Raw genomic sequence first — 144179 nt, 5'->3', positions numbered from 1 at the left:
TAAACTTACTTTGGCTATATCTCCCTACTGTGAAGTATGTATGTAATAATAAATTGTTAGACATTGTTACATTGGCCAGTGTTCACTGAAATACGCACCATGTTTGTAGTGAGTGTGTGTGCATGTTGATACAATTTTACATAAATTTATGCTCTAAAAAGAATACATCTTCCAGTATGTTGGTAGAAAGAAGGGGCAGGGGATTTAAATACATCCATGTGAGTTCATAATATATTTAGTATTTATGATATTTATAGTATCTGGTATTATAAATATAAAAATAGTGTTTAGTGTTTATGGTAGTTAGTATTTATATTTCCTAAAATATATTTAGTGTTTTAGTGTTTATATATATTTATGATATATTTAGTATTTAATGTTAGTAGTGTTTTTAATAGAATAGTGTAGTATAGTATTAATATTTATGGTATTTTTCAACCCTACTGTTGCGTTAGGATCACCTTCAAATGTTTATTAAAAATGGGAGTTCTTGGGGCGCCTGGGTGACTCAGTCGGTTAAGCATCCAATTCCTGACTTCAGTTCAGGTTATGATCTCAGGGTCCTGGGATCGAGCCCCAAGTTGGGCTCCATGCTCAACAGGGAGTCTGCCTAAGAGTCTCCCTCTCCCTCTCCCTCTGCCCCTTCTCTCTCTCCCTCTCTCTAAAAAAAAAAAAAGAGGGAATACTTGTTAAAAATACATATTCCTGGCCTCTGCCCCAGATATATGAAACAATAGGGTTGTGGAGGGCAGAATTGTCAGCAGTCTGTTTTTCTTTCAACTTTTTATTTTAAAAACTTTCAAACATATAGAAAAGTTGAAAGACTACAATGCTCACCCCTATATCTTCCACTCAGATTTCACGATGATCACATTCACTACATTAATTATTTTTCCTTTCTCGCTCTTTCTGTAGCAATAATTTTCTTTTTTCCTGAAAGAGCTGAAAGTAAATTTCAGACATGCTGATATATTCACCCTTGTTGTGGGTTGAATTATGTTCCCCCAAAAGACAGGCTCAAGTCCTAAACCCTGGCGCCAGTGAAGGTGACCTGTTTATAAGTAGCGCCTTTGCAGGTGTAATCAAGTTAAGATGAAAGCGTCCTGGAGTAGGGTGGGCCCCTCCAATAACTGGTGTCCTTATAAAGAGAAGAGATTTAAAGTCACAGAGAGACACACAGAAGAGGACATGTGACTGTGGAGACAGAGATAGGGGTTAATGCTGTCCTAAGCCAAGGAACAGCTAGGATTGCCAGCAACCGCCAAAAGCTAGGAAGAAGCAAGGCAGGGTCTTCCCCAAGAACCTTCAGACAGAGCACAGCCCTGCCATTATCACATATACAAAAACTAACAATTTTAGAATTTTGTAATATCCAGTCCATAATCAGAAGGATCCAATTGTCCTACAAAGATCTTTTGTAGATTTTCTTTTCCTTTTTTTTTTTTTTTTTGGCCAGAATCCAATCACGGTATCTTTCTTATATTCATTTGATTGTTATGTCTTTTTAACTTCTTTTATTCTGAAGTAATGTCATTTTTAAAAAAATGACATTAACTTTTTGAAGTGTTAAGGAAAAAATTATTCTCAAACGAAGGGAAAGACTTTATTCAAGATTATTGTAATAAGGGAGGGAGATCGGGCTCAACTCTGAAACAAGGACAGGTGGGGATTTCTAGTTGACGGGCAGGACAAGGGGGTCAGTGGATGGACAAGTACTAAGGGCAGATGTCATGGGGATAAGTAAAAGCTTAGAGCTTAGACATCAAAGCTGGGGGATGAGGACCTTGATCAGAAGTCAAGGGGGACCAGATGTCAACGGTCGGGGATGATTTAGCAAGATTCTTTGCTAAGACTGGCTGGGCAGGCCCAGGACAGAGTGAGGACCAAGGTCAAGGCCTAATCAAAAGATGTGCAGAGGAGCTGGACAAAAGTCTGGCTGAGGAGAGAGACTTTGTCACAGTGAAACACTCGTGAGGTGGTATATTCTTGATTCCTCCTCGTATAACTTAACTTGTTTCCCTGTGTCCATCTTTCCTGTACCCTGGAATGTAGTCCTGAGGCTTGGTTAGATTCATGTTAGTTACGTTGGCAGGAATAATTCACAGGTGACATTGTGTTTTTCACATTCTGTTACATCAGAAGGCGCATAATTGTTGCACCATTGGTGATGCTCAGTTTGATTGCTCAGTTAAGATGGCGACCCCCAGATCTCCCTATTGTGAAGGGAAATTTTCCCCCTTAGGAACACATAAGTCATCTGAGGCAATGTGAACATCTTTTATCCAGTGGCTCCGTTGATAATCTTTGTGTAAATCACTTCTTTTATTGGGGGCTGCAAAATAGTGATTTCCGATTCTATTATTCCTTCCATTTTTATTAGCTCTTTCCCTTCCTTTCCCCCTTGTGTGGAATATCACTATGGACACATGGATTTTGTTTTATTCAGTGTGTTACCAATTGTAGTCATTATTCATCCTGATGCTCAAACTGTCCCAAATGTGGCCAGTAAGAATCTCTTCTGTATCTCCTATGTTTTTTGAACACTTCCCAGTCTTTTGGCACAATCTGATGCCCCACTTTCACTTTCTCGGCCCCAGACAGAGAATCAGACATTTCTCCAAGGGACAGAAAACATGGTCATCCTTCTCGATTACCCTGAAGTAAGGTGTTGTTTCCTTACCCATTTAAAATAAGCTTCGCAGTAGCTAATGGTTCTTAGGTGCTGTGTGCCCAGCCCCAAGGGTTTTCCGTGCATCGCCTAATTTAATCCATGGGCCAATTCTTTATGGTAAACACTTTTACTTATCCCCATTTTACAGATGAACAAACTGGGGTGTGGAGAAGTAAACTGCACAGGGCCACTCAGCGAGCAAGTAGGGGAGTTAAAATTGGAACTTAGATCATTCTGACCCCAGAATCCAAGCTTGGAACCACCATGCCATATTGCCAGTTTTGCTACCAAAACCAAAACCAAAACAAAACCCTACTTAAAAAGAACGGAACTTCATGATATCTACAATTAAAAACAGAAACAAAAACCATGCTTGAAGATGACAGGCATGAGGGAAAATTTAAAGAAGGAAATCCTGGAGAAATCTGGTACCTTTCTCATGTATTCTAAATTGCCAGTAATCACAGTTTAGGATAATCCAGGTCAGGCCTGGAATGTGATGAGAAAGCTTTCTTATAACTCCACTAGAAGCCTTTTCATGGAATGAAATGGAGCAGGGGCTCTGGACCAAGTCAGTGTTAAAAGCCTTTCAAGCTTTTCTCACACCTACTGGCGGTTTTCTCTGCTTCTGGGGTGGTCTACCCAGAGCTTAGGCCGGCCAGGTTAATGGAGGGGGGCGGTGAGGGGAGGGAGGGAGGGAGAGCCGCTAGGATTACATAATGTGTCCTGCTTCTCCTGTCCTAGGGTGCTGGGAAGCAGGACGGGGGACTGCCTGGAGGAAGGGGCCCCTTTTTCTAAACTGCACAAAGTTGCCTTAGTGGCCAGCAGGGGCCCTATCTGAGTGAAGTTCTTCCTGTACGAGACTGACTGTTCTGGGTTCAAGGGAGAGTGACCCTCTGTGGTCTCTTGATGAGAGAACACTTCCTCCTCCCCACAGGAATTTCCAGTTGTAGTTATTAGCCTAGGTGTAACCTGAAATTTAAATGTAATTACATTTCTCTTAGAGCTAGGAGCTAGGGCTGTCCCTAGCAACCTGCCAGTTTCCCGCTTTCCTTCTCGGGAGGAGAGTCTTCAGCCTTTTATTCCTCTCGCCTTTTGCCACTCCGACCTTAGCGTCGCCTTGAGCCTGGGGTGGTGCTTAGTGAGGAGACTTCACCCGGGACACCAAGTCTCCAGCTTGTCCCCCCGCCCCTTCCCAGCCCCGAGAGTCTTTGTGTGGGACAGCAAGAGGCACCTGTGCGCTCCAGGGGTGGTGAGGGGTAACAGGGAGTGGTAGGTGGGGGCCTGTTAAGATAAGGAGAAAGAATAAACAGAAGCAGATGTGCCTTCAGCCCGGTCCCCAGCCCACTGAAAAACAAACGGATGGCAGCTGGTCTCCGGGGCAGGACCCGGCCTCCTTGGAGCCAGGAGCTGGCTTGGGCTCCTCAGTCCTCATCTCTCCACTGGACCTTGTTTTCCTCCCCTGGAGACAGGCCAGAGGCTCTTTCCCTCCACACGATACAAACCACATATATTCACATTCTATCTATTATCAGTGCCAATGACTCCTCTCCATTTTATTTTGTTTTTTAATATTTATTTATTTTAGAGAGCGAGCACGCATGTGCGAGCATGGGGAGAAAGGGCAGAGGAAGAGAAAGTCTTTTTTTTTTTTTAAGATTTTATTTATTTATTTGACAGAGAGAGAGACACAACGACAGAGGGAACACAAGCAGGGGGAGTGGGAGAGGGAGAAGCAGGCTTCCCGCCGAGCAGGGAGCCCGACACGGGGCTCGATCTCAGGACCCCGGGATCATGACCTGAGCCAAAAGCAGACGCTTAATGACTGAGCCACCCAGGTGTCCCGACTCCTCTCCATTTTAAAAAAGATATGCACAGTCATTCTCCTGTGAACCACAGAGGTGGAGACTGTGCGCCCACATGTCCCCTTCTAGGCTGAGATTAAAAAGCCAGGAGGTGACTTTAATCCCCCAGAGTGATGGTCGCCTAAAGTTATGGGGCCCCTCCATACGATGGACCCTCTGGCTGTAAAAATCCTCTGGCTCCCTGGGCAATTTTGGACTCTCCGCCCCCAATCCAGAGGGGATCAAAGCAATAGAAAGTCTGGACATTAAGGGTGTGCAGGGCTGGGGCTGCAGCTGGTGGTGCTTTGGGGCCCTCCTGCAGCATATCATTCTACAGCGATGTTTCCCTTTCAAAAGGGACCTGGACTGACTTAAAATTTTTAGTGTTTTTTTTTTAAGATTTTACTTATTTATTTGACAGAGAGAGAGCACAAGCAGGGGGAGTGGCAGGCAGAGGGAGAGGGAGAAGTAGGCTCCCTGCTGAGCAGGGGGAGCCGATGTGGGACTCGATCCCAGGACCCTGGGATCATGACCTGAGCCGAAGGCAGACGCTTAACCAACTGAGCCACTCAGGCGCCAAATTTTTAGTTTTAAATATTACCTAAATATGTGCAAATTTAAACCTGGGTATACACTCTGTGTGCTTATAAGTAGTCTATAATCCTACAATTGAAGGAGGAAGGAAGGGAGGAGCCAGGGTCTCACCCACCCACTCCCAGCTAGGGCTGTGTGTCTCCAGTAGAGGTTTTCTCCTCCCGGACGGACCTGACATGACCCACTGTGGTTCTTGCTTCTGCTGGGCGATCCCCAGGCTCAGGTAACACTGCCCCCGCCCTTCTGTCTGTCCAGCCTAGGGGTGGCGGTGGCTTTCTGCTGTTGCTCATCTCTGGTTTGCCTCACCCTCTCTACTTGGATTCTGGATTCTTCCATCCTGGCCAACCATGGGGTGGGAGGCAGCATTTCATAAAGGTGGGAAGTGCAGGGGTCTTAGGTGGGATGCGCCAAAAGCCAATTCTAAGAGGGAGATTTGCATGCAGAGAGTTTATCGGAGAGCGTGCCCCCCAGCAGCAGCTCTAAGAGTGAGGGGAGCAGGATTGGGCAGAGGGAGATGTGGACATGCAACAGTTGCAACAGAAGCTCAGACGCCAGGATGGCCCTTCAGAATTGTCCCAAACTGGAGCAAGGACTAGAGTTTTGCACCCCTCCCCCTCCCCAGCACGGCTGAGTTGGACTGGGGTTGCCCCCAGGAAGGGGCCAGTGTGGGATGGGGTGGCTGCCTTCAGGCAGGGCTGTTCCTGGGGAGGGACTGGCTGTGAGGGGTCATCAGCCCTGAAGGGGAGCTTGGGCAGGGGCCATAGCATCTGCTTCAGGTTCAAAGCCCACTTCTGCAACTTACTAGTTATCTGACCTTGACCTACTTCCTTATCCTTGAGCATGCTTTTTGGGGTCCTGACAAGTGAAAAGGGAAATTGTGAGGACTGAATGAGACCGTGTTCCCTGTTCCGTAGGGGAGAGAAAGTCTCCGCCCCTCTTCTCTGCTGGCTTCCCTCCAGGTCGCTGCTGTAGTCTGTGAGGTCAGGATCCAGGACAGTTTCCGCCACGTTTATGAGGGGTGGGGCTCTTGTGCAATAAAGGGTCGTGTGCCCAGGTGTGGCCTTTTCTCCCACTTCCTGCTCCCAGGGGCTGGGTAGACCTTGCTCTCCTCATGGGGGGATGGGATGAGGAAGCTGAACCAGGTCCTCTTGCAGGCTGGCCTCCTTGCCCTCCCTCTTCTTCCCCCCAGGAGCACTGGCTGGTTGAGACTGTGCAGGGCACAGGGGAGTGAGGGCTCTGGATCCTTGTGTTCTGAGCTTGGTCCTGTCATTGAGCTCAGAGCCCTGTCCTGAGGTGGTGCATCAGGCTCTTTGCTGTAGAACAGCACCCCACATTTCTTCAGGGTCCCCATGATACCTGTGGAGACTTGATATGAATTAGAAAAGGTCCTTCCTCTGGGCAGACACAGCCTCAGGAGTGCTCAGTTAGCAAACAGAGAGTGCCTTTGTGCAAACTAGAAAAAGGCCCCCAGTCTTCCCTGTGCACTTGAGGTGCAGTGCACAACCTGCCCAACCCTATGGGGCGACCTTGAATGAAGGCTCCACTTGATGCCACAGGCTCCTCGGCCTGTCTCTGCCTCACGCATTTTCTCAGTACATGCCAGATCTAAGGTGTAGCCCAGGGTTTTGCACATTTATGTGTGTATTATAGACTATCAACCTATATGCCACAGAGCCAATCTTCCCACACATCCAGCCTTTCTCTCTGTGTTAGAGCCTTAGATGCTGCTTTCTGTGATGGCACTCATGGATTCACTGGGTCCTGGAACTGCAAGGGAGCAGAGAGATTACCAGTCATTGCTTAGTGACAGGGGCACCAAGTCTGTTCCATTAGGGACAGAGCCCCGGCCACAGAAGCATCCCAGCCCCACGAGTCTGTCCCCACCAGTCTCCCCTGCTCTGCTCAGAGTGCACGCCTAGTAACTTGGTTGCCCCCGGACATGGACAACAGCATCCTGTCTGTAAGACATGTCGATGGAGGGGGGCGGTATGGGTAGAGCAGAAGTCAGGAGCCAGATGACTTTAGGCTGGATTTAGCCCGGTTTGTTCAATCCAGAACCAAGTGCTGACTCTCAGGACTTTTCTTGAAAAAATGCACATGGTCCCAATGGGCTCGCCTTCCTTCATGGCAACACCCGACTGGAGCTGAGCAGTGTCTTCCTCAGCAGAGCTGTAGGAGTGGCCTTAACCCCAGTTTCATGGGGAAATGATATACTCCAGAGTCAGTCAGCCTGAGTTTGAATCCCGGATCCCTTACTAGCTGTGGGACCTTGAAAAAGTTATTTATTTGTGCCTCGGTTTTCCCATCTGTCAAATAGGATGAGGAAATAACAGTACCCATGTTACGGGGTCGTTATGAGGATTAAATGAGTAAGTACTTATAACCTCACACAGTACATGATATATGTTAGCTGTTGTAATGACAACAGGTGAGTTTCCACTGAGGAGACATTTACGTGAAGTTTCCACAAACATCATTCCACTGTCTCAGTGACCTCCAGATTCCCAGCAATAGATTGCGGCTGGCCTAGAGAAACCCAAGTTGGAAAAGTCACTCTTTGGTCCGTGAGGCCCCCTACCCCCGAGCAAGACGATCTTCCAGACTGGCCAGGCCGTGGGGTAGCGGGCAGCCTTGCCTCCTGGTCTCGTCCTGCTTGGAACTCTGTCCCTGCCGGGGAGATGAAGGGAAGCCCTGTGAACAGCAAGTTACACCCCCTGTCGGCCGCTTCTAGGAGCCCATCCTGATATGCCAAGGCATTCCTCCTTCCTCTAGTTAAGTCCTTAAAATCTGTCAACAGCTGCCTTCCACAGAGTTACTGGGCATTTTTATTTCCCGCCTGACTCCTGCTTGGGGTAATGAGTTCCATGAGCTTACCACCCACCGAGTGAAGTCAGATTTTCTTCTATTCTTCCTACACGCAGTTCTCTCAAGCTTTAAGTAGAGCACCCTGGTCTAGTTCAGGATTTGGTGAATGAGTTCATGACCACCCTAACCATAACATTCACGATCCGACAGATGTTACTCCTTCGTAGCCTTTGTCTCCCCAGATGGAAGAACCCTCAACATATCACTCTGTGTTTTTATGGTAGCTTCCCTATTTCCTTGACAACTTTGGCTGGCCCCTTTTCCAGTTTCCCACGGTCTTTCTTGAGGTGTAGTAAGCACACGAGACAGAAATCCCTCCCCAACCACACACTGACCCTGTGCCACATTCTGTTACACTTGGTTGCAGTTCCAAGTACCGAATGAGAATTTCACTTCAGTACATGCAAATGGCAGTCATTTTGTTGAAAACTGGAACAAGAGGGTGTTGGGAGTTGGTGAAAGAACAGAGAATCAAAGCAGCAAGCAGAGCACACACATAAGATTTTGCCATAGAGGTGTGGGAATAATATCAGAAGGTGAGATCTTAGAACTCTAGACTCAGAACTCCACCCCAGAGCCGCTGTACACGATCCAGTGCTCACCCCCTCACCACAGTCCTGGGGGCTGGGCTGCACCAGCCAAAGGGGTCACCTTTTCCTGGTTTGCATAAAGACATCTCATGGACCAGCAGCATTCCTGCCCAAAGGGGACAGCGGTGTCCTCTAGACGGGGAGGGCAGAAAAAGCCAGGCCAAAGTGAGGCACTGGGTCCTGCTACTCTGCCATAAAGGTTTGTTTTTTTTCTGCTTTGTTTTGTTTTGTTGTTGTTGTTGTTTTAGAATTAGAGGGAGGTTTTTTTTTTAAGATTTTATTTCTTTATTTGAGAGAGAGAGAGAGAGAGAGAGAGCAGAGCAGGAGGGAGGGGCAGAGAAAGCAGCAGATTCCCCACTGAGCAGGGAGCCTGACACGGGGCTCCATCCTAGGACCCTGGGATCATGACCTGAGTCAAAGGCAGACGCTTAACCGACTGAGCCATTCAAGCGCCCCTGCCATAAAGTTTTTATCGTCGTTCATCCAGTGAGTATTTATTGAGCATCTCCGTGCGCAGCACCATTTTAAGTGTTGAGAAGAGAGTGGTGAATGAGACGCACGGTTCCTGCTCTCACGGAGCTTACACTGTAGTCAGGGGAAACAAATTAACAAAGTCAATTTAGGCATCCCAAGCATCACAGTGGTCTAGATCAGGGTTGGCAAACCGTGGCCCTTGGGTCAAATCTGGCCCTTGGCCTATTTTAGTGAGGCCCATGAGCTAAGAATGATTTATGTATTTTAAAGGATTATAAAACAAACAAACCCTTAGGAGGCTCACAAACGCTAATTATCTACTATTTTTCTTGACAGAAAAAGTTTGCCAAGCACTGGTCTAGACAGTGACTCAAGGTGGTAGGGTGGTCTAGTGGACACATCAGCTGCCTCCCCAGCACCCATCTGAATCGCTCAAATACATGGTAGCCTTGAGATTTGGGTGGCATGGGGCTTTCATGGTCTAAGCCTAATTAGGGTCCTAGGAGCAGTGACTGGTTCAGGGTTACACCAGTGAGTGTGTGGGATTCTCCTGGGCTAAGGGATTGGTTAGGTAAAGTCCAGGACTTTCCTTTGAGTGTTGGAGGACATGAAAGTCTCTCCTTCTGGATGAGGTGAGATATGGATATGAAGCTAGAGATCACTGAAGCCATTTTGCTAACATATAGGTGGTTAGCATGAGGATTAAGGTGACCTATTGAGGGGAGACGCCAGAGAATCATAGTAAAAAGGATCCAAGGCCCTGACTATACCCTGGCTGGAGCCTGATTTGCTTCTGGACTTCATAGTTTAACAGCCACTAAATTCCCTTCAATGTTTAAGCCAATTTGGGTTTCTTGTTTCTTTTGACCAGAAACATCCTAACCGATATAGATGGTCAGGGAAGAAGAAGGTGATGTTTGAGCTGAAACATAAATGGGAGCAAAGAGGATCTGGAAGAAAAACCTTCCAAGCGGAGGAAAATGCAAATACCCCAAGATGGGTATGGGCAAGGCACATCTGAAAAGCGGCAAGGTCAATGAGCCATGGGGAGACTGGTATCTGGTGAGGGAGAGGAGTAGGCCAGGTCTTGGGTGGCCATGGAGAGGAGCTTAGCTTTTGTTCTAAATGCAACAGGAAGCCATTGTTAGTTTGTTTTTTTTAATTTTTTATTTTATTTTTTTAAAGATTTTATTTATTTATTTGTCAGAGAGAAAGAGAGAGAGAGAGAGAGCACAAGCAGGGGGAGTGGGAGAGGGAGAAGCAGGCTCCATGCTGAGCAGGGAGCTTGATGCGGGACTGGATCCCAGGACCCCAGGATCATGACCTGAGCTGAAGGCAGACACTTAACCGACTGAGCCACCCAGGCATTCCTGTTTTTTAAATTTTTTAAACTTGATTTTTATTTATATGCAACAGTGCAGTACCCAAGGCTTCAGGGCACAGTTTGATGAATTTCAGTGCGTACATACATACATGTGTATCTCCATCACCCAGATCAAGAATGCTTTCAGCCCCCACAGGCCATATATGCAATTTAAAATTTTCTAGGAGCCACAGTAAAAAAACACATAAAAAGAAACAGGTGAAATGAATTTTAATTATGTCTTTAACTCAGGGGATCCAAAATATTCTTTTAACACATAATCAATGTTAAAGGTGTCCATTAGCTGTTACTTTTCCAAAGTCTTTGAAATCCAGTGTGCAGTTTACATGGACAGCAATTTCAATTTGGACTAGCCCCATTTCCAGTGCTCAGCATCCACATGTGGCTAGTGGCTACTATAGGAAGAGTGCACATCTAGAGAGTAAGGAAATGAAGCAAACACCGCCCATTGATCAGAAGTCATGTAAATATAAGCCACTGACCTTATCTCTATTTAGAGTTCTGACTCTTTAATTTCATTTTAGTGAAAATAAGTCCCCACCCATTCTCAGTTCCCTAGCCCTATATTCCTCTAAGGTTGTACACTCACCACAGAATTTTCCTACCGTGAGCAGTTTTAGTTCCCTTTTGGGCTCTCCTATGAATGGAGTTGTCATTCTGCCCATTTGTTAGGCAATTCGAACATCTCAATGACAGGCTCCTCGCTTGACCAATAATCCACCAATTCAGATGAAAGTAGTTCCAAACCTGGCCGATCACCTAAATCACTTCAGGGTATTTAAAACAAAACAAAGAGGGACGACTGGGTGGCTCAGTGGGTTAAGTGTCTGCCTTTGGCTCAGGTCATGATCCCAGGGTCCTGGGATGGAGCTCTGCATCGGGTTCCTTGCTCAGTGGGGAGCCTGCTTCTCCCTCTGCCTGCAGCTCCCCCTGCTTGTGCTCTGGCTCACTCTCTCGCGCCCATGCTCTCTATCTCTAGCAAATAAATAAATAAAATAAAACAAAACAGAACAAATAGCCCACATCCAGGACCTCCTGAATCCCAACCCAGAGACGTGTTCAGTGATGTGCATTTTTAAAAAGCTTGACTGTGAAGGCCATTCAGCCTTGGGGACCACTGAGGATTACCCACTTTGCTGAACACGCCAGAGTCTTCATCTGGGACTGTGGCAGAGACGCAGTGAGTGCTGAAGTGACCGTCCTCTAGGAGCAAAACTCATTTTAACAACGTTGTCATGGCCATGGGAGGGGGGCGTGTCTTTGTTTCTTCAGGGGTGGGACTGTGGCAGTGGCCGAGGTGGAGGCTTCAGAGGGCCCCTTGGACGTAGACTGTTTTGTGCAGGCAGAGCCCAGGACAGGAAAAAACCTCTCCAGTGGACAACCAATATGAGAGAAGACAGAGGGCCACAGATCTTGAGTTGGCCTAATGAGAGGTATGGCTAAGGAAGAAAGCCACAGCTGGTGAGCCATCTTCACCGCCTTCCCCCGCCCCCCCAGTCTGTTCTTACCTCCAGCGCTGGCTTTCCTAGCAGTGAGTCCGTCACATCTCTTCCTCACACATGGGTGTATAGTAGCAGAGCCGACCTGTGTTTCAAGGGGACAGTTTGAAAGAGCGATGACTGAGAAAAAAAATTAACTTCATCCTTCTGGATTTCCTTTTAATTGTTGGGTGTGCCCTGGGCACCAGAAATTGTAAAGTAGGCCTGGTTTCCTTCCTTGGATGCATTTAAAGAGCCCTGGGTTTGCAGTCAGGACACCTGAGCTCTAGTCCCACCGTTACCACTAGTAGCTGCATCTCTTTGGGCGTATGGTTGAACAAATCTGAGTGTCACTTCCTCCACTGGTTACATATGAGTAATAGTGCCTGCCTTATAGGTTAGCGTGATTACCAGATAAATCACGCCTCTGAAAGCCGTTTGGAAACTGTAAAGCATGACACAAATGCAAGATGCTAAACTTTATCGCAGGGAAAATGACAGAGGGCCTCGGACAGTGGGAGAAACCCTTCACCAGCTTCTAAGATGGTCAGGTCAGCAAGCACGCTTCTTCCTCTCTGCCCTCCCCCCTTTCTTCTTTGCCCCCTCGCCCTTTATAATGGCGTTTGTATGTCTTTACAAGCAGCAGGGGCTCTGATCCTAAAGAATGAGTACTTGAACACGCTCCTGGGATTTTGGCCCTTGATACACACCTGTCCTGGGCTTCTGAAAAGGCAACCTCCAAGAGAAGCCTCTTGGCCAGGTGTCCCTAAATATTTCCAGTGGCAAGTCCTCCGCAGGCTGGGAGGTTTCCATTGGCTCGGGGCGGGGGGGGGGGGGGGTGTCCCCTGCGTCTATCTTTCATTGGCTGGCTGCAGCTGGGACGAGGAGCGACAGGCCCTGTGCGGTTCACAGCCGAGAATCACTGAGGGCTGCGGGCGCCTTTGCTGCCTCCTGTCCCCAAGTAGCCCGTGGGAGCTCTCTCCTCCTCCCCCTCCTCCTCCCCCTCCCCCCCTCCTCCCTCTCCCTCTCCCTCTCCTCCTCCCCCTCCACCAGTCCATCCCAGGCTGCTCTTCCAGTCCTGCCCAGTCCTGGGCCGGGCACCTACAACCTCCGCTCAAATCACCTCCTTTGGGGAACCTTCCGGGTCTAAGCCCAGCCGTCACCAGTCCCTTAATGGACACATTTCTGGTTCCCTGCACAGAGAGGGGGAATCAGTCCCCAAGCCACGCACACGAGCAGTGCCTTTTGTCACTTTCTCAAGCCCCGCTAGCTGCGGTAAAATGCTCAGGCTCTTTCTTAACTGTTCTCCCCGGGAAATTTACAGGTCGAAGGATGCAGTAAACCTCCTGGCTCCTTCCCGAAGAACGCTGGGACTTAAATGCACTGGGCCCCAGCCAAACAACCGAATAAAGTGGAAAATTTTTTCATCACTTACAGAAACTATTTTCACCCGGCAGAAACAGCATCTACAGCTTCTCAGAGCAAGCTTGTTTTAGCACCGCCGAGCAAGAGAACACCGGTGCAGTCAGGGGCGCTTTCTGGAGGCCGCTCCAACCGCCCTCCCACTTCCCATCGGGCTGTCATTGTTCCCCCGCCGCTGGGGGCGGCGAACCCCGCAGCCCGGCCGGCGCGCCCCCGCAGCCCCCGCGCTCCCGACCAGCCGCGGGCGCGGCGGCACGGGGCATCCCTGGGCGAGCCGGGCCCGGGAGCTCGGCGGGGGCGCGGGGGCGCAGGCGGGGCCGGCGCTGCCAATCCCCGCGCGGCGCACGTGCGGCACGTCCCCGCATCCGGGCCCCCGCCCCGAGCCGGCTCGGCTGGGGGTGCGGGGGGGTGAGTCCGGAGACAACCCGGGGGGCGCCCGCCGGGGTGGGGGTTGGAGATGGGACCGCGCGGGGGGTCGGGAATGTGCTCGGGGGTCTGGGAGGGGCGAGTGGGCCGGGGGTGAGTAGGGTGTTGAGAGGCTGTGAACGCGCGGGACGGGGGCGGGGGCGGGCAAGGGGGATGCTTGAGGGTCTTGGGGGGGCGCGGGCAGGCAGTGGGGCGGGGGAGTCCGAGCGCGCCAAGGGACTACCCCGGGGCCCACGAGAGGGTCAGCCGACGCTTGGCCATCTCCCTAACCGATTAGGGAAGCGCCAGGAAATTCCCCAAGCCGTCTCAGCCTGGCTCTCTTCCTCTCTGTCACGAAAAAGTGGGCCACACACGGGTGGGGACCGGTCTGCCCCCTGCCAGCTTAGCCGAGGGCCCACGGCAGGAGGGCAGGGATCCGGGGAGGGGGATTTCACATGCTGGGCTCAGAGCACCTGTGCAGGAGAAAGCAGATCATTTTAGGCACCTTCTTCACCCCCCCATCCCCCCCTCTCAATCCCTGCCGTCTCCGCCCAGAAATAGGGAGTGTTTTATTTCTGGTTGTGATTTTGAAACCTAGCCATCCCATGCGTCAGGCACCCAGTGGAAGCACAGGCATCAGAGCTGTCCGAGTGGACTTGACGGTGTACAGAAGGCAAGAGAGGGGCCTCCGCCTTCAGGGGCCGAGACTTCACGGACGGTCCACTCTGAGATGGAGCCTGCTGGCGGCCCGTTAATGTCCTGCTGGAGGAGGAAGGCATCGGGGCCAACATTCTCTATACAGAGCGGCCCCTTCGTTCCCCGCTGTGCTGTTTGGACCCCGGAAAGTGCCAAGTCCCAGCGTGGAAGCCAGTGGGATGTCTTGGAGGTCGCTGTACCTTCGCGGGGAGTCCCCGGAGCGGTACTCTTGTTTACCCTCCTTGGGAGGCCCTAGCAACTTCCGGAAGAGGACTCCCTTTGAAGTGTGGGCAACATTTCGGTTCCTCCGACTACTCCTTGTCTCCTTTGATGTGAAATGACGCTAGCAGAGACTGGCTCCCGGGACCAAGAGATCAAACACCACTCCCAAGTTCGACCAAGAGATCAAACACCACTCCCAAGTTCACCTCCAGCAGGACGGACATCTTGAAGGGCAGACTGAAATACTGTAGAATCTTAAATTTTCCCATTTCCTGCTGTGTTTTAAAAAATTAATATAGTACCTATTTTTCAAACGTATCATTCAAATCCCAATGCCTCTGAAATGACAGTGGAAAACCTTGGGCTCACCTGCTCTGTCTACATGATTTCATCTAATCCTCACAACCACTGTCCCTGGCTGGTATTATCCCCCACTTTATAGATGGGGAATTGAAGGCCTGGGGTCATACAGCTGTCCCACTGAGAGCCTTCCTTCCTTCCTTTGTTTTTAAAGATTGTATTTATTTGTTTGAGAGAGTGAGAGAGAGTGAGCAGGGGAAAGAGCAGAGGGAGAGGGACAAGCAGACTCTGCACTGTGCATGGAGCCCGACATGGGGCTTGATCCCCTGACCCACGAGTTCACGACCCAAGCCCAAACCGAGAGTCAGTCACTCAACCAACTGAGCCACCCAGGTGACCTGAGAGCCTTTCTTATTGAGCACCTCCTCCACTAAAAGTTAATTGCGTCAGTCAAATGAATCAAATCCCACGAAGCACCACAGTGCCGGGCACACAGTAACCGCACGGTGAAAAGTTACCGATTTTTTTGGATCGCTGTTATCATTACAAATAATAAGCATAAAAGTTATATCATGATAGCAAGTTTGGCAGTGATTGTAGGCAGTAGACCTTGATGCATTCTTTCAGAAATGTTCAGGGTTTTGTTTTTCCTTGGTTAGAGCTATCTCTAAATGGTACTGGGATTTCGACTCCGGAGCAAGTTGCTCCAAGACAAACTGTACTGTAGTTTTCCCACAGAGATTTGCTCCCAGACCTGATCCGTCCTTCCTTCCCAACTGGAGACCATTAGCAAAAACATGCTATTCAGACCTCAGCTGGGTGCTTTGATGCCTATGAGTTTAGAATGGGATGGAATGTGTGTGTGTGTGTGTGTGTGTGTGTGTGTATTTTAATGACATGGATAAGGTAACTTAGCTTTGTCCTAAAATTTCACAAAGAAAATCAACATTATTCACCGAATTGTTTACTTTTTTGTTTTTTGGTTTCGTTTTTTGTTTTACAAAAAAGTGTTTTAAAAATGCTTTGGAAGTGGAGAGATCCTTCTGAAGGCCTCTCTAAGTTGAGAGAATGGCTAAGAATCATCTGAGTGAGGCGCTGCGGTGGATGCTGACCTGGGCCTGGATGTGCCCTGGGAGACCCAGGAGGACAGGCGAGCTGCCCCGTTGCTTGGCTTTTTGAAGGACAGGACGGGGAGGGGGCAGGAGCCACAGAAACACTGATAACCGAGGCACCGTGGAGCCCCGATGAGGCCTCTCTTTAATCAGAGGCTGGTGGGGCGGAAGGTATAAAAGAGTAACACATGGTTGAAAAATAATAACAAATGGTATTTCTTGAATACCTATCATGCTGTACGCACTGTGCTGGGGGCTTCACCTGCTTCTCATCATTTCGCCCTATGAGGTAGGTTACATGTTATTATTCCCAGTTTCCAGCTAAGGAAGCAGCCAAAGGAAGGTTAAGTGGCCCAGCATCACCCAGTTGCTAAGTGGCCCAGCCAGGGCTCATGCTCATGGCCGTGTCATTCAGACACGTGGGGGATGGAAGTGTTCTGCTCTTTTTTGCTGAGATCCAGTTCACAAGCTCTTGTCCTGGGGGACGTTCGGGACTTCCCGGTCTGGAGCCATCTGAGGAGAAACTTTTGAAAAGTAGTTGGCTGAATCACAGGGAAGGAGCAATGGCTCAGGGTCTACTGGCTGAGCAGGGATCGGTGAGAGGAATCAGCCCAGAGGACACAGTGGGGCAACGCCGTGACTGGATTGCTGTTGGGGGAGCAAGAGTGCCATTTCGTGGTGTGTGTTTGGGGAAGGACAGAGGGAGATGGGACGGGAGCAGAGGAAGGCAAGCATGGGAATTGAGGTATCATAGGAAGGTGCCCGTGGTTAAGAGGTGGGACCTGCAGGGTGGCCACTTTGTTTCAACATATCACAGTAACACGTCACACCTGACTTCCAAGCAGCAGGAGAGAGGAAAGGGAGAAGGGCCTATACCTTCTTTTAAAGAGACTTTTCTGGAAGAACCATACTATACTTTTTGCTTGCAATTCACTGGCTAGAACTTAACGGCTGGATCCAGCTGAAGGGAGGTGGGAAAATTAGTCCATCAGCAGGGTGTAATGCTACTCTGAATAAACTTGGGGTTCTGTTACCAAGGGGGAGAAACAGCATTGCTGTTGGGTTGGGCAGGCATCTAGCAGAGAAAGCTGGATTTCGTAGCTGTGAAATAAACAGGTTATTGGGATTTGTAATGCACTTAACTCTCCGGTCACCGGCCCTAGGCAGATCACTTTACTTCTTTGGGCTTCAGTGTCTTCACTAAAAAAGGAAAAAAGCTAGACTTTCTGACCAATAGCCGTGGCTGTTAAACGGTGTTCTATGAAGTCCTGGGGTTTCTTGGAGATGCCTCAGAGGCCAACAGGAGCACCTAGAACCGTGACCTCTTGGCTAGTCTCCTGCTCTGTTACTGGAGCCCCTGGAGGCACACGCCAAGACCTGCTCTTCTTTTATCCGCTTTCTCAGCAGTTCTAAAGCTCCATGGCCTGGGGGAGAAATTTCAGGAGCAATGGTGAAAAGTTTCTGGGTTTTGAGAGAAGCAACTTGAACAGGTTGTGTGGGCTCAGGTTTCTGTGGTTCTAGAGATAGAAGCACCCATTTCTGTAATTTGGAAAACCCAGGGAGGTGTCAGCTAAAAAGCTTGGTAATACTATTGGTTTTGTAGGTAATCGGACATCATTTTCTTAACTCGGGGGCGTTAGAATCTGTTTCCCCAGAGCTGGAGTGAAGAAACAATGAACTTTGAGATAAGGTCCAGGCTTGTCTTCCCCCTCTGCTATTTGCTGCTTGTTCTTCAATCTCTCTGAGCCGCAACGTGCTCATCTATAAAATGGGGGTAATAATGCCTACTTGGGGGCTGCTGTGAGAATTAACTGTAATCAAGTATATGAAGGTTGGCCATGAGGAAGCCTTAGTCTAGTGTCACCTGTTGAGCAGAGGGTCTCACACCACCAAACGGAAAAGGTAGAGTAGAATGGCTTGGTCTTAGTGATTTAGCCAGTCAGTTCCTAAGGCTCAAGATAAAAATGATGATGCTGATCTCTGGAGCATCACCCTGACGGTTTCTGAGCTGAGCCCCTATCCTGTAGGGCTTTGGCGTTCATTCCAATGAGCAATGCCCTAGAACCAACCAAATCCCACTGCTGTTGTTTACTTTCTCCCCTAAATCTTCAGTCTTTCCCTCCTTACTGGCTTTCCCCCTCACTCGAAGTCTTTCTCATCTTGAAACAAAATTCTGTTTCTAGGCAGATGACTCTTCCTAGCAATGTCTTCCTCCTTTTCACAGCCATAAACCTTGAATGAGTTGTACATAGGCTGCCTTTCCTTTCTCCCCACCTGCGCTCTTCTGGCTCTCTGTGAGTGGGTTTTTGCCAAAGCTCTATGCTGAATCTGCTCTTGCCAAGGCCATGGACATCCCCAATAACCAGTTTCGGTTCTGTGGCCTGAATGTCCCTAGTTCCTTTGACTGCCTGAGGTTACTCTTTACTTTAACAAAGGAAGATTCAGCATGTGGGTGTAACATGTATAAGTGGGGCATGATCCCCAATATTTCTGAAGGCATATGGTTTGCATATGTTTTTAAACTCTTGCAGTTTTCTCTCTGAAGTATTCCTGTCCTGTTCCTGTGGCTGTCTCAAGCCTCACTCTCTGATTCGAGTCATTCCCAGATATGAACACACCCCTTGTCTTCATGTCCAAGGACACCACTCGGCCAGCAGCAGTGGGTGGAAGAGACTATTATTAAATCCTGGGAATGATGGCATGGGGAGCGGGGAGAACACCAGGTGTGAACCCACGTTCCTGACGTCTGCCGGCCAGCGGCCCAGTGGAACCTCTTTCCAGCAGCCTCTCTTCTTGGCCGGTCTCCTGCTCTGTTGCTGCAGCCTTCTTGCTCCCTACATAGAATTTCCTCCCACATTCATTCCGTTTCCCATAATGCCAACGTCCATCCCAAGGTTGCGTCTCTGGGGTCACTGGGGCACCGGGAGCCCATGAAATAACACTTAACCCAGCTCTACACAGGGTAACTTCGGTTCCCTTTGGATTCAGCTCTCCTTCTCAGGTGAGGGCGGTGAGAGGGGTTACTGGGGGCGGGGGAGGGAGCCGTGGGCCCACGAGACACCTTCCAAACCAAAATGCACGCTACCCCTTGATCTCCACCTTCAGCCACATGGAACACCGGCAGAAACTCCGAAGCCATCTTCTCTTTCATGGAACCAGTGGTGTCAAAGAATATTCTAGGCTTCCCTCCCTACCAGTAGCACCCGCGGATGAAGAATGGAGAGCTTTTCTAGAGCAAAACTTGCAGGGTTGAGGTTTGTTTGTCTTGTCTCCCCCTTACGTTTATGTGGCCTTTCCGCGGCATTGACCCCTCAGACCACAAACATCCCCTCCACACTCTCCTCCCTGGGCTGTTAACACCCCACGGTCCGTTGTTTCTCCTCTGCCTCCATCCGCGCCTTCTTTCTGTCTCCTCTTTGGGTGCCTTTTCTGCCTTTTTCTTTTCTTAACTTTTCTTTTAAAATAATTTCAGACTGGGGAACCTGTCTGGCTCAGTCAGTAGAATATGCGACTCTTGATCTCAAGGTTGTGAGTTCGAGCCCCCACGTTGGGTGTGAGATTACTTACAAATAAAATCTTTAAAAAAATATGTAATTTCAGACTTACAGAGATCTGTTGCACAACAGTGTAAATATACTTAACGCTACTGAACTGTACCCTTAAAAATGGTTAAGATGGCAAGTTTAATGTTATATACATTAGAAGCACAATTTTTTTTTAAAGATTTTACTTTTTTGCCAGAGAGATAGAGAGCACAAGTAGGCAGAGAGGCAGGCAGAGGGAGAGGGAGAAGTAGGCTTCCTGCTGAGCAGGGAGCCCGATGCGGGGCTCGATGCGGGGCTCGATGCGGGGCTCAATGCGGGGCTCGATCCCAGGACCCTGGGATCATGACCTGAGCTCAAGGCAGCTCCTTAACCAACTGAGCCACCCAGGCGCCCCTAGAAGCACAATTTTAAAAACGAATGCTGTTTGAAGGGATAGTTACATTGCAAAGGGGAGAAAAGGGGTAGAGATGGAAGTTGAAGTTCTTAGAGAAACAAGTCAGTTTATAACTCCATTTAAAAAGTATTTAGCACTTAATATAACCTCAAATTAGTTTCAGATTTACAGAAAAGTTGAAAAGAAGGCCACAGTGAATTCCAGTCCACTTGTATGCAGCTTCTGCAAAGGTTAACATTTTATCACATTTGCTTTATCATTATCCATCTATCCATCCGTATTACCTTTTTTCCTGAACCATAATGAATTGCCAACATGATTCTCCTTTACCCCTAGATACTTCTACTGGTTTTTCTTTAAAAGGGCATTTTCTTACACCATAACAATGGTCAAACTCAGGAAAACACTGACACAGTGCTATTGTCTAATCTGTAAACTTTATTTCAGATGTTGCTAATTGTCACAAAGTAACATTAGTAATAAACTTTTTAAAAGACTTTTTTCTTCTGGTCTGGGATTTAAACCAGGATTATACATTGAATTCTTTAGTTTGTTAGTTCCTTAGTATCCTTTAATCCAGAACAGTTTCTCAGCCTTTCTTTCTTTTCTTTAAAAAAAATTTTTTTTTTAAAGATTTTTATTTATTTATTTGTCAGAGAGAGAGAGAGAGCACAAGCAGGGGGAGCAGCAGAGGGAGAGGGAGAAGCAGGCTCTTCACTGAGCAAGGAGCCTGATGTGGGGCTCGATCCCAGGACCCTGGGATCATGACCTGAGCCGAAGGCAGACGCTTAACGACTGAGCCACCCAGGCGCCCCTAAAAAAATTTTTTTTAAGTAATCTCTACACCCAACGTGGGACTTGGGCACTCACGACCCCAAGATCAAGAGTCACACGCTCTTCCAACCAAGCCAGCCAGGTGCCCCTCTTCCTTTGTCTTTCATAATCTTGGCATCTTTGAAGAGCATGGGATAGTTATTTTGTAGAATGTCCTTCAGTAAGGGTTTGTCTGATGTTCCCAGATGATTAGACTCAGATTCTGCACTTCGGGCAGGAATATCACAGAAGTGATGTTGTGTCCTTCTCTGTGCATCATATTCGGAGGCATGTGATGGCTATTTGTCCCATTCCTGGCAATGGTAGTGTTGATCATTTGGTTAAAGTGGTGTCTGCCAGGTTTCTCCATTGTAAAGTTACTTTTTTTCCATCACAATTGCTAAGTATCCCGTATGGGAGATACTTTGGACCATGTGGATTTCTGTCTGTCTCTAAATGCTGATCTTTCCTCGGCTCCATCATCAGTCTATGCTCTTCCCATTCAGCCGTGCTCCTGGCTTCTGTTCCTCCTCTCTTGCTGCTATGTCGCAGACGTCTGTCTCTGGCCAAGACAGCTCCTGAAGACACAGCTCCCTCACAAGATGTGCCTCAGCCCTGCTCTTCCTGCTTCCCATTCCCCTGACCCCTTGCTCCTCTGTCCCCTGACGACAGTCCGTGACATCACCGTGCTCCCATCCTGGGCTCCTGGGCATCATTCTAGACTCCTCCCTTGCCCTCACACTTGGTGCACAATCGTAAGTCCCATTGATCTTAGGCTCCCAGTACATTTTACTACTTCCTTGGTTCAGGCCATTATCATCACAGGCTTGGAATCCTGCCACAGTCACCTCTTCCTGTCCAGAACCTCGCCTTCCCTCTAATTTATTCTCCATCATGATGGTGGAGCGAGCGTCCCAAAGTGCGGATCTGAGCATGAAGAATAGAGTGGGTGAGGTGGGTGCTACTTAGAATCCCTCAGCGCCTCCTCATCGCCCTCAGGATACCAACCAACTCCTTCTGAATGGTCAGGTCCTGCCTACCCCTCCAAAAATGATGATTTTTCTTTTCCCAGTTGAGTTGCTCTCTCTCCTTGAGGTTTCACAGCTGAGATCTGGAGCGCCAACTCCCACTTGGACTCATTGGCCATTCAGCTTAGACTCACTTTGGGAGACATTCCCTGCATCCTGGGGCAGGAGTTATGCCCTTCCCAGGTGCTCCCTGTTACCTTGAACTTGCCCCAACCTTACTGTGACACTGTTTACATGGTTGAAATGAATTAGATCTACTTTGATGCTTCTTACTGTGCTATGAGGAGCTCCAGAAACCATATAAAATAAAGTTTATAGGTTAGGCAATAGCACTATATCAGTGTTTTTCTGAGTTTGACCATTGTTATGGTGTAAGAAAATGCCCTTTTAAAGAAAAACCAATAGAAGTATCTAGGGGTAAAGGAGAATTATGTCTAGAAACCATGTCTTGCCCATTCCTTATTTGGAACCTGAGCTAACACATTATCTGGCTCTAAACACATGCTTTCTAAACACTTGCGAATGGATAAGTGGGTGAATGGGGTGGGGGGCAGGGTGAATGAAGGCAGGACTCTGGCACAGCTACAAGGCTTTGTTGATCTAGGGAAAGTCACCAAGATTCTGGTGACTCAGAGACTTGGGTTCTAGGGACAGGGTGGCCAGCTCTTGGAGTCCAGCTCTCACAGGCCTAGGACATCCTGGAGGAACACCAGGAACAAGATGAAATATTTCAGAGTACAAAAAGACTTAATTAATGCAGGACACTCATCCGATGTCCAAGGTGCCCGTGACCCAGAAGGACTGGGTTTCCAAGTAGCAAATGACTCCAGAGGAACAGGTTTCCAAGGCCCGGGTGACTCAGATAGGGTTGGGCTTCAGAGCTCACAAAGGGGAAGTGATAGGTAAGAAAGCAATCAGCAAGGGTTCTGCCCAGGTGGCCAACCACATGGCTGAAACCCTCCATTGACTTGGCAGCCAGTTCAGCCTACAGTTTCCTAGGGAACCAAGGGCCAATGCGGTGCTGCTCGGCATGGGGCCAGGGACACTCGATGAGGGACAGATGGCTGGACTCCGGGTGTTGTCCGTGTTGCAGGGTGGGTGGCTGAGGGTCCTGGGGGTGGGGCTCAGCACGAGGGCTGGGAGAGTCTGAAGAGGGCTGGAAACTCACATGAAGCACGCAGGGGAGGGGAGCTGGGGAACAAATGAGACAAGAGATGTACGTCAGCATTGGCAGTTAGGGAAGCATGGCCCCAGAGCCCGGTGAGCAAGTTGGAGCTAGGGGCCATTGGTTCTAAAAGTCAAGAGAGGGAGCTAAATAGAGACCAGGAGTGACCACATGGTTGGAATCTGGGTCAAAAATATTATTTGCCTTGAGATGCCTGGGTGGCTCAGTTGGTTGGGCGTCTGCCTTCGGCTCAGGTCATGATCCCAGTCTCCTGGGATTGAGCCCCGCATCGGGGTCCTTGCTCCACGGGGAGCCTGCTTCTCCCTCTCCCTCGGCCTATCACCCCCCCTGCTTGTGCTCTCTCTCTGTCAAATAAATAAAAATAAAAATCTTTAAAAAAGTATTATTTGCCTCATAAGCGCAGGAATCTGGTCATGACCTGGAATAGGAGAGTCGCACAGGTCAGACTGAGAGCCAGAATCGGGAAGGCAACTTGAAGGTCAAGGTGATGGTGATTCTTTCAGCCCTGGAGAAGAGACAGTTCTAAGGAGAGAACTGGCCATACATTGTTTAGTTTATTTACTAGGATTAATGCCTCCAGGGACTACTAGTGGTAAAAAATCATAAGGAAGAAACAGGTAAACAGTTCCGGTACTAGACATCTTTGCTATGGGCTGGCTCCCCAGCACCTTGGACACCTAACCCAGGTGGAGACGGTGAGGCAGCTTGTCTTGGATGGCCTGCTGTAAGCGGACCCAGGGCAGTGAGGGGCTTCAGTGGGCAACTGAGGGGCCAGGAACAAACTTCTACCTGACTTGACCCGAGAAGGCAGGAAATGACTAACACTGAACCTAATCACCAGATATTTTCTGTCTTGATTTTACTCAGTAGATCTGTCGATTAAAGGCATTCAGAGCATGCGTGCCAGCAGTCTGAATTGGACTGAGTTATGTAAGAGGAAGGAGAACCCGTTTGTTGAGATGGGTGCAAAATGCTCCATCTGTTGGATTTTTTTTCCCTGATGGCAGCAAGACCTGGGATGTGGGCACATCTGGGCAGTGATCTGAGGAGCTGACAGACGAGTGGAAAGGCCTGGACTGCTTACAGTCAGGAACGTGAGCTGGAAGTGAACCCTGACCACCAGCAACAAGGGACTCTGGACTCGGAGGCGAGCTCCAGGCAGGATGCCTCTGACACACGTGGGAGGGGCTGGTTCCGGGCTTAAGGGTGGAGGGCAGGGAGGCAAGTTAGAGGACGGAGCAGACCAGGTACTAAGGAGGAGGCAGGCAGGAGAAGGGAGAAGTCACGTCCCCCTCTGCTGCCAGCTCAGAGCCTGCCCATGGCTCCTCATTTTCTGTAGCAGCATCAGTGACTCCTCTGCTTGGGTTTCCAGGCTCCTCGGCACCGCCACCACCACCATCACCACTATGATCATCGGTATCCAAGTACCACTTCCTGAACACTTCTCACAAAACGCAACGGGGCAGGAACGGAGGCTCAAAGAGGCTAAAGGACTTGCCAAAGGTCACTGTCACTGGGTCATTAGTAGTAAGTGGCAGAGCCGGATTTTGAATTAAGGTCTGAGGGATTCCAAACTCTGTATGGTAGCTTAGACGTTAGGAGCACAAGTTGGGGCAATGGACTTGCTAGTCGTGCGGCCACGACTTCGTTGTCGCATTTGTAAAATGGGGATGATGGCAACAATAGAACCACCTCGTAAGGTACTACTGAGGAGCAAGTGAAGAACTATAGAATATAAGTACTTGAGGAGTAGGGTTGCCCGAGGTAGCACATAAAAATACAGGCTGCTCAATTCAATTTGAATTTCAGATAAACAGTGGATGATATTTTAGAACAAAAAGTCTTGCAATATTGGGGACATGCTTATACTAAAAATGATTGTTTATCTGAAATTTAAGTTGAACGAGGTGCCCTGTGTTTTAGCTGGCTGCGCTGTTGAGGAGGCTCCCTAGGCTGGCCTTGACCCATCAGCTGGCTCGTTTGGCAGGACCCTCCGGTCCAGTGGGACTTGCTTCCTCCCTGGCCTCCCTGCCTCCCTGCTTCTGCTCCTGCACTTACAGGGGGGCCCCCATGCCTTTTCCTCTCCTTTTCTCCCGGCTTCCTGGGCCTGTCCTTCCTTCAAGCTTCCTCCTTGGGGTCTTCTGCAGTCTTCAGGGCACGCTGCTTCCCGACAGATCCCACTTAGATGCCCATCGCATCCTTTAGCTCCTAGTTATACAGGCTGGGTCCATGTGTCGCTCTGGCAGGTGAACGACCCCACTCTCTCTAGCTAGGCTCCGTGCACCCATCAGAGAGTGTGAGGGCAAACGCGTACGGGTTTCCGTAAATCCTGGCTACATGAGCAGCTGCAGGAACCGAGCAGACTATGCAGGGAGCCACTTCTGTTTTCCTAGCATGGCTGAGGTGGTGCTGTCAGACTAAACCAGAAAGTCTCGGCCTCTCCAGAAACCCCAGTCAGCCCCCCTTCCTCCCCAGCCCACAGCCCGTTTCACTTCTCCTTCCCACAGAGGGGAGAGGCTTGGGCCGAAGGTTGTTTTTTCTCTGCCAAGGAAGTAGCACCCAGCGCGCCTCCCTTCAACTGCAATAAGGAAAACCACAATGAGCCCTGAGACCTTTAGAACACAGTGAGAGTCAGGATGCCAACAAAGACACCCTTCCACATTTGTCATGCCTCAGCTCAGGTGGCATCAGGTGTGGGCTGCGTGGCGGGGCCTGCCTGGCTTCTTCCCCTGTCCCTTGGGCCAGAGAAGACACACTGTGTTCTTGGATGGACCCAGTGACCCTTGATACTCTCTGTCGTTCCCGCTCTCGTCTTTCTCTTCTTCCCTGGCCAGGTGTGAGCCCTTGCCGAGGCATGATTCATAGGCTCCCTTGATTCACAGGATCTCTTGCCTCCCACACATAGTGTGCCGCGTTATTAACGCCGTGCTTCTCAAACTAGTGAGCCTGAGTCACAGAGAGGGCTTGTTAGAACACACATCATGGGACCCCACCCCTGGAGTTTCTGATTCAGTAGGTCTGGGCAGGGGCCCGAGAGTTTCCATTTCTATCAAGTTCCTAGGTGATGCTGAGGCTGCTGGTCCGGGAGCCCACTCTGAGACCCGCTGTAGGAGTTTCTAGCTCAGCAGGGTTTGAGGTTCAGATTTTCAGGATTCTAGGAAGATGAGGCATTGCAAGCCAGGAGGACAGTCCTCTGCATGCCCGTTTATCGCGGTTGGCATCCCTGTAGCATAAAGGACGTTGGTAGTCATAGGCCCAGTTGGTAATCCCGTCCAGGGAGCCTTCAAGAGGCAGGGCATGGTGGGGGACACTTAGAGCAGTGTGTTTATCATCCAACGTAGGAACAAAATGAGAAGTTCAGGTAACGATGGACTGTTTACTATGTAATCATCCCCCTCCGCAGTCGGGTGTGCTCGTGCTCAGTCCCCCAGCTGCTGGGATTAGCTGGCTCATGGCTCTGAGTTGAGTCCCTTTCCAGAAATTGCCGTCCTTGCTCAAGGTCACCTCCTTCTCCTGGGGCAGCCCACATCCACGGACTGGTCAGTGCTGGCGTATGGCTCCCTTGCCCCAATTCTAGACACTGAGGGGCCCTCCCAGCTGCAGAGCTCCCCACGGGGGAGTGGAGGCCTTTGTTGTGACCGTATCACACAGCTCAACGCCTCCCTAGCTGGGTCCTGTTGGCCTCACTCCCCGTCACCGATGGAACCCGAGGGTGTTCCCTGTCACCTTCCTGTCCATCTCCGAGTCTCACTGCCTGGGAACCTGATTTCTAAACCTGTTTGTCCCTAAATCCGGGGAGCTAGTACAGATGGTAAATGCTTGTAGAAGTTAGAGGAGGGCACTGTGCTCAGCACCTGGTGTTCGCAGGGAGGAGGAAGGGGGCGGTTGTGGCCGAGTCTGACCGCCTTGCCCCACCCCGCTCTGTACTGGCTCCTTGCTCCTGGAACCTTGGAGGCCACTGAGGTTCCATAGCTTGTCTAGCCATGACCTAACCTGTCTGCTCACCCCCTTCCACCTGGACTCCTGTTCTCTTCACCCCCTTCCTCAGCCGTGACCTTGGGTCATCCCCATAAAAGCCACTCAGGTGGCTGCCATCTTCAAGAAGAAATACAAAGAAAAGAATGTCTGGGAAAGACCCCAACACCGGAACTCTGTAGGGAATCTTGGTGAGGGTCCCCTATAAGTTGCTGCGCGTGTTTGTAAAAAGCAAGGCATGCTTTAATGTTAAATGCGAGGTACCCAAAAGACTTCTACATATAAGGAAGATCATTGTCCTTGAGAAGAACGACTTCTGGGTTCACCCTGGGGAGCTCCCTGAAGGAAATGAGGATACCTAGTTGCAGGGGTGCTCAGCAGGGAATCAAATACTGACTAAGTGAGGAAGGAGGGGCTGGGCTGAGCATCTCTGTCCACCATTTCTTAACCAGTAACGCTGATGATCTCAACTAATTTTGAGACTGTAAAAATATTCCCACATTTTTAAAAAAGATTTTATTTATTTATTTGAGTGAGAGAGAGAGAGAGAGAGATCACAAGCAGGGGGGAAGGGTAGAGGGAGAAGCAGACTCCCCACTGAGCAGGGAGCCCGATGTGGGGCTCGATCTCAGGACCCTGGGATCATGACCTGAGCCCAAGGCAGACGCCCAAACGACTGAGCCACCCAGGCGCGCCCAATATTCCCACATTTCTACGAGGCCTTTGCAAAGTAGTGGTCCCTGATGACTTCAGAGGCCCCCAAGTCCTACAGAATAGGAAAGAAGGAGGTCTATTTGGAAAGCATATCTGAAAAGGAGTCATCAAATGTGTCCCTTGAAAACATTCCTAACCCTCACACCGACGGGCAGACTTAGCCTCTTGTCCCTCTGGCTGGGCACTGTCCCCGAGTGCCCCCCTGGAAGCACCAGGCACTGCTCCCATAACTCTCCAGTACACTGACTTCTCCACAAACCTCTCTTCCTCACAGCCCATGAGCAACTCAGGGTCAGGGGCTATGTGTGTCCTTAGGCCCCCCCGCCTCGTGCCTGCCACGTGGGAGGGACTTAATCAATATTTATGGAGACAACGAACAAATTTACATGTATTTGTTCTAGAAATAATCTAGCATGGGAAAGAGGGTGATTAATTTTAGTTGGACAAAACTTCATTCTTCCAAAATCCTTGAAGGTGATAAAAGAGAAATGAAAAGGCAGACATTTATGTTAGTGACAGCACACAAAACAAGACTAATTAGAGCTGTTGTCGGGGGGGGGGGAAGATGTTCTGTGTGAATCTGGGTTCATTTTATTCTCAGCTCCTTTTCTGGAAACCAGGGCTTTCTGTATCTTTTTTGAAACAGTGGAAGACACTGAGTGCAGAGAACATAATGGCTTTCTTTGTTTTACTGTAAGGCTGACTTTCTCCCCCGGTTCTTAGATTCTGTCTGATTCTCACAAATAGGCACAAACTGACAACTCAGATTCCTTCAAAGTCTTGTAGCCCCATTCACAACAAGAATTCAAGACATATAATAATTAAGTCAACTGATAGATTTATAGTTAATGCTGAGATCAGCTATGCTTTATAGTTGTTGTATAAAGCATTCTAAGAGCAAGCTATGCATAGGGCATGCTATGTTCCCAAACATCAAAGTGATTTTAATTTTTTAAAGGGCATTTTTGTATCTTTCCCATTTCATATATTTCTCTTTCCCCCCAGTTTCCCTGTTCCCCTTTTTCCCCCAGAAATATTTGTGTCACTGCATCTTCAATCTTTCATAACAAACTACAATGCTACCCTCATAATTTCTTTAAATGAAACCAGGTAATTAAAGGAACATACAAGGAGAAAGATCTGGAAAATAAAAGACTAGCAGCTCGGATTTCCTGAGATTTACCAAGTAGCAGGGCCGTTCTAAACGCCTTACCTCCCTGGGTTCATAGCAACCTCATGAGGTAGGTGCTACTAAATTCAGCTCCCCCTTGCTCATGAGGGTCTTGCCCAAGGTCACAATGGTGTTAGGTGGTGGGGCCAGCTTGCAAACTCTGGTGTGTAACTTTATGAGCCTATGCCCTCCGCTACCCTAATACCCTGCCTACCTTCTGTGACTGAGATGCGAAAGAGGGAAAATGGGGACTCTCTCAAGCTCTCTGTCAATGAGAACTGAGATTAAAAAAAAAGATTTTATTTATTTATATATTTGAGAGAGAGCACATACAAGCAGGGGGAGAGGGGAGGGAGAAGCAGGCTCCTCACGGAGCAGGGAGCCCGACTGATGACGGGCTGGATCCCAGGACCCCGAGGTCATGACATGAGCTGAAGGCAGACGCTTAACCGACTGAGCCACCCAGGCGCCCTGAGAACTGAGATATTATTACCATGTAAGGTGTTCTCCTGGGTTCAGCTGAGCTTATTTGATCTGAGGCTGCTTGGCTGTCTCCAACCTCAGGGTCACTGGTGTTCAATGCAGAAAAAAAGAATCTGATTCTTTCTCTCTCTCTCTCTCTTTCACTCCCACTGTATTCTCTTGCTATATATTTTAAGGCTTTTTATTGGATTTTTTTGATCAAAGGAGAATTTCATCTACTTCTGCTTGGTAGACACTTGAACTAACTTCCACCACTCATCTTCCCCAGAGAGTCACCAAAGACAATTGAGAGGTCATAGGTCATTGTCAGGAGTCAAAGGACACGGGGCTGGTCCCCTAAACGATGGTTGAGGGTCAGACAATTGCAAACTGGAAGTGTTATGAAAACTTGTGCATCTGCGAACCTATTAAGTACTGGACCTCTGTCCCTGCTCAATGAGCGTAAGACACCTCAGATCCCGTGTTGGCAGGATCCCATGCTACCAAACACTTTGCTAAAGTGAAACCCCCAGGGAGAGACAAAGCTTTCCAGAAAAAGATTTGGCTTCTCAGAGACGTTCTGTTTCTTTAATTATATATTTCATTCACTATTCCAACCAATAATCGTGGTTGGCCTTCGATGAGCAAGACACACAGTGGAGGGAGTGAAGGGCATTATATCCGCGAGGTCAGGAAACTCGAGATGTCCCTGTCTCCCTGGGGTGTGGTGGGACATCGGCCCGGCAGGACTGAGCGCCTTTGACCTCTCAGGTCTATTCTCCCCTCCTTCCAGTGAGCCATTTCAGGCTAGACTGCCTCAGCACACAACCGGACGCCTTGTTTTCCTTTTCTGGAGGGGGAGTAGTTTTTGTTCTGGAAAGAAAGGTTTTGGGGCCTGCCAACTGAGAACAACTCACACCTCAGAAGCTGCTCAGGTTTGGGCTCTCTGTTCTGACTCTGGTTGTCCAAACTCCTTAAGTAACCTCCCACAGAAGGAGATTCCTTGTCAAGCAGCTGCATCTGCCTGCCTAGTAGTGATTTGCTTCCCACTTGGGAGGACACGGGGTTCTCTGAGAACTTGCGCCTGTGTGATCCCTATCTTAGCACCAATTCACACACATTCGTTCAGAAGTGTTTATTGAGATAATAAAATAGTCATAAATGTATTCACAAAGAGAATAATATATTCATAAAGAGAGGAAGATTATGCAGCCAAAGGTGGGAGGTTATGTGTAAACTATTTTTTCTTTTGTATTTTTCTGTAGTTAAAATATTTTCTATGATAAACAGATTGTTTATTTTTTTTAAGGAGAGAGAGAGAGAGCATGCAAGGTGGTGGGGCAGAGGGAGAGGGAGTCTTTTTTTTTTTAAGATTTTATTTATTTACTTTTGAGAATGAGTGAGTGCACGAGCTGGGGGACGGGGCAGAGGGAGAAGAAGACTCTCCACTGAGCAGGGAGCCCAATGCGGGGCTCGATCCCAGGACCCTGGAATCATGACCTGAGCTGAAGGCAGATGCTTAACCGACCGGGTCACCCAGGTACCCAAACAAATTAATTTTTAAGTTAAAAATGCTATTTTATGAGCATAAGCCTAGGTGAACAAAGCACTCTTTTTTAAAGGTTTTATTTATTTATTTATTTGAAAGAGAGAGAGAGCACGAGCAGGGGGAGAAGCGGAGAGGGAGGGAGAAAGACTCTGAAGCAGATTCTGTGCTGATCACGGAGCCCAGTGTGAGGCTTGATCTCAAGACTTCGAGATCACGACCTGAGCCGAAATCAAGAGTCAGATGCTCAACCCGCTGAGCCCTCCAGGCGCCCCCGAACAAAGCACTCTTCATAGCATGACGTAGAAATAAACTTCTGCCATGGGGACTGGATTTACCCTCCCACCCGAAACGATTTAAAAAGCGGACAAAATATACAAGAGAACAGTTTTCAGACATTGTACAACGGGCAATGCAAAATCGTGATGCCGGAAAGAAACCAATGAGGGGCACCATTAAATTCTCACAGATGACGATCTGGAGAGAGTTCTTACCTGCTGTGTAAGGAATTGAATCCAAACGGAGCCTAGTGGTGTCTTGAGTTGAGGAAGCCAATGTCAGAGTTTGGAAAGACTGTGATAGTTAATTTTATGTGTCAACTTGGGTAGGCCACAGTACACAGATATTTGGTCAAACACCATTCTAATTATTTCTGTGAAGGCATTTGGTATGAACTAAAATTTTGTGTTCTCCTAAAAATCGTATGTTGAAGCCCTAATCCCAGGGTGATGGTATTTGGAGGTGGGGCCTTTGGAAGATAATTAAGTCATAAGGGTGGAGCTCTCATGATGGGGTTAGTGCCCTTATAAGAACAGCATGAGAGAGATAATTTCTCTCTCTCTGCCATGTGAGGACATAGCAATAAGACATCCATCTGTAAACTAGAAAGTGGGCTCTCACCAGGAACAGAACTGGCTGGAACCTTGATCTTGGACCTCCTAGCCTCCAGAACTGTGAGAAGTGAGTGTTTGTCACTGAAGCCCCTCAGCCATGGTGTTTGTCATAGCAGCACAAGTTGGTTAACTCAGTATTTTTGGGACGGGATTAACATATAAATCAGTCTTTGAGAAAGCAGATCACCTCTATAATGTGGATGGGCCTGACCCAATCAGTTGAAGATCTTAAGGAAAAGACTAACCTCTCCAGAGGAAGAGGGAGTTCTGCCAACAGACAGGCTTCAAACTTGAGTTGCCACATTAACTCTTCCCTGAGTCTCCAGCCTGTCAGCCTACCCAGATTTTTTATTTGTCAGCCTCTATGATCTACAATCATATGAGCCAAATTCTTAGAATAAATCTCCCTCCCCATTTCTCTCTCTTTGTATGTGTGTGTGTGTGTGTGTATGTGTGTGTGTATATTATATATTTAATATATATATAGTATATTAAATATATTTACATATTGAAGGGATGATGGGGACCCGCTGAAGTTTTACAGGAGGGCAGTGTGGATCAGTGAGGTGCCTCAGAAAGATGTCTCAAGCTGAGCTGGAGGAAGGAGAGGCTGAAACTCGGGAGAATCCAGGCATGCGGTAGGAAAGAAGGAAAAAGATGGGAGGGAGGCAGGGGTCTGTGAGAAAGACAATTTTAAATAAAGAACTCAGGGGCCTGGTGAAGACTATTTCTTATTCACGTGATTGGGATGAGGGTGTCGAAGGTGGGGTGGCGAGGCTTGATGAAAATCGCGGAAGGCAAGGGTCGAAGTGGCACGACCGGAAGACAGGGGATGCGCAGGAACAAGGAAGTGAGGTGGCCATGTTTGCGCAGAGTTGGGCACGGAGGCTGCCTCCAAGGGTCCAAAGGGGAGCTCTCTGAAGGGAGAGGAGGTGTGAGGTGTGCAGAAAGTGGAAAGAAAGAGGAGTTGGCAAAGAAGGCCAGGCCAAAGAGAAGGTGATGCAGCCGAAGGGTCGAGCAGACGTTGCTTGGTTGAATTGGGAGGAAAACCAGGGCTGCTGTAGCAGACAGGAAGGACGCCTCTTTTAGAGAGTGAGTCATCCTCGCTGCCCGGTGTTGCAGAGACCGAGCAGATTGAGGACGGGCAAAGGGCCCTCGTTTGGCATCAGTGGGTCCTTGGTGCCATTCCGGGAGCCCTTTCGGTAATTCCCTGGCGGTGCCAACCACAATATCAGGGATTGGAGGGGGATGGGTCAGGAGGGGGACGGCCGGGCCGGTTCCTTTAGGAGTGACAAGCTCAGGAGCCGCTTATTTGGAATTCCTTCTGTTCGCGTTGTCATTGTCCCTGGTCAGACCTTTCTTGAGCAGTTACTGCCATCAGACTCTCCGCCAGGCAGTGACAGGGAACGCTGGACTGGCAGGAAGAGAGGGGGCGTTGCTAATGGGGAGCAGGGAAGGAAGGATACACAAGGAAGGGGAGAAGGCACAGACAGAGCAGGGTTGGCAAGAAGAGGGAGAGCCGGGGGGGGGATGGGTGACGGGTGGAGGGCTAGCCTGCTGGCTTGCTGCTGAGTGTAGAGAATGACACATGGGCTGGGAGGTGACGGGAACCCAGAGGGTGGACGAGGGGGTGTGGCCTCCTTCTGCCCTGTGGGTCCTGAGGGTCTCCCGGGAGCCTTTCCCAGCTTTGTCCCAGGCGACTGTGGGTCGAGTGCTAATCACTGCTCACTGAGCACCTGACTATACTCTGCCTGTTCAAGGCTGTTTGTGGTTCTCACCAAGTCCCCGATTTCTGGCCAGAAGGTATCCCAGGACGTGAGAAAAAGGAATGTGGGTGATGGAAAGAATGCCTCATTACAAAACTTCCCTGGGGACATGGAATTTAAATGTTTTTCACCGAGGGGACTTTGCTCCTCATTTTCCTGAATGACTCAAATGTTTGCTTCAGACAATGGCAGAGTGTATCTTGCTTGAATCACTGGATTTCTGTTATTTTTGTAAGATGTGGGTGGGCAATATGACTCAGTATTTTTCCAAGAGATGTGAAAATTATATTGCCTATTTTGGATCATTTCATGCTGAGATCTGGAACATTTTTCTTGAATTTCACATCTTGGAGCTTGGGGAATTTTTGTTTTTATTTTGCCTTTCAGTCATTTCAGATCTTTTCCAGATAGAAATTTAAAGGAAAGCTCCGTAGCAATCACTCTAGGTTATGAAGTATACTTTGAATTATAATATTCCACGTTTTTTAAAAATAAAAGATTTACTAAATCTAGTGGCGTGGTGGCCATGTTGATCGTGAAAAAACTGGAGAACGTGGGGGTAGTCGAGTCTGGAAGGTCATCTAATTTAAAACCTTACCTAGTGCATGAATACCCTCCCACTGGTTTTCTAGCGTCTGCTTGGGCACCGCTCACTCTGATGCATCGGGTAACAGAGGGCTCTTTGGGTACCAGCCACTACCACTTCGGCATGGCACTTTCACACGGTCATACCCTGTCTCCCTGTAGCTTCCAAACATGGGGTCCTCCTTCTCATCCCTATTCTCTATGAATCTCTTGAATAATTCTGTAACAGAATGATAGTTTTTGAAATACTGCTACATTTTCCTTTTATTTTTTTATAAAAAGATTTTATTTATTTTAGAGAGAGAGAGAGAGGAGCAAGCATGGGCAGGGGAGTGGGGGAGGGGCAGCAGGAGAGGGAGAAGCAGACTCCCTGCTGAGCAGGGAGCCTGATGTGGGGCTCTATCCCAGGACCCTGAGATCATGACCTGAGCTGAAGGCGGACACTTCACCGACTGAGCCACCCAGGCCCTCCTGCTATATTTTCCTTTTTGATAAATGAGATCTTTTTCCAGCAGTCTTGTTACTATTAATGCTAGGCCAAGAGGCTGAGCTTAGCATCTCTGGGAAGGATAGTGTTATGGAATGAATTGTGTCGTCCCCCACCTCATCCCCAATTCCTATGTTGAAGTCCCAACCCCAGTACCTCAGAATGTGACTGTCTTTGGAGACAAGGTCTTTAAAGAGATGATTAAGTTGAAATGAGGTCTGTAGAGTAGGTTCTAATCCAATCCAACTGGTGTCCTTCGAAGAAGAGGGAATTTGGACACAGAGAGACACCAGGGGCATGAGAGCCCAGAGGGACAACCATGCGAAAGCGCAGCAAGAGGGTGGCTGTCTTCAAGCCAACAAGAGGCCTCAGAAGAAAACAAACCTACCAACATCTTGCTCTTAGACTTGGAGCCTCCAGAAGTGTAAGAAAATTCATTTCTATTGTTTAAGGCTTCCAGTCTATGGTATTTTGTTGTGGCAGCCTCAGAAAGCTAATGGCTCTTTGGCAACAAAGAATGAGAAAGACAGGCCCCCAGGGCAGTTGCTTTCAGAGGGGAAGATTGCAGGGGAAGTGTTTCCAGTGTGTGTGTGTGTGTGTGTGTGTGTGTTGAGAGCCCACCCCAGTGAGCACCTGAGCAGAGCATACAGAAATGTGTCAGGTGTTAGTGCTCTCAATGCCCCCCATCCCATGATCCCCAACCCAGAGTCAAGCATGATGGGAGCCACTGAGGGGCGATGGAAGCATCCATAAAGTTCTGGAGCAGAGGTGGATTTACCATGAGGCCCATAATGAAGCTTTAGCTTCAGGGCCTCCAACTTGCTGGAGCTCCTTCCAGTGCCTTAGGTGGGGCCCTAGCAAGGTATTCTTGTTTTGAACAGATTTGCAAAAAGATATTTTAATTGTAATTGGTGAAAACTGACACCTCCTTCCACTCCAGTTTCCTCTCCATCACACCGTATCCTCCTGTTGAGTTGGGTAGGAGTGGCGCCCAGCTAGAGGAAATTTGAGTTGGGGTTTCCTTTTGTTTGGGTTTGTGGGACATACTTATATGGGTTGTAGTCAGCTCTGTGTCTGGTTATGCTATGGCTAGCCATCCTGGAGTAGGAATGGTTAGCAGGCTGTGGTACACCAGTAAATGTTGAGAACCAGATTGGTAATATTTGCTAATTTCTGTGGTATAAATACTCCCACCTATTTCAAGCTGTTGGTGTGTCATCTCTGTATGCAGGGTTGGAAAGAGTAGACACCATTATATTGTATTGACACCACTGGAATACAATAGATGTAGATAACTTCAAGGACATAGTCATTGTAAAGTGTATAAGTAGGAAATGAGTTTTGAGAATGTACGATCTTTGTTTTTAGGATTACTGATTTAATTTTAAGTTTATATTATTTAATTTTTAATAATGGCTGTGATTAACAACGGTCTCCCCAAATTCCTGAAAAGCTAACAGTTCTTGTGAGCCAGAAGGAGCCAGCTCCATCACACCGCTGATGGTAGGAGCTCTCCTACCACCCACTGTGTTGATTCACCCTGTTTTACGACATGAGGTTCAGGTCTAGAGTTAGTAATTTGATATAAATATGTGAATAAGGGAGAAGAAACTAGTTTTTTTAAATGTATGGAGCCAGAGGCCAGTCAGTGGAAAATTCTTTCTATCTTTAGGTATGTACGTTTTACACAAATGATTGGGTTCTCATCAAAGCCTCATTAAAATCTATCGAGAACATGCTTGATAATGCAGGCCAGAGCATTCTAAATGCCCCATATATTTAAAAGAAAATTTTGATGTTGTGTTAGTTCTCTGTGGCTGTGTAACAAATTACTCTGAAATTTAGTGGTTTAAAACACACACTTTTATTATTTCACAGTGTTCTGTGGGTCCTGAATCTAGATGTGGCTTAGCTGGGTCTTCTGGCTCAGCGTCTGTCACAGGCTGCAACTGAGGTATTCGATAGGGCTGTAGTTGGCTTGATGGGGGCTCAATTTTGTTTCAAGCTCACTCAAGTGGTAGTTGGCAGGATACAGTTCATCATAGGTTGTTGAACCGAAGACCTCAGTTCCTCACTGGGTTTTGACTGGAGTCAAATGAAAGAACCTGTTCATTCTTTAGGTATTATTTACCTGGGGCAAATAACTCTATCCAGCCATATGAATAAAGTCTCTAGTGCTCAGAGATGTTAAAGTAGCATGTCCCCCTCTGTTGAAAGCTGTCTAATGAGGCTTATTTCTGCTTGGGTGAGCTACTCTTGCTAGTTCTCAGACCAACAGTGCTGTATAACCAGAGAGCTTTTTTTTTTTTTTTTGGTAAGATTTATTTTATTTATTTGACAGAGAGAGAGAACACGAGAGAGGGAACACAAACAGGGGGAGTGGGAGAGGGAGAAGCAGGCTCCCTGCTGAGCAGGGAGCCCGATGTGGGGCTCAATCCCAAGACCCTGGTATCATGACCTGAGCCGAAGGCAGACGCCCAATGACTGAGCCACCCAGATGCCCCAACTGGAGAGCTTTTGTAAGAACTGGAGAATCTCAATGCCCACCTCAAGCCTACTGAATCAGAATCTGCATTCTCACATGCCCCTCAGGTGATACAAGTGCTTGTTAAATATATGGGGCATTTAGAATGCTCTGGCCTGCATTATCACAGGGCTCTTGCCATCTTGTTCACAAGAAAAACCAAAGTCCGTCAAAGAGCAGATGAGGCCTGTGTGACCTGCCCCTACTCCCTTACCTCTCTCATATCATCTACAACACTCCCTTTTGCTTTTGCCACCCCAGCCACTTGTGTTTCTGGAGCTTACAGGGTATATTCCTGCCCCAGGGCCTTTGCACTGGCTATTCTATCTGGACTACTTCCCCTCAGGTATCCACTTGACCACTCCCTTATCACTTACATGTCTTTAGTTATTTAATCACTTTTGCAGTGAGGCCTTCCCTAGTCACCCAATCCAAAACTGCCACACACCCAGGCATCCCTTGGCCTTTCCCTAATTGAAGTTTCTTGAGACCTTATTACCTAGGATGTCAACCTCCTACACTTGGATGTAAGTTCCATGAGGACAATTTTTTGTTTCATTTTTCTCTTTAAGGTTCACTTACTGTATCCCCAACTCCTAGAAGAGGGTCTGAAACATGGTAATAATGAGTTCTCTTGATCTAGCAGGCTAGTAACCAGGAAGAAAGTCAAGTTCATTGAGCCATACTAGCTCCTACTGATTAGTATTGCTCCCATTTCCTTTCTTGCTGAACTGATTTTTTTTTTTTTTAAGATTTTATTTATTTATTTGACAGAGAAACACAGCAAGAGAGGGAACACAAGCAGGGGGAGTGGGTGAGGGAGAAGCAGGCTCCCGGCTGAGCTGGGGGCCCAGGGCAGGGCTCAATCCCAGGACCCTGGGATCATGACCTGAGCCAAAGGCAGATGCTTAACGACTGAGCCACCCAGGCGCCTGAACTGATTTTTAATTATAGAAATAATGCATGCACATGGCAAAATTAGAATGATACAGAAAAGTATAGAATGAAAGTATAAAATGAAAAATAGACATTATATTTCTTCCCCAAACTGCTCCCTCAGTCTCACTCCTCAGAAGCCCCCATCGTCAAGATTTCCTGTTTAAATATTTATGGTGGTTATTATAGAACCTGAAATAATTTGCTTATACCTTTGTTTCTTGGTTTATCAATGTAGAAAGGGTCTACTGATTCCTTGCTATGAAAATGAAAATGAAGAATCTAATACATCTTATAATGCCACCTACTTTCCCTGACCAGTTTTTATTAGACATATTATTTTTAGTTCTTTAGTTTTTCTATGGGATATTTTACAACTTCAAATAAAATACTAAAACCTTTATTTCTGGATCTATCAAATTCAAGCAGATCCTCTTGACTCTCTGCTTTTCTTATCTCTCTCTTATTTCTTTTTATAACTTCTTATGTTACATTGCCAAGGTTTATAATATTTACATTCTGTTCTGTAATCATAATGATGGTTTTTTATGCGTTTTGACTATAGATTGATTCTAAGAATAAAAATCATTGAAAAAGCCCTGACAATATTATAATTTAAATAATATTTACCACCGCACCAACAATGATTGGCTCTATAGAGAAGGAACATAATCCAGTGTCACTAAACCTTTGAAGCTTAAAGAAAAATCACTTAAGCCTCAATACCTAATGTATTCCCCTGTTTTCTTTTCATCTCCCTTTACGTCTAGGTCATCCCTAGCTACCACTGTGTCTGGTATTTTAAGTCACTTTATTTCTTGGAGTCCTGATTTTATTTTTCTGGAAGCTCTAAGTTTTTTTGAAAGTAACTCAAACACCTTTTTCATGTAGGGTAGGCGTCAAGTAAATTTTCTAAATTCTCACAAGTCCAAAAACATCTCTTTTTGCCCTTCTACTTAGTTGACAGTTTGGCTGAATAGAGAATGTTAGGTTCAAAATCTTTGCTTCTCCAAAGTTGGAAACAAGGCTGCCTCCATTGGCATGGGACCTGTGCTCTCCATGAAAGAAAAGAGCATGAAGTACTACAGGCCTTGGTCGCTAGGAAGGATCAGGAAGTAAAGGAAGTGCTTAGAAGGGCCCTGTGCCTAGAAGCACCCCCTCCCCCAGCCCCCATTTGGTTTAAGACTCTATGGTTGCCATCTTGAAATTCTTAATAATTTTTTATCATGAAGTCCCACGTTTTCATTGTCACTGAGCCCTGCAAGTTATGAAGATGGCCTTGTTTAGAAGACATTCAAGCATCTAGCAGTGTTGTTAAGTCTGAAGTCAGACTAATTCTTCCTCCTTAATAGGCAAAGTGCTTTCTCTTTTTGGAAACTTCCCACATACATACAGATAGATAATTTAATCTGACTTTTATTCAGGGTTTTCGCCGACATGCACCTAGTTCTGGATCTTATTACACTGCTCTGGTTTGGCATTCTGTGGGCCCCTTCACTCTGAAATCGTTCATTCTTCAACTTAGGGAATTTTTTTCCTTGTTGTTTCTCTGATTTTTTCCCCCGTTCTCTGTTTTCTTTCCTTGAGGAGCTTCCGTTTGATGACTAGGACTTCCTTCATCTTCTGTCTCATTTTTCCTCAGGTATCTTGTATTTCTCTGCCTTTTGTATCATGTTCAGGGGGATGTCCTTAGGTTTATCTTCTAGATCACTAATTCGGCCTTTAGCTTCGTTCGTTCGTTATTCTGCTCATTCACTTTTTTTTTTTTTAACTTTAGTAGTTACATTTTTGGGGTTCCTCTAAATCTATGAGGAGCTAGGCTCCTTTTTCATAGCAGTTTGCTCTTGTTGCTTGAAATTTTCTCTCAAGTTTATCTCTGAGGCTAGAATTAAGAAAAAAGAAATATTTCCCTAGTGTTCCTGAATTATGCTTCTTTTAGGGTGAGTTGTTTTTGCGTGTGTCTTTCATGCTAATCCTGCTCTTGTATGTTGTTGATTTTCCTCACATGCCTTTTTATCCCTTCACATTTGTAATATATGTTCCTGTTTGTTAGTGTGTGGCTGCTTTGGGCTTTTTCCGCGGTTTATTGACAGGGTTCTTGCCCGCATGGGAGCCCAGACTGTGCCTTTCAGGTCAGTGGGTGAGGAGTGCTTACAGGCCTTCTCCTGGTCAGGGATGTGGGCAGCAGGCCCGCAGGCTGGGGACCGCTCCAATTATCGGAGTAAGAAAGGCCTTATTCTGTGAAAATGGCACTCTGGTGTGTTTCTGCCCTCGTCGTTTGCTCCTCCCTCTCTTCCTTCTTTTTCCTAGCAGCTGTTGTGGAGGCCTGGAGTTAGTGGGAGCTCTGCTGCGTTCCCAGCCCAGCCCTCGGCCCTCTTATTAAGAGCCCTCCTTAGGCACGCTGCCTGTTTTCGTTAGAGAGCCCTTGTAGCTTCAGCCTGGATCCCTGCTTCTCGGTGGGGTCCCAGACCAGCAGCAGCATCACCTGGAAACTTGTTCAAAATGTGCGTGCTTTGCTGAGCCCCACCCTAGACGTACGGAACCTCGGGGGTGGGGGTGGGGCTGGGGGTGGGGCTGGGGGTGGGGCTGGGGGTGGGGCTGGGGGTGGGGGTGGGGGTGGGGGTGGGGGTGGGGTGGGGCTCAGCCATCTAGGTTTTAGCAAGCCCCCAAACAAGCCCCATAGTTTGCCACCTGTTGGCCTAGGGTGACGCCGCCGCTGCGAGCCGCTCTGTTTCGGAGGAGGAGAGGAGAGGGTTGTACACCTGCCCCCGCGGGTTCCCAACGTCTTCAATGAGTTACTCTGCTGATTGTGCCTTGGCTCACTACTTCTCTTTTAAAAATGCATTGACTGGTGACTCACAATTACTTTTGGTGTGGTTTCCTTTCTCTTTTTCAGTCAGATCCCATCTGCTTTTTAAAAAAAAATTCGCCTTTATGTCATAAATGATGTAAGTAATAAATCAAATACTACAAAATGACTTGCGGTGAAAAAAGCGGTCTTCCGCCGACATCGCTACACCCCCCGCCCCCCACCACCCAGACCCATTCTCTGTTGGCGGCCGCTTCCAGCTCTTTCAGCCACTTTGCTGTTATTTCACTCCGTATTTCTAAATAACATACTTATATGGCGATTTCTCAAGTTATCGACTTTGGACATTATGTATTGATTTCCTGTTACTGTTATTGAGCATTTTAACTCTTTCACCCTGTCCACCCTTTCTTCTCCTCCGCCTATCTTCTAAATACACTTATATTGCTATTTTTAAAAAAATCAATAGTTAAAAAAAGAAAAAAAATCAATAGCCAGAGTTTAAATAAGATTACTACAGAACCCCATAATGTACTCTGTTTTTCTCCTACAATTTGAGTTTATCCTAAAGTTAAAATCAACTTATTTTTGAATTTGCTTATTTTTCTAAGGGATTATTTATTAATACCCCCCCAAATGCTCCAATATGTTTGCCACACTCTCATCAGTTGTATTTTTTTTATTAAAGATTTTTATTTATTTATTTGAGAGAGAGAGAATGAGAGATAGAGAGGCACGAGAGAGAAGAGGGTCAGAGGGAGAAGCAGACTCCCCGCCGAGCAGGGAGCCCGATGTGGGACTCGATCCCGGGACTCCAGGATCATGACCTGAGCCGAAGGCAGTCGCTCAACCAACTGAGCCACCCAGGCGCCCTCATTGGTTGTATTTTGTTTGTTTGGTTAAAAGGCCACTTCCAGCAATCTGTCAGTTTCATTGTTTTTAATCCTTGGAGATCTTCGTCTTGAAGCTCTCTGTCGGACTCCATGTCTGACAGGTTGCTCCTCCGGCTTCTGCTCAGCTGCGGTCCTGGGGTTTCCCTCAACTATTCCCCCACATTGTAGGAATCTTAGCAGGAAGTACTTAAGCAGGTCAGCATCAAGTCATCCTTCCTTGAATTGTGCGTGAAATTCCTGGCCTTCTGGCCTCGTCCCTGTGATTAGGTCACTCTTTTGATATATCGAAGACAATGTAGGCCTAGTACCTCACTTTGTTCTTACCAGTCTCCTTGCCCAGGGTAGGCCCCCTTCCCCCAAACTCCAGGCCCAAGAAGGGGGCTCTCATAGCCTTCACGGACTTCCTTGATGCCATTGGGCACCTCTGATTCTGGAGTTTGTTATTCCTTAAATGCTACATTCTTCGGCCATCTTGAGCATATAGAGGAAGAGACTACAAAGTCATAAGGACCTGGGGTAAAACCTCACCTGCTCCTCTCGCTTGCTGCCTAACCTTAACTTGCCAGTTAAGTCTTATTTTCCACATTAGAAAAGTCCAGGGATCACACTACTCCATTTAAGAGTTTCGAGGAGATTAAATGAGAGGATATATAGTAGGCATCTAGGATAGTTCCCGTACAGAAATACTAGCTCTACTCTCCATTCCTTATGACCTTGCCTCTGATCCCACCATAAGCAGCTTTCTTTGCATTTTCACCTGGCCTTACTGCTTCCTTTGGACAAACTGACCCTCCGTGCATCTGTCCCTGGGTCTGTCTCTGGCACTACCTGCCTCTGCCTCTCTCATGCTCTGATACTTCCCTTTGGCCCACTCAAGAAGCTAAGTCGAGTTTTATTTATTTATTTATTTTTTAAATATTTTATTTATTTATTTGAGAGAGAGAGAATGAGAGATAGAGAGCACGAGAGGGAAGAGGGTCAGAGGGAGAAGCAGACTCCCCGCCGAGCAGGGAGCCCGATGTGGGACTCGATCCCGGGACTCCAGGATCATGACCTGAGCCGAAGGCAGTCGCTCAACCAACTGAGCCACCCAGGCGCCCGCTAAGTCGAGTTTTAAATAGAGAACCTGTCTTGTCTTCCCAATCCTGCTACAAATTAGTGGGTCAAATCAGTACTTAATCCCACGTGCCATCTTCCTTGGCAAAGAGTATTTTCTAGCTCAAAGATGTCTTCTGATAAGAGGGATGAAAACGAAATAGATATTGAACAGTTTTGCTTTATCATCTGTCAATATTACACCATCAGCCCCAAGCATCATGCCTACACCTACCTTGTTCTTTTTTTTTTTTTTTAAGATCTTATTTATTTATTTGACAGAGAGAGAGACAGCAAGAGAGTGGAACACAAGCAGGGGGAGTGGGAGAGGGAGAAGCAGGCTTCCTGTAAAGCAGGGAGCCCAGTGTGGGGCTCGATCCCAGGACCCTGAGGTCATGACCTGAGCCAAAGGCAGATGCTTCACCACTGAGCCACCCAGGCTCCCCACCTACCTTGTTCTTTTTCTCACTCTAAATATAGATTAAAGAGACCTTTTCGTTGTCCTTAACTTATTTTGGCAAGGCCCAGCTCATCCTATGCTTTAGTCTTCCTCACGCCTTTTATATGAGTCTGTGCTGCCCATTCTGCGTTTGTTCTTGACTGAATGGCCCTTGGTCCAAGTTCTCTGAAAATCTTGGCTTTACAGGGCTCCTTGTGTACCATACGATTAGCCCTTTGCCCACTATTTTTACTCTTGTAAATTATAAGTTACTTAAAAGCAGGAGCCATTTGTAAATTTCTTTCATTTTTCCCCATGACATCAAGCATAGTACCTCTCCATGAAGCAGACCTCAGTATAATCTTATTAACCCAACTTATTTTTGTTATTATACACTAAGGTAATTCTTAGTGCCTTTGTTAAAAACATCTTTAAGAGGGCGCCTGGGCGGCTCAGTCGTTTGGCGTCTGCCTTCAGCTCGGGTCATGATCCTGGGGTCCTGGGATCGAGTTCTGCTTCGGACTCCCTGCTCAGCGGGAAGCCTGCTTCTCCCTTTCCTACTCCCCCTGCTTGTGTTCCCTCTCTCGCTGTCTCTCTCTGTCAAATAAATAAATAAAATCTTAAAAAAAAAATCTTTGAAGCCATTCTTTCTCAAACATATGGAAATGCAAACTTCTTTCCCATAACTGGCCCTAAATATTAAGGCTGACTATACATTAATTACTATTTTTCTGCACTTAGGCAAAAGAGAGCTGGGAATTCTGAACTCTGTCTCCTGTATTATGAAGAAAGATATTCAGTGGTATTTTACAACTTTTGAGCAATTAGAAAACAAAACTAAAACTTCAATTTTGGTTTTAATGATAATTTCTCAGTTAGGACCTAGAGAGGAATAAATCTGTTGGATAATAAACTTGAGAGGCTGGAGTCACAATTTAACTACAATTTTACAGACTTAATAGGTTGTAAGTTAGTTATGCATAGGCCATAGGTAACATATGAGGAATTTAAAGACAATGAACAATATCTGAACTTATTACATATATATTTAATGCTGTGGTTTGCAGGTCACAAATGAATTACTTGTCATTTGGGTTCAATTTGAAAAAGATTCTTCACATTTTGGAAATATTTATAGGTTATGAGGAGTGACTACTAATTGTTATCAATCAGAAATGAGGATTAATCACCCCTAAACTAAGAATGGAAACAAAATTTATTAAGACTTTGTCCATAATTTTCTATTACAATATTTATTCTCTGCAGTTTTGCTAAACATACTGCCTTGAGTGCTTAAGTGTTTGTGGCTGTGGATACACCAGTGATTTTGCCACTGTCTCTCATTCAGTCCTCTTTATTTATTTTTTATTTAAAATTTTAAAAATGTTTTATTTATTTATTTGAGATAGAGAGTGAGAGAGAGCAGGAGCAGTGGGGAGAGGCAGAGGCAGAGGGAAAAGCAGACTGCCCGCTGAGCAGAGAGCCCGAGGATGACATTGCTGGGCTCAGTCCCAGGACCCCAGGATCATGACCTAAGCCGAAGGCAGACACTTAATGCACTGAGCCATCCAGGTGCCCCTCATTTCGTCTCCTTTAAAGATACACACCCCAGCTCGTTTACTAGTAAGCACTACCCTGATTATTTGGTTTGCTTCTCATAACCTGAAAACTCAAAAACCTACATATATGTGTGTGTGTGTGTGTGTATATACACACCTGAGATATATATATATATAACATACATAGACACACACCATACATGTGTGTATATACTAGTAAAGTATACTTATACTTGATACCTATGTATAATATCTATGTAAATATATATATGTATCTGTATATATGTATATATCTACTTGAGGGGAGAGTAAAACTTCCTTATACCCTCAGAAAGTAAGATTTTTAATATTTTGGAAGTCGGGATGGTGAAGGACATAGAACTTTCAATGTTTGTCCGCCCTTTAGAACTACACATGCCCTGATCTACTCCAGGCTGGATTAGCTGTCTCTCCTACGTGCAGCTACAACTCTGTGTTTTTCTCCACCACAGCACTTACCATATTGTGTTACGGTTTTATACTTACTTGTTTATCTCTTTTACAGTGAGATCCCATTGAGGATAGAAGATGTGTCTTTTATCCTGTATTCTTAGCAACTACCAGATGTATGTAGTAGCCACTCAATAATGACAAATAAATGGACGGATAAATAAGTTACTTTACTTTTAAATTGAGCCAGTCCCTCAGGTGAGTAATGCTGCACATACAGACATAGGCCTCCATAATTTTCCAGATTTAATCATTAATAATATGTTGCTCATCCCACCAGGTATACCTTCTTAAACTGCATCAAAGTACCCCAGAATTCAGAATGGGAAACCATGATCTAGTGCCCCGCACAACTATTTTTTTAAATTTTATTTGTTAGTCACCATATATTACATCATTAGTTTTTGATGTAGTGTTCCATGATTCATTGTTTGTGTGTAACACCCAGTGCTCCATGGAGTACATGCCCTCTTTAATACCCATCACCAGGCTAACCCATCCCCCCACCCCCCTCCCCTCTAGAACCCTCAGTTTGTTTCTCAGAGTCCATAGTCTCTCATGGTTCGTCTCCCCTCTGATTTCCCCACCTTCATTTTTCCCTTCCTACTATATTTATTTATTTATTTTAAACATATAATGTGTTATTTATTTCAGAGGTACAGGTCTGTGATTCATCAGTCTTACACAATCCACAGCGCTCACCATAGCACATACCCTCCCCAATGTCCATCACCCAGCCACCCCATCCCTCCCACCCCCCTCCCCTCCAGCAACCCTCAGTTTGTTTCCTGAGATTAAGAGTCTCTTATGGTTTGTCTCCCTCTCTGGTTTCATCTTGTTTAATTTATTTCTCCCTTCCCCTATGATCCTCTGTCTTGTTTCTCAAATTCCTCATATCAGTGAGATCATATGATACTTGTCTTTCTCTGATTGACTTATTTCGCTTAGCATAATACCCTCTAGTTCTATCCATGTCATTGCAAATGGCAAGATTTCGTTTTTTGATGGCTGCATAATATTCCATTGTATATATCTACCACATCTTCTTTATCCATTCATTTGTTGATGGACATCTAGGCTTTTTCCATAGTTTGGCTACTGTGCTATTGTGGAGATTGCTGCCATAAACATTGAGGTGTACATACCCCTTCGGATCACTACATTTTTATCTTTGGGGTAAATACCTGGTAGTGCAATTGCTGGGTTGTAGGGTAGCTCTATTTTCAACTTTTTGAGGAACCTCCATACTGTTTTCCAGAGTGGCTTCACCAGCTTGCATTCCCACCAACAGTGTAGGAGGGTTCCCCTTTCTCTGCATCCTCACCAACATCTGTCATTTCCTGACTTGTTAATTTTAGCCATTCTGACTGGTATGAGGTGGTATCTCATTGAGGTTTTGATTTGTATTTCCCTGATGCCGAGTGATGTTGAGCATTTTTTCATGTGTCTGTTGGCCATTTGTATGTCTTCTTTGCAGAAAATCTGTTCATATCTTCTGCCCCTTGCACAACTATTTTTAAGCAGCTGGGTTGGTATTAGAAACATGGAGACTTTGTAGGTAATGTACACAACAGTGTTTTGGTAGACCAAAGTGATATACAAATTCAAAGCATTTGTAATTATAGGTTAGCTGTAAGCTCTAGGCCCCGGAAAGATAAAAATTTTTTGTTTAATTTTGAATAAACTTTATTTTTTAGAACAGTTTTAACTTTACAGAGAAATTGAGTAATACAGAGTTCCCATATGCCAGTACCAAGTCTTACCTATTATTAACATCCTACATTTATTTTTATTTATTTATTTATTTTTTAAAAGATTTTATTTATTTGACAGAGAGAGACATAGTGAGAGCAGAAACAGAAGCAGGGGGAATGGGAGAGGGAGAAGCAGGCTTCCCGCAGAGCAGGGAGCCCGATGTGGGACTCGATCCCAGGACCCTGGGATCATGACCTGAGCCGAAGGCAGACGCTTAACGACTGAGCCACCCAGGCGCCCAACATCCTACATTTATCTGATACATTTGTTATATTTAATGAACTGATACTGGTACATTATCTTTAACTAAAGCCCATGGCTTATACAAATTTCTTTAGTTTTTTTTTTAAGATGTTTATGTATTTATTTATTAGAGAGACAGAGAGAGAGAGAGAGTGAGAGCACTATCGGTGGGGGGAGGAGCAGAGGGAGAGGGAGAGAGAAAATCCCAAGCAGACTCCTAGCTGAGTGCAGAGCCCCATGAGGGGCTTGATCCCACGATCCTGAGATCATGACCTGAGCCGAGATCATGACCTGAGCCGAAACCAAGAGTTGGAAGCCCAACTGACTGAGCCACCCAAGTGCCCCCAGATTTCTTTAGTTTTAACCTAATGTGTTTGTTCCTCCACCCAGGATCCAATCTAGGGTACCACATTATATTTAATTATCATGTCTCCTTGGATCCTCTTGGCTGTCAGTTTCTCAGGCTGTCCTTGTTTTCATGATCTTGGCCATTTTGGGTATACCGGTCAGGAACTTTGTAGAATGTCCCTCCATAGGAATTTGTTTGATGTTTTTCTCATGATTAGACTGGGGCACAGGCGGAGTTTTTTGTAAGGAGACATAATCTAACATGGTGGTTATCAACTTTTTTCTGCTTCTACGTTGGGCATATGTGTGGCACACGCCCATGAGTAATCTCTCCCATTTATGACAGATGCAGGGGTGGAGGCACAGTGTTAGGAGCACTTAGGAAACTTTCTGGATACATATATAGATAGTCTAAAAATGTGTCCCTCCCTGTTCCTGTTTAGAAAGGACCATATTTGACTTTTAGAACTTAACAAAATAATGATCCCATAGTACTTTCATCTCTGGAAGACAGGTGTAACTCTAGAAATTATAATAAATTGTAGAGATATTCAGAATAGGAAATCATTGATTACGTAAGTAACATTTAATTTCTGAACAGACTTAAGAAAGAGGCTGTATTTTTTTTTAAGCTTTTATTTATTTATTTGACAGAAAGAGACACAATAAGAGAGGGAACACAAGCAGGGGGAGTGGGAGAGGGAGAAGCAGGCTTCCCACGGAGCAGGGAGCCCGATGCGGGGCTTGATTCCAGGACCCTGGGATCGTGACCCAAGCCGAAGGCAGATGCTTAACGACTGAGCCACCCAGGCACCCCAAAAGAGACTGTATTTTTAAACTTATGAAAAATTACAAAAATACAGAAAAGTTGAAAGATGAGTACAGTGAATACTTGTGTACACACCATTATCTGGATTTGACGAATTGTTAATGTACTTGTATTGTCTTCATTCACCTCCATCTTTCTCCTTTTTTTTTTTTTAGAGAGAGAGAGTGTGAGCTTGGGTTGGGGGAGGAAGGGCAGAGGGAGAGAAGGAGAGAAAGAATCTCAGGCAGGCTCCATGACTAGTGTTGAGCCTGATGTGGGGCTTGATCCCAGGACTCCGAGATCATGACCTGAGCTGAAATCAAGAGTCAGACCTTAACTGACTGAGCCACCCAGGTGCCCTTTCCTAAATCTTTCAAAGCAAGTACTGACATTATAACACTTCACTTTTTAAAAATTTATTATTTATTTATCTGGAGAGAGCTAGCAAGCATGCAAACAGAGGGGAGGGGCAGAGGGAGAGAGAGAAGTAGACTCCTGGCTGAGTGAGGAGCCTGACCTGGGGCTCGATTCCACAAAGACCAGATCGTGACCTCAGGTGAAACCTAGAGTTGTACACTCAACCAAGTGAGCCACCCAGGCGCCCTTATTTATTTATTTTTTAAAATATTGCTTCACTTTTGGGGTGCCTGGGTGGCGCAGTCAGTTAGGTGTCTACTTTTGGCTCAGGTCATGATCTCAAGGTCCTAGGATCGAGTCCCATGTCGGGCTCCCTGCTCGCAGGGAGCCTGCTTCTCCCTCTTCTCCCTGCTCAAGCTCTCACTCTCTCTCTCTCTCAAATAAATAAATAAAATCTTTAAAAAAAATGCTTCACCTTTTTTTCATTTTTTTATTTTTAAATTTTGTATTTAAATTCAATTTAATTAACATACACTGTAGTATTAGTTTCAGAGGTAGAATTCAGTGATTCATCAGTTGTATAAAATACCCAGTGCTCGTTACATCAATTGCCCTCCTTAATGCCCATCGCCCAGTTACCCCATTCCCCCAGCCACCTCCACTCCAGCAGTGCTCAGTTTGTTCCCTGTAGTTAAGAGTCTCTTATGGTTTGCCTCCCTCTCTGTTTTTTTTTTTTTTTTTAAGATTTTTATTTATTTTTTGACAGAGAGAGAGACAGAGAGAGAGGGAACACAAGCAGGGGGAGTGGGAGAGGGAGAAGCAGGCCCCCGCCGAGCAGGGAGCCCGGTGTGGGGCTTGATCCCAGGACCCTGGGATCATGACCCAAGCCGAAGGCAGACGCCCAACGACTGAGCCGCCCATGCGCCCCATCCCTCTCTGTTTTCATCTTTATTTTTCCTTCTCTTCCCCCATGTTCATCTGTTTTGTTTCTTAAATTCCACATATGAGTGAAATCTTATGGTATTTGTCTTTCTGTGACTGACTTATTTTGCTTTGCCTCATACCCTCTAGTTCCATCCACATCATTGCAAATGGTAAGATTTCATTCTTTTTGATGGCTGAGTAATACTCCTGCGTGTGTGCGTGTATTTTGGCAATTGTGGATGTTGCTGCTATAAACATTGGGGTGCATGTACCCCTTCGAATCATTATTTGTATCCTTTGGATAAGCACCTAGTAGTGCACTGCTGGGTCATAAAGTAGCTCTGTTTTTAACTTTTTGAGGAACCTCTGTACTGTTTTCCAGAGAGGCTGCACCAGTTTGCATTCCCACCAACAGTGTAAGAGGACTCCCCTTTCTCCACATCCCCGCCAACATCTGTTGTTTCTTGAGTTCGAACAGATACTTGCATACCAATATTCATTGCAAAAAAATGCTTCACTTTTATTTTTTTATTATTTATTTATTTATTTATTTATTTTTTAAAAGATTTTATTTATTTATTTGACAGAGAGAGACACAGTGAGAGAGGGAACACAAGCAGGGGGAGTGGGAGAGGGAGAAGCAGGCTCCCCGCCGAGCAGGGAGCCCGATGTGGGGCTCGATCCCAGGACCCTGGGATCGTGACCTGAGCCGAAGGCAGACGCTTAACGACTGAGCCACCCAGGCGCCCCTGTTTATTTTTAAAGATTTTTTTTTATTTACTAGACGGAGAGACAGCGCGAGAGAGAACACAAGCAGGGGGAGTGGGAGAGGGAGAAGCAGGCTTCCCGCTGAGTGGGGAGCCCCACATGGGGCTTGATCCCAGGACCCTGGGATCATGACCTGAGCAGAAGGCAGATGCTTATCCACTGAGCCACCCAGGTGCCCCCAAAATGCTTCACTTCTAAAATCTAAGCATGCATCTCCTGAAAATGAGGACATTCTTCTATAAAACCACACTATAATATCACACCAAAGAAAATGAGTTTCCTTATCATCATCTAATACCCAGGTTATGTTAAAATGTCCCCAGTTATCCCCCAAACTATCTTTCATAGCTATTTTTTTGACTCTGATCAAGTTTCATGAATTGTATTTGGTTCTTTTCTTTTTTAAAAGATTTTATTTATTTGTTTGAGAGAGAGAAAGGAGGGGCAGAGGGAGTGGGAGAGAGAATCTCAAGCGGACTCCCCACTGAACGTGGAGCCCAGCTCAGGGCTTGATCCCAGGACCCTGAGATCATGACCTGAGATGAAACCAAGAGTCGGACACTCAACCAACTAAGCTACCCAGGTGCCCCTTGGTTATTTTCTTAAGACTTTTATCTGTAACAGTGCTCCTTCACTCTCTCCTGTCTTTTCTTTTCTTTTCTTTCTTTCACAACTTTTTAAAGAAACTGAGCCAGTTGTCTTGTAGAGTGTTTCACATTTTGGATAGGTTTGAATTCCCCTATGGCATCATGCAACTTGTTGCTCTATCTCCCGAATGTCCTGTAAGCTGGAAGTTAAGTCTAAAGGCTAAATTACATTCAAGTTAAATACTTTTAGCAAGAATACTTCATAAGTGATGCTGTGTACTTTATACTATATCCCTCAGGCTACATTTTTTATTCACTTTCTTTACTAATGTCACTTATCTCGTTTGTCTTCATTTATACTACTTTCTCATCACCGCTTTATTCTCAGATACGCATTTTGATCAAATATGTTCAACACGATGAGTCCTCCTTTAATAATACCCCCATCTTGGGCTGTCAGTTTAGAATTTTCCCCAGCTCCTGGGGCAGAAGCAAAGAAAAATCAGGCTGACTATGATAAAGCTGCTGAGTTTCATCTGTTGGGCCTTGTCTTCTCTCCTGGAACTATGCTCTCCCTTCCAGCACCAGCGATGCACTACATCTTCAAGATCAGCTTTCCCTGAGTGATGTTTTCTATGTAGATACCTCCTTTCCCCTTCTGCCCTGTAAAATTAAAATTTCTGTCTTCTCACTATAACTTTAGGCAGGTTGTTCCTTTCTTACTCTAGTTAATCTGATGAACAGGAAATTGTGAAAATCAGGTAGTACAAAGTGCTATACAAGAGCAAATCGTGGGCGCCTGGGTGGCTCAGATGGTTAAGCGTCTGCCTTCGGCTCAGGTCATGATCCCAGGGTCCTGGGATCGAGTCCCGCATCGGGCTCCCTGCTCCTTGGGAGCTCGCTTCTCCCTCTGCTTCTCTCTCTCTCTATCCCTCTGTCTCTCATGAATGAATAAATAAAATCTTTAAAAAAAAAAACAAGAGCAAATCGTTATCATTTAACACATGTCAATAGTTCAATGTAGCGTTCCCCAAATGGGTTTCTTCTATGGGATGTTAATGGCTATTAGGCAAAACAAAACAAAGAACCCCAACAACTTAAGAGGTCAAATGACTTTGGGAGATGCTGAGCCAAAGTTACACAGGTTTTGGGTTTGCTTATTTGTTTAACTGCAGAAGGGCACAGTATGTAGGCTTGTCTAAACTTACTTGACTATGGAAATCCGCAGTCCTTAGAATCTTTCTTAGTGTTACTGTTCCACAGGAATCACCATCAATGGGATACCTCTCACACCTTATATCTGTGTTTGCTCAGGAGCCTTGAGGATAGAAGACCCTACCTACATCTACCTTTAAGGGATGACTCTGTACGTGGGACTTTTATGCACCCTGGCAAGCTGATGAAGAAAACCACTTGGGATAGGTAATTTCTTTCAGGATCCTCAAATAAATTGCATAGGACAAATGGTTTCTAACCTTCATCACCACAGAAGCATCCAGAGCTACTGCTAAATGTTCTACTAATATCCCTTCTTTTGTTAAAATTTTTTTCTAATTTTTCATGTTTTTCCTGTAAGTATGTAAAGCTTTTTGGAAACAGGCTCTTTCAGTTCCTGAATTTGTTAGAAGGAAATTAATTATTCCCTAGGGAAAAAAAAGTATAGGCACTGACTGAAAATCTGAGTAACACACAAGTAATATGCAAATTAAATTATATATATATATATATACATATATATATATATAAAGGTACACAGTATAGTCAGAGGCCTGGGGGTGGGCTTTGAACAGCGTTTTGAAGAAAAAGGAAGAGAATAGCAGACATAGTCATGGAGATAGGCGAGTGTTGGTAGCAGTAGGAAGCAGAGTTGTTAGGTTGGAGAATACCTTTCTTTTCAGAGAAATGAGGGCTTAAGGACAAGAGTAGTGTTAATAACAACCAACAGAGCAGCTTAGATTTGATATGAAAATTAAAGATCTACTGCGGGTACTAGAGTACTTGCAAAGGGGAAAGGCAGAGGGAGCCCCACAGTCATTGCCAACCAATGCTGGCTTGGAGAATTTCTTCCTGAAATTCTCTCCCCCTTGTTTTTGAGTTAATACTTTCCTAGCCTCTCTTTCTAATTCTCTAGATGCTCTTCAGTCCTATTATTGTTAATAAAAACAAGTAAAATAAGTATTCATAATTTTAGCAAACAGCTATATGGGTTATTATGTACTAAGAATTGTGGCCAGCATTTTGTTATCTTCCTTAATGAACCCACCCTTGTGAGGTAGTTATTCTTATCATCCCCATTAAAATGAGAAAACTAAAACCCAATAGTAAGTTGTCACAGAGAGAGTAGATTGTGGAATCCAAGCATATGCTCTTAATTACTATGCATGGAGCTTTGGCATTATTCAGACTTCAAGCCTTCATCGTTTTCTTCTTAAGGTCAAATCTTTGTGTTTACAATTTCTTTAACCTTTCCTTACAAATTTGTATGCCTTATCGTGTTTTCATTCTTGCTGATTTCTTGATGTACCTTTAAAATGTTGCATTTCCAGGGGCACCTGGGTGGCTCAGTCATTAAGCGTGGACATTCAGCTCAGGTCATGATCCCGGGGTTCTGGGATCTGCCCCATATTAGGCTCCCTGCTCAGCGGGAAGCCTGCTTCTCCCTGTCCCCTTGCTTGTGTCTCTCTTTCTCTGTCAAATAAATAAATAAAATCTAAAAACAAAAACAAACCGTTGCATTTCCAAACTAGAGACTCATCTAAGTAGACCAGGAAGAAATACACAGAAGTGATGCTAGTGTGCTTCTCATTGGATCCTATCAGCTGTTGCATGATTTTGATTTGTCCCATTACTGATGGCACTTGACCACTTGATCAAGATGGTGACTGCCGTCTCTCTGCTGTAAAATTACTCTAATTCCCTTTGTGATGAATAAGAACTTTATGGGGAGTTAATTTGAAAGTATGTAAATATTCCAGTCTTTTTCAAATTTTCAGTTTATGTTTATTTACATCTGTATGGTTTCCTGTGCTATTGAGTGGGTTACATTATCATTTTTTATTTGGAAGCTCAATTTGTCAAAGATTTGGCCAGTGGGACACAAGTTGGCCTGTGTCCTTTTGACATGCCCCATCATTCTTTGAGCATGTCCTTATTTTCTGGCACTAGAGGCTCCAGGCTCATCCTGTACTTCTCTTCTCCAGCCCTGAAATCAGCCATTTTGCCAAAAAGGAAAAATGAGAATGGTATTGAGAAGCCAAGATCTGGGCTAGATATACTCATTGTTTTGTTTTGTTTTGTCACTACTCCCACACTCTCTCAGTATACAGAGTATATATGTATTTACACACCTATATAAATATTGATGCCTCCATTATCAGTCCACTACCTAAAGGTTCATTCTAGTTTTTTTTCCATTGTAACTCTCTTTTTCAACAGTAAGAAATTTGATTCCCATTTCCCTTACTTATTGGATCAATACCCTTGTACATAACCGATCTCTCACACTGATACTGCCCCCTCCTCTGCTTGGCTGCCCTTTTCACCTCCCCATGCTGACTTCCCAAGGCCAGATGGTCCCTCCAGCAAGGTGAGGAGAGCACTCTATACCAGGCCACTTACCTGTGTGGATGCCCTTCTCACCCCAAGTCCAACATGACAGCTTTGGCTGCCTCCCCTTCCCTTACACACTGCTGTGCTGTCCCCCTACACACATCCTCTACAATGTATTTTTTTTTTTTAAGATTTTATTTATTTGACAGAGAGAGACAGCAAGAGAGGGAACACAAGCAGGAGGAGTGGGAGAGGGAGAAGCAGGCTTCCTGGCGAGCAGGGAGCCTGATACGGGGCTCGATCCCAGGACTCTGGGATCACGACCTGAGCTGAAGGCAGATGCTTAACGACTGAGCCACCCAGGTGCCCCGTCTCTACAACGTACTTTTAAAAATACGTTATCTCTTTTGCTTGTTACAAGACTTCTGTGAGGGAGTTAAGGAAGCTATTATCATTGAGCAGCTCTCCAAGGATCTAGTTCAAGAGAAATGGAGTGACTTGCCCAAGTTGTACAGCTTATAAAAAGGAAGGTCTGAACGGTGGGCTCTTTCCACTCCACCAATCTATGATGCCTCTAAACATATGCCAATATTACAGTAACTTTTCCTTTTTCTCCAGTAGAAATATGTTTCAAACGTATTCACTTCGTGGTCTACTCTGATTTCCAGGTGTTTCTTCCTGCAAAATATGTGCCAGGTAGAAAAAGGATTGGGTGCATAATCAAACTGAAAGTTTAGCTCCAGCTTAGATCTGAGTCTTCAGGCAAGTTACTCGCTTTCCTCAATTATAAAAAAAAGGTTGGATCAGCAATTCTCTGCCTGGGGCTGCGTGAGATGGGAGCTGTACGGCTTTCCCCGATGTTAGAAATGCCTGCGCAATTCAGCTACAAACATCTCATTCAATAATCCTTAACATGCCTTCCAACTCGCGTAGTTATGATTCCAAGGCATTCTTTCTCTACTCAGTATTTGTTAGCTGTTTTTATTCTTATCAATCTTACCCTTCATTCAAAAATATTTATTAATGGCCTATTATGCGCCAACTACCGTATTATCCGGTTTCTGTAGTATTCCTTTTCCGAGGTGTCACTGCCATTTAGAATTTTGTCCCTATCTTCCAAACTTGGGACTCGAAAGCATTCGCATCTAAGTCGTGTTATTTATGACACGCCAGGGACCTCTCCAGTCCTTTCTCCACCAGCCACACTTCACTCTGGTCCTTCTCGGCTCGCAGACGTTAATGAATTCCTCTTGGGAACCACCTCCTTCACCGATCAGCGGCTCCATCAACACTAAGTCTCCTAGCCAGTCGGTGGCAATTGAGGTGGGACGTTTTCCGAAGTCTCAGTGACTCCCCAGAACACTCCTGCACCTCGGCAGGGCGCAGCCGGCTCGGCGTGCTGTTAACCCTCGGCTCCGGCCCACGGAGGTCGCGGGGCGGCTGCTAATTGTCTAAGGAGTCTCCCCTCGTCGGGAGGTGGCCCTCGCAGGGATCTAACTTCTCCGTTTCCCCTCTCAGGGCACAGACGCAGCGTGTGCCGCTCTTCACTGCGCAGGAACTTCCCCGGCCTCAGCTTTCACTCAGAAACGCTGAAGTCGGCTCTTCGCACGCTCCCGCCGTCCTCCTCCTGGGGCCGCGTTCCCTGCGCCGCCGCGCGTGTCCTCAGGGAGCCTCTGCCTCCCTCCGCCTCCCCCGCCCCGCGTGCCCTTCAGCCGGTCCCTCCGCCCGGCCGACGCGAGGGGAGCGAGGCGCGCGCGCCGGCGGCGGGACGACGTGCGCGAGACGCACGGCCCCGCGCGGAGCGCCGGAAGGAGCCGGGCAGGAGCCTCGCGCGTCGTGTGCGCGCCGCCGCCCGCCCCCCGGCCCCGGCCGCGACCTCGCGCGCGCGCATTGAGGCGCCGCCGCCGCCGCCGCCGCCGCCGCCGCCGCAGCGGCTGCTGCTCCGGCTGCTGCAGGAGGCGGCGCTGGCTGGCGGCTGCGCTCGCTCCAGTCGGCGAGCGGAGCAGCGAGCGAGCGTGTGTGTGTTTTTTAAAGATGGCCGGAGCGGCGGCGGCGGTGGCCGCGGGAGCAGCAGCTGGAGCCGCCGCGGCAGCCGTGTCGGTGGCGGCTCCAGGCCGGGCCTCGGCGCCCCCGCCGCCCCCGCCGGTGTACTGTGTGTGCCGGCAGCCGTACGACGTGAACCGCTTCATGATCGAGTGCGATATCTGCAAGGACTGGTTCCACGGCAGGTAAATAAATCCCCTCCAGCCCCGCCACCGCCGCCGGCGGCCACGGGCCAACCGCCGCCGCCGCCGCGCCGGCCGCCCGCGCCCCCCTCCGCCCGGCCGCCGCGCCGCGCCAGGCGCTGAGGGGCCCCGGCGCCGAGCCCCCGGCCCGGGCAGCGGGGCGCGCGGGGCCCCGGGCTCGCCGGGCGCCGGGCGGGCAGAGGGGGGCTGGTGGGATCGCCCGGCCGGGAGAAGAGTCGCCACAACAAACGGGAACAAAGGGGGCCGGCCGAGAAGTTGGCAGGGGGAGACCGGGGCGAGGGGACGCGGCCGGGGCAGGCGCCGGCGGAGGCGGCGGGCGGAGCGCCGGCCGGGCCCGCCGCCCCTCGCCGCGCCCGCAGCCCGGCCGCCGCCCCGCCCGCCCGGGGCTCCAGCCCGGAGTCGCCGCCCGGCCGGCCGCCCTGCCCGGCCGGCCGCAGCGCCTTCCTTCCGGGCGGCGACCGGCTCGCCCCAGCTCCGGGTCTCCAGAAATTGCCCTCCTCCCCTCCCCCCCGCGGTCCCCGTCGCGCCCCCTTCCCCGGTCTTTATCAAACTTCCTCGGCCGCGGGGCACTGGGACGGGGGCGTCGGCAGCGCCAGCCCGGCGGGGCTGCGAGGAGTAAACAGAGCAACAGATGAGGCACTCTCGGGGACTTAAAAGATGCCAGTCGGAAGTTTGGGGCCGGGGGTCCCGGGCAGGCCGGCAGGTCGGCTCGGACCGTGCCCCCCCAGCCAACCACCCTAGCACACCCTGTCCTGGCGGGGGTGGAGTGGGTGGCGTGGGCAGCGGGGCCCGGGGGGACAGCCTCAGGTCTCAAACCCCCCGCGTCGCCCCCGCACCGCAGCTCAAACTTTACAAAGAGTGAAATTTCCCGTCGCCCGAGGGTCCGGCGACACCCGCACGGCCGCGGGGCTCGCAGCCGGGGCCCTGGTGCGGGCGAACTTTGGCCGGCCAGTGGGCACTTTGGGTCGGGAGGCGGGGGCGGCGAGCGTCGCCCTCTGCCTCCGCAGCCGCCTGCGTTTCGGGTTTGACGTTTGTGAGAGCTCGGGCCGCCTCCGCCGCCAAGCCGTCGACTCGTGTGTTTTGTAATCAAAGTGTGAGGCTAATAAAGGGCGGCGCCACAGCCTCTTGACTCCGGCGTGGGAGGGATTCGCAGGCATTTAAACAAAGAAACTAGTTGGGGTTGGGCTCCCAAAGTCCTTATTTGGGTGTTGTGGCAAAGCCTGCGGTCACCTTTAGGTGAAGCAGGTTACACGAGCACCGTTTGGTGTTGTATCTTGACGAGAGTACGCTCACGGTTAATAGCAGATATGGTGACTGTGATTGTAGGAAGTGTCCTTTGATTGACAGCAGGACATTTAAATACAGCCTCCGCTCCCCCCTCCCCAATTTTACAGAAACACTACACGACCAGGCCAGATGTCTTAGTCTCCCTCTACTGGCCACTTACGTTACAGCGTTCTTTTCAGCGTTCAGTGCTAGGTACATTTAGTTTTACTTAATCTTCAAGTAGTTTTATTTAATCAGCTTGCACAATTCTGACAGCGACAACAGCGAAAAAGAAAACCCTAAAATTGCCACTGTAAAAGAGAGACAGCGTCCTAATTTTGTATATGGGTAATGGTTCACAGTCTGGTCTATGCTTGGGGAATATTATTAGAACTTTGCCACACGTAATTAAGAATAAATTAAAGTTCTTTTTTATTACTCGAAATAGCTTTTTTCTGTATTTTGATTACATGTAAAACTGAAATTTGAACATACCAAATCTTGCCAGTTCTATTTCTATATCCTCTGTTCCCATAATATACCCTAGGCAACCAGAGTAGATTATCCAAAAATCTAGGTTACATGTAGAATAAAACCAGAATCCCTGGTGATTATGTAAATACTTACTTTTTTCAAGGAACTGTTTTAGCTGGATAAGAAACTTTTTCTTTTGTGCATTGTAGATGCGTTCATAAATTTTAGACTAGAATTTTATTTACCTTAACTTAGCTAATTTAACACTATAACCATGAAAAACCACAGGTAATTTATGGAAAATTTTGTAATGCGTTTAAGTATAAATTTGAAAACAGAAGTTTGAAGGGCAAATAAAGAGGGCGTGTTTGAAGGAGAGTGAGGCCAAAGCAAGTCTGCTCTACTTTATCACAAAAATTTATGTGACTTCATATCTGTGCAAGTGACTCTGAAATATGTGTTTTTTTGACCAGCAGTCCTTGAGAATTTAATGTGGTTCAGATGTCAAAAGTTAGAAAATTTAGTAATAATGCCCTGTCATGCAAAAGCAGTTATCTTTTTAGCAGTTATTTTCTTAGCAGTTTTCTTTATTTTATTTTATTTATTTATTTGAGAGAGAGAGAATGAGAGATAGAGAGCATGAGAGGGAAGAGAGGGTCAGAGGGAGAAGCAGACTCCCCGCTGAGCAGGGAGCTGGATGCTGGACTCCATCCCGTGACTCCAGGATCATGATCCGAGCCTAAGGCAGTCGCTTAACCAACTGAGCCACCCAGGCGCCCCTTCTTAGCAATTTTCTTAATGAAGTATGAGTAATCTGGGTAACGTTAGAGAAAATAGTGTTTATTGTACCATGAAGGGAATGATTGCTTAACAAATTGAACACATCAAAATGTTCCTCATGTATTAATTATTAAACAAATATCATTTGCTTAAGTGAGAATTGGTCCCTAAAGTACTAAGGTATAGTTTTAATCTCAATGCTACACTTTCCTTTGGTTTCCAGGGTGGTCCATCTGCAGAGGAGGGAGGGGGAAATAGGAGGCTGTTACAGAGAATTAACATTACCATGATAATTTCTTGATGATTTTATTACTTCAAGTAGAAGAATTTTTTAAACTTGAGTCAGTGAATTTTGGTATAAATTTGAGTTTAGTCTCTCTGGAGTTTCTGACATCTGGAAATCTGAAAAGTTTTTGCCCTCATTTAGCCTGACAGGGAAGGAGGGGCTCTTCCTTGATGTGTTTTAGCCAGCCAGCAGAGTGAATGGGACCAGCTTCCTCCAGGTTTGAGGCTGTTGAAGTACTGCATCTTTGGTGTTCAGGAATTCCATTCCTCAGTCTGCCTAAGGCTTTTTTCTAAGTGGGAGGGGAGAAGAACACTTGCCAAGGTACAATGTGTAATTGATATCCTAAGGACAGTGAGCTGAGGAATTAACAGGATTTTCCTGGGAATGTCCCTTCCAACCTAGACGTGGAGTTCCTCTCTGGGCCCTTGGTGGAAGTAAGACAATGGAGATCTTTCCTGATAATACCCCACCCCCTAATCTCTAGGCTAGAGGTCTTTCCTTAGTACTCTTAATATCATCCTCTACAAAACTGTATCACTGCCCAAATTAAATTGTGTTATAATGTCTTCTGTCTCCTCATTTGAATGTAAAAACCTTTGTTTACTAGTCTTTTTAGTCACATATTCTCTTTGACAAAATTAATATAGAAAAAATGGGAAGTACAGAAAAGTATTAAGAATATGAAAGTACCCATGTCTTCCAGGTATTACCACTATTTTAACATTGAAGGTATATGCATATATTTAAAAAAACTGGAATTCATTTTGTGCATTCCACTGTTAACCTAACTTCATTAACCTATACTTTTTCCTGTGTCTTTAATGTTCTTTGAAAACATTTTCATTGGCTGCATATGCTTAATTTCACAGAAGTACAATACAGTATAAAAATCATTCACCTTTTGTTAGTTTTTTACCTTCTTTACCATTACTTCTTATAATTCCTAATGATGGATGGTTGACATCCTTCTAAACCATTGTGAGCATCTCTAGTATTTCCTTAGAATAAATCACATGAATTAATACATGTAAAACACTTAGAAGATCTGGCACTTGTAGGTACTCAATAAGAAATTTCCTTGAAGTAGAATTATTGGTCTCAGGGCACAGATATTTTCAAGCTTCTGGTGCCTATTGCCAAATTGTCCTCCAGAAAGGTCATTCTACTTGATACTCTCACCAGCAGTGCCCACTTCTAGTTCCCTGCATCATCCCCAGTCTAAGTTATTATTAAACTCTACCCCCAAAAACCAATCAAACACTTGGCCAGTCTGCAGATAATGAATATTTCCACCAAAAGACATACCCAAGATTCTTCACAGCAGTTCTATTCATATCATCCCCAAACCGGAACAACCTAAATGTTACCAGCAGTAGATTGGATAAATTGTGGTATATTCATTAAAAAAAGAATGCGTGACTGATAGATACATGCAGCAACATGGGCAGCTCCCTGCTGGCAGGGAGTCTGCTTCTCCCTCTCCCACTCCCCCTGCTTGTATTCCCTCTCTTGCTCTCTCTCTCTCTCTCTCTCAAATAAATAAAACCTTTAAAAAAAAAACATACAAGGTTGAATAAAAGAAGCCAGGCACGACAGTGAATACTATTTGAGTCTATTTATATGAAGTTCAAGTACAGGCCTTAATTGGGTGCCAGAAGTCAGACTGGTGCTTACCTCTGCTGGGGGTATTTACCGAGAGGAGCCCCAGTCACAGGAGCTTCTGAAGTTCAGGAAATGTTTTATATCTTGATCTTGGGTGGTGGTTACATTATGTACACAGATGTAAAATTTCAGAGATGGATGTGCACTGGAGATTTTTAAAAAGTATTGTAATGGCTGAAGTGTACTTCAAAGTTTAAAAAATTAATAATTTACCAGTTGGGTAGCTGACATGTGGTATTTTGTGATTTTGTTTCTTGTCCCTGTCTTTAATGGGATTGCCTCTTGTGTTTTATTGTTAAGTATGATCTTGGCTGCAGCCCAGAGTTGCAATGTGCGTGGCGCTGTTCTTGGTGCTAGGAATATAGCAGTGAACAAAACAGTCCTTGCTCTCTTGTAACTTCTATTCTAGTGGGGGGAAGATAGATAAGTATACATGACAGAAGAAAAGGAAATTGAGTTAGGAGAAAAGAAAGGCCTGGGGATAGTATAAGGCCACTTTTATATGGCGAGATTATGGAAGGCCTTGAGAAGGAGACATTTGAACACAAGATATTCTGGGTTTTACTCAGAGCAAATGGTCTGTTTTGAGTAGAAGAGTAAAGAATTTGACTTAACCTTTACAAGGTTCACTCTGGCTGCTACTTGGAGAATAGACTGGAGGGAGGCAGAGATGACAGGCTGACCAGGAAGAAGGCTATTGCAGTCATCCAGGTGAGAGATGATTTTAAAAGTTGGAGTCAGTTTTGATAATTTTTCAAATGTCATACTAATTTTTATTCCTGAAGCTTGAATGAGTGAAGAGCTTTTTTATGAGAAGAGAAAATTTTTATCTAGAGTAGTGCTTTTGGATAGCAATTTCTCAGGTCCTCACTCTGAGTCCGGGAATTCACGCAAACGCTTATTGAATGCTTTCTACCACGTGTGAGGCTCTGTTTTGATTGTGTTAGATGTATTAATTAGCTCATCTATTTCTCAACTTCTGTTTCTTAACCTTGCTGGATAAGTGCTATTATTATTCTTATTTTACGGTGGGATCTGAGGGTTAGAGAGGTCGGTAACTCGCCCAGGGTCACAAAGCTAAAAGGGCATAAAGCTAACTGATCTGAATTCAGGTGGGTTGACTCCTGAGCTCACTCTCTTGACCAGTAAGTAGATGGTACTGAGTTTCTCCCTCCTTGTCTGTCTTTATCCTGAGGTGTGAGGGGGCATAGGTCGAACAGATACCACAGGGTTCTAGAGAGATACATCTAGAGCCATTGTGCCTTTGTTTCTGTTCTTTTTAAATTATTGTCTTTAGTGTGAACATGTTAAAAATGATCATAACTGCTTTGGTAACAGTTTATAAAATATTTGAGAAGTTTTATAATTTAACTCTGTTTTCATCTTTGTTATAATGGATTTCTTGTTGGAGTGTATTTTTATTTTTTAAATTAGGGATAAAAATTATTTTTAAAATTGATTTTATATACATTTTCCTGTAATGATGAAATTGCTTTTAGTGTTATGACGTAAACTTACTAGGTGAACATATACCTTCCTATAAGAGAACAAACAGAGAACTTCTCAATATCTTTTTTTAATGACAGTTAATCATAAGAAAATATATGAGCATTCTTTTCATGTGTTTCACTTATAAAAGTGAATATATGTATTCGATCTTGCTGTTTGAACAAAATCTGTTTTGATGTGGGAGTCTCATCTCAAGCTGCTTGGAGGCAGTGACATATAGTTCTCTCATCAAGCTTTTTTTTTTTTTTTAAACTCTAACTTTGGGGCAGGTTTCTGCTTGGTATGCTCTCATATCCTGTGTTCTTAGGTATGAAATTGAATTTACTGAATATCCAAGGGGAAGAATGCCTTTATATTTGATGATCTGAAGTGGGGGCTCAAGAATAATGGAACAGGTGTAGAGGAATTTGATTATAAAGCAAACTTTGGTTGGTTTGAGCAATTCAGACTCCACGATAATGTGCACAGCTTTTGAACGGTTGGACAGTATTGATCTTGCAGCTGCTACCAAGTTTGATTCTTTTTGGAAGTGACATTGTAATAATATAGTGCTCATTTACTTACTTTTCCGTTAATATGAACACTGATTTTTCCCATGAATTACAGTGTGATTTACTGGTAACCTGGATGATTTTAGTATGTGTTTCTGAGAGCTCTGGTTCTTTTATTGAAGAATGGTTTTTAGAAACCAAGGCCTGGCATTAGGGTGTCCATTGCCGTAGGCCTTCTCAGGGGACAGAGCTAGGAAATTTACTATGCACACACATCTTTGTTTCTGTTCTGTCTATGGGTATGTTTTAAAACCTATGAGTTTTCGGGTCGCCTGGGTGGCTCGGTCATTAAGCATCTGCCTTCGGCTCAGGTCATGGTCCCAGGGTCCTGGGATCGAGCCCCGCATTGGGCTCCCTGCTCAGCTGGGAAGCCTGCTTCTCCCTCTCCCACTCCCCCTGCTTGTGTTCCCTCTCTTGCTGTGTCTCTCTCTGTCAAATAAAATCTTAAAAAAAAAAAACAAACTATGAGTTTTTATAATGATAACTTTGATTCTTTTTTTTTTTAATTTATTGTGTTAATCACCATACATTACATCATTAGTTTTTGAGGTAGTGTTCCATGATTCATTGTTTGTGTATAACACCCAGTGCTCCATTCAATAAGTGATAACTTTGATTCTAACCCAATACCAACGGGTTCATTTTAGCCTTTCCCCTTTCCTTACTTGTAACTTTTTTGTCCAGCACTGAGAAATCCAGCTCTCTTTATCCACAATATAGTTATGTTTTGTTCCTTCTTTGTGTTTACATAAAGTAGTTCTAGAATTGCTAACCCATACCCTTGTAATAAATTTATTGACTAAATTACAGTATTTGTTTATCGGTTTTTTTGTTCTTAGCTTTATAATATCTTTGGCCTTACATATATCTAATATATATCTATAATATCTAGCCTATAATTTCCAGTTATCTATAACATCTACTCAGCCCCTGTTTTTCACACTTAGCTTCAGTTCTGTTTTCTCCCCCAGTTTAGCGTATTATGTCATTTATTTGTAATACAGTTGGGTTTGTTACTGTTTGTGTTACGTTTTTTATTTCTCCCACATCCTGGTTGGTTTTAATTATTGGTTTATATTTTGTAAAATAATACCAGGGTTCTAAAAGTTTGAGTTATAGGAAAAGGTATACTCAGAAGTGTCATACCCCTTCATCTCTCCAGTGCCTTTCCATCCCTTTCCCACCCACCTCTGATTTATCTGCTGTGGAGTTTTTGTTTCTTTTCCCACAAATGGGCAGATGAATGTGTATTTTCTTATATCTACTTCCTTTACACAAAGGGGTAGCTTATGATAAATACTCTGCTTTTCCCCCGCTTAATAATATATACTGGGAACCATTCTGTGTCAGTCCACAGAGCTCTTATTCTTTGTAATAGCTCTATGGTACTCCTTCATGTGGGTGTTCCCTGTTTTAGTCACTCTCTTGTGTATAGGCATTTCGGTTGTTTATAATATCTTGCAATTACAGCTAGTTACAAAAAATGTATAACGGTGTATGTATTTTCATATTGTTGGAGGCATATTCAGGTTATATTACTAGAAGCAGGATTACTTGGTCGAAAGGTAAGTGCCTATGTTTTGTTAGGATTTCCCTCTAGAATGGTGGGACCAGCTTGCATTCTGACCAACAGGGTATGAACGTGCATCATTCCCCACATTCTGGTTATCAGACTATGTTTTCGTATTTTTTAATCTCTGCCAATCCAATAGGTGAAAAATGGTATCTGTGTTTTAATCTGCATTTCTCTAATTACAAATGAGTTTGAACAACAGTTCATATATTTGAAAGCCATTTTCTTTTTGAAAATTATCTTTATTTATTTATTTTGACAGAGAGAGAGAGAGAGACAGCGAGAGAGGGAACCCAAGCGGGGGGAGTGGGAGAGGGAGAAGCAGACTCCCCACTGAGCGGGGAGCCTGATGCGGGGAGCCTGATGCGGGACTCGATCCCAGGACCCTGGGACCACGACCTGAGCCGAAGGCAGACGCTTAACGACTGAGCCACCCAGGCGCCGCGACTCTGTTGGAGCTCTTTACATTAGGGCTATTAGGCCTTTGTGACATATGTAAATACTCTCCAAGTTTGTAGTTGTTTTTTTCATTTTGTCTGTGGTGATTTTTTTTTTTTTTTTTTGCCATGCAAGTTAAAAAAATATTTATGTAGTCTTATTTATCAATTTTTTATTGGCTCTGGGTTTGAGTCATGATTAGCAAGCTTTATTTCTCTACCCCAAGGTTAAAGAGGACTTTTACCTCTGTTTTCTTTTAGAACTTGTATGGTTCTGTTTTTTTTTTTTACATTTAGATCCCTAATCCATTTGGAATTTATTCTTGTATATGGTAAAAAATAGGGATGTAATTTTATTTTCTTCTAAATAAATTTTCCTGGGGCACCTGGGTGGCTCAGTCTGTGAAGTGTCTGTCTGCCTTCGGCTCAGGTCATGATGCCAGCGTCCTGGGATCAAGTCCCACGTCAGGCTCCCTGCTTCTCCCCACCCTCCCCCCTGCTTGTGTTCCCTCTCTCGCTGTTTCTCTCTGTCAAATAAATAAAATCTTTAAATAAATAAATAAATTTTCCAAGGTCTTTATTAAAAAGCTTATATTTAGGGGCACCTGGGTGGTTCAGTCGGTTAAGCATCCAACTCTTGGTTTTGGCTCAGGTCATGATCTCAGGGTCCTAGGGTTGAGCCTGGCCTCCAGCTCCACGCTCAGGGCAAAGTCTGTTTGGGATTCTCTCTCTTCCTCTTGCCCTCCCCCTGCTCATGTGTGCCTGCTCTCTCTCTCTTACTCAAATAAATAAATAAATAAATCTTCTCTTTTTTTTTTTTTTAGGATTTTATTTATTTATTTGACAGAGAGAGCAAGTATGCAGGAGAAGCAGGCTCCCCGCTGAGCAGGGAACCCCATGTGGGGCTCAGTCCCAGGACCCTGGGATCATGACCTGAGCCGAAGGCAGCCGCCTAACTGACTGAGCCACCCAGGCGTCCCTAAATAAATAAATCTTAAAAAAAAAAAATAAAAAAGCTCATCTTTGCTCCAGTAATTTGACATGCTACCTTTGTCATATGCTGAAATTCTCTATATACTTGGATCAGTTTCTGCACTTTCTGTTCTTTTCCACTGATCTGTTTATCTACTCTTGTACCACTACCACACTTTTAATTATGGAGGCTTTTATTGTATGTTTTTAAGTCTGGTAAGACTAGTCCCAACCTTGTAGTTAGTTATTTACAGTGTTTTCTGGCTATTCTTGCAGGTTTATTTTTCCATGTGAACTTTAGTAGCAACTTGTCTAATTTCATTAAAAGCTTGTTGATATTTTGGGGTGCCTGGGTGGCTCCGTTGATTGAGCGTTGGACTCTTGGTTTTGGCTCAGGTCATGATCTCAGGGTTGTGGGATTGAGCCCTGGGAGCAGCTCTGAGCTCAACATGGAGTCGGCTTGAGATTCTCTTCCTCTCCGTTACCCTCTGCCCCTCCCCCCACTCTCATGCTTGCACACACACTCTCAAATAAGTAAATAAATTAAAATCTTTTTTTTTTTTTAAAGCTTGTTGATGTTTCAAAGCAAGAAACAGATTCTTAATTACAGAGAACAATCTGATGGTTACCAGAGGGGAGGGGGTTGGTGGGATGGATGAAATAGGTGATTGTGATTAAGAAGGGCACTTGTCCCGGTGAGCACATGGTGATGTGTGGAAGCGTTGAATTACTACATTGTACACCCGAAACAAATACAACACTGTATGTTAACTCACTGGAATTAAAATAACTTTTTAAAAAAGCTTCTTGGTATTTTATTGGTATTACATTGAATTTCTAAGTTAACTTAGGGAGAATTGATTTTTTTGTGATGTTGATTCTTCTGTCCAGGAACAGGGATGTCTCTTTATTTAAGTCTACTTATGTGACTTTCAGATATGTTTAAATTTTTTTCTATAGATTTTGCACATATGTTAAATTATTTCTATATATTGTTTTCTTTGTTACTATTATAAATGAGCTTTTCTCTACCATTTGCTTGCTCATTGGTTATTGGTTGCATATATGAAGATTTGACTTTTTTTTAAAGATTTATTTATTTGAGAGAGAGAGAGAGAGAGAACATGAGCAGGGGGAGGGGCAGAGGGAGAGGGAGAAGCAGACTCTCGGCTGAGCAGGGAGCCCGTCCTGGGCCTGGATCCCAGGACTCTGGGATCATGACCTGAGTCAAAGGCAGATGCTTAACCAACTCTGAGCCACCCAGGTGCCCCAAGATTTGACTTTTGAATGTTACTTTTTATTTCCTTCTAATTTACCGAAAGAACTGTTAGAGTTCGTTGTATCATCAGTTCACTAGAGGTTCCTATCATATGCAAATAGAGAGTTTTTCTGCTTCTTTACCTATTCTGCCTCTAAATGAATTTTCTTACCTAATTGCACAGGCTTATATCCCTTGCAGTGTTAAATAGTGGTGGAGATTGTGGATATCTTTCTTTGTTCTTGATTTTCGTAGAAATGCCTCTATTTTCTTCTTAAATTGGGTACTAGCTTTAGGCATAATTAATCATATTAAGAAAGTCTCTTTTAAATTTTTTAGTGTTTTTATCATGAATGGATGTTGAATTTGTCAAAAGACTTCTTCAGCACCTATGAAGAGAGCCATATGCTTCTCCCCCTTACATTTGTTAATATACGTATAACATATTTTTAAGTGTACTTGATCATTAGCTGCTGTGAAGACAGCCTCATGTAAAAATATTTTTCACTACATGCTTCACTATTGGATACTTAAGTTGTATTCTGGTGATGCTTTGTACCTAAGTTTAAAAATGTTATTCTGTATCTAGATTTTTAAAAATTTTTCTTTTATTTATTTATTATTTATTTATTTTTAAAGATTTTATTTATTTATTTGACAAAGAGAAAGAGCACAAGTAGGGGGAGCAGCAGGCAGAGGGAGAGGGAGAAGTGGGATCCCTGCCGAGCAGGGAAGCCTGACGCAGGGCTCGATCGCAGGACCCCGAGATCATGACCCGAGCAGAAGGCAGACACCTAACCGACTGAGACACCCAGGAGCCCCTAGATTTGTTTTTTTTAAAGATTTTATGTATTTATTTGACAGAGAGGAAACGCAAGCAGGGGGCGTGGGAGAGGGAGAAGCAGGCTTCCCACGGAGCAGGGAGCCCGATGCGGGGCTCGATCCTGGAGCTCCAGGATCATGACTGGAGCCGAAGGCGGACGCCCAACGACTGAGCCACCGAGGTGCCCCTTCTGATCTAGATTTTACAATGCCACTGCTTGGAGAGCCTGGGTGACTCAGTCCGTTAAGTGTTAGGTGTCTGCCATCAGTTCAGGTCGTGATCCCAGGATCAAGCCCTGTGTTGGGGTCAGGGGGGAGTCTGCTTCTCTCTCTCCATCTGCCCCTTCCCTCCCTTGCACCCCCTGACTCATGTTCTCTCTCTCAAATAAATAAAATCTTAAATAAATAAATAAAATACCACTGCTTTTGGTTATTTTTAGTATAAAAATTGACAAATAGAACTGACATTGAGGAACAAATAAGCACTGAGCAAGTTATATATATGTATATATAAATATATATAATAGGAATCTCTAAAGCATTAATGATCCAGGAATTTCTCTAACGCAGTATTTTCTAATCTGTGTTTTGTGAACCCCAGGGGTTTAAGGTATCCTGGGAGTTCATTTCTTTTAATTTGTCTTATAAAAAGGATTTTTTTTTTAAATGGATTAGCTTGAGTGCCTCTGAGTGTATATATGAACAAGCATTCATGGGATGGTTAGTGGAAATCAGTTGAATGTTATCAAGATTGAGTTACTGGATTGGTTTGTCATTCAGCTGAGTGCTGCTAGCTACCATGATGGTTTTGACTTTAATTTTAATTTTTTTAAAGAGAAAATTTCAAACACACAAAAGTAGACAGAATAGTATAATGTACTCCCATGTTAACCATCACTCTGCTTCAGTGAGTATCAGTTCATGAGCAGTCTTGTTTCAGTTAACCCTCCTCCTTCCCTTGCATTTAGTTTTTTTTTTTTTTAAGATTTGAATTTTTTAAGAAATTGCTACACTCAACATGGGGCTTGAACTTACAACCCTGAGATCAAGAGTTGCACTGAGCCAGCCAGGCACCCCCGCCTTTAGTTATTTTGAAGCAAATTTGTGACAATATAATTATATTTGTGCATATTTCAGCACGTATATCTATAAGGCCTCTTTTAGAAGAAATACCATTATCACAACTAAAAATAATTGCCAATTCCTTAATATCATGAAATATTCATTGTTCAGATTTCCAATTGTCTCAAAAATGGCATAACTTTTTATATTATGTTTGAATCAAGATCTAAATACAGTCCACACATTGTGATTAGTTCATATGCCTTGTTGTAAGTCTTTTAATCTGTAGCAGTAGTTCTCAACTGGATGGGTTTTGTCTTCCCCCACAAGATGCTTGGCAATGTCTAGAAACATTTTTGGGGTGGGGGTTGTTGCTACTAGAATCTAGTAGGTAGAGGGCAGGGGTGCTGCTAAACATCCTGCCCAGCACAGCCCCTACGAGGAAGGACTGTGTCAGTTGTGTTGGAAGACCCTGAGCTGTAGGTTTTCCTCATATTTCTCATTTTTCCTTTGCAATTTATTTTTGGTAGAAAGTGGTTGTTTGTCCTTCAAAGTTTTCCACTTTCCGAATTTTGCTTATTACATCTCTGCTGCTTTTAACATATTCCTCTCTTTCCTATAAATTAGTAGTTGGATCTAGAGAAACTTGATCAGATTTAGGTTTTTTCCTCAAGAATATTTTATAAGTGGGTGGTATAGTCTTTAATCAGGAGGCATAAAATGTTTGGTTGTTTTCTCTTTTTGTCATGTTTACTGCCATTGACAAATGCCAGTATCCATTCATTTATTCATGAGTGGTTCCAAAATGATGATAATTTAATTACATAATTCTTTTTCATTTACTAGCTAGAATACTTCTCTAAAGAGAAGATTTTTCTTTACTTATTTGGTTACCTAGTGGTACAGTTTGTATAGGAGAGGCAGAATTAAATGTTTCCCTTTATCACTAGTTTTGGAATTAATTGGCTAATTCACATTCTTTGTTGGTTATTCATTAAAGAAAAGCTTTAATAATATTTATTAGCTTTAAGCAACATAGACAAGTAAAAAGATGAATAGAAAAAGGGTTCATGTCTCTGACCACATACCTGGTAATTTAAAACAACAAAACCAAAAAAAGGAGCTAGTGAGAAACTCAATCATTAAAGAAAGGTAAAAAAAGAAGTGAAAATCTTTTGTCTCCTTCCTACAGTCCTTTTCTCCAGTGGTAAACACCATGAACAGTTTTGAGTTTCCATCCCAGAAGGCAGGGATCATATACTGTACCCATGATTCTATACTGTACTCTTTTTCATTAATTAAAATATCCTGGAGTTTGAGGAGAGTTTTTTGTATCAGTATATACAGAGATCTCATTCTTTTTAGTGGCTGCATAGAATTCCATTCTGTGGATTTACCATAATTAGCCTGGTTCTCTGTTGATGGATTACTCATCTGGTTTCTCCCTCTTTCTTTCTTTTTTTCTTAGTACTTAATAGTGCTGTAGTGTATATATTTTTGTGTGTTATCTTTCTTCTTGACAAGCATTTGGGTATCCTTAAGGTACATTCCTAGTGTTACACATTTTGAAAATTTTTTTTTATCTGTAGTCTTATTTTATTTTTAAAAAGATTTTATTTATTTGAGAGAGAGAGAGCACAAGTGGGGTGAAGGGCAGAGGGAGAAGCAGACTCCCGCTGAGCAGCAGCCCGATGTGGGACTTGATCCCGGGACTCCAGGATCAAGATCTGAGCCGAAGGCAGATGCTTAACACGGAGCTACCCAGGCGCCCTGTAGTCATATTTTAAAATTTATGTTCTAAAGGGACATAAGGAACACTGATACTGTAATATAAGTTTGTGAGCTTAACCATACTAACTATGCAAATTTAAGATGCTAATTTATCAGGGTAGTAAGTTGCATTCATCAGCTAATTCTAATACATCAAAAATCAATATTAAGGAACATACAATGACATATCTGATTTGTATTTTATTATGGGGAGGGGGAATAAAACACTTTCAGAACGTTTTGTGAAGAAGTGCAGAACTTTTCTTCTGTAATTTAGAGGTATAATTTTCCTTGAGCACAAAACACAGGAATTTCAGACATCTGATATTGAGTCCTGTTTATCAGTTAGTAATCATAACAGTCTGACATCATGTGCAGTAAATTACAACATTGTTCAAGCTGGGAGATACCATCGTGGATAATTCGGTAATTCGGTGGTTTTTTATGTGCAAAGGCTGTTTTTAGATAAGCAGTCACTGTTTGACAAAGAAATTGGAATGATGTCCACGGTGGTCCTTTTGATTTATATAGTGTCTTATGGGTACTTAGTATTTTTTTAAATTTTTTTTAAATTTATTTATTCATGAGAGTCAGAGAGAGAGATTGAGAGAGAGAGAGGCAGAGGGAGAAGCAGGCTCCCTGCCCAGCAGGGAGCCCGATGTGGGACTCGATCCCAGGACCCCGGGATCACGACCCGAGCTGAAGGCAGACGCTTAACCATCTGAGCCACCCAGGTGCCCCGATACTTTAGTATTTATATATATAAAAAAGAAAATTAAATGGTCCTGGGGATCTGCCTGGAGGTCCAGGAAGTATTCTCACTGCTCAGGAGCTCTATAGACTATTAAAAAGAAACAACACATGAACTAAAGTCAGAACAATGAATCAGTTTGGCTACCATCCTCACCGATTTACTGAGTGACAAAATATGGGACACAAGGCACCCTGGAAGCAGAGGCTTTCTGGCCAGTTCCCATCAGTGATGTCAGAAACTTTCTGTGGTGACCACATTAGAGCTTTCTCCCCCAGAGCCTACTTTGTGGGGTCATGGGGTTTTCCTGTTCTCTGTGAACTCCCACTGTGCCTCATCTATCACACACACGACACTGTATCTATGCGGTCAGTCCTTTTTACTTTATTGCTTTTTGAAGTAATCTTGGGGTATAAATAGTTTTATCTGCAGATTAGACAAATTTGAGTCTTCTTACTTAATTTAACTTGTCACGGGTCTGAGTCATATTTCTCTCTTACATTCTTCCTATTTCAGTACTTTTTTAAAGCTAATTTTCTGTGTGCCTGGTCCCTTGAATCATTTTTTTCATTCTTTTCTTTGTTCTCTTTCTTTCTTTCCTTCTCTTCCTTCCTTCCTTTTCTTTTTTTTTCTTTTCTTTTCTCCTTCCTTCCTTCCTTCCTTCCTTCCTTCCTTCCTTCCTTATTTTCTATCAAAGGATCAGATCCCATGGTTACTGAAGAGCAGAGTTCTTTATTGTTTGATTCAGAAAATTCTTTCCCCAAACCTGCTTTTCCAACCATCCAAATGCCAAGTACTCAGTGCTGGACTCTGCTCCTTAATTTTCTTCTTCTTGCCTCTCTGTGGGCATCCAGCCTGTGGTAGGAGAGATCAGATCCCCTGATGTGAAATTTTTTTCTCAGTGTCCTCATTCCTTGAACCCCTTGTTAGAATTGATTATCCATGGGTGCCCAGGTGGCTCAGTCGGTTAAGCATCTGCCTTTGGCTCAGGTCATGATCCCAGAGTCCTGGGATCAGCCCCGCATCAGGCTTCCTGCTCAGCGGGGAGTCTGCTTCTCTCTCTGTCCCTCCCTCCTGCTCTGCTCTTTCTTACTCTCTCAAATAAATAAATAAAATAAAATAAAGAATTGATTACCCAGAGTCTTTTGTATACCCCTTTCTCTTGGAATCACCTTGTTGCGGCTGCCATCTCTTCGGGAGTGTTACCCTCCCCCAGGAACTTATTCACTTACTTCCTGTCAGTTGCAGAGTGCTGGTTTTCAGCCTTACTCCTGGCCCCAGGCCTGCTGCACGGATCATTCACCAGCTCCAGTGCTCGGAGAAATTCTTCCGTTTCTTTGGACAGAGCAGAGGAAGACTGTGACACAGACTTCTGAGGACTTTAAGATCAAGTGATGTTAGGATATGGCTGACTCTCTCTAGCTCTTCCTCTCCACCACATCAATGATTTTTTGTTTCCTGACCACCATTATGGTTTCTAACCCATCTCTGTAATGCAGTGTTTATTTAACATTTTTCTTTAAAACAACTTTAAAAGGATTTGGCTTTTTCAATTTAATTTTGGCCTAAACAGAGGTTATCTGTTAAATCACATGTTTGCGATGCTCACTACATATTTTAATATTTGTGAGAAAAGACACATTTATTGAGATAAAGAGTCTTTATCATATAAAATGTGTACAGGAGAGATTATCCGAAGGTTGGTGGTGATTGGTGAAAGGGTAGTAACAAACACAGGGGAAGAATACACGTTTCTTTAAGGGAAGTAAGGGATAGAACTTAACCAAATGAGAACGGCTTTATGCAGCAGGAGGCCCAGCAGCAGGACACACTGTCCTGGCCTTCATTTCTCATGAACGTGTCCCGTTGCCCGTACAGTGCCATCTGGGGGCTGGAGCCCATCATGTCCAGCTGTCCTTACAGGGATGTTGGTGCTGGGGTTCTTGGGGTGCCTCCTGGTTTCAGGGGTGACCTTGCCTGCCCAGCAAGTGTGAGGAACTCCTCTCAACCTTAGCATGTTCCTCAGTACTTCTAGCAAGATGGGGTGACTTGAAGATCAGCTTCTCAGATGTACCATCTTCCTAGCAGGCTTCAAGCCTGCTTGACTCTTCTTCCTCCAGGTATGCATAACTCTACACCTTGGGAGCCCTGGAGCTAGATCAGTGGAAAGTAACTAGAAGATGTGTACACACCCAGTAGAAAGAAGGGATCCTTAAATGAGGAAAGGTAGCATATCTATTTTGTCAGAATGCATGGATTCTTGAAATAAATGACATTTTTTTTTAGTACTTTTCGTTCTTATCATTGTTTTTGAAGTGTCAGTGCTATACATCTTGCATTCAGCCATTTATATGTGAGACAGTTTGCCAAAGTTTGCTGTCGTATGGAGAGATTTATTTTCAGATGTATGAAGTTTCTGGAATTGTAGCCTCAGAAAGAAAAGGAAACCGCCAAGTCATTGGAAATTATCTTTAGGTATGTTAGAACCCATCCCCTTTTGTCCGTTCAAGGACATGGCTTCAGTAATTGCACCCCTGCCCCCATATCATTTTTTTCTCAAATAGTATATAACTTTCATTAAAAAAAAAGAAGAGAACATCCTTGTACTGACATTCTCCCTTCATCTGCAGCCCCATTTCTTTACTCCCTTTATAGCAAAATTCATCAAAAGATTTGTCCGTGTTTACTGTCTCCAGTTCTGTTTTTGTTCTTTTTTTAATCTCTTTTTTTCTAATTAAGGCCCCATTCTCCCTGAACTCGATCGGACTTTGATCTTTACTACTCGGTAGTAGCAGTCTCAGAATGACCAGTGAGCTTCCCATTATGTGGCTTCTGGGGGCTCCCTATGCTGGTTTTTCTCCAGCTTCCCTTCTTCTCCTTCTCAGTCATCATTGCAATCCTTTCCTATCTCCCTGGTCTTTTAACACTGGAGGACCCCAGGGGTTAGCCCTCAGTAGTTCTCTTTTTCTAGCATTCGTCTGATACCCTGACTTCAGCTATCATCTGTATGTGGATGATTCCTAAATTTTTATCTCCTTCAGAGACTTCTCCCCTGAGCTGTAGTCTTGAATATGTAACTGCCAACTTCAAGTCTCTCCTCAGACGAGCAGTAGCGCGTCCCGTCCTCTGCTGTGTCCGCCCTCGAAGCCACAACTCCCTTCTGAGGCAGCCGTGCTCCTCCTCCTGCTGTCTTCCCTGCCTCTGTTAATGGCAGCTCCTTCAAGATGTTCAGGGCAGAATCTTTGGCGTCATCCTGATCTCTTCTCTTTTAATGTGCATTCAATTCTTCAGCAAAATCTTGTTGGCTTACCTTCGTAATCTCACCCCTTCACATGGCTCCCCTCATATAAATTGAGATTATTGCAGTTGCTTTCTAACTGGTCCCCCTTCTTCCACTAGCACAGGAACCAGAGTGACACTTCTAAAATATAAGTTAGGTCTGGTGACTCTCCTGTTGGAAACCCTCCCAAGAACCCCATGTCACCCCGTGTAAAAGCCTCCCTGGGCCCTGCAGAGCCTGCGGCCTTGTCCCGCACTGCTCCCTGGCTCGCCTGCTGCAGCCGCACCAGCCTGCTCTCCGGCTCCTGCACGGGTTTGCCCTTGCTTCTCCTTCTGCTTGGACCATCTTTCCTCAGCTACCCCAGGGCCTGTTCCCGCACTTCTGCTAGGGTTTTTTTCTCACCGTCATCTTCTCAGTGGGGCCTTCCCCAACTACTCTAGTAGAAAATAGAAAATCCCTTACCCCCGGCACACTTTTTCCTCCATGGCACTTGTTGTTACCAGACGTATATTGTATGGCTACTTGTTCGTTTTTCTCTCTCTCCCCAATAGCATGTAAGCTTCGAGAGTGTGCACATTTGATTTTTTGGTTTTGTCAGAATTATATTTCAGGTGTCCTGATAGTGCTTTGAATGAGTGAATGGCTGAGTCGTAGAAGACGTTTTAGGTTCGTTTTACAGTACGAAGTTTATCCCTTGATGAAGGAAAGAAGATGGTGTTAAGTGTGTCTTTTACCCCATACAATGTTATGGCTGCTAAACTGATAAACCAGTATAACGGTCTGCATCTCCACCTGCTCATACTTCTTTTTCCTGCTCTCACCTCCCGGGTTGGACATTGCCCTCTAGGGGTCTCTGTGACCTAATCTTTTCTACCCAATCCTAGCTTCTTCTGTTTTCTTTTCTCATTCTCAGAGCTATCCCCCTGTCCACACCCCCATCTTTATGTTCCCTCTTCGTCCCCCTCGCTACACACACACACACAGAGAGAGAGAGAGAGAGAGAGATACATAAATGTAATTTAGTGTAGCGCTTTCCTCTTAAGCATAAGTCTGGAAATTCCCTAGTCATCACCATGATTTCTTCTTCATTTAAAAATAGTTCCTGAAGTGCTACTTTTCTCTGTGGAACTTTGCTTAAGATAGCTAAGATATTTTAATCCCTTTTGTCTAAAAGATTGCCCTCTTTCCATCTGCTCCACGTTCCGTTCTTCTGCATGATGGCCCAGACTCATAAGAGATTCATGGTAGCTCAGCCCAGTGCTGAGACTGCCCTCAGTGGCGGAACAGAATTTGTCTTGAAGATTCATCAATTTTATGTATGTCTCTGGAACTGATATATGATATGTTGCTAGGAATGATTATTTTTCCCTCTGGAGAGTGGCTGAGGACCAGTGATGGTTCTTCCCCTCCTGCACAAATCAATTGCAGGTTTCTTCATCAAGTTGGACAAGTTTTCTTTAATTTTTGTTCAGGAAATAAGTATTAAGTATTACTTATTAATTAATATTACTTGTTAGTATTATTTATTTAATCTATACCTATTTAGCTCTGATAACCTTATTATATGTATTTTCTATATATACATGTTCAGTGTTTATCCCAGAGACAGTAAAGGAATAATATGGAGAAGGGTGAAGAGCACAATGAGTATTTTTTTTTTCACAATGAGTTTTAAGATGAACATATGTATGTATACAAAGAATGAACAGGTTAAGTGGGTATGCATAGTAGTTTGGCTAGACTGGAATTTTACATATGTAGCAGGCTCTCTAGGAGCACCACCCTATTTCCCTTGGCTCTCTGTTTCCCTCTCTATTTCTGTCTCTGTCTTTATCTCTTAAAGACTTCTAGGTGAAAGCACTAGTCTTGACCTGAGGACTTTCTCCAGCTGCAGGAGCTCAGCACCTTGCATTTGAAGCAGGCAGGAAATGCTGGGAGGTTAATGCCCCTAGGATAGCATCGTCTTTTGCAAAACTGGATAAATAACCTTGCTTCCTCTTCCCTTGGGTCAGACCAGGCCCCTTATACATAGTCTTCCAGATGTCCCCAAAGGGGTAAATGCTCATTAGGGTACATACGCATTGTGGCTTCTTCCAGTCTCACTTTGACACGCCTCTCCTAGTGTTTCTGGGGATCACCTGCCATGTGAGCATCTGCACTCAGATTTATGTATCAGGATCTGCTTCTTGGAGACTCCAGCCTAAAGCAGTAGAAAATTATTAATGAGAAGAAGGGTCATAAATGAGAGAGACTGGGTTTGAAAGTAGAGTTCAGATTCCCTCTATTAAATAGCAGATAACAGATTTTTTACACGATGTTCATATTTGTGTATTAATGACTGTGTAATAAGTGTGCATTCATTTACTTGTATCTATGTGCAGATGTACTGGGAATGTGACCTACAAAGTAGAATCTGGAAGCTGCTTACTTACCTCATTGAATAGTTTCCTGGTTCTGCTACATGGAAAAAAATGTCTTGCCCTGAAGTTTATGTGTGATATGTTTTTACTTTGAAGCTGTTTGCTCCTGTTTTAATTTATGTCTCCCTTTCTTTATTCTTTTCAGATTCCTTCTTTTTCATTTTTTTAAAAGATTTTATTTATTTGAGAGAGAGAATGAGAGCACGAGAGGGAAGAGGGTCAGAGGGAGAAGCAGACTCCCTGCTGAGCAGGGAGCCCAATGTGGGACTCGATCCCGGGACTCCAGGATCATGACCTGAGCCGAAGGCAGTCGCTTAACTGACTGAGCCACCCAGGCGCCCAGATTCCTTCTTTTTCAAATGCTAGAAGCATTCTGTGTAGTGATATGTAACCTTTAGCATGGGTACAATTGCAATGAAGTATTAACCTTTCACAGATTAATCAGCATATAAAAACTAGCCACCACTTTGCCATCTTTGAGGAATGATGTGGTCTGCTGGAATAAAATTTTCCTCTAACTGAAGATTCTCTTTGTGAAGTGTGGTTGAATGTCCTCAGAAAAGTTGCTCAGGAGATAGATATTCCTCATATGTCGATTACTTGTAGAAGGATTTGGGTGGATATATTATGCTGTCATAGAGAATATTGCACTATTTAATTATGATGACTAAGCGTCATGGACCTTGGTTTGCTGTGCTGTATGGACTGCTGGTATGTGTGGGGCCATGTGTGTGTGCTAAATTGCCCCAGACCAGAGGTACTTATTGGTAGTGTTTCATCTCCTTCCTTGCTATACTTTCCTGCTCTCTCTCACATACTGCTTCTGATTTTCTGTGTTTTTATAATTGGAGAGAAACTTAAGATTTCAGTGGGGAATCAGACAACAGGTCTTCTTAAATTGTCCACTCTGTCATTCTGTTACATTTGTGATAGGATGAGCCCCACCAAGAATGGAGTCAAGCTACGCAAAAGGGATTTGGCAGATACCATTTAAATAGGTCTGGCAGGCAAGGTTAGAATTTTTAGTCAGAGTGCTTGTGAAGCTGGAGAGTAGCTTTGAATTCTTATTACCCTGGGACAGAAGCTCTGCCTGGTGAATAAGAGTAGTCCTGGCTCATAGGTAATTTTACCCAGAAGACACTCAGATGGCTGGGCTAGTGATATGGTGTGTCTTGCTTCTTATGGAGTCTTATTTGACTTTGGAATCATTCTGTGAGTAACCTTAACTCCTGTGGGACAGTTTAAGAAATGCTCTTTTGGAGAATGCTGTATAGGCAGTCCTCACTTAGCACGGTTCTGATATGCACAGATTTCAGTTACCATGTAAAGGAAAATTGTTTCTCTGCTTACACTTCTAACACCAAATGTGTAGATTTTCCACACTAAGCAATTCCCTGGTTGTCTGCAGATGCCAAGTGGGTGTCTTATAATTTAATTCAATTCTGACACTAACTATCTGGAGTTAGTGCAGAACCCACTTAAGGTTTAGTCCTTAAGGGCTTGGTCCCACAAGACTGTCCCCCTACTTCAGACACCAGTCACAAATTGTGGGTTCCTCGGTAACCTACACTTCTGTTCGATGTGGCTACTAATGGGGGTTCTCATGACCTCCTTTTCACGTTTGATAATTTGCTATAATGGCTCACAGAATCCAAGGAAACATTTAGTATTACCAGTTGATTATAAAGGATATTATAAAGGTTGCAAATGAATAGCCAGATGAAGAGGTACTTAGGGTGAGGTCCAGAAGAGTCCCACATGCAGGAGATTCTGTCCTGTTGGGGTTTGGGATGTGCCACTCTTCTGGTATGTGGATGTATTCACCAACCCCAAAGGGCTCCAAACCCCTTCATTTAGGGTTTTTATGGAGGTTCCATTACATATGCATGACTGATTAAGCCATTGGCTATTGGTCATTAATTCAATCCCCAGTCCTTATCCCAGCCTCGGAGGTTGGGAGTTGGACTAAAAGTTATAACCCTCTGATCACATGGTTGGTTCCTCTGGCACCCAGTCCCCATCTTGAAGCTCTCTAGGAGCCCACCAAAAGTCATCTCATTAGCATAAACTCAGGCACCATTTGATTGAAGGGAGCTTGTTAGGAATAACAAAAGGCATTACTCTTATTGGGAAATTAACAAGGGTTTTCTGCACTCCTGGGCCAGGAACCAGGGATCAAGACCAAATACATATTTCTTCTTCTGTGGTTCAGTTAAATAACACTAGTTTCCCAGTAACATAATTCAAATTTTAGCTACCGTGATATATTAACTGTGCATAAAGTACAGTCTTTGCTGCTAGCTCTTCCATATGTGGTCAGCGAATCTGTGTGTAAATAGCAGGTGCACATCTGTTCTTCAGTTCATACACAGACAGGAAAGCATGTTGTTGTGCTACTTCTTTGTCGCCCAGTGATAAACCCACATGACACATGGCAAAACTGGGTTATCAGAGGAGGAAGTGCTAAAAAAGATGAAAGGGCCCAGCAGAAACAAAAAGTGATGTTTCTGGAAGTGCAATTTAAATTGTGCACAAATGGAATAATAAATAACTGATGGAAGGAATGTTAACACTGACGCCATTTGAGAGACTCTAAATACACAGCCTGAGAAACTTAGTCAAGGCAAATTTTATGGCATAATGTTTTAAATTACCCTTACTTACAGGTTTGAAAATAGGATGGTCCAGTCTTTGCTCTTGAGCTTTTCTGGACAACTCAGGGCTCCCCATTTCACTTTTTTTTTTTTTTTTTAAGATTTATTTTATTTGAGAGAGAGCCTGTGGGGCCGGGAGGGGCAGAGGAAGAGGGAGAGAGAGAATCCTCAAGCCGACTCCCTGCTGAGTGTGGAGCCCCACATGGGGCTTTATCCCAGGACTTGAGATCATGATCTGAGCCGAAATCAAGAGTCAGATGCTCAACTGACTGAGCCACCCAGGCACCCGCATTTCACTTTTGATGGATACTTCTCATTTTTAATTGAATTGAAGTTCTCTCAGATCTTCTGGGTAATACATGAAATTCCATGTAGGGTCATTTGTTCTGGATTATGTCAAGCTTTCCTTGGTTCAAAGCCCTATTCCAGCTCATCTGTCATTGAAAATGAAGAAGCCTGCTAAGGATGTTAGTGATCCTCCTCAGAATGCTACTTTAGATCCTAACAAGAAGTTCTCTAATAGGAATCCTTTCTCATGGCTTAGCGTAGAATGTGTGGTCTCTGCCCATAGATGCGGGCACTGAAGATTTTACAGGAGGAGAAAGGTTACGAAGGAACTAGATCCGTTTGAGTTGACTTCTGTCTTTTGTAGCTGACTCATCACTAAGTGTCTTCAGTGTAAAAGTTTATGACTTGCTGTGATCTTTTATCTCAGGGTGTGATCTCTTAGCCCTGAATATATTAAATCTTCTGTAGGTGTCATTAGACCCTAGGAATATAGCTTTCCTTCCCATACTCACAATGGGAAATAGGACTGTCAGCTGGGTTGAAATGTTTCTGATGGCTGTTGGTTCCTCTTTTAAAAATCCATTTCTATTTATGATCTACTTAATCTGTCTGTTCTTTCAATAGATACCCTACTTGGAAAATCAAGATAGGGACACTTAGGAGCTACATGAAAGGAAAACAAAATAAGTGGTCATAATATATAAATCTGTAATAAACAGGGACCCTTTCTGTACAACAGGATTATACCTGTGACTGAAACTAAATAGTCAAGAATACTGCATCCTTTTTCATTGACATAAACTAATGGACATTTCAAAATGAGATCTCAAAAGAAAAATTCATCAGTTACTTATTTCCCCCCTCACATCCATTTTCTACTCCTATGTATTTGCAAAATTCATATTTAAACAGGCTTCAGGATAGTAGCCCAAACTAATGCCTCCCTGATGTGCTTGGAATTCCTGCTTTGTGTCAATCAGTAAATATTTTGTGAGCATCCCCTACGTAATCAACTTCAGGTAGATCTGTGGGGAATAGGAAATTCTGAATTATTAAATATTACTCATGTCTTTAAGGAACTGAAAGTCTAGTTGGAGTAACCGAGTTAAAGCAGCTGTGAATACAGTATTGTGCTAGCCTCTGTGCTTAAATACCATTTCTTTGCCAAGCTGGCTGCAAAAGAACTACCTGGGGAGCTTGTTAAAAATAAAGATTGGGCCCCACCCATTAACTTTTCCCTGTAGATCTAAGGTGGGGCTCAAGAATGTGTTTTTCTTTTTAAAAATAAGCAATGCACAGCACAAGAGATGTAGAAGGTTATATGGTAAAAAACAACTCTCCCTCTCCATTGTGCATCCATTCCCAGTTTCTTTCCCAGAGGCAGCCACTTTCACCAATTTTTTGCATATTGTTGCAGACTTAGAGTCAGCATGCATTTACAGACATGCATGTGTGGTTGGTTGGGAGGTGGGGGTATATTATACAGACTGTTCTGCACCTGGCTTTTGTTGTTTTCCAGCATATCTTAAAGATCTTTCTCTATCTCTTCCTACAGAGCTTTGTCATTCTTTTGAAGGACTGCCTCCTAGCAGCTTATAAAAGCTCTACAGGGGATTCTGTTGCACAGCCAGGTTCGGGAGCCACAAATAGTCTGCGTGTTAAAGGAGTTTAGAAAAGTTTTCTTGAAATATTAATACTTTAAAGTCTTGCATTCCACAGCAAGGAACTAGATTCAGCAAACATTTCATGTACTTCTAGATTTAGGTTGCTTTAGAATAAATTTTTACATGTTTCTTACTTATTATGGTCATTAGGTAAAATCAGTCAGAAATACATGAAGAGGCAGTAGTATATATATTGATATGCATACTGATAACCTACTTTTAAATTCCTTCATTAACTTAACATTGCCAAGGGCGCCTGGGTGGCTTAGTTGGTTAAGTGACTGCCTTCGGCTTGGGTCATGATCCTGGAGTCCTGGGATCGAGCCCCGTGTCCCTGCTCAGCGGGGAGTCTGCTTCTCCCTGTGACCCTACCCCCTCTTGTGCTCTCTCTCGCTCACTCTCAAATAAATAAAATTAAAAAAAAAAGAACATTGCCAAGCAAACCTTTATGAAATTGCTACTGTTTATCCTTTATCGACATGGCAAGTTTTTCTCCCCCAAGATAATTTACAGGGTTCTTAAATTTTCTTTTCTTTTCAAGATTTTATTTATTTGAGAGAGAGAGAATGCGAGACAGAGAGCATGAGAGGGAGAGGAGGGTCAGAGGGAGAAGCCGACTCTCCGCCGAGCAGGGAGCCCGATGTGGGACTCGATCCTGGGACTCCAGGATCATGACCTGAGCCGAAGGCAGTTGCTTAACCAACTGAGCCACCCAGGCGCCCCTTAAATTTTCATATAATACTCATTTGGGGATGGCATTTGTTTGCTGTTTCACTGGTAAAGATAGAAGTATAGTCTATCTCCATGAAATGGCATATCCACTGGGCATCATTTACATTATAGCTTTCCTTAGTTTCTACAGATGGACCTCATACATAGCCAGACAGGCAGAAAGTAGGTTGCCAAAGAGAAGTACGAGTATTAGCTTAAGAGGTTGAATGGCTAGTGGAATGACCACAGGATGGTGAAAGATAAATATGTTTAGCTCTTTGGGTATTTCAGAAATTTAAAGCATCTTTCCTTTCTTTAGAACATTCTAATAGAAATTATTACCTTCGGGATGCCTGGGTGGCTCAGTCAGTTAAGCACTTGCCTTCGGCTCATGTCATGATCCCGGGGTCCTGGGATGGAGCCCTGCATTGGGCTCCCTGCTCGGTGGGGAGCCTGCTTCTTCCTCTGCCTCTGCTCCCCCTGCTTGTGCTCTTTCTCTCTCTGACAAATAAATAAATAAAATCTTTAAAAAAAAAGAAATTATTACCCTCCTGAGAGAACAGTTTATTTGTACTGATTTGTAAAATCCATTTAATCTGTTTACCATTTGCATTGCCTACTCTGTACTTAGCTGTCACACAGTGACACGCAGAAGGAATTTGTTTTCTGCACTCAAGAAGCAAACAGTGTAATGTATCAGCATTTAAAATGTATTTGGTGTGTATATTTCACAAATCTACGTTGGAACAAGTTTTGCTAGAAGATTGTTACAGAAAGTTTGGGTTTTAAGTGGTGGGGTGCTTTTTGTACCAGTGAGCACACCTGTTCGTTCTTCAACCCCCTTATTTTTCTCTCATATTCTTTGTTCAATTCCCTGGTAACATAGATGTTCTTAGTCAGCTGGTCAGAAAGAAGTTTGGAAGCCCTGGAGCATTTGGAAGTGTCAGCCAGCTGTCTGAGGCAGAAAAAGTGTCGAATTTTCTGAGATTATTATGAACTGAAGGAATTTGGTTCAGAGTATGCATTTCATTCAAAACCCTCATTAAACATGGTTAAGCACATAATATGCCAGTAAATGGCTTTAATGTGTCAAAAATAATATCTTTACAAAAGTTGAAATATGCCCTGCTCACCTTAAAAGAAAAACAGAATTTTATGAAAATAGTTTTATATGTCAGCAAGAAAATAACAGAAGTTGGGCTTTTTCAGAACCACAGAGTTAATCATAAATTACAAGTTTGATTTTCATATGTGCAAATTATAAAAATTTATAGTAAAGTAAAAATTCACTTTAGCTGATAACTGGTAATAAAGTATCACAGGGTTAACACACTGCACAGAACATAATTTAAAAGTGGAAATGCCTATTGGCTTCCTTGTACTTTTAGTAGGAACGTCAGTCTATTAAGTCAATACTGGTTAGCAAAATAAGGTTTCTGGACCAGCAAAACTTGTTCTACAATTTTATTCTAAGCATTTTATGTATATTAATTTTATTATTAACTCTTTGAGGGAGACAAATACCATTATCTCCATCTTTACAAATAAGACAAAAACAGGCGAAGTTACCCAAAGTCACACAACTAACAAGTGGAGTAGCCAGGGTTCCAACATAGGCCTACTTGACTCCAGAGAACTCAACCATCAAAATGAACAAAAAATTGAAAACAAATTATCTTTTTCTCCCCCCCCCCCCCCCCCCCCCCCCCCCCCCCCCCCGCTTTAAGAATGGCCATTTGAGTATCTGAAGTGTGCTCTGAAGAGCCATCCTGAAGAAAAAATACTAAGCCAAGTTTCCTGCTTAGGTTCAAAGCTCATAAATAAGCCCAGAGCTCTATGAGCTATGACTGCTATCTAATAGAAACGTAATAATGTTAGTAGCTACCATTTATTACTTAAAATATTTACTGTGCCATTGCTTACTATTTCCCAAGCCCTGTGCCTTACATATTTACACACATTGTTCTATTTAATCCTAGGGGGACTCCTGCTCAGAGAGATGAAGAAACTTGCTCAGAGTCAAAACTACCAGAGCTAAAAATCAAACCAAGTCTTTCTAATTCCAGAATCTGTGCATTTCAGTGAAACTAGTTGGCACTTGTTTAATCTCGTGGCAAGGAACTAGGCTGGGTAGGTCTTGCCTGGCTTATAGCTGTCCCAAGAGCCCAACTGACCCCAGAGTTAGGATATAAAAGGAAATATGAAGAGCAGGTTTTACGTGTCATCCTTGCGCAGGGGCCATGCTAATCTTCTCTGTATCGTTCCAATTTTAGTTTATGTGCTGCCGAAGCGAGCACTGAAGAGCAGGTTTTAAACTATCCTCTATGTTCCTGGAGGTAGTTCACCTCAAAAGCCACTCCACAGCCTCTTTGATGGTGTTAGTGTGGGACTTTGGAGGTTGCAGTCAGTAGTTTGGTGCCTTGGGTAAGAAGGTGGACTTTGGATACCTAGGTAAAAACTTTTGTAAGGAAGGAAAACTTTAAATGAATGCATTTTATTACCACAGCCTTGTATCATCCAAGGATAGATGAGAAATCTAATTCTTAGGTTGAGAGATCTTTCCCTTTTTACCAACTATTTGTTGCCTTTAGTTCCTATACCAAATTCTTAAAAAAAATTGAAGCTGAGTGGACTTTTAAAATAAACGTTGCTTGTAGCTTTACCACAATGTATTGGTTTTCGAATAGGTTTTCTGCACAGTTAATAATCAGTAAAAATTTACTGAGATCATGGTGTTGTGGGCAGGCTGTACTTGGTAATGAGAGAAGTCTTGAGCTCAATTCAGGAAATAGAGTATATAAAATAGCTCAATATCAGTATGTGGAAATGTGTATCGGTAAAATGTCATAGGACTTTCTATGGGTGATCCAGTGAAGAATTTGTAATTTGAGTTGGGCTTTGAAGACTATATAGTGTGGATTGCTTGGTGAAGAATGGGGAGAGAATTTGAAGCCTGAGGAATATCTAATGAAGTCCACAGGACAGTAAGACCTTAAAGAATTTGGCCACCTACCCTTCCAACAACAAGAGTAGAGAATATAAATGGGAGCATTATCCAAGAGGAAAAAAGAGAATGTTTGGCAGATCCTACGGAATTCTGGTTAGTCATTAATTCAATTCTGTTCTTGTCAAGTGTCCAAAAAAAGCCAGCTAAGCAACAGTTTCAGAAGATTAAGACAATAGAAAGTGCTAAAGTTGTCACTGTCCCACTCACCAATTGGCAGTTGGGCTGTTCTTCTATAGATGGAAGCTATTCAACAAAGGTCAGATTGTCACCCCTATAGAAAACCACCCCCAACACACACACATTTACACACACTGGTCTAATAAACATTGAACATTTTGCTGTTAGGAAAAAGTAGGGCGGGTGCCTGGGTGGCTCAGTCGGTTAAGCGACTGCCTTGGGCTCAGGTCATGATCCTGGAGTCCCGGGATCGAGTCCCGCATTGGGCTCCCAGCTTGGTGGGGAGTCTGCTGCTCCCTCTGACCCTCCCCCCTCTCATGTGCATGCTCTCTCTCTCTCTCTCTCTCTCTCTCTCATTCTCAGTCTCTCAAAATAAATAAATAAATAAATAAATCTTTAAAAAAAAAGAAAAAGTAGGGCGATTTGTATATGAAGGAAAGTTTTATAAGAGAAATGGAGTGAGAGAGACTAAAGGGTTGAAAGTGATTCTTACAAATTTTGCTTTCAGAATTCTACATGTTGTGTGTCCTACTATATTTGCTTTTAACATGCCTGTTAAAGCTGTAGTGATTGTAGAATTCTTTTCATGTACGGTGAGGGGTGGGAGAAGTTATCCCTCCCTCTGGGAGAGAAACTGAGATGTATGTGGTAGTTCCATTTGGTGCCCTTCAAAGATCTGAAATAAACTTCTTGGTTTAGGAACATTTAATTTTCATGTTTACTTTGATTTTTAAAAATTTTATATGATCAAGGAGTTTTTAATATTTACTTATTTATCAATTTACTGTTGTCATAAAAATTAGTAAATGTATGAAATTTACTATTAAATTCTGAAACTTTAAAATAAATGTTGTTAGAATGTTTATAATTGTCAAAACCTGAAGACATCACTAACATTTTAGTATAAGAGATTATATTGTCGTGGGGATGGGGGCTGAAGAGTAGGAGCTAGAGAGAGGAACCAGGGACTTTTGAGGATTATTAGCTAAGTTTTGCCCAAAGTGTCCTAAATTAATTTGAATGTTCCTATCCTCTCTCTTCTTCCCTAAGCCTTGTGGAAGTCGCCCTTAATAATATATCTTAAATATTGATAGATGAGTTTATGTTCTATGATGGTTTAGATTTTCTAGGACACATCTAACATTGTTTTCTTACTTAATTTGGTGTAGCCATCACTTTTTAAGAATGAGGAATGTGGCCATAGTCAAGGTATGACGAGACAAATCTGAGTTTCTGGAAGTGTCAAGTTGGCTTCTGTGACTTTGAGTTTCTCTTCTGGTTGAAGTGCAGCCCTAACTACTGACACCTCATGAACCTCACTTTCAAAGAGAGGCTTGGTTTGGAACTCTCACTGAATACAGAGAGAGCTCTCACACATCTCACTTTCTTCTCATGACCCTCTCTTTGCTCCGTCTTAGCCTGCTGTTATTACACTTATACCTTATCACTGTTAAGGAATATACTACCTTGGATATTTCAGATTGTGAACATTCCACTATTTGAGCATAATCTCTGCCCCTTGCAGATCACATGTTCAAGGCCTCCACTGAGTTAGTGTTAGGAATGCATAGAGATCCCTCAGCATCTCTTCATTTTCTCACTACCTTCTTCAGTCTTCATGTCCTTTTCGTCCAGCAGCTCGAATCACAGGGTCTGTCATTATCTTCCCTGTGAATATCCTCAGCTCTCTTTCTGGTCTTTGTCCACAAAACCCCAACTCTGGACAGACCCAGCCTCTTCCTTTGGGCCTGTGTTGAACTTTGCTGAAAAAATATCACACATCTGTGCAGAAGTAGTTTCACTTGGAATTTATGATCACAGACCTCAGATGGACTCTCAACCCTGTCTGGCAATGTTACCGTGTTTCTTAGTCTCTCGTTCTTCAGACCAATGATTTTATACTTTATTTCCTAGCTCCTTACACCTCACACCTTTCTTTTCCCACACTTTCCATACTCAGGTAATTTTCTCACACCAGACTAAGCTGAGAAAACAGAAACCTTCAGGCTATAGTGTGATGTCCAATTTATCAATTTTTTCCTTTGTTCCTGTGTGTTTGGGGTTGATACTAATTCAAGGCCACAGAGATTTACTCCTCTGCCTTAAGAGTTTTATAGTTTTTGTTCTTACTTAGTTCTTAGGTGTATGATCCATTTGAGTTAATTTTTGTATATGTGTATGGTGGGGGTCCAAAGTCTTTTACATGTGTGTTTATCTCAGGGCTGTTTGTTGAAAAGACTATTCTTTCCCCATTGAATGGTCTTGGCATTGTCGTCGAAAATCAATTGATCCTAAATGTGAGGGTTTATTTCTGAGTTCTCAATTCTGTTGCATTCTGTATGTCTCTTCTTCTGCTAGTACCACACAGTCTTGATTACTGTAGTTTTGTATGTAAGCTTTGAAATTTGGAAGTTTGGATCCCCTATCCAATGATTTTTAACCTTTTCTTTGGGTTGTAGAAACCTTTTTGGGTATAAGAAACTGTGGGCCCAGGACATGGTACATAAATGTGTAGAAAATTTTGCCTAGGGTTTATTTTATTGGATTCGAAATTGATAGTCTTTCAGTTAAAAAAAAAAAAAGCTTTTTGGGGTGCCTGGGTGGCTCAGTTGGTTAAGCGTCTGCCTTCAGCTCAGGTCATGAGCTCCCTGCTCAGCGGGGAGTCTTCCACTCCCTCTTCCTCTGCCCCTCCCCCTGCTCTTTCTCTCTTGTTCACTCTGTCTCAAATAAATAAAATCTTTTACAAAATTCATTTAAAAAAGCTTTTTAAACAGTATATTCACCTTTTGCTTTCTATGGAAATGAAATAAATTTAAATTGGACAAATAAAAATAAAGCAAGTTTCAGTTCTACTCAAAAGTGAATTGCATTTACTTGATTCAGTTACAGGGATTGAATATTTGAATGACAATGTCATGTTATTTTTTGACAGCTGGTTTTGACTTTTTTGGTTTGATTGCAGTGAGCTCTACTCAGATTCTCAAAGACTGCATGGTAGCAAATGTACTGGATGTAGTTCACACATGAAAGGCTTGTTTTGGGATATGCAGATATAGCTAAGATTTTTTTTTTTGATATTTTGTTATAGTTGTTAGATTGCTACATTTTAAAGTTTTTGTTTGTTGAATTTTTTTACATGATTGTAAAAATAGAATAGAATTTTATCCTTAAAAGCATTTTAATTATGAAATAACACAAAAACATGTCTAAAACATAAATCGTCAGTTTAATGAATAATTAAAAAACATATAACAACCACCCAGGACCCCAAGACAGACCTTTCCAGATTACAGCTCCCTAGAGGAAACCATGATCCTACAATTATGATTTCTCTCTTCCTTGCTTTCCTTTTTAGTTTAATCCCTAAGCACTGTAGTACAGCTTTGCCTGATTTTGAATTTTATGAATAGAATACACTGTATATATTCTCTGTCTCTTTTTTTTTAACACACTGATCACTCATTTATAGAATTTGTTCATATATTGCATGGGGCCATAGTTCTTTCATTTTTGTATCTGTATGTACTATAACTGTGAGAATTTACTATATTTCATTCACTTTACTGTTGACTATTACAAATAATGATTCTATGACCATTCCTGTTTAGGTAGGTATCCTGGTGCACATGTTCATGAGTTTCTCTAAGATATATTTACCCAGAGAGAAATTGCTTGGTCATAGAATACAGTTCTTTAGTTTTGTTGCAAATTTGTTTTCTAAAATGGCTATATTAGATTTACTTCAGCCAGCAGTATATGAAAGTTTCCACTGCTCCACATCACTTCAACATTTGTCATCAGACTTTTTAGTATTAGACAATCTGGTGGGTGTATTGTGTTATTATATTGCAGTTTTAATTTGTATTTCCCTCAGTTGTTAATGAGGTTGCATACCTCACCATGTGTATATTAGCCACTTGGATTTCCTTTTATGATGTGCCTCTTCAAATCTTTTGGCCCTTTTTTCTGTTGGTTTTTTTTTTTCTTATTATTTGTAAGAATTTATTCTCTTCTAGATATAGTTCCTTTGGTGGTGATCTGTACTGTAATGTCTTCTTCCATTCTGGTTTATCCTTTCATTCTTTATAGTTTAATGAACAAGATTTATTTTGGTATGATTGAAATTACCAGGGTTTTTTTTCCCCCTTATGGACAGGGCATTTTATATTTTGATTAAGATAACCCTTCCCAGCACAAAGTCATAAAGATATTTTCATATTATTGTTTTTTTCTTTTTTCTTTTTTTAAGTAGGCTCCACGCCCAGCTCAGAGTCCAACTCTGGGTTTGAACTCTTAACTGTGAGATCCAGACCTGAGCTAAGACAGAGTCAGACACTGAGCTGACTGAGCCAACCAGGCGCCCCTGTTTTCATATTCTTATTACAACCTTTATAGTTTTACTTTCATGTGTTGTTTAGGTTTCTAATCTACTTTGCAATAAATTTTAATGTTGTGAATTAGGTGCCTAATTTCATTTTTTTCTTCATATAGATATATAAAAGTCTCAGAACCTTATGAATTGAAAAATCTGTCCTTGCTGTGTGCTCTGCAGTGCCTATGTGATACATAAGTGTCCACATGTGCATGAGTCTGTTTTTGAGCTCTTCTATCTTTTCCATAGTGCCTTAATTCCTATAACTTTAAAATAAATCTTGATACCTGGTAGAGTATATGTAAGAATGCCTTACATATTCTTGGCCCTTTATATTTCCATATCAATTTTAGAATCAGCTTATCAGGTTCCATAGATTTTTTTTTTTAATTTTTTTTTTAAGATTTTTTTATTTATTTGACAGAGACAGCGAGAAAGGGAACACAAGCAGGGGGAGTGGGAGAGGGAGAAGCAGGCTCCCCGCTGAGCAGGGAGCCCGATGGGGGGCTCGATCCCAGGACCCTGGGATCATGACCTGAGCCGAAGGCAGACGCTTAATGACTGCGCCACCCAGGTGCCCCAGGTTCCATAGATTTTGATTGGGATTAAATTGAATCTGTGAATCACTGTGCAGAGAATTAATATCTTTACATTATTGAACTTCAAATCCATGATCATGATGTATATCTTCATTCATTTGCATCTTTTTTAAAGTCACTTAGTAACATTTTATGATTTTCCTTAAAGAGGTCTTGCGGGGCGCCTGGGTGGCTCAGTCGTTAAGCATCTGCCTTCGGCTCAGGTCATGATCCCAGGGTCTTGGGATCGAGCCCCACATCGGGCTCCCTGCTCTGCGGGAAGCTTGCTTCGCTTCTCCCTCTCCCACTCCTCCTGCTTGTGTTCCTCTCTCACTGTGTCTCTCTCTCTCAAATAAATAAATAAAATCTTTAAAAAAAAAAGAGGTCTTGCATAGTTTTTGTTCAATTCCAGTGTACTCGACATTTTTGAAAAATTTTATTTATTGAGCACTAGTCTGGGGAAGATTTGGCGGGGGGAGGGTGGAGAGGGAGAATCTCAAGCAGACTCCACATTGAATGTGGAGCTTAACGTAAAGCTTGTTCTCACGACTCTGAGATCATGACCTGAGCTGAAATCAAGAGTCTGATGGATGCTTTACTGATTTAGCCACCCAGGTGCCCCTTGACATTTTTAATTCAGTTGTACATGGTGTTTTATTTCGTTGTTTAGATTTATATTGTTTGTATATGGAAATGTGATTACCTTTTATGTGCTGATGCTATATGTAGCAACCTTTTTTGATTATCATTTATCTAGAGATTCTTTTAAGTTTTCTGCACATGTAGGCATAGTATTTGCAAATGACAGCTTTTTTTCTTTTCTAATTCCTATACCTTTTAATTTTTCTTCTTCTTCTTTTTTTTTTTTTAAAGATTTTATTTATTCACTTGACAGAGAGAGACAGCGAGAGAGGGAACACAAGCAGGGGGGAGTGGGAGAGGGAGAAGCAGGCTTCCTGCTGAGCAGGGAGCCCGATGTGGGGCTTGATCCTAGGACCCTGGGATCACGACCCGAGCTGAAGGCAGACGCTTAACGACTGAGCCACCCAGGCGTCCCTCTTTTTCTTATTTTACTATACTAGCTAGTGTTCAGTAGAACTGGTAACATTAGACATTCTTTTGTTCTTAATCTCAGAAAGACCAATTTCATGTCATTTGCATAGGATTTTTTATTTTTTATTTTATTTTTTAAAGATTTTATTTGAGAGAGAGAGAATGAGAGAGAGTGAGCATGAGAGGGAAGAGGGTCAGAGGGAGAAGCAGACTCCCCACCGAGCAGGGAGCCCGATGTGGGACTCGATCCCGGGACTCCAGGATCATGACCTGAGCCGAAGGCAGTCGTTTAACCAACTGAGCCACCCAGGCACCCTGCATAGGATTTTTTAGAAGTACCCTTTAACAGATTATGAAAGTGTCCTTCTAGTCTTAATTTTCTAAGAGGTTTTGTTTACTTTTTAATCATAAGTAAATGTTGAATTTTGTTAAGCACTTGTCCTGTATCTTTTTTTCTTTAAATTTTTATTGTTGTGTTAATCACCATATATTACATCATTAGTTTTTTTTTTTAAAGATTTTATTTATTTTTTTGAGAGAGAGAGAGAGAGAGAGAGAGCACGAGAGGGAAGAGGGTCAGAGGGAGAAGCAGACTCCCTGCTGAGCAGGGAGCCCGATGTGGGACTTGATCCCGGGACTCCAGGATCATGACCTGAGCTGAAGGCAGACGCTTAACCAACTGAGCCACCCAGGCGCCCTACATCATTAGTTTTTGATGTAGTGTTCCATGATTCATTGTTTGTGTATAACACCCAGTACTCCACGCAGAACGTGCCCTCTTTAATACCTGTATCTTTTTAAATGGTCATAAGACCTTTTCTTTTAATCTGTTGATGTAGCATATTTCACTGATTAAACGTTTTAGAGTTTACCACCTTGCATTCTTGAGATAGACCAAACTTGCTATTTGCATCTTTGCTCGTAAATGAGAGTGGCTTGTAATTTTCCTTTCTTGTATCATCCTTTCCAAGTTTTAGTATCAGGCTATGCTATCCTAAAATGAGTTAGGGAGTAAGTCTTTTTGTTCTATTCTCTGGTGCAAGTTTTATATAGTATTAGAATTACTTCTTGAGTATATGTGGGACTGGGATATTTGTGTGTGTTGGGGGGACAATTTTAAAAATTATGAAGTAACAGTTACAGGAGTATTCAGATACTCTATTTCTTTGTGATTCAGGTTTGCCTATTTATCTATATTTTCTAGTCTCTTAGCATAAAATTGTTCATAATACTCTCTTTTACCTTTAATGTCTATAGAATCTATAGTTCTGTACTTCTTTTCATTCCTGGTATTGGTTATTCATGTCTTATCTCTTTCTTCAGTTCGCTAGAGAGGTTTGCCAATTTTGTGTTTTCAAAGAATTTTTGGCTTTGGTGCTCTCTTGCATGGTTTGTTTTCTATGTCATCAGTTCTGCTTTTTTTATTCGTTCTATGTTTTTAAGGTTTATTTTGCTATTCTTTTTGTAACTTCTTCAGGTAAATGTTTATTAGCTTACTGATTTCAGCCTTTTTTTCTAATACATGCATTTAAAGCCGTACATTTTTTTTAAAGCTGTACATTTTTTAAAATTTTTTATTGTTATGTTAATCACCATACATTACATCATTAGTTTTTGATGTAGTGTTCCATGATTCATTGTTTGTGCATAACACCCAGTGCTCCACGCAGAACGTGCCCTCTTTAATACCCATCACCAGGCTAACCCATCCCCCCACCCCCCTCCCCTCTAGAACCCTCAGTTTGTTTTTCAGAGTCCATCGTCTCTCATGGTTCGTCTCCCCCTCCGACTTACTCCCCTTCATTCTTCCCCTCCTGCTATCTTCTTTTTCTTTTTTCTTAACATATGTTGCGTTATTTGTTTCAGAAGTACAGATCTGTGATTCAACAGTCTTGCACAATTCACAGTGCTCACCATAGCACATACCCTCCCCACTGTCTATCACCCAGCCACCCCCTCCCTCCCACCCCCCACCACTCCAGCAACACTCAGTTTGTTTCCTGAGATTAAGAATTCCTCATATCAGTGAGGTCATATGATACATGTCTTTCTCTGATTGACTTATTTCACTCAAAGCTGTACATTTCTGTTTATAAGTTCTGCATCCCACAATTTTGTTATGCAGCATTTTTATTAGTGCTCATTTCAAGATAATTTTCAGTGTTTCACTATGATTTATCTGTTGACTCATGGGTTATTTAGCAGTTTATTTCTTAATTTCTAAATACATGAAGATTTTTCATTTAACTTTTTGTCATTAATTTCTGTCTTAATTGAACTGTGGCCAGAGAGTTCTGGATTTCAGACCTTCAAAATTTGTGGCCCTGTGTATGGTTGCTTGTTATGAATGGTCCATATATGCTGGAAAGAATATTTGAGAGAGAGAGGGAGAGAGAGTTCATATGAGTTGGGGGAGGGGCAGAGGGAGAAAATCTTCAAGCCAACTCTCCCCTGAGTGTGGAGCTCAGTGCTGGGCTGGACCCCAGTGCGGGGCTCAATCCCATAACCCATGAGATCATGACCTAAGCTCTGAAACCAAGAGTTGGACGCTCAACTAACTGAGCCACCCACGTGTCCCTAGGCCATGTTTTTTTTTTTAAATTTTTTTAAAGATTTTATTTATCCATTTGAGAGGCAATGAGAGAGAGAGAACTTGAGAGGGGGAGGGTCAGAGGGAGAAGCAGACTCCCCGCCGAGCAGGGAGCCCGATGTGGGACTCGATCCCGGGACTCCAGGATCATGACCTGAGCCGAAGGCAGTCGCTTAACCAACTGAGCCACCCAGGCGCCCCCTCGGCCATGTTTTTTAATCCTGTGTATTTCATAGATTTTTGTTTTACCTGCTTATTCTGTCAGATACTGAGAGAGTTGTTAGAATCTCCTGCTACAGTTGTTCCTGTTGTATCCTCCTGGGAAATTGAAATTTTTAAACTGAATATGTGTATCTCATATTTTTTACTTTAGATTTTCTGTTGCTTAATCTTAATATAGCTGTACTTTTTAAATTTTTTTTTACTATTTGCCCATCCTATTTCTTTCAATCTTTCTGTGTCCTTGTTTTATGTGTGTCTCTTATAACCAGTGAATTGTAGTGTTTATTAAGTCCAGCCAGGTAATCTGTGTTTTTTAACTGGAGCAGGTTGGTCAATTTGCATATGATATAATTACAGTACTTATATATTTGAATTTATACCTCCATTTTATTTTAGTCTCTCCATTTCTTTTTCTTTTTTTCCCCTCTTTTTTTTGAATTGATTTTTAAGATAAATTCTTTGTCCTCACCCTGGTAATAGTATGGAAGTTACACTTTCTATTTCCCTTTTTTCAGTTGTCTCCTGAGAGATTCTAGTAGGCATTCTTATTTCAGAAGCCCAGTGTTAATTATCACCTTTCCTGGGCGCCTGGGTGGCTCAGTCATTAAGCATCTGCCTTCGGCTCAGGTCGTGATCCCAGGGTCCTGGGATCGAGCCCCGCATCGGGCTCCCTTCTTGGCGGGAAGCCTGCTTCTCCCTCTCCCACTCCTCCTGCTTGTGTTCCCTCTCTCGGTGTGTCTCTCTCTGTCAAATAAATAAGTAAAATCTTAAAAAAAAATCTTAAAAATTATCACCTTTCCTCTCCTTCCAGGATCAGTGCATTAGGACCCTGTAACTCCATTTGTTCTCTTCAGTTTAGTGTTTTATATATCTTTAAATCTCACATGACATTATTTCATGTAGGGGGAATATGCATGTCAATTTACCCATATATTTATTACTACTTTTTTAAGCTTTTCACTTTTTTCTTGCATTACACCTCTCTGTGATAATCTTTTTTTTTTTTTTTTAAAGATTTTATTTATTTATTTGACAGAGAGAGAGACAGCGAGAGCAGGAACACAAGCAGGGGGAGTGGGAGAGGGAGAAGCAGGCTTCCCGCGGAGCAGGGAGCCCGATGTGGGGCTCGATCCCACGACCCTGGGATCATGACCTGAGCCGAAGGCAGACGCTTAACAACTGAGCCACCCAGGTGCCCTGTGATAATCTTTTTGCCAGCAGTATGTCCTTTGCATTTCCTTTACTCTGGGTTAGCTGGATGTGAACTCTCAGTTTTTGGTTGACTACAAATACTTCTCCCCTTACCTTCTTGAAACATATTTTAACTGAATACTGAATGCTAGGTTAATAGAATGCTAAGATAGGGAATAGGAGTGGGAAGGAGGAGGGACAGAGAAGGGAGAGAGAGCATGAGAGAGAGGGGCAGAGAGAATCTCAAGCCAACTCCATGCTGAGTGTGGAGCCTAATGTGGGGCTCGCCTGGAGGCTTGATGTGGGACTCTCCTCAGGGCTTGATCTCATGACCCCAAGATCATGACCCTGAGATCTTGACCTGAGCCCAAACCAAGAGCTGGATGCTTAACTGACTGCACCACCCAGGTGCCCCTGGTGTCTCAGAATTCTAAGGACACTAATCCTATTGTATCAAGGCCCCACCTTTATGACCTCTTTCAATCTTAATTACTTCCTTAGCGGTCCTATCTCCAAATACAGCCACACTGATGGGGTTACAGCTTCAACATGGGAATTTGGGGGGGATGCAAACAATGAGTCCACATATTAGCTGGCATTTACATAATGGTTGAGGGTCTTATGGCTTATAATTATATTACTTCTGATGTCTCTACTGTTGATAATAGTGAATCACTTTCCATGTATTTGGGCATATTCTCCCCCATAATTATTTAGCAAGTGTATAGGGAAGAGAATAAAATTTATCTTTGCATATGTTTCTGTAATCTACAGAATTTGTTGGTGAGGTTGTTGTACACTTCCCAGCTAAAGTCTAACCATCTATTGTAGTTTAGTAAAGATTTTCAGCTTAATTGCAAATTGACTCTGTTTTTCTTTATTGTAGCTGTGTTGGTGTAGAGGAACATCATGCTGTTGACATTGACCTTTATCACTGTCCCAACTGTGCAGTTCTACATGGTTCCTCCTTGAGTAAGTATTAGAAACAAATAAATACCGAAGTTTAGAATTCAGTGTGTACATGACAATATTTTAATAATAACTTTGACTAGTTATGTTACATCCACCAGGAACTATAGGGAATTTTTTTCTGAAGATACTGAGAATACAGTTTCTGTCTGAATTATTGAATAACATTTAATAAGTCAAGATAAAATGAAAAAAATACTGTTTTTTTTCCCTTTAAAGATTTATCTATTTTAGAGAGTGCGAGAAAAAGCGAGTGTGTGTGAGTGGTGGGGGACAGAGGAGAGGGGGAGAGGAAGAGAATCTCAAGCAGACTCCCCACTGAGCATGGACCCCCAACATGGGGCTTGATCCCATGACCCTAGATCACGACCTGAGCCGAAATCAAAAGTTAGATGTTTAACCACTTAACCCAGGTGCCCCCAAAATACTATCATTTTTAATTGCCAGTGCAAAGCCCCCAAACTTAAGGACATATAGTCAAAGCTTTCCAATTTGAGAAGTGTGGAAAAGTAAAATATTCTGATTCTGGAAGCTGATTTCAGATGTTTTTATCTTTTTATAAATTAAAAACTTTCAGTAATATTTGGGACAGTGTACAGGATAAGACTTTAATGCACACACATGCATTATATTTTTAGGGGGAAATTCGGGTATCAGTATGCTGAAATGTTATTCTGTTTTCTGAATTTGGTCATCAGTTTGAGTATGGCCTAGAGTCCTGCCCAATTTGAAACCACACCCTGTCCCAGTCCCATTCTGAGGAAGGCAGAGGCCAGAGCAAGTGTCTGCCTACACTCCTCTGTCTGAGGGGCAGGGTGCAGGCTGGGAAATTCATGTGCCCTCTGGGGTGTACCAGTATCCTACATAAAATGATATTTATCCCTAGCCTTTTACAGATGCTTCAGAAGAATAGATTGGAGTGTTAATTGTGCAGGTAGAAAGTAGAGATAACGTTTAAAAAGCTTTGAAGGATGTTGTAACTTTCTTTTTTAAAAAAATTTAGACTGCAAGCTAGCATTTTTGTGTTCGTTAAAACTAAAGGGGCAAACTATAGATTTAGTCATAGGAACCTTTTTCTGAACATACTTTGATACACATTTGGGTGAGATGTGGGTGACCTATACAACCTCTTTTATTATCATTAAAAAAATTTTTTTTTTTTTTGAGAGGAAGAGAGAGTCTTAAGCAGGCTCCATGCCCAGCGCGGAGCCTGACGTGGGGCTCAATCTCATAACCCTGAGATCATGACGTGAGCTGAAATCAAGAGTTTGGACGCTTAACTGACTGAGCCACCAAGGCACCCCACAAACTATTTTAAATGCAGCTTTTTTCCTAGTACTTTTTTTTTTTTTAAGTAGGCTCCATGCCCAGCGTGGAACCCAACGTGGGGCCTGAATTCACAACCCTGAGATTAAGACCTGAGCTGAGATAGAATCAGACTCTTAACTGACTGAGCCACCTACCAGCCCCCCAGTACTTTTTTTTTTTTAAATAGAAATTTTTATCTGAGGTTGTGGGCAAGCAATTCTGTAAAAGAGACTTACTAGCAACTGACTGCTGATCTGTTAGAAATATTAGTAATTTACCTAATTTCTTTGTAAGAGATTTAGAAATTCAAGCTATAAGAATACATCAAAATATTACATTAAATTTCATAATATGTTACAATACAGGTTATCCATTTTATTAGTTACACAGTATAAAATTTGAGGTTAGCAGATTGGTAGAGTTGTTAGTATACTTGGCCAGTTTATTGTCATAAATGGTTTTAAAGTTTCTTCTTTTGTGTAGCAGTGAAATATGTGGTATATAACTTGGAATAATTATTGACCAAGTGTAATTCTTAGAGGAAATATATAATACTGGGTTTTTACCTCAAGAAAGGAAACAGAACTAAAATTTATAGCAGTTTTAGTTTAGAATTTATGTAATCCCTAAATGAAATAATTTGAATTTTCATTTCTATGAAATATGTGGGTTACTGTGAGATGGAACAGTGTCGTGTTTAAAACAGTCTGATACGTAATGCATTCTGTTTTCTGTTTTTCCTATATGATTTAATTTTTTAAAAAGCTTGTCATGCTCACTAAATTGATTTCATAATCCATAATGGATCACGACCTGCACTTTGATTAATGGTGCTTCAAAGAGAAGCTTGACTATTGTGTGGCCCTTCGTATGCTTCTCTTGCTTGAATAACATAAGATCAGGAATTGGTTATTTTCTGGGCAAAAGTCCAACACTAAATACCCACAGGAAAATGTCCAAGATCCAGTAATTTATTTTATCTTGATTTAAGGCTCACCTTCCCTACCTCTCACCCTCCACCCTCAACTTGGGTCATTGCTTTTGGCCCCTTTCCCTCTGCTATTAAGCCCCTCTTGCTTGCCACCTAGAGCTTCCTGTTCTCTCAGAGTTCCCAGGAATCCTTATTGTAGATACTATTTAGGCAGTATAATATTCACTTGGTTGGTAAATTTAGATTTGACCTTTTTAATGGGAGTTAAGAACTCTATTCAAGGACAAGTATCAAAAAAGTCCTATACTTACACACATACCTCAGTGTTCCTCAGGCACATGGAATCCAAACTCAAAATTTTCTCTCCCTATGACCACTACTAGAATATTCCTTCCTTTAAGAAATTCAGTCAGCTTCTTGCAGTGGCTGATTTTATGTGTTAAGCACGTTGGCCTACCAGGACACTTGTAGCCTTCTGTTAACATTATGCAAATCTGCTCATTTAAAAGGAAAGAGAAGTAATTGGCAGCTTATTGGATGCCCCAGAAACTATGCCAAGAAGTACTTGACCTCTGTTATTTCCTTTGATATTTGTAACACGTTGAGGTGAGAAAAATGATCTAACTAGCTCTTTCATGTAGTTATTTGGCAGAGCTGGAGTTTGAGCCCGTAGCTGTCCGATCCCAAATCTATTCTAATTCTAATATATTCTGCCAAAATGAAAATTCAAACAATGTAATATCGTAGTTTACTTATCAAATGGGTAACTTTTCTTTTTCTCTTTTTAATTTAAACTTAATTTTTTAAAGATTTATGAATTTATTTGAGAGAGAACATGTGCAAGCAGGGGGAGGGGCTAAGGGAGAGGGAGACAAGCAGACCTCCCTGCTGAGCAGGGAGCCTGATGCGGGGCTCGATCCTAAGACCCCCAGATCATTACCTGAGCTGAAATCGAGTCAGATGCTCAACCGACTAAGCCATCCAGGTGCCCCTTTTTTTTTTTTTTTTTTTTTAATGATGATGCTCACTGTTGACTCAGGGCTACGAAATAGATTGCTTATATATACTGGTAAGAATGTGAGTTACCTACCACTTTTTTGGAGGCAGTTTTGCAATATGTAGCAAGTATCTTAAAAATATTGAGTCTTCTAGCATTTTTAGGAATTTATCCTGAGGAATTAATGAAGGAAACAGATTTATGTATATGAATATTAATCTCAACTTTGAAGAAAGATTCAGAATGAGCTAAGTGCTTAAGACTCAAAAAAAGGATTATAAAGTGATGCATTTATATCTATGTCTTAAAATTCTAGGCTGCTTTTAAATTGCTTTTGAATATTTAATAAGGAGAAAAATGCTCATGATAGAATAAGAAAGGTAAGCAGGATGAACATCATGATCCCAGTTGAAAATAAAATGGGATTATGTATCTATATATATGTAGAACAGAAGCCTGGAATGAAACACCCTTGAATTTTACAAGTGATTTTAAATGAGAAAAAATAACACATGAAGGATGCCTTAATGGCATTTTCTAGGAAGGTTGCTTTATGATTCTCAGTTTTTCTCATGAGACTTCTAAAAAATGGGGTTTACTCTTTTCCATATTGAGGGTTTGACTGCCATGAATTACTTTGAGAATCTTGTTTTAAACCCTGATATGACTAAGCCCAATTTCCTCCCTTATTGGTTATTTAGTGTGACTTCTCCTTATCCATGTGAGGATCCAGTGTAATTTTATTATTATGATCTTTTAGGGTGAAGGTTTGGAATAACTTAGACTCATAGAGTTGCCCCTGCCCCATGTTTTACTAGAAAATGTTCAAACATATGGGAAAAGTTGAAAGACTTCTGTAGGGAGTACCTCCAAACTCACCATGTAGACCCTACTCTTAATATTTTACATTATTTGCTTTACCACACAGTCTGTGTAACTATCTCACTGTCTATTTATGTATCCATCTTATTTTTTCATGCATTCTAAGCTAGTTGTAGACTTTAGTACATTTCCCAGAATCATGAAGGTTTTAGGCTTAAGAGTGGTTTTTTTTTTTTTAAGATTTTATTTATTTGTTAGAGAGAGAGTAGAGAGAGCACAAACAGGTGGAGGGGCAGAGGGAGAGGGAGAAGCAGGCTCCTCACTGAGCAAGGAACCTGATGTGGAACTCAGTCCCAGGATCCCGGGATCATGACCTGAGCCGAAGTCAGACGCTTAGCCATCTGAGCCACCCAGGAGTCCCTTAAGAGTGATTTTCAAACTTAAGAAAAGATATAAAACTGACATCTTACATTGCTAACACACGAAAGGGCTGTAGGTGGTGCTGCCCTGGTGGAAAGCAGAATGAGATCCAGCGTTCCTTTTGTGGCCTCTTCCCCATCTTCCCCTTTATTAAGGGTTCCTCAGCATGGTTGGAAATACAGCACTCCTTAAAAAAAAAAAAAAAAGAAAAGGAGGAGGGAGGGAGGGGGGAAGAAAGGAAAGAAGGAAGGAAGGAAGGAAGGAGACAGCACTCCTCCCTTCATTTCCATTTGAGGAAACTGGACCCAGACGTGTCGCATGACTTGCCCAAGGTTGCAGAGTGAGTTACGGCTGAACTAGGAGTCCAATCCAAGTGTCTCCTGATGTTGATTGCCATGACTCTTGAAGGTTGTAGCTGCCCAGAGCTGTAGAGTCACAGGATCTGAGCATTAGAACTAATCATAAAGTTATTTGTTCTGTCATTCCTCCTTCCTTTAATTATGAGGAAGCCACCTGCTCTTCTTTTGTGGCAGTGTAAGCCTGCTTATTTTGGGGATAGATCTTGACATAAGCGAAGGGAACTGTGCTGTTAAAATAGATTTCTCATGTGGGATCAGTGACTTGGATGATTCCTAAAAATCATACTATGACTTCATGGTCTAGTGAAAATCATGATTTAAAATAATCGTGATATTTTATAATAGTGTAAGTGTGGATATTGTAATGAGCTCCATCTGCTAATTTGAATTTGCTGATTTAAAATTTTTTTGAAATAAAAAGAGATTTAAAAACATTTTTTAATGCTCTCTTCTTTTCAAAACTTTATTTAAATTCTACTTAGTTAACATACAAGAGTAGATTTTTAAAAATCCACAGTTAATCGCCTATAATTGTGGCCTTACACAAAGTAAAATTTACCACTTCAGCCTGGAAATGAATTAAAAAGGGAGTGGTTTTTTGCGCTTATAGTTGTTATTCTTTCTGATCATATAGAATACACTTTTTAGGAAGTACATGGTATCACCAGTTATCACAACTGTTTTCTTTTTTAATCTCCTAAAAACGCAGTGAAGAAGCGGAGGAACTGGCACCGGCACGACTACACGGAAGCCGATGACGGCTGCAGGCCGGTGCAGGCCGGGACGAGGGCTTTCGTCAGGGGCTTGCGCTCTCGAGTCTTCCCGAGGTACGGACGCTTGTTCCTGCCGAAGAAAACCTGAGAATGTCACCTAGTAAAGTGGCGTAATCTAAAGCAATGTTTTCAGACTTCAGGTTGCCACCCGTTCTCAGCTTTTTACTCTTGTTTTTTTTCATGAAATAGAAACAAACTAGTGGCGCGTCGTAAGTAACAGGAGTGGATAGGCGCAGGCTCATGGACCTGCCGTGTCATACGTATGTGTACCCGCGCACCTTGTAAAAATACACTAACTGTGGATCTCCGTCCAGAAAATTTGAGATACACTCACGTAAGGTAGTCATCCCCAGGACTGGGCTCCCCGTGATATGCAACAGCTGCTTGTCTTCCCCTGTCACCTCACCTGTTCGGATTTTCAAACTCCGTTTTTTTCTTGGGTTGTTTTCATATCTCTCTCTCTACCCTGGGTCTGTCAGAGGTACCCATACCCATTGCTCAGTCTCTCTGGTGGCAGCAGGACTGGGCTTTTTGATTTTTAAAAGATAATGGGAAGTGTTTGACTTCTCTGTGGCTCAGAGAGAGTCAAAAGTATTACACAGCATTTAATCATGCTAATTTAGATCATTTCCTGCTCGCTGCCTGACATCTATTTAAAGTGATAATGCTTAATAGCCTTTTACACAAGATCATATCCAGGCTTGTTAAGGGAAGCATAATTTAAATTTAAATCTCAACATCACATGCAGCCTATTACGGAATTATTTCAGATCCTGTAACTATAAAACCCTTGCTATTTCTTCACAGTCTTTAACATTCCGGTCTATCCCTCTCCCCCTTAATCCTTAAACAGAAACATATAATTGATCTGCACATAATGTTGGCTCTCTCAGGTCTGCTGAGCTTTCCACAGTGGTTTCCACATGACTTCTGTGATATTAAAGGCCTTTGTCTCAAATATTCTCTTTTATCAGTTTCAAAGTGGTTGGAGGAATGTTTGTTTTCCTGGATTGGTTTGGAGCCTAGGGCCAGAGTTTTCAGCCTGGGTCTATGAACTGGCTTCAGAGAGGCTTGTGAGTTTCTTAAGCCTGTATAAAGTGTTTAGTGTCAACATGTGAATGTGCGTTTTTCAGGAAGAGGAGCCGTGGCTTTTATTTTTTTCAAATAGGCTTGTGACCTGAAAGAACAGTGTTAAAAACCCTGGCCTGGTGCTGCCTGTGGCCTCTGTACCAGAGTAATAACCGAGGAGAGCAGGTTATAGGGATGGTCACAAATGTCTAAACTCTAATTACCATTAATCAAAGGTTTTTGGTTTTATTTTGTTTAACTCCATAAACCTTCCCATCATTTAAAACCACATATAGAGTGACAGTAATTAATTAAATTACACATACTTGATGTGATTAACACAGAAGTGTATAAAATAAAGGGAACAGGTTATCTCACCTCCTCCCCCTCATTTTAAAACTTAGGGTAAGCCTTTTGAGACATTTTTCTACACAAATGATTACATTAAAAATATTTTTTATGTATATGTGTGGATGTGTGTGTGTGTATATATGTGCATCTAATTTTTAAAAAATAAAATGGGGTTATGTTATGCATATGATGTGCAGCTTGCTTGCTTTATTCTATTTCATCGGTATCTTTCCCTGTGTATACAAAAATTTACCTCCCTCAACTGCTGTGTAGTATGCAGTTGTGTATATTCACCATAATTTACTTAACCATCCCTCGATGGTGTATGTTTAGTTTGTCTCCAATTTTTTTCTCTTGCAAATAATAATGTACCTATATTTTTAAGCACTTGTATTTATATATTTTTGATCTACAGGGTAAGTAAAACACCACAAATAAAAAGATCAGGAAGTACAAGTGATTCGAAATTCTTCCTCAGATTGGAGTTGAGGGAATTGTTTTATTCTCAGAGTTTGGGGAAAGAGGACAACTGGTAGATGATTGTGGGGAAACTAAAAGGCAGTACAGAACTCAGTGAGTCAGATGAAGGAGATCTAAACCCTTCAAATATAAGACTATCCAGAAAAAGTCTGTCTCATTTTGGGGAGCTTCAAACTGACCTTTTCTTATGGAGAGGGTGGACAGATCAGAACCCAATAATTCAGAGAACCAGTATCTCTTGTCTTCTTGATGCCAAGGCTGCAGGTGACATCAAGACAGTTAAGGTCTGATTGTGTAAATGGCAACTGTTGTGTTTTAAGCTGTAAAGCAAGTGTTCTTTTTTGAATGTATAACAGCTGCATTCTGGGAGCAATTGGGAGATAAAATCTAGAACATCCCCATTTAAAGAGATCTTTGACTTATGGTTAGAGGACAGTGGAAAGAGACAAACCACACTTAAGTGTGATGCTTATGACGTGTTACTCATGAGAGTGGGCAGCTGGGGTTGAGAATCCCTTTTTATTGGCTTAAGGTGACCACTTGCTGTAACTTACAAAATACTGGTTGTAACAGATAAATTGGGAGTTCATTTTCCACATTTGTCTCAATGGACGGGGACCATGGAAGCTAGTCGTCCTCTGTTGTGCAGGACAACAGTGGATTGTTCTGTGTCCGTGAGACTTTGAAATGTCTAACAAATATTTGTGTAGAATTTTATAGCCAGATAGAATCTTAACTGTTTTACTTATCCTGACACCAATTTTTATTCTAATGTGCCCCCTTACCTTTTGCTCTTCTGATTTCCTGCACAGCTCGTGGTTAGTGGCTTCTGATCTAGTTCTCTTAAATTCAGTCACTCGTTACAACAAGTTGTAATCATTCTATTATTATGTTATCTCTTCTAGTGTAGTTATCTAAACATTTACATATTGAAATATATATTTTGCTATAAGCTAATTTTCTCGTTTTGGTGAAGGCATTTAATATAATACATATATATTTTTCCAATTGTATATATTGAAGTAATTATCTATGACTTTTACTTTAGGATAGTAAAAGGGACTTAATAAAACATTTGTTCTAGAAAGGAGAATCAGGTATGATAGGTTGAGAACTGCTGATACAGACAATAATATAGTATATGAGTTAACCCGTTACCAGACTATTTTTCTTTTAAAGTGAACTTTCCAACAAAGATGACATGTTACTCTTATGTTTTCCTTAGTGCTGATGAAATCATTGTAAAGATGCATGGCAGCCAGCTGACACAAAGATACCTGGAGAAACATGGATTTGAAGTTCCTATTATGGTCCCCAAATTAGATGACCTGGGACTCAGGCTCCCTCCACCTGCTTTTTCTGTCATGGATGTGGAACGCTATGTAGGTACGCACTTGATTCCTTTAAGTACTTGGGAAAGTGGTGGTAAAAGTAGTAGTAGTAGTGTTCTAATTACATTAGAAGTTGAGTGAGGAGATGTTAGTTTAGTTTTCTGGGTCAGGAAAAGTGAAGTTCAGGATCACCTAAGTTGAAAACTGTTTCTTCTGAGCAAACCTACAATTGTCAGAAAAAGAGAATGAAACACCTGATCTGTTTTATTTATTCAACCTCATCCTGCCACTTTTTTTTTGTTATCATCAAATTTTCTGGTACTTGCTTAGGAGAAATAGTTGCTGAGGCGTAACTACAGGTACCAGGAGGAAGACACTGGGAAATTGGACTGGTTCTAGGACTCTGTAGCATTCAGGAGTGGGATCATTGACCTCTGGTACCTAGAGAAAGGCTGGAAAAAAGAGGAGACCATGTTCAAGCCGTTTCTATATTCATGACTGGATGATATTGCCACCTCATGGTGTCTGGACTCAGTGTGCGATTTTGAGGCCCAGAAAGGTATAAGAAACAAGGGGGAAAACCATTTCTCTGTTGCGGTCTTCCTGACATTCTTAGTCATTTTGTTCATTCTAATCCTGGTATCTATAGGTAAAACTGACTATATGTAGATCCCATTCCATGTCAGCTGTAGGTAGAGTTTTTTTTTTGAGGATTAGATCTCAAATCGAACTTGACTCAGAACTGTACATTTACTGCAGTGCATTATCTCCTGAGTATAAAATGTCTGAGAACTTGACCCTTTATTGAGCCATTGGGTGACAGTTTTCATTGATAACTGCTTCGCTGAGGAAACCCAGCTTAATGTCATGAATTCACATTCAGCTACTTCTGAATTATTTGATAAACTAGGGGATGAGGCTGAGGTTTAACCCGAGCCTGTTTGCATAAGTAGCACTGTAAAATAAGTGGCTAGTGTAATATAAGTATAGGAAAAAATAGTCCAACGCCTAGATAGTTTACTTTTTAGTACTGCAGAATGCTTCAGTTAACTGAACTGTTTGCCTCTTAAGTATAAAATAAAGTCTACTAGGCAGTGCATTAATACAACATTACACTAAAGTTAAGAAAACGGCATTTATTTGATTTCTCTTTCAGATTGATTAAATATTGCCATATTTTGAATTCCATTTGTCTGTTCTGTAGGACATTGCAAAACTGGGTATGCTTTCTAGGGTGACAATACAGTGATGTGCGAGAGATGCCTCATGGTTTTCTAGGAAAATTCTAAATCCCAATTGAGAACTCATTTCACATGCATTAATATGAACTGATTTTTGCTTCCTAACCACTGATTTTTTTTTTTTCTTGAAACAGAGTGTTAGAAGAGAAGACACTACCTGGCAAGCAGAAATTGTCATGGTTACATTGTACACTAATTCCACAGTGACTGACTGGTTTTTCTAAATGATAGAATCTTAGGTGTTACAGAAGCGAAAGGACGAAGTCAGTCTCCTCATTTTATGCATGAGGATGTGGAAACTCAGAGCATGTAGCACAGTTCCCACATACCAATATAATGCATTTTTGTCAGTGTGAGCTGCACACAAGAAGTCATTAGTGTGTAGAAAACTTCGTAAACATTTAAGTTTTCTCACTTGTGTTAATTAGTAACTGTCTTAATTGCTTCATTCTTTCCCTCAAAAGCATCCCCCTTTTCCAAAAGTTCCAGTTGGACTTAAAAAGTAAGGATACAGGCAGAATCTTTGTCTAGGCTACATAGTTTTATGGTTGGCTTTAAGTAAATACAGTTTTTAAAATATTTTTGTTTAGGGCATCTATTGATGTAACTCTTAAGCCCAATACTAAGACTATAATTTTTCTCTGCAGGTGGTGACAAAGTGATAGATGTCATTGATGTGGCAAGGCAGGCAGACAGCAAAATGACCCTTCACAATTATGTTAAATACTTCACGAATCCTAACAGACCAAAAGTGTTAAATGTGATCAGCCTTGAATTTTCAGATACAAAGTGAGTAGTTCTGGACATTTTGGTTTAGTCTTCTCAGTGTTAGTTAAATGTAGTTAAATGATAAATTTATTTTAGTAAGAAACCTAATTATGACTTCTAAAGTGGTCCAGTAATAGCACTGTTGTACATTTTGCTTTGGCACGCAGAGAATATTTAGAAATATGATGAATTTTAAACTTTTAAGTATTGTTGTTAACCTAGAGTTCTATTTAATTTCTTGGTTTGGGTTGAGATAGGAGATGAAACTTTAAGAACTTTTAATTTGCATGATGTGGGTATGTGTGTATATGTGTGTTTGTTTTTTTAAAGGATGTCTGAATTGGTGGAGGTCCCTGATATAGCCAGAAAACTTTCCTGGGTGGAAAATTATTGGCCAGATGATTCAGTTTTTCCCAAGCCATTTGTTCAGAAATACTGCTTAATGGGAGTTCAAGACAGCTACACAGATTTCCACATTGACTTTGGTGGAACTTCAGTTTGGTACCATGTCCTCTGGGTAAGATTGGGGTATTTCTTTGTTCTCTCATTGACAGAAACATTTAGTCCTATTTTCCCAGGAATGCATTCATTTGCTGTAAATGACATTTATAAAGAGGGAAGTTTTTGTACTTTTTAAGTAGGATCCAGCATTTTACCTTTAAGCATTATGTTTTTGTTTTTTTAAATCTCAAGTAATGGAGGGGCCACCATGAGTTTTTAATTTATATTTAGTTTCCTTTTTTTGTCCCCATCTTATAAATTGGTCTCTTGTAGCCTTTTGTCTCTTTGTTTCCTCTTCGCCCTAGTCAATTATCAACTGATAATCCCTGAATCAAATACCAGATTACAGCAAAATTACAGTAATATTTGCTTCTGATTTTAAAGGTAGGCCAGGACAGCTAGTTGAATAAGTCAGAAATGCCCATGAAAATACTAATTCTTCTTGGCAGCTTATATTGACCTTGCTTTATCTAGAACTGCACTATTCAGTACAGTAGCCACTGGCCACATGTGGCTAAATTTAAATAATTATAATTAAATATAATTTAAAATTGAGTTCCTTATTTGCACTAGTCACATTTCAAGTGCTCAGTAGCCACACGTGGCTTATGACTAGTGTATTGTATAGCACAGATACAAAACACTGCCATCATCACACACAGTTCTATCGGACAGTGCTGGTCTAGAACCAGATCTTCATCTGTATACAATGCCTGTGCTTCAGCAGGGCTCTGGACTGTATTCGATGCTGTGTCCTTGAGCTCCTGTTCTTCTTCTCTATGAGAAGGCAAAGGGTTAGTTGATTAAAGGAAGTTTATTTACAGGTCTTTAAAAAATAATTATAGATCTTAGGGGCAAGGGCAAAGTTTGCAGAGATGACTCTGTGACCTGGGCCTGTTAACATGTATTTATTTCCCTACCTTGAAAATGAGATCAGTAAGATGTTTGTGATGTTTCTCCAATGCTACTTTATTGACTCCTGGTCATATTTTGGAGGGGGAGCTTTAGCTTTTGTGAAGATGCTTAATAAGGGCAATAGTTATTGATCAGTTTGTGAAAGATGTCCTCTTGAGCCTAAAAAATCTGATAATTATCTAATTTAGATCATTATATTGGAATATTGATCCGTGTAGGCCATCCTAAGATTGGCATTTTTTTTTTTTCAAAAATAGTGTGATTACTTCCTTCTAGGGTGAGAAGATTTTCTATTTGATAAAGCCAACAGATGAAAACTTGGCACTTTATGAGTCTTGGAGTTCATCTGTGACCCAGAGTGAGGTGTTCTTTGGAGATAAGGTGGATAAATGCTACAAATGTGTGGTAAAGCAGGGACATACTTTATTTGTTCCTACAGGTAAGGCTTTCCTCCCATCCCCTCTCCCCATAGTTGATGCTCAGTCACATGGAGTCGGCTTTTTATTAGAACCTCTGGCTTTAACATGGTTGAGAAAGAGCTTTGCATAGCCTGAGAGAGAATTCTGATCTTGAACTTTTCATTGCTTTGACCCTTAGAGGGCTTCTCTTGTAGTTAGGATCTGTTTTGGAATTGTGTTTTATGTCATTTGCCTTCATTTTAATTTTTGTTCAGATAAAATTCATATGCCATAATATTTATCCTTTCAAAGTGTACAAGTTAGTGTTTTTTGGTGGATTAACAAACTTGTGCACCCATACCACTTCCAGAACGTTTCATCACCTCAGAAAGAAAACCCTACCAGTTAGCAGGTGTTCCCCATTCCCCCTCCCCTGTGCCCCTGGCAACCACTTATTGTACTTTTCTATCTCTGTGGATTTGCCTACTCTGGATATTTCATGTTTAATATGTGGAATACGTGGTCTTTTGTATCTAGCTTCTTTGCGTTAGCTTAATGTTTACTAGGCTCATCCATGTGGTATCACATGTCAGCGGTTCCTTACTTTTTATGGCCAAATGATATTCCACTATATGGATAAACCACATTTTGTTTATCCATTCATCAGTTGATGAACATTGGGTTGTTTCCATTTTTTGGCTGTTATGAATAGTGATGCTTTGAACATTTGTGTAGGAGTTTTTGTGTGGAGGTATGGTTTTCATTTCTCTTGGTTATATATATATACCTAGTAATGAAACTGTGGGGCCATAGAGTTTATGATGTTTAACTTTTTGAGGAACTGCTAAACTCTTTTCCATGTGGTTGCACCACTTTACATTCCCACCAGCACTGTACACATGTTCCAATTTCTCCACGTCTTTACCAACACTGTAATTATCTTTTTTATTTTGACCATTCCAGTAGATGTGAAGTAATGGTGTCTTATTGTGGTTTTGATTTGCATTTCCTTAATGAGTAATGATGCTGAACTTTTTTCTTGTACTTATTGGCTGTTTGTATATCTATCTTTGGAGAAATGTCTATTCAAATTCTTTGCCCATTTTTAAGTTGGGTTGTCTTTTTATTGTTGAGTTGTAAGTGTTCTTGACATATTCTGCATACTAGATATATGATCTAGATATGTCCAGATACATGATTTGCAAGTAACTCTCCTGTTCTGGGGCTTATCATTTCACTTTCTTTATATGTTCTTTGTAATGTCCTTTGCACAAAATTTTATAATTTTGATGACATGCTTTCAATTTTAACGGGTCAGCTCTACATTGCTATCTAAGGCCAAGCCTGCTCTAAGAATCTGGGCTGCTGTCCTGGGACACTGGAGGCAGCGGGTATATTTTGAGGGACCCTGGAAAGGGACTGAATACCAGCCTTAGCTATAGCCTCAAGTATAGGTATTAGGAGTGTCACTTTGAGATGTGACTGAATGTGGGGTGTGGACTCTCCCAGCCACTGGTTTTGAGAAGTACGTTTTTCTGATTTGGGTGACCTTAATGACTGCAGAGTTCACAGGGATCTGTTGCCACAGGCCTTGCTTTCTTGCCTTGCCTCTGGTGTATGTAATAATAAATATGTATTGAATAAATGAATGAATACATGCCAGAATTTATAAAATCTAGATAAGTATCAATATTTTTATTGTGTGTGGGCTCAGCTCCTCCCTTAATTCCTCTTCCCAGGGCTCCCTTTTGCAAAAAATATTTCGCTGTGCTCTCTTCAAAATCCTGAATTCAAATTCATTCATGCTATAACGTCCTATACCAATTATTTGCCCCCAAATTGATGTAATGATATAACTAGAATAGAAAGAAGAAACTAAAAAGCAATTTATAATAAAATACTATTTCAGAATGTGCCTGCTCATACAGGTGTATGACTGGCAACTCGAATTCCATAGCATTGGTGTAGATTAATGGTTCTCAAATGTCACTGAGCATTAGAATCACCTGGAGGGCTTATTAAAACATGGATTGCTGGGCCTCATCCCCAGCAGTTCTGATTCAGTAGCTCTGGGGGGTGGGGGGAGTTTGAGAATTGCATTTCTAAAGGTTCCCAATTGCTGGCTGTTGCTGCCGGTCTGGGGACCACACTTAGACAACCACTGCCCTAGGGACTGTTGCTTTTTCCCAGGGTAGCTGGCAACTGATAAATTTCCAGACAAACTATAGTTTCCTTCAATTTACAGAGCAGTTGTATTCCTGGAAAATTGTGCCAAAACTATGCAAAAAATACTTTGCTTACTTATATAATGGACTTACAGTTTCTAGACTTAGACCATTAATGACAGATTTTGTACCTATGTGAATGCCCAGCAAAGAGTCCTGAGTAATGCATGACTGTTTCTTACTATCTGGAGTGGCCTGCTTGTTGCATCCCTGGCTCTCGCTCATGTAATGTCGCTAATGCCTCTTGATCATTGAGACAATCAAAAAAAGTCCTCCAAACATTCCAAAACATTCTCTACAGGCAGTGCTGCCTCTTTTGAGAACCACTGATCGGTAGGATTTGTAGCTGACAAAAATTTTTCATTTGTGATTTCAGGGTGAAGCTCTAGGCTTTGTGCCTTTGAGCACGCAATTGGCACCACTTGAAAGTCAGTCTTTAATGGAATTTTTTCCATGTCACAGCATAATGAGGGATCAACAAATGAAAAATATAAAGAAAATGGGATTTATTTTAATAGCTAATTTTTACTCGCAAACATATTTGTACATATTTATTTTTATACGAAGGCTTTATGTTCAGTCTATGGATTTTGTTTTCAAAAGTTAGGCATCATAGAAATGATTCTTAGAAATGATTCTTACTTTGAAAACATATTTATGAGAAAATAGGACATCATCTTAATTGCCAACATTTGTATCTTAGGACCCATAACCCTCCACAGCGAAATGTGGGTGATCTCCCTTTTTCTTCTTAGCGCCAGGTCTCCAGTTGAGTTCCACTTCTGCTCCTTGCTTGGTCCCTCAGAGCACTGCTCATTTCAGGATGACACTAAAGAAGTGAAGTGTGCAGCCAGTCCCATGTTCATTTAATGGAAATGTGCTCACTTCATTCTTACTGCATTTGACTCCTCTTAGAGAAACATTTTCAATGTGAAATTGGATTGTGTTTTTATTGCATAGCAATGAATTTATTTTAGAAAACGTGGATTGTGTTTTTAAACTAAAAAACTAAAACAGCAGCAACCACAAAAACCATCACCTATCTTGTACCATGATTTTGTCTGATTGGATCAATATATTTGTTCTGAAAGTCAGCACAGAGTCTGGCATATAATCGGTATTTAATAAATACTTGAACGAATGTGTCTCCAGATTATAATAGGCATTAACTTCTCCAGCTCTGGTGGAGTATGAAGTGAACTGATGTCGGTATTTTGAGTTTCTCATTTCGCAGGTAGGTATCACATTTGTTGGGTTTAACTATTGGAAACTCACTGACGTATGTTTCAACCGTTCAGGGTGGATTCATGCTGTGCTCACGTCTCAGGACTGTATGGCTTTCGGGGGGAACTTTCTGCATAACCTTAACATTGGCATGCAGCTCAGGTTGGTCATCAGTGTCTAAAGGATCTTCTGTTTTTTCTGTTATTTTTAAAGTTTCAAACGAATAAATTCAGCAGTATATTTTAGTTGCGCTCTCCTGGAGGTGGGACCTGAGGAATCGCTAGGAATCAGACCTTTAAACCCAACGGATTCTCATAAGATTTTGTTAGGAAGGCTCCCTGGTGCATTTCAAGCCGGAAAACAAGAAGAGGCATTTATTCAGTTTGACACTAAATATATCCCTGAATTTCAAAATTTTATAAAAATGTGTGGGCTCTGTCCTTTGGCTGTTTTTACAGTTAGGGAAATGAACCAAATCCAGTGAGGCATGGTGCTGGCGGAAAGTAATCCGAAGTCAGGATTGCTGCTTTAGTTTTGCTGCGGGTAAAGGATTAACGGCTGTTTTCCCTTATGTCTGAGATTGACCTCTGGGTAACTCTGTTCCCTGGTAGCCTAAAGAGAGTAGAATGTTACCAGGCTCCACTGTTTAAGGTAAAATGACTTCTGACTGATTAACCGCATCAGGACTGGGAGAACTAGAGATACCTAGTCAGAATCCGTATCTTTGGGCTTTCCTGAATGTGGTGACTCGTGTAACTTGGCATGCCCAAGGGGAACCCTGGAAGCTATGTGTCTGTGGAGGTGTTTCGAGAAATAGTGGCAGGAAGCTCGAAGCCAGGGCGCCTCCCACACCGCCAAATGTGAATCTTGTTTCTTTACCTGGAGTGTCCCTGGGGGAAAGAGGACTACTGGTTGTAGGGACTGCCGCCAGGACTCCCACAGAAGAATAACACTGTGGCGAGCTGTGGGTCCCGTCTTCTCACCTCGACCAGCGCCAAGTGTGTCCTTGAGCCTGGATGCCTAGCAGAGCCTAAAGAAAACTCCCAGAGTGGGTGTTGTGGTGCTAACGCAGGGCGCTGTTTGCTACACATACTGTTTTATTTGTTATGGTGGAACCCTTATAAAATTCCTTCTGCTAAGACTACGATGCATATCCCAAGGTTCTGATCTTTGGGGAAGACCAGTGTAAATCTTCAGTATGCTGTTGGATTTGTTAAGGTCAGACCTGGATAAGATCACAGTTCATTCTTAACTCAAACGTGTGCTCGTTTTATTTTCCTTAAGTTGGTTGCCTCCATTTAACTTGGAAATGCTAGTATTAATACTAAATTTCTTCAAATTTTCTCTAGGTGTTATGAGATGGAAAAAAGGCTAAAAACACCAGATCTTTTCAAATTCCCTTTCTTTGAAGCCATATGTTGGTTTGTAGCCAAAAATTTGCTGGAAACCTTGAAAGGTAATTAATCTGTACATTATGATGCACGATGTTTGTAAATTCGTGAAAAGCCACTGGTAGAAAGAGGGGCCCCTTATTACGGTGTAGCTATTGCTCCTGTTTTGTTTTTTAAAACATGCATGATTTCCTGTCAGGAGCCTTTTTAGCACGTCAGAGTCTCTAGTCCGTAGCCTTAAAAATCAGATCTGCGAAGAGCTGCATCAGAACAGCACAGGTAAAACTGAAAAACGTTCACCTCACCCTGGACTCCAGCAGCCGCACACACTGTCACACGTGCACATGTGCCGCCCTCGCAAAAGTGCAGTTCAAACTACAGGACTGGTACTGTCATGTGTGTTCCCACACATTTGCTTTAAAAAATCGAGGGAAGGGGCACCTGGGTGGCTCAGTCATTAAGCATCTGCCTTCGGCTCAGGTCATGGTCCCAGGGTCCTGGGATCGAGCCCTGCATCGGGCTCCCTGCTCAGCAGGAAGCCTGCTTCTCTCTCTCCCACTCCCCCTGCTTGTGTTCCCTCTCTCGCTGTGTCTCTGTCAAATAAATAAATAAAATCTTTAAAAAAAAAAATCGAGGGAATTTTTCATGTCCTGAGAGAACCAGGGAGTGCCTGTGCCATTACCATTATGACTACGATGCTGGCTGGTCCAAGGCACCTTTTAGCACAAACCAGCTGAAGGTCAGGCTACGAGTCTGTTGAAGAAAATGGTTTTGGGAGGGGACATTTATTTATACTTAGCTACCTTTTTTTATGTAGAATTTCAGATTTTGGTGTTTTAACTTTGATTTAATAATCTTTGAGCAGTCAAGTTGGAGACTGATTGTCACGTCTTCTTCTATCTGTTCTTTCGCTTTTGCCCATGAGAATACAGTTTGTCTGGTTTTTGTGTTGTCTGACTTTTCTAATCAGTTTGCACATAGTGCTACTATTATAATGAACTCTCAGAAGGACAGAAACAGATTAAACAGTAAAGTCTGTTCTAAACATATGGGTTTTTTTTTTCCCATTTAAAAGTTGCACAAGAAGAAAAGGTAAAATGAAAAGAAACAATAACTTACTTCCCAGGGTAGCACGCACAGAATTAAATGATAAAATCACTTAAGATTTTCTCCGCAAACAAAACCAAAAAACCACCTCACTCTCTTTGGAAGGAACAGCAGGACCCCATCCCACACCTTGCAGCAGTATAGAGATCAGTGTCCTGACGTGCTGCGGGTATATATGTATGATGGAAGGAGGAGATGAAGAGGGTTGGCTGCTTTCTCCACAAGACCAGTCTCTCTCCAGAAATGCATCCGTATCCTGAGTCTCTGACTTAATCAGTGTTTTCAGGTATTGGTGAGACTGAGGCAGCTCATCTTCAGTGTGTCCTGGTGTCTTGGCTGCAGGAATCTCACAGGGGACCACACGTAGAGTTGCCGTATGTAGTTTCCAGTAGAGTACTACTGTGCCGGCAGTAAAGTTTTCAGTCTCCTATCCAAGTAGGAGCCTAGAAAAATAGGAACACTTACAAATAATTACAAATAATTTGTAAATGTCCTTGTGTTTTGGAAATAAAACCCAGTTACTGAACCCTCCAGATAAGAGATTGGCATTTCAGTACGCAGAAAGTTCAGAGTCTTTTTCCATCTTTTCTGTCCTCACTAACATACACCCACCCCTCAAGTGATGCTTTCTCCTGATGTTCAAGCGGGGGTTCATCAGTCAACTTTTTAGAACAAAATTAAGAATTTATCTGAAAGGTAAAATCTTGCTGTTCCTCTTGCAGCCACAAACGGCAAATTGCTTAGTCTTAGAATAATGATTTAGCCTTTGTTTTAGGCCATTGAGAGTTCAGAAATGTTGAGGTCTGATTGAATAGATGACCCTATACATTAACGACTTAAAAGAGATTACTGTAAAAGGATATTGGTAGATCAGGTTTTAGCATATTTTTATTTCATCAACTGGATCAGTACAGGATAGGATACCTGGCAGTACTAGTGAGTCAATCCAGTCCCACTAAGGCTGGGGCAAAATGACCATTGTACCAATTGCCATCATCCTAGGCAATCATCCTGGAAGCAGGGATGGTGGTCTTGTTATGCCACATTATGTTCTTTCATCCCTGATCTTTTAACTTACCACTGTGGCCTGTCATTTACCAGCTGTCAAACTGTTACAAGGCTTATATGGTGGGTTAAATGAGGAGAGATTGTATGAAACTTAACTGTGTTTAGTGTCAGTAATAATAAAACAGTGAACTAATTTTGGACTTATGTAAGTAAATTAGCCGTTGGACCGAAGTGAAACCTTTTGCTTTTGCTTCAACTTACCTGAATTTTAGACCATATCTAATATATTTTTTGTGGGTTTCAGATAATTTTAAAGACCTAGAAAAGGTGTGTGTGTGTGTGTGTGTGTGTGTGTGTTTACCTTCGTATTCGTGAACTATGTCATGCCCGTAGCTGACTGTATAGACCGCACACTGCATACATACATACACACAGTTCTAACAGTTTAAATATTAATTATAAGGCTCACCTGGGTCGCCTGTACCACTGGCTCAGCTTTGCCAGTACCTTTGAAACATCCAGTCATTTTTTTCCCATTGCACCCTCCTCCCTACCTTCTAAAGAGAACCCCCTATCTTTTGTGGTAATCCTTTTCTTCAGTTTTATCACCTGTGTCACAAATGATACAGTAGTTTAATGGCTTCCATTTTTAGAGTTCGTGTGAATAGATCCATGCCGACATTGTTCTGTGACTTGTCTCTTACTCAGCACCGTTTGTGAGCTTCCTTTTACTTGGAGCATTCGGTATGACCACATTTAATGTCATTCCGTTTCTTTTTCTTTCTTGCTTTTTATTTCGCCTCTTTCTGGGAATTCAGAAGTTACACAGTTTGATAGTTGGTGGTTGTTCAGCATCTAAAGCTGACCCTGTTACCTTTGGAGCACTTTAACTCCTTTCCCCACCCCACTTCCATCCCCACAGAACTGAGAGAAGATGGTTTCCAGCCTCAGACTTACCTAGTACAGGGAGTGAAAGCACTGCATGCTGCTTTAAAGTTATGGATGAAGAAAGAAGTAAGTCGTTTTCTTTGGAGACATAATTGTTATTGTTTCTATGGCAAGATCGAAAACAAGAGTCCTTACGCTGCTTTGGCACCACGTGAGTGGTGGCAGTCGAGGGAATGGAAATCACGCTTTTGGTACAACCTCCATTTTATTGTATCGTGTATACAAATGTGTTGGTTTATGTTTATATTTATGAGACTAAAGTACCTAAGTATTTCTTTAATCTGGAAAAGAAAGTAATTCAAATGTACTTAGGATATTGACTAAGAAATGAACATGTAGTTACAGGATAATAATAAATAACTTTGAGCTCGCCTCTGCTGTCGTTATCCCCATTTTACATATGGAGAAGCTGAGGTTCAAAGAATTTTATGTAACTTGCCCAAGATTTTGTGGGTGGACCTTGGACTAAAGCTCGGTCTCTGTGATGGCAAAGCCAATATTCCTTTCCATCTGCTAGACTTTCATAAGAATGAAGGAAAAGGGAGGTCAAGGTTCAAGCAGGAGCTTTCATTTTTCACTAAAATGTGGTGTTTGCATTTGAATCCTTCTGCCTCCAAGAGGTCATCCCAGGTCCCCATTTGGAATCAGCATGTCCGTGTCCTTCCCTTCTGCTTATGTAGCACATTTCTTGTGCCAGTGGACTTAAAAGTAATGTCTGTAAAGTAATATATTCCTGTCCCCTACACTAGGTTTATGAGCTCTTGAAAACCAGGGACTTGCTCCTCTTTATTTCGCTCCTGGAACTTTACATGCCACTCTTTAACAAGTGATAGATACGTGAGCTGATGAAAATATATTTCCATACTAATTTTTTGAATGTCCATTTGAAATAAAAATCCTACTCTTAGGAGATACGGGAGACAGTTATTACTAGGTTACTCTCCCAATAACTTTCTACTCCTTTCACTTTATTATCATTGCTACTGTGTACCCACTAGAGCAAGGCACTGTGGAAGCAACCCGGAAAGTAAATCAGGTCTTTTCAGTGTCAGAGGGGTCATCATGTAGATTACAGAACTATATAACAAGGTAATAACAAAATAAAGTATATGTTGCAAAAACTGTATAATTTGTTACCTGCCGAAGGCTTTAGATAAGTTGTTCTCAAACTTGTGTGTTTGTCAGAATCTTTTAAAAAATAAACTCCCTGGATCCTCCCTGAGAGATACTGATTTAGTAGATTGGTGGTAGGATCCGAACCTTTGTTTTTTAACAAACTTTGTAGGAGATTTTTATGTGCGGTAAAATACATCAGTAATAAATACTGTTAATTCATGACATTTGAAGTGCTCTTTTAAAAGCATGATGTTTGCATTTAACTCTCTGTTCACCTTATGCCACCAGGAGAGGGCAGCTCAGCATAGTGCTCGAGAGCATGGACTCTGGAGTCAGATGTTTGGATTCATCTCTCAGCTGTGCTGCTAATAAACTAGCAAACCTCTGTGCTTTAGTTCCCTCAATTGTAAAATGAGAATAATAGTAGTATCTCTGTCATAGTGTTGTTGAAAGGATTAATGAGTTAATGCTCGTAAAGTGCTTAACAGTATAGAGTCTTGACTGGCACATGGTTAGCACTTACTGTTATTACTAGTCTGTTTTAGCAAATTATGCTAAAACCAAGGAGAAGATGTAAAGCAAAAGTAAAGACTAGCATATTGAATGCGTCTAAAAAATTAAAGTGTTCTTAGATACAAAGGTTAATATTTAGAAATAGACATAAGAAGTAATGACAGTAGTTTGCATTTGGATAGATATGGTAACTCAGCGATTCCTCTGTCCTATTGATGGGATCGTTTTCCTAGTAAAAGAAAAAACGTCTACAAAAATTTATTCAAAATCAGACCTCCCATAGGAAATAGGATCATTTTTTTTTCACGCCTGTATTCCCAATACATTAATTCATAATGTATTATGAATTAAATGCTGGACTTAATTAGTTACTGTACTAATTATAGTAGTAGTTAGAATCACAGTCGGCTTTGAGGGATAGAGTACAGGGTTACTTCTCAGTATAAAGCAAAATTCACTGTGAGACCGTCCATCTTTAACTCAAGCGAAGAGGATTTTGTAAGTTAATAAGGATCTCCTTAAAGACTATTGTACCAACTACATGAACTCTGAGACCTGACTTACTAGTATTTTGCTATGTCTATAAAATCTAGAGAATCCAAAATTTGTTTAGTAAATAGTTTTTGTCTATTATAGTGTAAATAATTTTTGTTGTCTTATCTTTGTTAATCCAAATACAGCTTGTATCTGAACATGCCTTTGAGATCCCAGACAATGTCAGACCTGGACATCTTATTAAAGAACTTTCAAAAGTAATTCGAGCAATAGAGGTAAGAGTAGAAACTGTCATCTGAATGCTTGGTTACTGTCTGCTTTGAGAAGCAAATGGATCTGCCATCACATTACAAACTTCAAAAGCCCTTATACTCTTAGATGAAATAGAATGAGCTGCATCTTGGAAGGACTCTCAGGTTTTCAGGCTTCCAAAGTCCTACAGAGAAATTTAGAGTATTGTATCCTAATGAGGTAAGAAGGAAGCAGTTACCAGTTACTTTAGTTTCTTCAGCATGCTCCAAGAATAAGAAATACAGCATACCCAAAATTTCAGATCCCATTCATTTCTGCTCTACAGAGATGAATACGTGGTAAGTAATTAGAGGAAGAGAGAAAATGTAAGGTGGGGTGAGTAGAGCCAAGTGAAGCTGGTTTGGAAACTGGGCTGCTATTGGTGGTGTGAGGCAAGGAGACCCCCTTGACTGAAGTATTAGAACAACTTGGTTATGTAAATGCCTCTTGATAAAAGTCCATAAAATCTGAGATTACGTGTTTTAACTTATTAATTAAGAACTATTCTGGATATTAAAGGAGATTTTAATTAAAGTAACTCTTCAGGAAGCTGGTTCTGTTAGTGTCTAGCTTGAACTGAAAGGAAATTAAGTGGAGGAATGCAGGCTACCTGGTAATTTAACAGCTTAGATTAGGGCTGTGTTTGGGGAATGGAAGAGGTATACATCTAAGAAATAATGAAGTGCTGCATTTAATATCCTTGGATAGAAAATTTCATATAATTCTCAGGGTGTTCAGATATGGCAGAAAAATATTTTCTATTTTTAAAGAGTGGTAGTAATTGCATATAAATAGATTTTTTAATCAAAAGTCACATATATAATCTTAAATATATACATGTAGATGTATAAATATATAAATCTCATATATGATAACCAACACTAAGGATAAACTCAGTAAGAAAGGTGTGGGTCTATATGAAAAAAACTATAAATCTTTACTAAGAGAAGTGAAATGATAGTTGAATAAATGTCATTTCTAAAATACGTCAGTACTAAGTTAACATTACAAATTTAAAATGCTGAGTTATGCCTGCAAGAATAATTGGGCAAAAGTAGCCAACAACGTGTTTCTTTTTCTTAAAAATTGGAGGGTTGAGAGTACAGAAGGCAACAAAATGGCTGTAGAAAAATGTGCAAAGAAAATAAACAGGTATTTCACTAAAGAAGAAATAGAAATGCCAATCCAATAAAAATATGAAAAAGGTTCTCAGTATGTGAAAAAGCATTCAGCCACATTATGCCAAATAATTTGTGATTTCATATGATCATTGGTCTAATGGGCAGAGATAAAATTCTATATTCTTGTCCTGCTGGTTAGGAAGTATAAATTAGTTTGTGCTTTCTAAATGGCATATCCCTTAATTGAGCCTTTTCCCTTTAATAAAATAAGAGGATTCTAATTAAACTTGGTAGATTAACCATACCTGAACTAAAATGATAGTAAAAGAATGAAAAAGATATTCCTTGGGGCACCTGGGTGGCTCAGTTGTTAAGTGTCTGCCTTCGGCTCAGGTCATGGTCCCAGGGTCCTGGGATCGAGCCCCACATCAGGCTCCCTGCTCAGTGGGGTGTCTGCTTCCCTCTCTCCCTCTGCCCGCCACCCCCCTGCTTGTGCTTGCTCACTCCCTCTGTATCAAATAAATAAATAAAATCTTAAAAAAAAAAAGATATTCCTGAAGACAAAGAGAATAATAGAGATGAACTCCAGCACAGATTTGGAAGCTGGAAAGCAAATATACAAGTGATCACTGGTTTAGCTGGCTAGAGAGAGCCAAAATTGTGTGGGCAGAGGGAAAAGCCCAGAGGCAAGTCTTACTTGTGCAGGAGAACCTACAAAAAGCCAGGAATTAGGGATACTAGGACTCTCTGAATATGAGTGGAGGTGGGATTGAGAACAGGATTGATTATAGGTCCGTTTAAGAAATGAATTGATCTTCAAATCCCTATCTTAACACATGCTGAAAACTCTAGAGGTTTAATTGTTTGAGAGATTGAACTTGAGACTGGACTTTGGGACACTGAACCCAGCTGAGGGACATGGGTACCATACTGAAAACAAGAGGATTAAGTGACAGTCTACATAGTGAATGGTTCTTTTTCCACTTGACTCTCCAAACACTAGCACCCTGGCCTATACCTCCTAGACCAAGAAGATCCACTGATAGTGATTTGAAACCTTCCGATGGAACAACCCAGGCAGCTTCCTACAATGAAACCCACCAGTTGACAAAGCCCTACTCACACAGGGCTCCCAGTTAGCTTTTTTCTTTTTGCATGCAGTGAAATGCACAGATCATAAAAGTACAGTTTGAGTTTTGATGAAAACTCAGTAGACACTTGTGTAATGAAAAGTGCCATTGAGACCTATAAATCATTTTTGTCACCCCAGAAAGTCTTTTCTCCCTCTTCTAGTCAGTCTGACTACCATAAGCTACCATCATTCAAACCTGTGTGGCTCTCATCGCAGATTAGTTTGCCTGTTTTTTTAATTTCAAATAAAGGCAGTCATACAGTATATCTTATTTTTGTGTCTGGCTTCTTTCAGCATAATGCTTTTGAGATTCATCCATGTTGTTGCATCTGCTGGTAGTACTTTTTTTTTGTTGCTGAGTGGTATTCCATTGAATGAATAAACCGTGATTTGTTTTCCCTTCTTCTGTTGATGGATATTTGGGTCATATACAGATGGGGCCAGTATGAATAAAACTTATAAACAACCTTGTATGTCTTTTTGTGGCAAATACATGTTTTCATGTTTCGGGAAGTAAGTACCTGGGAGTAGAGTTACCAAGTCATAAGTGAATTTCCACTTTATAAGAATCTGCCAAACAGTTTTCCAAAATGGTTGTGCCACTGTCACCACCAATGTGTAGGAGTTGTCATTCTATATTCTTGCTAGTGTTTGGTGTTTTCTGTCTTTTAATTTTTGCTTTTCTAGAGAGTTTGAAATAGTCTTTCATTGTGGTGTTAATTTGCATTTTCCTAAAGACTAATGATGTTGATCTTGTGCATTGGTCATTTGTGGATCTTTTTTTTATTATGTTAATCACCATACATTACATCATTAGTTTTTGATATCTTTTCTTATGAGGTACCGCTTTGAAGTTTTTGACCATTTAAGAAATTATGTTGTTTTTATTGATTTGTAGGAGTTCATTATATATTTTAGACACAAGTTCTTTGTCATTTGGCGTGCATGCGTTCATGGATGATGAATACAGTGAATATTTACCCACAGCCTGTGGCTTATCTTTTCATTATCTTAAAGATTTTATTTATTTGTTAGAGAGAGCGTGGGCGAGAGAGAGAGTGAGCAGGGGTACAAGCAGGGGGAGCTGCAGGCAGAGGGAGAAGCAGGCTCCCTGCTGAGCAAGGAGCCTGATGCAGGACTCGATCCCAGGACACTGGGATCATGACCTGAGCCGAAGGCAGACGCTTAACCGACTGAGCCACCCAGGCGTCCCTTTTTTCGTTATCTTAATGGTGTCTTTTTCCAAGCAGAAATTTTTAATTTTTTTTAAAGATTTTATTTATTTATTTGAGAAAGAGAGAATGAGAGATAGCACGAGAGGGAAGAGGGTCAGAGGGAGAAACAGACTCCCTGCCGAGCATGGAGCCCAATGTGGGACTTGATCCTGGAACTCCAGGATCATGACCTGAGCCAAAGGCAGTCGCTTAACTGACTGAGCCACCCAGGCGCCCAGAAATTTTTACTTTTGAAGATCAATTTATAAATTCGTTTTCTTATTTATAGTTAGTATTTTTTAGTGTCCTCTCTAAGAAATCTTTGCCCACCCCAAGGGTTGAAGATACTTTTTTTTTTTTCCCCTGGAAGCCTTTACAATTGGGTAAATAGCTAATCGTGAATTTTTGTGTGTAGCATAAGGTAAATTTAAGGCATTATTTTCCTCCCGTATGTTTATCTAGTTCTCTTACCACCATTTCTTGAAATCAATTAGCTTTCATTGCTTTCTCTTTTAATATGCATGGAGTGCAAAGAAGAGTTTTGAAGACAACGACCAAAAATAAAGGAGAAAAAGAAGAAAGTATTTGAAGGAAATAAATAAGTTCTTTAGCCCAAAACCCAAATATTAATAATTTATATCCTTGAGAGAAAAGAGTACATAAATATTGCTTCCATGAAAAAAGAACAGGTGGCTGTAACAAAGGAACATTCAAAGAAAGAAAAGGGGTTCTTGGAAATTAGAAACATAATAGAAACAAAATATAGGGACGCCTGGGTGGTTCAGTCAGTTAAGCATCTGCCTTCGGCTCAGGTCATGATCCCGGGGTCCTGGGATCGAGTCCACATCTGGCCCCTTGTTCAGTGGGGAGCCTGCTTCTCCCTCTACCTCTGCTCCTATCCCCCCCAGCTTGTGCTCTCTCTCTCTCTGACAAATAAATAAATAAAATCTTAATTAAAAAAAAAACCCAAAAAACTCCTTTCTGTCTTAAAATTTAGTAAAATCATTGGAAGATAAAGTTGGGAAAATCTCTCAAAGTTAAAAAAAAAGACTAAAATAGGACAGAAAAATTAGGTCATTTTACATAGTCACCATCAAAATAATAGTAAGTTCAGATAGAATATAGAAAACAAGGAGAAGATAATTAGAGGAATAGTCAAAGATGATGTTTAGAATTCAGGGAGGGGCGCCTGGGTGGCTCATTTGGTTAAGCATCTGCCTTCAGCTCAGGTCATGATCCTGGAGTCCCGGGATCAAGCTCCGAGTTGGGCTCCCTGCTCACTGGGGAGCCTGCTTCTCCCTCTCCCTCTGCTGCTTCCCCTGTCTGTACTCTCTTCCTCTCTGTGTCAAATAAATAAAATCTTAAAAAAAAAAAAAAAAAAAGAATTCAGGGACACGTCTTCCCTACAGAATGCCCGAGTACAGTGAGTGAGAAAAAGACCTATGCCAGGGCACATAGTGGTTACATTTTAGAATGCATGTAACAGTATATCCTGGGATCAGGGATCAAGCTGCACAGCACATCAGGCTCCTTGCTCAGCAGGGAGCCTGCTTCTCCCTCTGCCTGCTGCCCCCCCCCCCCCCCGCTTGTGCTCTCTTGCTTTCTCTCAAATAAGTAAATGAAATCTAAAAGATGTCAAAGAGGCAAGATCTCAAAAAATTTACCTCCCATGGACCCCTTCTCAGGAAACTCTTAGAGGGGGTGCTGTTCCAAAAGAGAGGAACTAAGCCAAAAAAGGAGCTCTGGAATTCTTCCAACAAATATGGAATACCCAGATGGGCAGAGAGCCGGGAAGAAAACAGAGGCTCTGCCTTCATGGAGCTGAGTAGGAAGAGGCTAGCCATAAATATTTTAATGTATCAGAAATTGACAAATGCTATGAAGAAAAATATAGAAGGGGGAAAAGATAGGGAGTGACAGCCAGATATGGTGGTGGGGGTTGCAGTTTTAAGTGGTGGAGTGCAAGCAGGGCAGGAGGGATTTTTGATGACCTGTGTAGGCGGGGAGAGCAGCCAGTCTGAGTTGGATCAGGAGGATGAAGGGCTCCATATTTGTTGTTTATCTGAAATTCAAATTTAGTTGGGCATCTTGTACTTTAGCTGGCATTCCTGTCCAGGAGGGATGTCTCCGAAGAAAAATACAAAATTTATAGATTACCTAATGTGTTTGAATGTTTGCATTCTTCCAGTGAAGAATTTGGGATCAACTAGTGATAAATACATAGAAAACAAAGCAGCTATAGAGTGAGACAATTATAAACTCAAGGGAAAGTCAAAGATGTTAAAAAAAAAATGTAATAATATATTATGTGGCACTGGGTTGCAGATATTTTTTACCAAGTCCAGTTTACTGAAGGAACAGGGAGTATGTGTACATTTAGGAGAAGTGTGCAAGGATTGAGATGAGACTTCATCTTGATTAGTAGGATTTCAGTAACATCTCCAGTTAAAAGGGGCACCTGTCTGGCTCAGTCAGTAGAGCGTGTGACTCCTGACCTCAGGGTTGTGGTTTTGAGCCCCACGATGGGTATAGAGATTACTTAAAGATGAAATCTTAAAAAAAATAATAAAGCTGAAAAACCAAGAAATAACAGTTTAAACATATTAGAAATTTGGAGGCAAATAACTGAACAAGTAACACTACGACCAACAAAAAACAGCTGTAAGAGTTGCAGGTGCTGGGTATATACCCCAAAGGGTTGAAAGCAGGACTTTCATACGTGTTCCGGGGGGGGGGGGGCAGCATTTACAGCAGCCCAAAGGTGGAAGCAGCCTAATTGTCCATGATGGAGGAATGAGTGGACAAAAAGTGGCATATACATAATATACACACCATGGAATATTATTCAGCCTGCAAAAAGAAGGAAATTCTGACCCATGCTACAGCATGGATGGACCTTTAAGATATTACATTAAGTGAGTGGCACCTGGGTGGCTCAGTTGTTAAGCATCTGCCTTTGGTTCAGGTCATGATCCCAGGGTCCTGGGATCGAGGCCTGCATTGGGTTCCCTGCTCTGCGGGGAGTCGGCTTGTGTTCTTGCTCTCGCTTTCTCTCTGTCTGTCAAATAAACAAATAAAATCTTAAAAAAAAAAAAAAGATACTACATTAAGCGAAATAAGCCAGTCACAAAGGTACAGCTATTGTGTGATTCCACTTATATGAAGTTCCTAGAAGCGTCAAATTCATAGAGAAAGTAGAAGGTTGCCAGAGGCTGGTGGTAAGGAGGAATGGGAGTTACTGTGTAAGGGGCACAGAGTAAGTTTGGGAAGATTAAAAAGTTCTGGAGGTGGATGGTGATGTGTGGTTGCATAACAGTGTGAAATGTCCTTAAGGCTACTGAACTGTCCACTTAAAAATGGTAAAATGGTAAGTTATGTATATATTACCTCGTATGTGCTACAAAATTATGTATATGTCACTACAATAGAAGGAGACTTGCAAGTGGTTGCCTCTGGAGAATGGGAATCAGGGATGGGGAAGAGTATACCATTGCTTTTCATGATATATTTATAGAGTTAATTTTTAAAACTACAGAGATTGGTGACCTTGGTTTAAAAAGCAGTTACTGATTTAATGCAAGTATATATATATGAAAGAGTGTTCATCATAGGAAAGAACTGGAAGCAGCCTATAATAACTACCAGTAAGTATTACATCAATAAATTATACGGTGGAATACTACCCAGCTTTTAAAATGATATTTAAAATCAAAGAATTATGTTCATAGTATATTATGTGGGGGAGAGAAGAGAATAAAGATCTCAGCAAAGCTGATGTTGAATCTTATGAGTGTTACGATTTGGTCTTTGCTATTTATATGAATGGTTTTTGTTTTTTAAAATATTTTTATGGCTGATTATTGAGTCAGGTATGTATGTGTCCTTGTCATAAAAACACTCTGAATTTAATTCTTAAAGGAGGAAAATGGCAAACCAGTTAAATCTCAGGGAATTCCTACTGTGTGTCCAGTTTCACGATCCTCAAATGAAGCAACTTCCCCATACCATTCCCGACGAAAGATGAGGAAACTTCGAGATCATAATGTCCGAACTCCTTCTAACCTAGACATCCTAGAGCTCCATACAAGGGAGGTCCTCAGAAGGTTAGAGATGTGTCCATGGGAAGAGGCAAGTATTATGTTTCATGGTTATAGAAAGAAATTTGGTTGTTCCTGAAAGTTCTTTAAAGGGATAATAAAAAGAATAGTCTGGCCATGTTTGTTTTCTAATCTTTGCTTAGCATTGTAGGGGCCAACAGTACTGATGTCCATGACCGGGAATATGCTTCAGCTTTCTAGTAGGCTGAGTAGATCTCATTTTCTTTGCGGACATGTTTACTGAGTGTTTACCAAATAACCTATGCTCTTCTAGGCTCTGGGGAAGTTACCAGAGTGAAACTTAAGTCTCTGCCATTGTGTAGCTTCCATTCCAGCTCAAGTTGGAAGAATAGGAGATGAGACATATACTAAAATAATATAATTTCAGATAATAAGTACTCTGAAGGAAGCCGAAACAGTAGAGGGAGAGAGAGTAAAGGGGCTGGGCTGTAGCTGGCTACGTTAGCTGGGGCCGTCAGAGAGCCTGTCAGGTGGTGGCGTTTGAGCTGATGAATATTGGAAGAAGTCAAGTGGATACAAAGCTTTGCGGAAACAAAGGGAAGAGCAAGTGCAGAAAGCCTATTCCTCCCCCAGCAGTACCAGCACGGGCAGCTATCGGAATGGGAGACTATTAGAATAAACCCATTTAAATTTGGGAAATGCTGGCTTAATGGACAAAGGGGAGAGGGGCGGGGCCTTTGTAAAACATGGTAGTGAGTTTGTGATGAGACATATCCATCATTGCACATCTTAAAGGACAGGAATAGTTTAAAATGAGTAAGATAGAAGTATTTCTGAATTAAAATATTTGAAGAAATTCTATAGAAATTATAACTTAAAGATTTTGCATTTAAATAATTGTATTGATATTGTTTTAAACTTTGTTGTTCTGAACCTCTCTAACCCTTAGCCCTCTGGGAGAAGACTTAGCTTATTATGAAAGGTTCTATTTGTTATTAAAGAAAGAAGTGTCCACAAAAAGGAAATACTCTTTTTTAAAAACGAGCTGCTATTGTGCTTTTATGTCACACGGTGGCCTTTGTCCCCAGTGGTAGCAGGGTGGTGATCCAGGAGTTGCTGACAGTGCCTCGTGGGAAGGAGGGATTATTAGTTCAAGGGTAGGAGGACCGGAAAGGAGCCAGCAGCTGGTGCTTCAGCAGGAAGGAGTGAGGGAAAGAGAATTCAAACACATTAAGGCGCTGCTTCTCTAGCTCTTCAGCTTTCTGCAAGAGTGAAATGTCTTTGAATTTACTTGATGTAAATTTTACATTCTGCTTTATAAAATGCGTTTTATTGTTAGTGGCTGGACAGAAAGGGGAACCATAGTCCTGCTTTGGTTTCAGGAGCCACTGAGCGTCAGGGCGGTGCACCGTGCACAGTTTGGGCTGCAGGGCCGTGGTGGGAGGCGGTGCCGTCCTGGGTTCCTTTAGGCAGGCAGGCACGTCTGAGGGCAGATGGTAAGTTAAGTTCTGTTTTTATACTTTAAGGACATCTTGAGCTCTAAACTGAATGGAAAATTTAACAAGCATCTCCAGCCATCTTCCACGGTACCTGAATGGAGGGCAAAAGATAATGATCTACGGTTACTGCTGACAAATGGAAGGATAATTAAGTACGTAAAGTAGAGCAAAATGTCATACAGATGAGTTTGCCGTGGATTCCCTCTGTCTGTTTAACCGCTGGTCCCCACCAGTGCACGTCCGACTCCTGTACAGGGAACGTGTCTCAGTTCTCCTCTCCAGCTGGAGATTAAGGGGTAGGGCATACTATTTGGCTGCAGTGTCGCACCGTTTTGTGACTTGATTATTTTCCCCTCTGTGTGCAGGGATGAGAGACAACCCTTCGCAGATCCAAGTCTCTATACAGCAGATAGTGAAAATGAGGAGGACAAGAGAAGGACAAAAAAGGCAAAAATGAAGATGGAAGAGAGTTCAGGGATAGAAGGGGTGGAGAATGACGAGTCTCAAAAACCACGTAACAGTATGTTTTTTTTCATGGCCTTTTGAAGGTCTGCTTATTACCTAGTGCTAATATGTAAAGTCATGTGCTAATCTTAAAGGTCTTAAGTTTGTAGTAGTACTGAAAATTGTCGTGCCCCTAATACTCTTCGTAGAAACCTGAAGTGTCTCTGAGTGGTGTATCCATGAGGGAAATGTGAATGTGACTGCCAAGCAAGGTATCGTGCCCAGGGAAGGTGTTTTTAGTGACGAGGGTATGTGCTGGTCAGTGACACCCTTGTCAGGTGACATTTTTTACAAGAGTGACATGAAAGCTTTTGCATCTTATGGGCCTCTACTCGAAATAATAAAATAGAAGTTTAATACAGTTTCTTTATTTTTTATTTTTTAATACAGTGTCATATAGAATTTTAGCTAACATGTATATGGTTTTCAGAATTAGGAGACATATATAATTAGCTCTCTGAAGCTATTAGTAATCCATGTATTGTTCTCTTTGATGGCCTGTTGACAGGAAGACCTCTACTTGGTTACTAATTGGTTATCATCAGTGTGACAAATAGTAACGCCTCCTCCTTCTTGAGATCGTTCTTCTTTGAGTGAAGTCTTAATTTCTTAGCATTTTTCAGGGCCTCCTTATACCCTCCTTCTATTTTAAAAAGTGATTAAATACTTTGATAACTTGACAAGAAAAATTAACATTTCATCTGTGTTGAATATCTCAGTTCCAGCTAATTCTAAGTAAATTTGGTATTGCTGTAGTTGGTGACTCTGAATGTGTCACATGCCAGGGGAAAGGCAGCTAATCAATGGAGTTATCAAACAGTTGTTAGTTGGCAGTGCCTCGTGGGAGAGAAGAGCAGTGGGAGAGAAGAGCAGTGGTAAAGCCTGCTTTTTAAGCTTGTTGAATTCACTGTCTACTTGAGTGCTTTTGAGGTTTAGGAGAGTTATCTTTTTGTTTTCTGTTGAGAGAAAAAATGCAAGAGGGAAAGTGAAAAGCATCTTGTAGGCAATTTTAGCATCGGAGGTTTTTTTCTGGAAAGAAATAGAAAATTTCCACGCAAATGAGGAATGTATCATCATGTTCAGTAAATGCCACAAACGTTTTAAGAGTACAATGCAGTCTGTATCTTGGTCAGTTCGGGAGAAAAGTCTTTGGGGGAAGAAAGGAATGAAGAAGATGAAAGCAGTGGAAATGGATGGAACCAGGGCAGTCAGGACCTACGTGGAAGCTGGTCTGACTTCAGGTACCACCCTGTTCGTAAGCTTCCACTGACTTTCTCTTTTTCTCTCTTCCTTTCTCTTCTCAGGGTTTTTTACAAGTGTGAAATCAGAACTCAGGAATCGATCATCAGAATATTCTGATATTTCTGATTCAGAAGACTCTGGACCCGATTGCAATGCACTGGTATGCCCAAACCCCTGTGACTTGTGCATTGTTTGATGGAAAGATGACACCTCCTTTCCTTCACCTGTGGGGGAAAATAAATGACAGCTTTTCCCAAAGCCTGTCTCTATGACCTTTGTGGCACAAGGTCTTCCCTGTAATGGTAATCACACACACACACACACACACACGCACGCACGCACGCACCCTGTCATGTGACTGTTTACATTTGATAAACATAGCTTTTGTCTGGTTTTAGAAAGGGTGGATGGAGATACTGTTCTTATATTTCTCATATTTCTCATAGATTATATTTCATTTCACTTTAAAGAAAACCTGTACTGTATGTTTTTACTAAGGAATTCTATACTGTAATTACTAGAGATTTTAACCCTGTCATAGGAAATACAGAAATAATTCCATGATAATTAAGATTCTAACTTTGCCTAGACTGATACAGTGTTTTTAGTTAGTAGAGACTTAATCAGATTTCTTACATAGATTTGCTTCCATTTAACTATTTTTATTATCTCAGAAAAATTTTACCACTGAAGAGTCTGAAAGTTCAGGTGATGAAAAGAAACAAGAAATAACATCAAACTTCAAGGAGGACTCTATTGTGATGAGGAACTTCCTTCAGAAGGGCCAGAAGCCATCTAGAAGTGAAATTCCAATTAAAAGGTAGGCTTTCTGATGGTTAGTAGTCTTATTACATTGTGATGTAAACTACATGAAACTCTGCGTATATGAAAACATTTTTTAATTCTAAACGTTACTGAAGATGCCAAACGAAGAAATAAGCTCTTGTCCTTTTGCTTAACTTCTCTTTAGGGAATGTCCTACCTCGACGAGCACAGAGGAAGAAGCTATTCAGGGCATGTTGTCTATGGCAGGGTTGCACTACTCCACATGTTTACAGAGGCAGATACAAAGCACAGACTGCAGTGGCAAAAGAGACTCTCTCCAGGATCCCGGCGGCTGCCACAGCAGTAACCATGAGGCTAGACAGGTGTATCGCTGTGATAAACCAGTGGAATATGGTAAGAAACATAAATGATTGGTCTCTGAAAAGTAACATAGGACCCCCCAACTTCATAGCTCTGTAATCCTAGTTGAGGTTAGACATTATGAATAAGAATTGCACATCTATAGTTGGAAATGATGTTAAGCATATTGGCCAAAAAATACATAATATTGACAAACATAAGATGCAAGTTATAAGAACTCAGAATGTAAATTAATGGCTGGAGAATTATGTTCACCAGCATAATCCTACCACTGCTATTGTGAGACACTTAGTACTTGTTTCCTTTCATAAGCTGTTCCGAGTAGAAAGAGTGTTGAGACGTCTTACATGGTCTGCTAGGCTTGAACCATCAATCCTCTTTCCTTATGTGGGGGGGAAAACAAGTTTTGATCTGTTTCTAGTTGAGGACATTCTCCTACTTGAAAAAGAAGTATTGGGAAAGAGAAGACTCAGTGACAGTACCAGTGATGGCCATGTAGTGTTTTGTTCTCTGTGCCTTTGGGGGAAATTTTGTGCCCGAAAGTCTGAGGAGGAAGGGGGAGAAGATGGTACCACACAAAAACCAAATGCCTGTTGCAGAAATTGTGTTCATTCCCGCCTAGTTGTGTGAATTGTATACCAGCAACCTGACATCCATTTCACTTAATTCTTGAAACCACATTTTGGTGTATGTAATCCTTTTACAGGTAGAGGCAAGAAGACTTAGTGAAGTTAATTGAACTTGCCCATACTTACATAGCTATTATTATCCAGTGGTGTTGGAATTGGAACCCAGGACTGTCTGATCTCAAAATCTCGGCTTATTGTGTAAGAGGAAACTGAGGTTTAGAGAGGTTAGGTAACTTGCCTAAAGATGCATCGGTAAAGGAAAAACTCAAATTCAGGTCTGGGCTTGTCTGTCCACACCATTCTGTCTCCCTGTCATTTCTTTGGTCCTCACTTGAAAAGAAGGCTTCTATGAAAGTACTGCAGAGTTCAGGCAAGCATATGCCTTCATTCTGTATGGAAAAATATACCGGTTTTAGAGAGTATATTGCATTTGGCTTTTCCATCTACAACAGATGGCCATAGAATTTGACTCTGGAGCTTCCAGCATCTGGCACAAAACCTGTCATATAGAGGCAGTCTTTGAGAGAATTTAAAGAATTAACATGCTGGATTGTGAGCTGGTGACTCTCTTGTTTTTTTGAGAGGGAAAGCAGTGTGGTGGAAAGTGTATGAGTAAATAGAGTTAACATATTCATTTTTTAATAAAACGTCAACCTAAATGTACTTTGTTATAACATTAGGTTAATTTTGCTTGTTATGATCAAGTTTGTGTGGAGATAATTTAGTTAAAACTTCTGTTTAGGGTACCATGTCAAGACCGAAGAACAAGACTTAAGGAGCTCTTCCTGGATGAAACAATTTGATACAACTTCCAGATTTCATCTTCAGGTATATGCAAGGCTTGAAACATCAAAAGGAAATTTAGGATTGTCATTAACTCTGTTTTTGCTTTCTATTTTTTTTACTGCAACCAGTAATTAACCATTAGATATGGAAAGCTAAAAAATAATTTACGATTAAATGCGCATTTGAACAGCTATCCGTTTTTAGGAACTCTGATGTAACAACTAATGCAAGGCTCACGGATAGACTGCGATTGGGAAAAGAATAGTTGATTCAAGGAAAGTTAAAAACTCCTGACAGCCAACACTTCTAAGTTATGTCTGGCTAGAAGGAAAGGGGGAAAAAAAGTACCCTGAGGATCTCTTTTTAATCTCTGACATTGTTTCTTGAACATTTTTAGACGGTAAATTTCTTTGAGAATTTGATGACAGTTACTGACTCTCTTATCAGGAAAGTGTTCATCATAAATACTGATTTTTGCATAGCATTTTCTCATGGTTTGTGCCCCACCCTTACCAACTCAGACCATCCATTAACTCCAGATTAAGAGCCCTTGCTCTAAGAGAGGACACTTGATGTCTTGGGATGCCAGCACATTAATGCTTATACCAAACAAAATGAACCTCAAATAGCTTTTTGAAAAGCCACAGCTTTACCAGTAGCACCAAACAAGAAAGGCAATATGACCTTTTGCTACAAACTTTGGAAAATGACAGCCAAAGAATCAAAATTCTCATGCTGCAGAGTAGAGTCCTCTACCTTCTCCAACCCCAATCATACACTAAGTAGTGGAATCTTAGGTGTTTGTTTAAGTGGGCTCCATGCTGGGATGTAGGCTCCAATGCGGGGCTTAAACTCAGGACCCTGAGATCAAGCCATGATCAAGAGACAGATGCTTAACCACTCAGGCGCCCCTCAAGGGTGGTTTTTATTTTCTTCATGTAGCTTATCTACATTTTCTAAATACTTAAACATTTTACAATGAGAAAAAGAGCCGAGTTATTTTTTAAGGCAATGTTTTGTAAGTACAAGTTCTTTAAATAGAAGAATGTGCTCCAGAATCAAAGGTCAAGGAAGGAATCCCCTAACTATTAGTAATTCATTTAATTCAGTGTATGATTTATAGTGTCTCACTGGTCATTACATTTATAACTTATTAGCATTATAGGATTCAGTATTGAAAATAAGCCATTATTGGGGCGCCTGGCTGGCTCAGTCGGTAGAGCATGCAACTCTTGATCGCAGGGGTGTAAGTTTGAGCCCCACCTTGGGTGTAGAGATTACTTAAAAATAAAATAGTTTTTTAAAAAAGTAAGGTATTATTTAAATCTAGCTGTTGTTTTTATAATTGTCTTTGAAAATAAAGAAGGAGAGGACAGATGATTAGCAAGATCACCTTAGAGAAAATCAGATTTCTTTTGCCTGTAATGCTGTTTTTAAAACTTACTTGACCATTACAGAATTAGGAATTTATTTTACATCACACACACACAAACAGCTAGTTTCATGAAACATCACATCTGCAAGTATGCTCTTTTCACGTTTATATTTTCCTTTCTTTTTTATATTCTGGTCATGACCCTTTCCATTGGTTTTAAGACCTACCCGTCAGTAGCATTGTTGGTTTTTTCCTGATGGCTCACTCAGTGATCTCTTAAAGGGACTGGGGGAAGAATTGTTAGAGGAAAACCAGGCTTGGGGCTCAGCACCTAGGTGCTTTTTTTAGGAAACAATTTAAATACCGTGGAGATGAACCTTAACAGAAGTTAGATTCTAAAAAAGATAGCGCACTACATCGTGAGAGAGATGGGATCTGTGACGTGCTGAGGAATTGGTAGGCCCGCATGTCCCTGCCACACATTCCTTCTGTGGCATGTCATGGCACATGCAGAATGCCATATTATAATAAATAATAGACGTTACATATTCTATATTTTATATATAAATATGCGCATTTAAATATATATGTATAAAGTTTATATATATATAATATATAAATAAAAATGTTTTCTTCTGGAGTTAAGTTATGATGTAAAACTTCCATACTTGAGTCATTTCGTGCTGTGAGGTTTTGGAATGACATGACCATCCTGAAGGGGTGGTCGTCTGTGGCTGCTACATGTTAAGAAAACCAAAGTTCAGTAGTCGATATCTTCTCTCCCTTGACTTGCTATTGCATAGAGAGGTTAAATACCTCACTTATTGTAAAGGAACTCTAAAAATCCAGCCTTATTTCCTTCCTTTTTTAGGATTTAAGTAGAGGCCAGAAATGCATCAAAAAGGAAGGTTCATCAGAAATCAGTCAGAAGGTACAAAGTAGAAATTCTGTGGACAGCAGTGGCTCAAGCCCTCCAAATGGGAAGTATACACAGAATTCAAGCTTGATTTCGGGGGTGTGCCAGATAAATAATGGCAGCATAAGCCCAGAAAGGCCAGTTGGTGAAACTTCCTATTCAGTGCCCCTTCACCCCACCAAGAGACCTGCATCAAATCCACCACCTATCAGCAACCAGGCAACAAAAGGTAACTTTGACACGTCTATGGGCTGAGTGTATTTTTGACCGTGTATGACAGTGACAGTGGCAGTTCAGATAGATGTGTAGTGGTCCCTGCCCTCAAGCCGCTTCCAGCCTGATGCACTCTGGATGGCGCAGTGAGGGCGGCGTGCACAGGTTACTGTGGGAACAGAGAAGAAGGCTCCCTAGGTTGGTCCTGAGGATTGGGAGTGGCTTCCTGGAGGAGGAGGTAGATCCTGATAAGGATGGTAAAGGGTTAGCTCTGCTGGGTTGGGGAAATGCCAGAGTAGACCGCAGTGAAGGTCAAGGAGATAGTATGGCCCCCGGTACCAAGGTGAGAAACAGTACGAGAAACAGTATGAAACTGCAGTCAATTTTGTGGCTGAAGCACAATTTGAGGCAAGATACGGTCAGGGCTCCTGCTCAAGAGAGGCAGGGATTAGACTGTGGGTCGGCCTGGTAAGTCATGTGAAGGAGGTTGTCCTTTATCTCTCAAGTAATGAGATGGGAGGTTCGAAACAGTAGAATTCCAGGAGTGTGACTTTGCCCCTTCAGAACACCGAAAAGGCTTGCTCGCCGCATAGCTCTCCCTTGAAGTCTCCCGGGTTCTGTCTGTCAAGAATGATTTTCACTATTACCTACGCTATTGTTGCTGTCTTCTAGGTAAACGTCCAAAAAAAGGAATGGCAACAGCCAAACAACGTCTTGGGAAGATCCTTAAGTTGAACAGAAATGGCCATGCCCGTTTCTTTGTGTGACGAGCTGCTGTTGTGGCCACTCTTCCCTTTGGAGACAAACTGGTTTCGGAGGCGCGCGCGAGCCTGGCGCTCCCGCCATGCCCCCGCCTGAAGCAGTTTGCATGTACAGTAGAGAACACTGCCTGAAGAACAAAATGAACCGATGCTGCATTTTCACTGTGCCACACCCACTCAGCAATAACCGTTTCGGACCTGGTGGGGGAGAGGAAGAAGGAGGGTAGAACCTTAAAAAGAGACCTTGAACTGGAAAAGGTCTCTTGTCAGGGCTTGAATTTCATTTTGTTGTTGGTAGTGTCTTGATTTATTTTCAGTGGTAGGGTAAAGAATTATCAATAATTTATTTAACAGATTTTTTTTTAAAGTTAACAGCTTTTAAATTCTTTCTTTTTTAAAGCTATTTATTTGGAAGATTTCTGGAGAACTATCTCACTAATTTAGATTTAAGAATGTGAAAGTTTTTAAATTATTTTTGATAGTGTGTATGTTACATGTGGGGAAGAGCCACGGTAACAGTAACTAGTCTGGACTCTTAAATTTGATATTCAGGTTAAAGTCTTAAACAGGGATTTGATGCATTAATTATTTTAAATTAAGATGTATATGAAAATCATTTTATTTTATATATTTCATGTGTTTTTTATAAGCTATTAGCTTCGCTTTTGCTAACATCCAAGGTGCATACTGTTATCCAGGTCGATTACCTTATATCCCACCTTCCCTCTGCACTCCCCATCATTTTGTGACGACGCAACAAGACTCTTCTCTTTGCAGGGAAACACTTTCATAGCCAACGTGTAAGAATTACATAAAAGATCCCACATTTCTCTTTCGTTTGACATTGCAGTTTTCTTCTAATTCTATAATAATAGGCTTCTTGCATTTTCATTTTTGCTGATGATATCTGGGTCCCAAAGAGAACAGCTTTAATATCGTTTTCCTACTTGTGGGAAAAGGGTTATAAGTTTGGTTAAATTGTCATGTTTATAGTTTTTCAAAAACATTTGTAACTACAGAGGGCCTTCTTCATACTGCTGGTGTTGGAGGGCAGAACGAGCACCTGCCCCAGAGGCTATATTTTATGACGCTTTTATTCTGTGTACCTAACTTGTTGGAAAATAATGAGATATGGTTTGACTTAGTATATTCAAATCTGCATAATCCGTAATATAATAGGACTATACTATATTAAGTTGTATAGAAGCAAGCATGTTGGAGTAGATCTTTTGGGTGTATGTGTGTTTAGTTTCTTATTTCTTAACCTTCTAAAGAATTATTTAAGATACAGACTTGGAGTAAAATGGGTGCTTCTTGCAGTTCCTTCCATCTGTCCTAACTTAACCAGTGCATATTGAGATTAAGTATCTGGTTGAGCTTTAAGGAATCATTTCTCTCCTTTATGCACAGTTCTTACTAAATGCCAGTTTTCAGTTGCTTGCAATAGCTTATATTTTCCCTTTTCCTCCCCATGGCATAAAAAGAAGTGATTTCTGGGGCTGGGGTGAAGATATTCCCAATTCTGACAAAAGAACATTTTACAAATTTCTACAAAGAAAATAGAGGCAGATAGGATAAAATTTATTTTTATGGAGAAGTAATATGGCCATATTATGGATTTGTCTCTTTTTTACTCAGCAAGGTAGCAGGACTTTCCCTTCTGTATTAAGTATCACTTGAAGCTCTAAGAAAAAAATCGATGCTGTCATCTTTCATGGTTGCATTCAAATGTGTATTTTCAAAGAGAAATATTTCTTATTATGTCTCCATTTCAGTATCTCATGGAATAAATACAAAATAGCTTATGGATTAACCTTTTTGGTCCAAGTGACTGGACCAAATTCTGGGACTTATCTGGGTGTCAGGAAAAGGAATTTTTATGGAAACACTAAGTGTCTGTAAAGGGCCTACTTAAACTCTGTCTACACTATGCCAAAACTGGTTAAGAGATGGATATAATCAGTCATTTGTTTGGTCATGGGATCTCAAGATGTCAAAAGTTGGGGTTTGACTGATTTTCCTACCTCCCAATATATTATTGTGATGTTTTGGTTTTCTGTAGACACCGTTTTAGTGTTAGAGTTCACATGATTTTGTTTTGGTTTAAGAAATCAGAATTATAATTCGTTCTTCCAGCTACGTCATGATCTTGGGTTCTTTTGTTTTCTTTACATTTTTCATAGCTCTAAGTATTTCTAATTACCTGACTTCTTTTCTTTAGCTATAAAAATTAAAATCAATTTATTTTTATAAATTAAAATGGTGACCAATATCTGCTCTGTGTACTTAGGCCAGTAAATCTAATTTTAAGTAGCCAGTATGTGTAAGTATTAAGTGAAGGTACTGTGGATTCATTTTTGGCGGGTTTAGCCCTTGAACTGGCTAAGTTAAAAAAAACTTGCAGTAAGATAATCTAAGCACTGAGACAGAATTCATGTATCTTTTTCCAAATTGGTGAAAATTCAGCCTACTGGCCCAGTGAGTTGCCTGGTCAAACTTGTTCTAAACTTACTAGCTCTGATGCATCCCTTTATCTCTTGGAAGTGGCTGGACTTTGAGGTGACTGCAGCCAGGGTCTGGATTCGGCTGTGATAGACAACCTTTCATGTTTTCCTCAGTCTTGTTTATAAACCCTTCTACCACACAGACACTGCAGCTTAGACAAGGAGACAACAGTGGTGGCATTTAGCTAGTTAGGTGCAAATAAATAGATAAAACAGTTGGACTTAATGTATGCGATTTTAATGGCAGTAGTAGATAATGATTTTTCTGTATTGATTCAAGTAAGTGACTTCTGTTAACCTGGGATCCCTGGTCCTGTAACTCATGATGTCACATAATATGCTTTCCAGGACTGATTAAGGAAGTCAACAATACAAGACTGGCAGTTTATAGTAGTGCAGCATCCTAGAAATACACTGAATTTCATAAGCATACAGAATTAAAAATTCTGACTGACATCATAGAAACTCAGAGAAAACAAGACCATCGTTATCACGACTTAAATGCTTAGCTTGAATACTGATCTGTTTTTTAATAATCCTAATTATTGCCTTTTAAATGAACTCTACTGTATTGACCTGTATGATGGCAGCAGGTATTTATCCAACGTCTGTGTGCCCAACACGACTTAGCACTGTGGGGGAATATAAAGCTGAAGTTGGGATCTCTGCTCTTGAAGGTATCTTCTCCAAGAAATAAGCAGTATTATTTTCATTTCTCAGCAAACTTTAAGCAAAAGAGGGCCCATGTATTAAGAAAAATAGCATAACTTCATTAGTTTCAACTGAAATGTACAACTGTAGAAGTGGAAGTAATTTTTTTTTTTAGTTTTTAAAATTTAAGAAACATTTCAAAAGTTAATAGTTTAATGTTGGTAATAGAGAGGTGTGGTATATAGCATGGAAGGGAGCACGAACCTGGGTTTTTGTCCAAGTTCTGTCATTTATGTATCAACTGTGTGACCGTAAATAAGTCACTTACTCTTTCTGAGTCTTGGTTTTCTCATTTGTAAGTTTGGATAAAAATGTGGTTAAGAAAAACATAGAAAAGCATTCCTTAATTATTAACACTTTTTATACTTGCAGATAATTTATCATTATTTAAGTTACAACTGACAATGCACATTTATATGCTTTTTTTAAGTGAAAACTATTACTTATAAAATTTGTTTCATATCAAGTATATATGTGCCCAGAGCATGCTACCTAAAACCTCTGAAGAATCGCTAACAAGGTGTTGAATTAAAATCAGAATCCATGCTTTGAAGTGAAAGAAAAAGAAGTGAGATAGTTTATGGATAAGAGTGAGAACATTTATCCCCAAGTAATCGTAAGGATGATTTAAAGGAATTCAAAAATGGTTTTAGGTTTTGCTCAAAGAGGAATTAGCACAGTACTGCTCCACAGATTCTGCCTACTCTTCAGGCACTCGATAAAAGTTGGGGTCTCTGCTCAAATAAGTCATGGAATTAAGATGATGTAGCAACTACCCAAGGAGCTAGGGAAAAAATAAAAGGTGTTCAGAACCAACAAAGACAGCTCAGGGTTGGCTAGCAGCAGCTTGTTGGGTAGAGGGAGAAAGCACTGTAGTGCTGGGAAGGAGACCTGACTGGACATCTTCAAAGGAGAAGATTCTTTCTGCCCTTTTCAAGAGATGCTCTCTGTAGTCATGGGGCTAGTCCCCAAAGAGGGGATGAGTAATTGTACGGCCCACTTGACTACTGCCTGAAGTAACTATTGCAGCATGTAAGCATTTTGCAATTACATATTAAGAAATGAATAATGTAAATCTGAAAATTTTTCAAAAGCTCATTTTCCCCCATTAACCATTAAGCTAATTGCTCCCTCTGAAAAGAGAAGCTAAAAATCATCAGTCATTTTCAGATGTCCTGGGCCTTTATCTAAAGCAGTCTTGAGAAGGTTGAGCTTCAAATCATGAGCTTAGGAAAAGAGTGTTGCCAGTAAATAAAGGAGACAAAGCCAGGAGGGCAGTGACTCACCTGGGGTCACAGTGAACCCTTAGACCTCAGGTACCTTGCTTCCTCAGCCTCTGTTGTGTGACACTGTGCATCCTCTGCTCATCCAGTGGTGGATGATGATCACACGCTTACTACAAGTCAGGTGGAAAGAAGGGGGGACAAATAATATACTTACTACATTGCTGATGAACGTAATTTAATTTTAATACTGTAGCCTTACTAAAAACCCTTTGTCTTTCACTGAACGTCATGCCGTAAGTCAAATATTTGATACCCTTACATAAAAATTTTAAAGTAAGGTCATTAAGCAAATGCCTATTTCCAAAGCAATTAGCTTATCATGACTGTGGTTTTATTCTTTTATAGTATTTTTTCCCTTTATGATGGGTAGGGAAAATAATACTCACTTGCGTGCATTCTACCCCTTAGACTCTCCCACTCACCCTTGGTGCCCTTTCTGGTGTCCTAAAGCTTTGTCTTAATAAGTGCAAAATTAAATTTTTTGTTAAAACGTTTTTGAAACTGTATTCAGTGATTCTTCCAAGTTTATCTGCTCTGCACTATTTCACTAATAAACCCTGGCTACCACGTAGCCCTTGACCTCCAAGTAGTTTACCTATGCAAGACCTGTGACATTCTGAATTCACTTTTCTTTATTTCAGAAAGCAGTCCTAAAGGGAACTTAATCATAAAGATAAACCTTGCCTCCACCCAGTTTTATTTTGGCCATTTCCTTTTCTAAATGTCAGCTCTTTTTCCCCAAGATCTTTCACCAAAACAATGATCATAAGTGCTGGAAAATATAATATTTTGCAGGAATAAAGTAATCCAGACATACTCTTACATTTCTTTGGTGGATTTTGGTTGGTGACAGTTACCAGCATGAAGAGTGTTATATAATGAGGAGTTGATTCCTTGCATAGAATCATTTCTTCCTTCTAAGATTCATAAGTAACCTTTTATTTTTACAAAGCATACATATAAACTTCCACATTATAGTCAGGGACCTGAGGTGTAACTTGCTAAGTGAACCCCAAGGTTATTTTATCTTGCAAAAGAAACCTAAACCAAACTAAGGGCCTTACATTTATGGTTAGACTGAATCAAAAGCTATAACCTCAGTTTTTTCAAAAAACAGCTTCTGACTGCAAAAGCAAGTCATGCAGTTGTTAGGTATGAAATAGCACTGATCAGGAAACACATATGCATCTTTGCAGACTGTATTTCCTTCCGAAAAGACTTTTCTACTTTTAATATAAATTAAGCCATAACAGTTTCATGCTGTGGAAAGAGGGTGAAAAGGTTCATTTTAAGAGATTATATAATATGAATTTTCACATTTACTGTGAAATGTCTAACTTTGCCAGTGCTTCAGCAGGTTTTTTTTTGGGGGGGGTGGGGGTGTAGAGGGTGGCGATGTGGGGGTAGTATTGGTTTTAGGGGTTCTAAATCTGTGAAATTTGAAAAGGGGACAGTTGTTGGCTATGGTATTTACTAGTTTTGTAGTAATGTTTTGCTAGCCTGACTGACTTTCCTTAACCGATTTTTATGCCCATGGTCCAAGGTGACTGTTACCCTTTCTTGTTTGGGGTGTCTGCGGAGTAGTGTCTTGTCTGTTTGTATAGGCAGTCAGTATGTGTGCACATGTGTGTCCTTTGAATACAGAAGCACACGGTGTGACAACAGAGTGGGGTGTGGCTGGGAAATGGGATGCTGAAGCTTTAAGAGCATTTTTTTTTGGATTCATAACAGTATTTCCCATCTTTTGCCTGCAGGCAGGGAAAGTGTACAGTATTTATTTTGTTTCTGTTTTAAATTTGTAAGTCTTTAAGTAGCTTACATTGGTTATTATAGAGGAGGACAAGTGACTTGTTTAAAGTTGTATTTAGTATTCTTACTTTACAATTTCTGTATTTTAAAATATTGAAATTAAAATTGTATTACTTCTGTTTTGATTTTTTTAGCACTCGGTGTATTTTTTGCTCATTTTGTTTGAAAGTATAAATGTTGAAAGTTGTATAAAATGTGTCTTTGAAAGAAAAAAATCTGAATTCTATATCCAGTTCGGACTTTCTGTTCCCTTTTTCTGCTTATTGACTCATAGGAGATTTGAGAATGTGAAAAACTGTGTCAAACTTCGCTTACCATTTCTGAAGATTTAAATGTGAAAAGTAATGTGTCCTATTCTTTTATTAGAAGTATTGCTGGGGAAGCAGTTGCCGAAGGAGAGAAACGAACACAAAGAGGGTAATTGGCAAGATGCTGCTCTGGGTGTTTACTGACGGACATTTAAGAGCACGCATTACCCCCAACCCCGGCACCCCACAAATATTCATTGAGCACCTGCCGTATACCAAGTGCTGTTCTAGTGCTGGGGCTGCAGGAGTGAACAAAACACAGCCCCGGTCCTCAGGGAGCTTAGGGTAGATGTGAAAGTAGGGGGCAGGGATGTGCCATGGTGACCCACTGCCTCAGTGAAGGTGGGAGTGGAAGTGCTAGTTTAGTGAGAAAGACGAATTCTGTTTCAGACATGGTGCTTTTGAGGGAGCCCAAAGCCTGGTCTGGGATGATATGTGGTAAAGTGAGAGAAGAGCCGCAGACCAAGGAAGAAGGAGTATGGGGTTGGGGGCAGCACTTGAGAGCAGAAGAAGGGCCTGGGAGGGGGGCCGGAAATGGCTGAGAGTCCATTCTGGAGGAGGACCCTGAGAGCAGGTCATGGCAACCAAGGCTCCAGAGGGAACAGAGGCCTGTTCTCCTGTGCCTAATACCTGCAAGACCGTAGGTATGCCTGAGGGCTCACACTTAGCGTACCTCAGTTGCCG

The 144179-nt window shown here is 42.3% G+C and overlaps 1 protein-coding gene, 1 long non-coding RNA gene and 1 pseudogene across 3 annotated transcripts; 1 reads left to right on the top strand and 2 right to left on the bottom strand.

The window, feature by feature from the left end:
- Window positions 1-10370: 10370 nt before the first annotated feature.
- On the bottom strand, window positions 10371-13470 carry LOC113910913. 2 transcript variants are annotated; one of them, XR_003516316.2, is made up of 5 exons: window positions 13336-13470; window positions 11931-12006; window positions 11555-11861; window positions 11028-11189; window positions 10371-10836 (listed from the first exon to the last, which is right to left on the bottom strand). It is a non-coding gene; the product is annotated as an uncharacterized LOC113910913 (long non-coding RNA). The 2 variants fall into 2 exon arrangements; XR_003516315.2 differs by having other exon boundaries at window positions 10371-11189.
- A 43203-nt stretch (window positions 13471-56673) lies between these two features.
- KDM7A (lysine demethylase 7A) lies at window positions 56674-141872 on the top strand. The gene is made up of 20 exons (XM_027572960.2): window positions 56674-56933; window positions 97218-97303; window positions 102847-102964; window positions 106035-106195; window positions 108029-108170; window positions 108480-108666; window positions 109842-110004; window positions 113487-113574; window positions 114762-114868; window positions 117841-117932; window positions 120176-120265; window positions 127667-127876; window positions 129333-129457; window positions 129671-129825; window positions 131114-131211; window positions 131726-131871; window positions 132022-132230; window positions 133569-133654; window positions 135859-136132; window positions 136789-141872. Exons 1-20 carry the CDS (start codon window positions 56740-56742, stop codon window positions 136881-136883), a joined length of 2826 nt encoding a protein of 941 aa, XP_027428761.1. The 5' UTR covers window positions 56674-56739; the 3' UTR covers window positions 136884-141872.
- Window positions 85338-85438, bottom strand: LOC113912140 (annotated as a pseudogene).
- Window positions 141873-144179: the final 2307 nt, after the last annotated feature.

Source organism: Zalophus californianus, chromosome 12 (assembly GCF_009762305.2).
Source record: "Zalophus californianus isolate mZalCal1 chromosome 12, mZalCal1.pri.v2, whole genome shotgun sequence".
Classification (NCBI taxonomy): domain Eukaryota; kingdom Metazoa; phylum Chordata; class Mammalia; order Carnivora; family Otariidae; genus Zalophus; species Zalophus californianus.
This window is presented reverse-complemented; position numbering and strand designations above follow the sequence as displayed.

What these genes read in the sequence shown, in the direction of transcription:
- KDM7A (XM_027572960.2), top strand. Translation starts at nt 56,740, where the DNA reads ATGGCCGGAGCGGCGGCGGCGGTGGCCGCGGGAGCAGCAGCTGGAGCC. An exon ending in CGCTCTCGAGTCTTCCCGAG is followed by an intron (nt 102,965 to 106,034) that starts GTACGGACGCTT and finishes TGTTTTCCTTAG; the next exon opens with TGCTGATGAAATCATTGTAA. An exon ending in TACTTTATTTGTTCCTACAG is followed by an intron (nt 110,005 to 113,486) that starts GTAAGGCTTTCC and finishes TCAACCGTTCAG; the next exon opens with GGTGGATTCATGCTGTGCTC.